Source organism: Atractosteus spatula, chromosome 4, assembly GCF_055471065.1.
Source record: "Atractosteus spatula isolate fAtrSpa1 chromosome 4, fAtrSpa1.hap1, whole genome shotgun sequence".
In the NCBI taxonomy this organism is placed as follows: domain Eukaryota; kingdom Metazoa; phylum Chordata; class Actinopteri; order Semionotiformes; family Lepisosteidae; genus Atractosteus; species Atractosteus spatula.
Window position 1 is genome coordinate 40850237 of NC_142709.1, and position 144179 is coordinate 40994415.

Sequence of the window (144179 nt, forward strand, 5' to 3'; positions counted from 1 at the left end):
ACTTTTTCTAAATTGCAACCCATAAATAAAGCTGATAAAGCTTAGACTAACTGTATTCTAAACTGTATTACAACGTAAATTGCAAAAATGCACTTGGAATCTGTCCAAGCCCTCCTACGAAAATTATTTAAACTGCGACACTGATCATTCATCTCTAAATAAACTTTATTTTATATAGCGTTTTAGGCGAATAGGTAATTAGATTGCTCATAAACCTAATCGCTTTTTCTACATAAACACAGCGTGATTTCTCTCTGAAAATGCTTTTCCTTTATATTTAGGCTCATATTTCAACTATAGATCGCATTATTATAAACTTTCTTGGAAAAATGTATTTTATGTAAACCATGTTTGCTATTAATTCATTTAGGGCTAAAATACGTTCATTGTCTTCCAATCGAGTCGAGTTGACATTAGAAGCTTGCCACTCCCGGACTGTTACACCAATGCATTAGCATGTTGAAGCGATTTAATTGAGGAGCCCAGCTACCAGTTAAAACTGTACTTCCTACTTTGAAAATACCTGTGAAACCGGTTTAATTCTTCACAGCCAGCACTCCTGCAGAGAGGGGGTTGTACTCGTAAAGTAGAAGCAGGCGAGATTTCCAGCGAAAGACACCTCCCCCCCCCAAAAAAAAACCCAGTAAGCAGTAATGCTTTATGTTGAAAATTGATGTGGATTTTGTTTATGATAAAGAGGATAAACTGGGATGGGAGGAGGGTTTGGTTTTGCATAAGGAGCGGGATTATGATAATTGGAGGAATTTGCGAGAGTATAATGGTTTGATATATTTGATTTTGTATTGTGGTCGTTATCTATGTTTTTGGTTGGTATTATGTTTATATGGTTGTTTTTGTTGGTTGGTTGTTATTATGGTTATTAATAATACGATCTATAGTTGAAATCTGAGCCTAAATAAAAAGAAAAAGCAAGTGATTAGGTTTATGAGCAATCTAATTACTTATTCGTTTAAAACGCTATATAAAATAAAGTTTATTATTAATTTGCTGGACATAGCGGTGAACATTATTATGCATAAGACAAAGATAACGATCCTGATCAGTTTAGAAATCTGTGTACGCTGTAAGGTTTTTACTTCTTAAACTTTTAAAATACACGTTTCGAATAGAAAGAAATCCTCTTCCTGGTACAGTCGCATGAAGAGAGAGGCGAAACAGCCCTACACAGCCCTGTCGCAGTACACGAATATAATCATATCGTTATTAAATTCTTTAGATACGCGATTCCATATTATATTAGCAGAAAAGCTTAAACTACCGCTTTTTCACACGCTATTTCACATGTTAGTTAAATTTAATTTATTTATATATTATATATTTATATCTGACCAAGGGAAACATCTCATTTTTTCAAAGAAATGTTTGTTCACAACGGCGACTGTCAGAAGATAGGACACAGCGGCTCAGGCACCCGCTGAATGGAAAAGGGGCACTTTAATGTTCTGTATGGCTAATACTAAAGCCAATACTAATATTCAATACTTTAATATCCTTTTCTGTATGTTTAACAATAGTGGGTACTGCCCTAATTCGTCCCTGCTCCCGTTGTTAGGTGTTAATGTGTTGTTAAGTGTGAATTTCTACCTGTTTCCCTGAGGTCTGTTTTTTTTTCTGGAAAACCATAACTGGTCTTGTCCAGATTGACTGTCGGCGCCCAGGTCTGACAGTGCTGCTCCAGCAGTGCCAGGTTCTGGCGCAGCCTCTGTTCTGTGGGCGACAGCGGGACCAGGTCGTCTGCACAGAGCAGGAACTCGATTTCCATAATTAATGCAGATCAGTAAATCAAGGGACAAAACAATTATTGCGCCCGGGTCCTCAATGGGCTTTGACGTGCTAATGCGTTGGTTTAACAGTCCGGGCGTGGCAAGCCTCTAATGTCTCCCGACTTTGAAAACCAAGTAATAACTTAACTGTATGTGCAAACGTTTCATATGTTGCTGTTGTGGATGCCTGTGGAGTGTATCTTATTTACCGCGCACCCTCCCCCCCTCTTTCCCTCAATTCAATTCAATTCAATTCAAAGTGTTTTATTAGCATGGCAGATGGGTTCAATCAGTGTTGGGTATTTACTTTGCTTTGAGATTCCACTTTTAAAGGTGATATATAAATTTTTGACTAAAATAAATTGATATCTTTGTCTTCTAAGCTCTCTGTGTCTGCACAGAGCAGGAACTCAATTTCCATAATTAATGCAGATCAGTAAATCAAGGGACAAAACAATTATTGCGCCCGGGTCCTCAATGGGCTTTGACGTGCTAATGCGTTGGTTTAACAGTCCGGGCGTGGCAAGCCTCTAATGTCTCCCGACTTTGAAAACCAAGTAATAACTTAACTATATGTGCAAACGTTTCATATGTTGCTGTTGTGGATGCCTGTGGAGTGTATCTTATTTGCCGCGCGCCCTCCCCCCCTCTTTCCCTCAATTCAATTCAATTCAATTCAAGGTGTTTTATTAGCATGGCAGATGGGTTCAATCAGTGTTGGGTATTTACTTTGCTTTGAGATTCCACTTTTAAAGGTGATATATAAATTTTTGACTAAAATAAATTGATATCTTTGTCTTCTAAGCTCTCTGTGTACAGTGGAGCCTCCTGTCCAGCCAGCACATGTCCACAGACATTCACAACAGCGACATATCATAAAACGTTTGCACATATAGTGTGCAAAAATGCACTTTTTTTACTAAAAATAAGACAGAGATACTGTATCAATTTATGTTGCATTAGCCTGATTATGATTAAAAAAACACATATAATTAAACACGCGTTTGCGATTTAAATCAAAACACGATTTAAATCAATATAAATGTTTATATTGTATCGCATACTGTCCAGCCTCCATTTCTCTATAAACATTTACTCTATTACACACACACACACACACACACACACACACACACAATAGAAGCAGGGACCGTTGTCAGAAGGGAAGAAGGTGACTATTCATTGTTATCAAAAATGACTTAGAATCGATCATGTTGTGATATTTTGAAATATAAAAGTCAATTGATTGTCCATAATATCGCTATTCTATTTTTTCGAAGAAATGTTTGTTAAAAGAAAAGTCCAGCACCAGCTGGATTTGAGCACACAACCCGTGAGTTGGTAATCGGGCACATAGACCAGTAGGCTACAGGGGAAGTCACATGAAGAGAGAGGCGAAACAGCCCTACACAGCCCTGTCGCAGTACACGAATATAATCATATCATTATTAAATTCTTTAGATACGCGATTCCATATTATATTCCCTATTAATCAAATTCTAAAAGTATGCTTGTTGACTCCGGTATCTCTTTATTTAAAGACTTCGATGCTTAAAATGTTTAGGGAGAAATGGAATACTGGTGTGTATTTTTTCTTTAAAGTACCAAGACCAGCCATATACAGTACTGTATGTTTATGTTCCAAAATTAATATTGTTTATGGCCTTCACACGCGTTACAGTATGCTCCTATTCTTTTTATGCTCAGCTACTAAGATTTCCCTTCAGTGGTAAAATTCAATATCTACAACGGGCACAGCAAAGACGTTTACTGTAAGTCTTTCTACGACAGACCAACGGACCACGAGTGCCCCTGTCGGTCAACCAATCACGTACTGCGGTGCTGCGCGTCATCTTGCGTCACAATGCACGACGCCACCTGCGGTACGTGTCTGTAACGCGCACTTTGAATGGCTGCATCTGTAACCTCATAAAATGGTCAAATTGATTTGTTGCATCAATATGTTACCATTTTGACCTTGGAATCCTAATATTAACAAAAAAAGCATTACGAAGGAATTTGATTTTAACTGCCTTTTTTCTGTCATAACTATAATTTCAAAATGCAATTAGGTAATTGCCATAGCAGCATCTTCTTGCCTCAGCAATCAACAGTAGAAGATGCAATTAAATGGAGGAAACAGACAAACTAAAATCACCAGGTCAGCTATTACAAGCACATTGATAACTGAACACTCTTTTATTTACATTTGAAAATTACAGTGGACATCTATTTAATACATACAATGGATTCTTGCAGTGCCATTCCTCAGGGAGAACACACTTAGTATAAAGAACACAAGATCTTTTTGCAGATTAAAGAGACAGGTATGAACCCCAAAATAAAGAAAAATATACAAATATCAGTCTTTGAACTCAGGTGTTTCATCACAATGCTCTGTTAAGATCCATTTTAAAAAGGGACAATCCTTATTTATTGTAAAAAAATACCAGTGTGTTCTGTTTTTGACACTCCCAAAATTCATGTTTGAAACCAGAAAATCATATTCAGACAAACAGAACCAAACAGATAGTAAAGCAAGATTTAACATATATATGAAAAATGCAAGTGAACATGCATATCACAGAATTGTTACTCTTGATCCAGTAAAATGTATTTGATTGATCAAATAAATTAAATAGTGATATAATTCCACATCAGTAAATGTTAATATATTACTGTTTTGACTGATTTGGCCACAACCATGTTATTCTCTTCAGGTGCTGATTCAATGATGTGATTCATGCTTAATGCCCTGTGTAAATAACCATTTCACAAACTACACAGAAATTGGGAAAATACCTGCTTTTTTTTTCTGTGTTGTGAAAAATAAAATGAAAATGCATACAAAGTCTTTCGTGCAAAAAATTACCTTAACCGCAAGATCTTAACTGCAAGTTCAGCAGTTGCACAGCGGCACTCTGTGCACAGAGGGTGATGTGTAGAAGCCATTTTTGGCATTTCATTATATACAGTAAAAGCTAATGTGAAGCTGTAGACAGGAGACAAGAAAATGGATGTATCTAAAAAAAATGAATATTTGTTTTAGCTGACCGTGCAAATAACTATCTAACAGGAGCTCTGCACAGTGATGAAGGTAAATGCTTTTGTACCTCCTGGAAAATGACTGTTGTTTGCCACAGAATTGTGTTTGTTCTGAAACCTCTACATTCAGCTGTTCTCCAAAAGTGAAATCCAGAAGTCCAGATGAATGTGTCAGTTTCTCTGCTTGCTAACAAACAAAACTGGCAAAACACTTTTTTTCAAAAGTTGATCTTAGTATCTTAGGATATGTGCAGGCTTTTTCTGTACTGAAACAAACCTCTAAAGAGTATTTAGGTGAACAAACCAAGAAATAAATTGTAATTAAAAATACAAATCAATATTTAAGAACTGCACAAAGCTTGTTTTTGTAGAATTGAAGTTATAAAACACTGGAATGTAGAAACAGACTCATTGCAGTTATGTATACATAACACTGTGTATTGTATGTGTATGCTTGGAGAAAAAGACTATCCTTATGATTGCTGTACATTTTTCAGAAAAAAAATATTCATGCAATAAAATAGATTCTGTGACGATTCTCTTCCTATAAGATGTCTAAGGATGAACAAAAAGTATATTTGTAGTCATGTAATAATAATATAGAATTCCCAATAATTAGAAATGAGTGGACCTGATAGCCATACTCGCATTTCCTTTTAAACTTTGCAAGCATGCAAGTTAACTTTGCATCTTTAAATCTTGGTACTATTAACAATATTTGTTAGTATTAACCCTTAACAAAACAAAATGTGTTTGAAATGAGCAAATATTTCAGTTTTCTTCTCTGCATTGCTATTAATTGGTTTTCTGCTAGCAGATTGCCTAATTATAGTTTTTTTAGGTAATATTCTGTTAGCTATGTAAGATTCCAGGTTCACAAGGATACTTAAGATAGGAGGGAATTTTTAAATTGCTCTTAAACAGAAATACATAAGCTTCAAATAAATTGAATGGAACACACAATGTACAGTGTCTATTCTGAACAAATTAGCTTTTGGGTCTGATCAAAAGCAAGATGTATGACTTACAGTACTTTGTACATTCTTTATAAATATTCATCTCTGCAGAAGTGTAATGCTGAATATATGTTCAATTTCTTCAGTTTGAGGACATTTTAAAATACCTACTTGTCTCAGTATTCTAATGAACATGGAGTCATATGGTTACCCTACAGGGAACAGTTAACACATAATATATAATATACAGTACATTTATTGAGACAAGTGCTCATTCCTGCACAAACTCTTGCACAAAATTACTTAATTACTTTCAGAAGACATGAATGAATGAAGCAGTCAGTTTTTAAAATAAGATGCTGATGTCTGAGAGATTTGGAAACATTATTAAAAAGAAAAAAAGAAAATGGCATTGGGTCAAACACATTTCTGAGTAAAAATAACACAATAGTAGTAAATGAAAAAATACTTTTAAATACTTTAAATGCACACATATAATTTAAATATGGAATGTGCTATTGTGACTGAAATCATTTTAAAATCATTACCTTACTGTACAGAAAAATTTGTGTCTTACTGTACTGTATATCTCCTGCAGTCTTTCTATAACAAAACTAAGGTGAAAGTCCAAGGCTGAGGGAATACATGAGGAAATTGTTATTTCTTTGCTTAAGAATCAACAAAAATTGAGTTAGCTGATGGCAGAAAAGGCCACAATAGATATCAGGCCTCGTTAAAGAACAAAAAATATTCTGTTTAAATGTCATACTTTAGCCTCAGCCTTAAGAAATTAATGTAATTCTTCAAGCTCTTACTGTATTAATTGTAACCATTGTGGTCCTGCTAAATGCATTGCATCTTGAATTAATAATAAGCATAGTTTTACAATGCAAAAGGATTGTGGGTAGTCCATTTATTTTCTAAGATTTATGCTTGAAAAGTATCCATCCCTGTGTTTATTTTTGCTATGCTTCCATCTGCTTCTCTCAATATTAGGGTCAGTTAGAAATCTCAAAAGTATGCCTTAGTTGCATTTTGTTGTTGCACACTACCATAGTTAAATGATTCTGTTTTGCATTTGCTTTTAACTGCTGGAATTTGCTTTATTATGGTTTGAGACTAAACAAGTTTTAGGGCCCTTTAAGACATGATATATTTCACCTTTGTTATGTACTGGATTCAATGAATAAATGTGACGAATGAATAAATGAGTCTGAGTATGAGTGTGTATCCTTGCTGTGGTGTATGTGCAGCAGCACACTGCTGGGAGTCAATATAGAGCTCTATAATCAGGTGCTATCTACAAGCATAATACAACTGTTAATAGCACAAGTTTCTAAATGTATACTATTTAGGTGTTGATTCCACTTACTGTAAGTGACTTTATTTTACATTACCATTCCATTTTAATTTAATTTCTTTTATGATAATGTCTTTTATACATTAGTTTATTTCTTCTTTGGTGTACATCTCAGATTTCCTACATCTGAGATTCATTTGTTTTTTCATATCCCACTTGCATAAGACTATGTATTGGTTTGCCCTTACTTTTAAGGGCAAGAATGTGCACAAGTCTGTGATCAAACAATTATATGTGTTTAAGTGAATCCATTTGAGTGAAAAATGTGAGTTAATCCATTTTGAGCAAGGAAAAGAAAAGATGTTCCAACCTTCTCTGCAGTTGGGACACAGTGTCTGGCAATGTTAACACATGACATGCCTGCCTGTAGCATGTCAATGGCCATCTCCCTTGCTTCTGGTAACATTCAAGGCATTATGGAATGCACAGAAAATTGACTAAATGTGGCCTTTGTCTAAGCTTTGAATTAAGGCCTTTTTAAAGGTGACCTGATCAGGCATTGTTCCACCTGGACCTCGTTAGGTAAAAGTGCACCTAACGGGTTTTTGTCTTATTGGCAAGTTGCAATGCCTCACTGCACAAGCAGTATCGCTGGTACTTAAAACAAATTGATAACTTTTTGTGAAAGTACATAAGCTATAACTATAGTATTCTCATTCCAGAAAATGTTGCATTTCTTTTTTCCATCAGTATATATACATGTGGGCTAGAGCTCGGCAAAGTATTTTGGTTAATGTCCAAGGATAAAAAATGCTTACAGTTTACTCTCATTTTTTTGTAAAACTTAGTAGAAGTTGAGATTTCTGTGTTTTCTATGAAATGTGAGAGAATGAAATTACTACTGTTTGCCTTATATTTACGTGAGACAGGTATGATGTGGTTAAATTTATGTTAAAGTTGCTGTCCTTCTGAAATTCAACTTTTTATTTTAGAAATTGCTGAGTATTGTCTTTAAGCAAGTGTTTACTGTGCCTTTAAAAAGAAAGTTCAACAAGTAGCATGGAGAGGTATTTACAGTTCTGATTCACAGAATATGGTATACTGTATACTGTATATACTGATCTACTCACCGAAGCTGTTAGAACGGTTATGAAAAGACCACAAAATTAGAAGAAAAATCTATTACATTTATTGATAAACCTAAAGGTAAAAAAATGCTAAGTGAACACATTTTGATCACTAGACCTTCAGCAGTGCTATCAAACCAATAACTACCTAAATATTTTAAAATGCAATCATATTGATAAATTATTGCAACATCAGCTTCAGTCATTTACTACAAACAACAGATGCACATGGACAACAAATATATACTTTAATGTTGATAAACACTGAAAAATAAACATATATTATACAAAGTCATACTACATAGCATTCTTGAGAATAGACAAAAGTCAAATACCCAAGGATCCTTCATAAAGTTGAGTCACATTATCATTAATGTTTTAATCTCTACTCTTTCTGACCACCAAAATAAAAACTATGAAATAGAGAGAGATTCATGTACACAATATATATGAAAAATCCAGAAAGAGCAAAAAGTAGTTACTAGCTACTAATGAAGTGTTTTACAAAAAATGTATTCTAAAAAGCAGAAATCCATCTTCAATAACAGTTTATTCCAATACAGAGTGGTGGTGAGCAGGGCTCTAACCTGATGGGCAAAGGGCTCAAGCCAGGATACATTCCGGATGAGACACCAGTCTGTCATAGGACACATGTACTGTAAAACCTGGGGACAATTTAGAAATGTGTTAACCTAGACAGTCTTTGGATTATGGCAGGAAAGCAGAGCACCAGGTAAAAATTCAATCCAATCGAAACACAGCCTGGAGACCCAAAAGCTGTGAGGCAGGAATGCTAGTCACCACACCACCCTATTAAAAATATGAAAGTCCTAACTTTGGTTAATCCCCCACCAGGTTGCACTGCTTTGAGATAAAAAGTCAATTTAAACTCACATTGAAGTGATTTTAGATTAAAATCACCACTTCTGTTGGTGTACCATAATTATTGTATATAGGTAAGATCTTAAGATCTGTAACAGAGTGTTCTGCAACATCTAAATTCCTGTCTGCAGACTTTTTACCAGAGCATAACCTGACAGAAACAAGGTGCAAGGCAGGATTACAACTTGGGTAGGACCTTAGTCCATTCAAATTAATATCTCTCCAACAAATGGCACTAATATGTTAATAATAATCATAATAGTTGCTTACACTTAATATAGCACTTTTCTGGACAATCCACTCAAAGCAATTTACAGGTAATGGGGACCCCTCCACTGCCACCAATGTGCAACTCCCACCTGGATGATGTGACAGCAGCCACAGTGCACCAGAATACTCACCACACATCAGCTACAAGCAGAGAGGAGAACAGAGCAATGAAGCTAATTCATAGATGGGGATTATTAGGATGCCATGATTGGTAAGCTGCAACTGGAAATTTGGCCAAGACACTGGGTTTACATCCCTACTCTTTTCTAGAAACACCCTCGAATGTTTAATGACCACAGAGAATCAGGACTTCAGTTTTACATCTCATCTGAAGGGCAGTGCCTTTTTTACAGTATAGTGTCCCTGTCACTTTACTAGGGCGTTAGGACCTACATAGACCACAGGGTGAGCACCCCCTGATTGGCCCACTAACACCTCTTCCAGCAGCAACCTTAATTTTTCCACAGGAGGTCTCCCATCCAGGTACTGACCAGGCTCACACCTGCTGAGCTTCAGTGGGTTGCCAGTTGTGATTTGCAGGGTGATATGGCTGCTGGCTAATTAAGCCACTGTGTTAATGCACAGCCCAAGTTATCTTTTTGCTTTGTCAGCAAAATGCACATTGCATGGCTGGGAAATAAAAAAATACAGTCTGAAGCACATGTAATTGTTTGTATGATGTTATGTCTTTAGTAATATCAGAATGTGTGATGGCATTCTTAACTTTTCTTAACTTCATCTAGCCTATTTTATTCCTAGACAGAAATTGTTCATACATTTCAACAACTTCAGTTGTGCATTCATAAATAAAAAAGAGCCATTTGCAGAATAAATATTCTAATTTCTTTGCTAGACATTTTGTAGCTACGAAACATGTATGATCTTAAATGCTGTCAAGTTAAAATGAATCTTACACCTTTAAAGGCTAATCTAAAATAGCTTAAGTGAGTCTAAATGGATCTTTTATCACAGAATTAAGGATATTAATAAAGCATATGGACTTGTTTTTTTATAATATATTTTTATTACATAAATGGTAACTATTAAATAACTCTTAAGGTGGCATAGTTATTGAATAAATAGAATCTCTCGCTATTTTATGATTTTCTTTTGATTGAACACATTTAAAATGTTAATGACATCATGACTCAATTAACTTTATGAATGCTTATGACTTTTCATGTGATGTTATTTTTTCTTTTTCTTTTTGATTATGGTATATTGTACTGTATTTATGTGTAATATATATATATACAGTATTTGTTGTTCAATGAATGTTATTGTTTCAGTCAGCACCTGCTATTGATGTTTAATACATGACTTATATACTGTATGTACAGTTTAATTAAAGAGGCATTCTTGTTTTGTTAACATAAGGCATGGTCTAGTGACTAAAACATCTGCAGTGAGCTCCCTTTTACTTATAGATTTATCAATAAAGGACAGTAACTTGTGGTATTGATCAATGACAGATATATTACTATGTTTTTTATGTCACTCTCCATTTTAATTTTCAATAATGAGATGACTTTGTACTTTTAGAGTCCTATGAATGTCTTAGAAATGACCATGTTATTAACAGATATGTGGAAAGAACACTAAAAGCTAAATAATAGTAATTTTGGACACAACGTTAACACTTTATTAAAGATCAACGGTTTCTGTGAGTGACGTCATGACAGGACATGTTACATACTGCTCAATTACAATCAGAATACAACCACATGGAATTAATGTGTATAAGATTTTTTTTCAAAACTGAAAGGGATGTGTTTAACTTCTGAATAATTTGCACAAAGAATCTGCAGTGCATTAAATTATTTATTGACATAAAGTAATATTACCAGCTGTACCTATTGCTTTAGAACTTCATCATCCTGTATAGTAGATCTGTCCATGTTCCTACACAAAATAAGAACAAGAAAGTAAAAATAAAACACCTAATGTTTCATCCTTATCTATAGTGGTTTCCTAATTGTTTACACCTTTGGCTGCATTGTTAAATACAGTATTTTTTGGTGGGGGCATTGCAAAAAGAGATAACAATAACTGAAATTAAAATACATGGTTTTAGAACAGAAATAGTTTGCCTTCCCATATGTTTTTCAATTAGATGTTGTAGACAAACTGGCTTTAAGTCATTTATAGGTTTATCTCTTGACAGTGACAGCATTTTGAAGAGAGGTCTGTCAATCGTGATGTATTATTGTTTATGGCAGTGTTGAAACAGTTATCAGGTTTTCCCCCTTGCCCTGCCTAATATAATAATATAATAATATATCCCCCCAACTGATGTTTGATAAGTAAATATTTGTGAAGCACCACAGTATTGCTGCCTATTATTATTAGTACTTTTGAAATACATAGGAATTGCGCTCTTAGTTTTGCTCATTCTTTCATTTATATACGGTACTGTATATACTGTAGTCTCTATACTAGGGGTGGCCAGAATGGATCCTGTAGAACCACAATTAGATAGGTTTTACATGTGACTGTTGGGTTTTAAATTAATTTCTAAATTCTTGTAACAGTTTCATTTAGACCAGTCAAGCAGATAACCTGTTAAAATGTATCACAGTCTGTAGCTGTCAATGACTCACTTGTACAATATCTCTCAGTTAATATACTAAACTGGTCAAAACTCATAGTCTCTACATTTGTTTACCTGTGTGGCTTTCCTGCATTAAAATTATGCATAGGTGCCGTTCCTGCTAGAGATTCTTAATCAGTCATCATACCAGAAACTTTAATTTCTTCACCTTATAAGTTACAGATATAAATGAAACTGAACTGAAATTAAATTGACTTATTTGAACATGATAAGTAAATGTAATACTGAGATTTATTTAAGCAAGTGCACACCATCACATTAGAGCAGGCATCACAAGTCATAAACCTATGTAGACCCACTGACCCTTTGAAGAGTTTAAAAAACAATGTAATATAAGTTATTTGTTTAAGTGGGATACAAAGTTTAAATGTATAGGGAGGGAGTGGGACAGAGAATGCTGTAATAAATGCACTTTGCTAATGAGTTAGTAATTTTTTGCAATTACACAATCAGCAAAAGCTCCCCAATCATATGAAAACATGACACTCTCATGTCTTATATCACTCATTAAAAGTACAAGCTGTGATAGGCATACTAAAATACTACAACCAAGGTATTGTGTCAATGCAATACTTTGTATTTACTGGGTTATTTTCAACATCTTCTCACTGAAAAAATCACCCCAAATTAATTACCTCTCTAAAGTTTTTCAAAAACAAAACAGATGAAATAATAAAGTCAGAAAGATATGCATAAAATAATCATAAGAAATCCCATCTGTAAACATGTAATTCACAAGTCAATAAAACAAAAAACCTCAGAATACAATTGAGAATATAATTCTGTCAACAACCTACACCTCAGATAATTCAGTTTCTCAGAAGTGAATTGTTTTCATTTTTGACATTGACTCCTCTGGCTTGTATGGCCATTTTTTAAATCCTGTTTTAAATTTATAGAGGTCCAATATACTGTACTGAACACTTCTAATAAAAGTAGGAGATAATGGTATAGATACTGTAAGCAACAAGTGATTGATCACAGTAAACCAACACTGCATAATTATAATACATTTTTTACATATATGAAAATGCATTTCTAAGTGCTCTATGAAATTAATATCACTAATAAAACTAATCTGACAACTGCTAATATGCTTTGAGAGCAGCACTGATTTTCTGAAAATGTTACAGAACTCAAAGTCTTGTACTGATTTAATCAGAAAATCTGATTCACTGCCCTAAAGGCACTCCACCCTGGACACAACAGATGCATCTGTTTGACTCTTTCTATATAAATGATTGAATTTACATATTGAAAGAAAGGTCCCTGCTTTTAGTCAAGCACAGAAGTTATTAACCCAGAACTATGCTGTTTATTTCAGTTGCACAGCCCTGACTCACAAAATATGTATGGGGAAAAATATGAAACATTGAGTAAGACAAAATTTCTTCAAGCAAGTTTTGAGGACGAGAATAAATTAAAATCAAATTATACATATATTAGGTAAGGCAACAAAACCTCACAAACATTTACCTCCCACCATTTCTAGTTAGCTGTCTTTGAAAAGACCCAACAGAAAGCGGCTAGTTAAACACACTTTGTTCTCCCTTTATGTCAAATCCCTCTTAGGGAGTTCCTGGTTGATGGGAAAAAACTGTGTTGGCACTCCACTGACCTTCTGCTAATTTTTGACTAGAAGACAATGCTTTCAGAGGACTAAGAAAAAAAAACATAAGGAACAAGCAGGACTTAAAATAACGTTACTGAATAGTGGTCAATACGGACCAGTGGCATCCCCCAAAGATTATTATTGATTTATCATAAAACTGTTTGTTGGGTCTTTCTCCATCCATATTTACACAATGGCTTAATTGCCCTGACAGTTCTCATCTCTTTTAGATTTATAATTTCCTTTTTTTGGGGGGAAAATCCTGTTTTTTATCTTGGTTTTGGTCACAGGGTAGCTTGCTATTAGTGTTCTCAAATGACGATGGACTTCCCATTATGCTTTGCTGTCCTCTTCCTTTGTTTGGATGCTGTTGTCACTATGAACTTTGACCTCGATTGCATCTGGCTTCAGAGTTTCTTTTCCATTTTCTTCTTTTAATGGTAACTTCCTAAGGAAAGAAAGTCAACTTATTTTAGGATAGGAGAATCAAAAATAAATTATTTTTGACATTACATCCAATTGACAATATAATTCACTCAGTTGATCTTTTGAACAATGCTTCAAATAGTAATGTAAAATAAGAGAGAGGGTCAGTACTCACAAAATTGATTAATTTTTGTACAGATGTAATTTTACAGTTCAATAAAGAAGCATGATACATTTAAAATGTATTTTAAACTAACTTGAGATTCATTCTGTCAATAAAATATATCATGATGTTTTCAAGGTACCACATAATTCTCATAATACCCATAGAATGTATACCAGAATAAAGTTCATACTGTTTAGCAATTCAAAGTCTTTTTTTCTCCAGGGAAATAATCATTAAAATGCTCCAGGCTTTCCTACTTAGGAACTAAGGAAAATATTAATCCTACAGCACTAAGGCAAAGCATTAAGCCATGAAAGAAGAGAGCTCTTGATGTGTTAGGGTTCACACTTCAAACCTTTACAATTATACTTTTGTAATAAGTTAGAACATTGACAAGACAGCATGGTAAATTTCACTTTAATTTTGGCTTTTGTTATAAAGGGAAATTGTTTGAAAAGGATGGTGACACACTCCTTATTGTTTTAGAGGAAGGTATTCTGAATAACAGCAGGTAAGATTTTTTGTATGAGTAAACCCATATTTAAAAATAATATCACAAGAGGCATAAATGACGTACAGAGTGTACAATTAGTCGAATGTAATATAAATAGATATATGGGGAGAATATGAACTTAGAGCTAATGAAGACAATGAAGACCTCACATGCAAGAAGGTCCAAATAATTAAATGATTTATTGTCTGCTAAAAAAAGGATGCCTCAAATGTGTCAGTTAATATATTTGCATTACCAGAAACAGTGTATTTTAAAATATCACTCCCTATACAGGTATTGTCGATAGTGTTTCCATCAATTGAAATGTTCCAGTATGTTCATGGAAACCTGTTATTAAATGATTTTCTTTTTTTATCATCTTCAATGATAATATATCTTCACTGTATTCCATCCACTGTAGACCATCTGCAATGGGCAAAAACCATCCCTGAAGTTTCATTATCAGGCAGAATACATTTGGTTCAATAATGGTATCTCAACTTATGCCACCAATCCAAACTAATGCCAAGGCTCTACAGCCTTTGGCCAGCCACCTTGTAAAAATGTAATATTTTATTTAATCTGTTGCATCTAGATTGAACAAGCTGCCAAAAGTCTTCTCATAAATCACTAGATATTGTCTACCATTCTCCAGAGTGGGTTTAATGATCTAGTCCAAACAATTTTTACGTGGCTGAAAAATCTTACCATGATCAGATAGAAACTTAAACACATATGTAAACCAGATAGACTCAATGTAAGTTTTTGCACATCAAATTTATTTGTATATGCCAAATATACCCCATATAGTGTAGTCTTAAGAAATAATAAGACTGCTGATTGATTTTAGTTCTTAATGCACAAAATGAATAGCATGCATTTGAAAATAATAAAAATTAAAAAACAAGTTCTTGCACTTACAGTGAAGAACTTCAAAATCAATTAAGATTTTTTTTAAAGAAAATAAAATATGCATTAGAAATGGACAACTCCACATTAACCAAAAATGCCACAACACGCACTGAAGGTTATTTTAGTCAATAATAACTGTAGACCAAATTTAAATTTGTAGATTTGTGTTTCAGTGCTCTGTTGTGCTGCCAGAAAATGTTAATTAAACCATATTAGCCACAAAATGCCTTAGCTCAAAGTATAATCATGCTGAAGGTTAATGCTATTAATTCTCATCTTAAATACAAATAAGGAACACAACTATTCGGCAGTTAACCATTAACTTGGGTAGAGAAATAACAAAGCATGGAGACGGCGGTTTTAATCTTGGTAAGTTCTAAACGTCACAACCTTATTTATACAATGCTGGGAATTTTCTATTTCTATACCAGTTAGAAATTTCAGGTCTGAGATGGACTCCTGACTGTCTTTTAATGGAAATCGGGGAACAGTTTATCCAGCAATATCATACTGAAATAACAGAAAAGCAGCCTGATATCACAGCCATCAGCTTCCGTAGTACAGCTCCACCACACCCTTGTATTAAACAAGTGATTCATACCTGGAGGAACACTGTAAGTGCTTTTCATGACTTAAAAGTGCTATTATTTAAAATGATTACAACTCATGCTCAGAGGACTTCAGAAATTACATGCTCTATCCCAAGATATTATCTCATTGCATATTTATAAATTGCATTCTTGATAATTTAACAGTTCAACAAATGCATACATTCATTAGTTCATTCTTCTATTAAAGAAATTTTAAGAGATACAAAAAAGTCTAAAACTAAAAATTCCACTTGTTACATTTCTAACATTCTTCTAGTAAATACTCACCGTATTTTCGCTTGCCCATTAATTTTACATAATACTGGTTATGGAATAAAACAATTAATCTTTCTTGAACATTACATTTAAGGGGGTTAAAAAGAGTACAGACAGAGTACAGACAGAAATCCTATATACTGTACAATCATCTCACATTTACATTCACATCCATCTACATGTACACTGCATGGTCACAAACACTTTTTGTGGAGCAGGAAGAATGAACAATGTGAAAAGCCCTAAATCATGTCTGGAGGAATTTGTGTAAGATGATACCTGAGATATACCTATAACTGTTGATAATATATTTTGCTTAAACTGGGCTATAAATACAGTAGATATTAGGGCAAAACTACAAAAGAATGAATCTACAGGGCACGTTTTGACTATTATCAGTACTCAAGCATTCATATAAAATTTAATTTAAACACCATATTACAACCTTTGCTCTGTGACATCAACAGGGATTTTTTTCTAGCTAATACCTGCTATATGTTTGACTAAAAACCACTCTTACCGAAGAAAGAATTAAACATAAAGAAATTAAAACATGTCAGCGAAACAAGCCCTTAACAAATAACTTAAATGATTAGATTGTGTGTTGTGTAAAAAGAAACAGCATCCACATTCTCTGCATAATTTATAACAATTTATGAGCTTAAAATTAGAACAAAAATACATTCTTCATGGTTTCTGTCATTCAGCTTTCATGTCAAAGCATACACAGCACTATGAGCACTCTCATTGAAAAACTGAAACAAGACTGATTGTGAGGTGTAGCAGCGAGGCTTATTAAAATACAGGAATTCAGTTTTCTGCTCCCTTGCCAGTCCCTCTCTCTTTCATCTCAGTGGTGCTTGATACAGAGAGGCCGTTCCATTTGGTTCACACTTAAGGTGTTTTTCTAGCTAATAGAGTGTCCTGATAAGGAACAGCTCCCCAATGCTGAGATTCTCCAGCAACCTTAACAAATGAAATCTCTGGTGCCTTAAAGTCTGAGATTCCAAGAGAGTCTTATTCAAAGTTGGTTTACAACTCTAAGGTCAGAGTGCATGGTTACTCATCATCAGCCTATCAGGAACTGGTAGGGCAGGTTAACCCCACGTGGGTCTCTGATGCCCATGAAACTTTCAACCAATGAACGACCTGCATTTCCTCCAGGTAAAACAAACAACACAGAGTGCCTGTAGAACAGTTCCCAGGAGCAGGACATTCTCGCAGCGCGCCTGCTGGACATTCAGCCTCAGGGCTCCTCCTGAACATCCTCAGACTCAGCCCGGACCACCACATAACGGCCAGTGTGTCTGAGTGCCAGGACTTTCCTTTGTTCTAAGAGTTGAGAATGGAGGTCGCCAGTGCGTAACCAAAGGATCCACCCGAGGTTAGCCAGCAGCAAGCCTCGTGAACCCAATCTGAAGCTAAGGATTCAGGACTAGCGCTTCATCAGGAATGAACCGGTCCTCTTCCTGACCTGCTGGGACCCGCAGTCACTTTTCTCCTGTGCACAAACTTTACTAGTTTCAGCCAACACTAACTAGCTGGTCTTCAGAGACCATCAGCAGCAGGAATCTCTCCCACCACGTCGCAAGCCGCACCGAGCACTGCCTGGCACCGAGCCAGAGAGCGCCGATTGGACAACAACAAGCCTGCCACTGCTTCTTTGTGCCTGCAAAAGATCTGACTCCACACAGATTGAATGAGTATTCAACATTCTGCATTACAGCTCGAGAATTCAATTGTTACCTTAACACCAGTTGATATCAATTTAATTCCTATTAGTGATGTACTTGTTTTGAGTATCTAGTGTAGAAGTTGTAACCAAGTTCATTTACAAAATGGTCTAAATGAATGATATACTGAACGTATGTCCTCTTGATATGTGTAACTCTTCGTGATTGAATATATACCTGTTGTATTCTGCTGACCCTCACAATAAGATCTTTTATGTTTATATGCACATTTTATGTATCAATAAATGTATTTTGTGTATTAGTACCCGTGTGTGTGCGTTGTTTGATTTATCCCGCAAGGTTGGATTCTAATAGCCATCAGAAGAATCATTTTTGTGACTTACTGCTACAATTAATAATTGTCCCAGTTAAGCACAACCCCTACATTTACTAGTGCCTCTTGAGAGGATACCTACAGAGGCTCAAAATCCCCAGTACCAAGTATATCACCAGAGCATTGATAAATATAGGAACAAGTAATAGGTTTATTCCATGCTGAAAAAAAGAAGAAAGAGAACACAACGTTTCGGCCGTGGAGCCTTCTTCAGGTGTCAGGTGACACCTGAAGAAGGCTCCACGGCCGAAACGTTGTGTTCTCTTTCTTCTTTTTTTCAGCATGGAATAAACCTATTACTTGTTCCTTTGCAGCCTACGCATGCTGACGCAGCTACCCACCTGAATTGATAAATATAGCCTGTGACCAAAACATTAAAGACAAAGATTCCATGAAAGAAGCCCTGCTTATACAGATGTTATCTCTGTGTAGCAATTACTGCAAAATGCGTGTATTATGTTAAAGCAAACTAAACAAAATAACACAAAAAATAAACAGAAATAGCACATTAGTAAAATATTCCAGCACAAAAGTAAGGATGTATCTTACTATACCATAACCTACATACTGTACTGTAAGACAACAGTGATAATGCAAAATATAATGCTAAGTGGGAATATTTTTATAGTGGTTGTATTTGCTCAAAATATGACAAGTACTGCCAAAATAAAACATCTAATAATACATTTGTTCAGTGTCATTAAGATATATTTGCTCTGATGAGTTTCTCAGCTAAATGACAGGCTTCAATTTGAAATGGGAGGTGACATTCTAAAGTCACCATCCCTCGCCCTGAAAAAAATTCCTCAGACCACACCACTCTCCTGTACTTTTCCTGTATGCTAAGAATCCATCTCATTGAAGGCTGACAGCTTTTCTTATTTATTTTTGAACAGTCCTGCTATCTGCATGATGTTAATTTGTATGCTTTTTTTTATTCGCAGTTGTCTGTCCAGCTCATCTTGTGATACTCACTATATAACACTTGTGATACTTGGATATTTACCAAGTCAGAAAACCAGAAATGGGGCCTACATTCTTTTTAAAAGTCAACTTAGTAAACAACATATAGTTTAAAAATGAAGACAACATAAAGCATCATATCTCTTACAGGTTTATTAAGGAGTACTATGAAAGCACCGCTTAGGCTTCATGTTTGGGAGTTTGCAACTGACCCTACATTCTCCAGATAAATAGCACTTCTAAGTGAGCCAATAAAATCAACTCTTACTCAGGCTCTGTGAGTGGTGTGGTCTCATTGGGCTCGTTAACAGGGCTCCCATCATCAGGGTTAGTTATTCTTTCCTCTTCTGTTCTCATCTCAACAATGGGCTCCTTTGACCCATCCTTCCTGCACATACCAACAGAATTTAGTCATTAGCAGCCCATAGAAAAGAGTCTCTGCAACACAAAGAGGAGCAAAGGCTCTGTCTTGCCTTAGTCCTTTGCAAGAGTCCAGCGTATGTTATTTGCAATATAGTGAACCAAAGTAGAATTCCCTGCCTTGTTTGTCAAACCTGCTGAATGTCTCATAGTAGTGTCACAGAATATCAGAATCATACATCTAATCTTAAGAAATAGAATAAAGAAGTAATTAAAAAGAAATAGGACTGGAATATTAGCATCAGGGCTGTTTTATCCTAATTATAATTCATGCTCGGTATAAAATCTGAATTAATAAGAATTTTAATTAAATTAAATTAAATTTGATTAATTAAATGAATAAACACATGTACATACTGTACATATTATTTCACACAGAAATACATTCATTTCCTTTATGTTTGAGAACATAAAATCTAACAAATCTGTTAGAAATAATCACAAAGCTGTGAAACAGGTAGGCAATCTGAACCTGTTAATAGAGAACAGTATATATCTTCAAGAATGCATTTTTGCAAGCTGCACATGGTGCACCTAGTTTATTAGGGGCTCCGGTGTAGCTGTTTGCTGTGAAAATAAATATAATATATGTGAATATAAATTACCCGGCAATTTATTTCATAGCCCTCTAAATATGAATGTATTAATGCTACTTTAATTGATCTGGCCTACAAACTGATCTATAATATGAGCCTTGCCACAGCATTTAATCCTTTGAAGTCATAATCAAGCTGTTGCTGACATCCTTGGGTGCATAAGTAAACAAAAAATGGCTGTTGTCAGCATGGATCTGTTTCAGTGTCAGTGCTTACAGAGGTCTTGTCAAAAATAAGTTATTTAAAAAGCTTTACAAAAAAAAAACATGTGCCTGAATTTCTCATCTGTGCATTAGAAACAGTATAATGATATTCCATCTCTGCAAGGGATACAAGCAGGGTTATTTAAAGAAGTAAAACATTTGATGCAGCTTTTCCAGTGTGATTAATATCAGAAATTAAATTGCACTACATCCTTTTTAAAAAAATAACATGGCAAGAATAAAATAGGAAAGACATTTTAAATGAATATCACAATTTGAAATATATACTGTAGTATCTGCTGAAAAATGGGAAAAAAATAGAGAGGGGTTATAAATACAGAAGCAATATATGCCCTAATGACATTCAATACTGTATTTAAGGTTAATATAGGAGATACTATAAAAAACCTAATTGATGTTAAATCTATTGGTTCACCTAAAAACCTTCTTTGACAGTCACCAGTGTCAGCTTGGAAGGCACTGACACTGAGTTTCCATTTGGAATTTAATTAACTTTTCACCTTATCTATGACAGAAACATTAAATTGTCCTGTAAATGTGCTATATTGGATAGTGGCACAGTGGTTAAGATTGCTACCTTGCAGTCCTGGGGCTGTAAAGTCAGTTTCATTAGGTGCTAGCTGAGTGGAGTTTGTATGTTCTCCCTGTGACTGTATAGGTTTTTCTCAGGTGTTCTACTTTCCTCCCACAGTTCAAAGACTGGTGGTTTAATTGGCTTCTTGGAAAATTGACACTTATGTGAGTATGTGTGTGTTTGTGTCTATGTGTGCCCTGCAATGGACTGGCATCCTATCCAGGGTGTATCCTACCATGAGCCTGTTGCTCTGGGCTCTGGAGCCCTGTACAGCCCTGTACTGGATAAAGTGGTAAGAAAATGGATGGATGCGCTATATTTGCTAAATTCATCTTCAAGCACAAATGAAAAAAAGAAGTTAACAAGTTTTAGGAGCATTTGAACCAGAAAAAAAAAACGTGTTAAAAAAATTATCAGGTGGTAAATAAGACAGAAAACGTACTTACAATGAAATAAATAAGATTAAAAGCATAAAAAAGTTTATTGTCTTGCTAGCCATTAAACTATTATATATGTTATGTATGTTTCATACATAACATAGAAAGTAAAACAAATATATGTTAATCTATTCAATTAATCTCATGACCTGGACAGGTTGTTAGAATGAATTACTAAAATGCTCATTGGAAAGCAAAGATGTGGGGAGCTTATCCTTCTCCTTTAGGGACATAAACCATAGGGGTACATTCATAAATTCCATGGAGACAGACACCAAATGCTAGAACCAAACCCAGAGCCTATAATATGATATTAATGTATTATTAATTTATTTCACATTTATACATTGCCAGAGAAGTTTAACAGTATTTGTTTAGGTGAGAAATGTGGGAATGTTGATGCACTAGAGCAGGTACTTACAGGTAAGCGGCCTTCCCTTCCTCCAAGTCTTTGCTCTTGCCACTGGTGGCTGTCTTTTTCCCACAGACCTTTCTGGTGATACACATGAGCAGGCCACACTGCTTCAGGAAGAAACAGCTAACATCCACAGCCACCAGAATGAGAACCAGGGCCGCCACGCCCAGTCCCACCACCGCTCCCAGGCCCAGGCTGCTGAACAGGGAGTCTGCTTAACAACACAGAGGCCAAAGTCAGAGAACTGAGCTTTCATGATCCCTTTCACAACCTCTCTCAACTTTTTGTAGGGATAGAAACATTTCTCAGTATGATGTCTTTTTGATTACCACCATTGTCCTGTTAAGAATAGATATTGTTGTGGATTTCACCAGAAGAATTGATTTTTTCAAATTAAATTAGTTTCATAATGACATGGAATTTTAAGCAAGTAGTAATAATAAATTCTAATGAAGAAGCAATTCTGAAAACATCTCATTATTAATTAGACTAAAATAACAAATGAACCAATCTTTGCTTTTCAGACATAATTTGTACAGTTAAAGAAGTCTGGCATTTCAGACAGTAGTATATGAATATACTATTCATGCATGAAGCTTTCTTTGTTGACAGCTATAGAAGAAACTATCTGAGCATTTGTGCAGCAGCGAATAAAAAAATATTATTAGATTTATTTATCTAGAAGATTATCACTAAGTGATAATTTCATTTTGGAATAAGTAAACAAGTGATGAAGAAATAATCTATTGCATTTGTATACTGAAGTCTTCAAGGGTGATATTAACATTTACAATTATTAATAAAAAAAATCAAAAGTGGAATGAATAGTGGAATTTATCAAAAATTTCCAAAGGGAGGTAAAAACAACAACTAAAAAACACGAATTTCGACTTTTAACTCACAGGGAAATGCATTCTTTCAACACTGTATGATTCTTGTTTTGCACAGCATGTGCTGAAGGTATTAATACTTCTTTATCTAAGTGTCCAATAAACTAAACAATGTACATTGGACCAGAGACTCAAAAAATCTAAAGTTTTATGTTGCATTTGTGAAATCTCTAATTCATTTTAAATGATACTTGTACATTTATTATATATACTAAGTTTAAGGTGGTGCTCATACAGTATATACAGTATACACCGTAGACCTGATTTGTGTTTTCTTTAAACAAATTTCAGTGACATTGCAAAAAAAAAAGCCTTGCAGCTCTTTATTTCAAATATAAGTTCAATTGAAATTTCTGAAATTTAATTTAGTTTTTAACTTATAGTTAGAAATTGTATGACATTTGACCAATATTTATTTTTGCTGTTGGCTGCTATTTAGTGGTTTACCTTCCAGAATACTGTATGGTGGAAACATATACTTCTTGCTATTTATTAATAAGCAATCTTATTATCCTGTGGGAAGTATTTTTCCTCTTAGAAAACAAACACAGTTTTTTTTATTATCTGGAATTACTGGACTGTATAGGTTATGACATAACATTTAACACATTATTTTTTTATACACAAGTGAGTTGTACAAGCTAGTAGGCTTGACACATCCACTCAGGCAAGTATTTTTGCACAGTGTTATGTTTTGTGTGACACATAAAGTCACAATCCTGACCAAGATAAATGGACTGTAAATGGATGTATGAAAGACAAAAGAATTCTGGACTTCCCAGTGTTTTTATTCTGTTATTTTGTTGCAATGCTAAAACCAAACTGGACATATTATATAGGCAATGCAAAATTGTTGTTTTTTCTCATTATAATCATAATCCTTTTTTGTATTTCTTTGGGATTTGAGTTTTAAAATGGGCTTTTGCTAACTCTTTAAACATTAAATGGAATAATGACTTGACAGCCAGGCTTAATGCCTACTGTTGGTTTACTGTTATTGTTATTGTTAGTCACTCATTAAATCGTTAAACACAAAAACCTTTAAAGCTTTTAGTATAGTCAGTATACAGACACCAATATATATTTGAATTTGGAATTACATAGAAAATGCAGGAAAAGTGGATTTTGAAGGGAGAAGAAACAGTATATGTGTGTCTGTTTGCATAAATGTAATGAATGTAAAGAGATAGGGTAATGCCAAACAAAAAGAAGCATTTCAGGATGACACACAACCAGTTATACAGTTTGTGCATTTTTGGCTTGCTGTTTACTGTTACCAACAATAATAGCTGGTATAAGTCTTACTATCAAGTCATCGTAAATGTCTTCCGTTCAATATTTAAAGAGCAGGCAAAAACCTATGTACAGTACATGTTCTGCAGTTTCTCATAAAGAATAACATACAGTATGTCTGAAAAGTGTAATTTCTACCGGTCACAGAAATGGCGAAAAACATCACGTGTTTAGCTAGGGAATGCTTACTGACATGGTGTTGTACGTCATGTATACAAAAGACAGAACACATGCTGCTTTAGATTGTTTTTTTCAAAATAGGAGTGTGACGATATTCTACTGCTTTTAAAGTTAATGCTACTTTGTGTGGGACCTGATAATTTCACCTGATATTACATCTACTCAGGTCTGCAGCCAGTACAGGACTGACATCCTGGCTTGGGGACCACTTAGGGAATTGCTCAGCATGATCTTAAAGACCTCCCACAGCTGAACTTAGTTAATTCACAAACTCCCTTCAGCTGTGGTCGCTTAGTAATGCATACCTCTCAGCAAGGGATCTGCCCCTCAGGGACTCCATGCCCTGGATGGCAATACAGGATGTTAAGAAGAATGAAGAATTTAAATGAATTTTAAAATTACTTTGAAATGTCTAACAGAAGAAAAAACTTAAGTTTGTTCTTCTTTTGAAGGAGTGAAGGAAATCTGGCATTAAAGACAGGTCTTGTTTCTAGTTGTTCTAAAGGAGGGTTTATATCTAATTTCTAACTGCTTTATCCAATACAGGGTTGCCAGTTGGGGGGCATATAGCGGCAAGGTGTTATTCCTTTTTGCCTCAGACTATTCATTGTTGTTGATCCCTTGAAACTTAAAGATGAATATCTGTAGACACCCTCTGATCATTAAGGATGACTAAGCCAAGGTAATATTGCATCTTATGAGTGTTACGACCACGCACAGCACCTGCCACTAATTGAACCTCATCATCTTGTTCACCTATCACACCTCTCTCACTCATGTCCCACATTCCCAGGCTCGGTATTGGAGTCTCTCTCTTTTGTGAGCTTGTTGCATATTGGCAAACTCCTTTGGTCGATTTCTCCTGAACAGCTCTTTCAGATTTTTGACCAAGTTCTTCGACCTTTGGATTTCACTCTTTTCGGACTGAACTTTTCGTATTTGTCTGCCTTCCAGATAACCAACACGTGCCGCATAGGGTCCTGTTTATTCTACAGCATTCAGCCTTAACAATGAGCTGTTATGCTTTAATCTGATTAAAAGTCCTGATGTGTTTGAATAGAGAGATTCTATGTACAGTATCTTACCCTTACCCTTCTAAGTCATTCCAAATTAACATTTCTTATTAGTCATCCTGGCTCCATATATTGGGACATGCTATATTGTTTTTATTCTTAAATGTTGTTACAATAATGTTTTTTATTTTGTGTGCACCACTATGTGTAAACTCCATTAGTCTTTTGTACTGTATATGCTAATCAATAACAGCAATAAAACTGTTTAATCAGAAAAGGCATGTTCTGTTTAAGTGTTCTGTATTCTGTCTCTTCTCAGAATGCATCTCCATGCTGATTATCTCCTGTGGTGGAGCACACCTCAGACCATTTTAAGTCAGCATCAAGGGAACACATGATAGAGTTATCCTTCACTTATATTACTGTTATCAGGTCAACTCATTGGTCTGTCTCTTTCAATTCTAAACTACAGCAGAATTTATTTTAATATAACACAGTCTTCTATAATATAAGATTATATATTGGAGATTCTGGATGAAAAAAGCTGCAAGCATAAAAATAAAAGTTGAAAGCTTCCCCCTGTTCAGTCAACAGTATCAACAGGAGATTACATGGTCAAGCAAAACTCTGATTGCTTAATTAAAGGTAAAAAAATGGTAAACCAGAGGCAAGTCAGTAAATTAGTTGAATTGATGGGATGTCTCACAGTGTGACCATGGGTTTTGCCCGCTAGAGTAGAGTAGTTTATTGCCATATGTACACATACATTGGAATTCTTAATCTCTTGATCTCTCAGAACATACACAGTGCAACAGACAACACTACACAATGTAGACAAGAGAAACAATAAATATATTGTGAGAAAATTAATAAATATGTAGTAGTGAAACCAAGAAAAAAAAAGGTAGACAATGTAAAAAGTACAGCACGGAGATGTGTATTGAGTCTGAGGCCCTACAGTTAGCGATTGTTGAGGATGTGCACTGCAGTGGGATAGAAGCTGTTCTTGGGTCTAGTGGTCCTTACTTTAACAGTGCGGTACCGCTTGCCAGAGGGTAGGGGGAGGAACATTTTGTGGATGGGATGGTTGGGATCCTGAATGATGGTTTACACTTTATTGCGACAGTAAATGGTGTGGATCTCACCGATTGATGGTAAATTGCATCCTATGATCCTCTGTGCTTTTGCCACAACCCTTTGTAGTGCATCTCTGTCATGCATGGTAGTACTGCTGTACCAAACAGTGATGCCACTAGTAAAGACACTTTTTATGGTGCTGCGGTAAAAGTTCATGAGGAACTGCTTCCCCAAACTGCATTTTTTTAAGCACTGCAGAAAGTGCAAGCACTGTTGTGCCTTTTTCAGATTCGCTACAGTGTTGTGAGTCCAAGCCAGGTCCGTGGAGATCTGCAATGAAGGAACCTGAAGCAGCTGACAGTTTCCACTGGTGTGTCATTGATGCTGATTGAGGCTTAACTCAATTTTTTGTCTTGTTGACAGTCAGGGCCAGATTGTTGTCAAGGCACCATGTTGTAAGATGCGCCACCTCACTCCTGTATGCAGACTCATCGTTGTTGTTGATCAGCCCAATAAAAGTGGTGTCATCTGCAAACTTAATGATATGGCTGCTGCTGTAGGTGGCTGTACAGTTGTAGGTGAACAAGGAGTATAGCCTAGGACTGAGACAGCAGCCTTGTGGGGCTCCAGTGTTTAGGATCACTGTAGAGGAGATATTGTTGACAATTTTCACCACCTGAGGTCAGGAAATCCTGTATCCAGTTGCAGATATATTTTCATAAGCCCAGATTCCTGAGTTTTGGGACCAGCTTGGCAGGAACAATTGTGTTGAAGGCCGAGCTGTAATCAATAAACTGTATCCTAGCATACAGTAGGTACCCCGTCTGTCTAAATGTTCTAGGGCAGTGTGAAGTGCTAGAGATATGGCATCATCAACTGACCTATTTGGGCGGTAAGCAAACTGAAGTGGGTCAAGGGAGTCCAGGATAGAGAAATTTATCTAGTACAGTAGTAGTCTTTCCAGGCACTTCATGACAACTAGTGAGTGCCACTGGGCAGTAATCATTCAAGCAAGTTACCTTGGTGTTACGTCCCAGTGTGGTCCATGTATTTGTTTTGATGTGATGTTCCACACTTCCTGACTGTGGTTGTTCTTCCTCCCCATTGGTTCAATAATTCATCCATCTTTGCCGTTGTGACATCTGCTTCAATCAACTTTCGACCAAACAGAACTCAGCTTATTCAGTATTTAACTTGGAGGTTTTCAGAAAGATGGGGCCTTTGGCTTGACTTCGGTTCTGTTCGGCTCAGCTTCGTTTTGCTTTCATTTTGCTACGGCTATGTTTCTATCTGTTTTCATTCATTTCGCTTCTTATTTGTGTGTTTTTGAATAGCTTCGGCTTTGTTGGTTTGTGTTCATTTCCATGTACTTTCGTTTTTTTGTATTATCCTGTATTTTGCCATTACCTTGCCCAAACTTGTTATATCAACCTCTGTGCTCTTCTGTACCCTATTCCTTGTGTCTACTCTCGTTTTCCCTTATTTGTATTCATAGTTAACTTGTGTATTTGTGTAAACTTTTGTGTTAAGGGTTAGAAAGGTTGTCGGGTACATTCTACACACATAGTTGATCTTTGTATTAGTAACACTGGTTTAGGACAGGTGAGTGCCTTTTGTCTTGTATGGTTTTGGGAAGTTAGTGAAGGTGAAGCTAGGGCGTTAGAAGATGCCGAAGACCGAGTGTTTCGGGTGTTGTTTTGGTAGTTAGGTCAGCTTTTCCTCACTTTATGAGCTCCATTTTGTTTGTTATTTTCTTTTTTGGCACCACTCTAGTTCCCTTTCCCTGTGTGTTATTTGTGTCCTATTTACCTACCAGTCACTTTATTCACTTTAAAATAAATCACTTTTGCACCAAAACTTGTCGTCACGATTTCAGTCCCTCACCAGAAACCCACCTGCATTCAAATCCATCCTTTATGTTATACCCCTTTACCCCTAGACACCTGGGGTCATAATACTTGGTCTTCTTGGGCAGTGGCACAATTGTGGTTTTCTTAAAGCACTCTGGTACAATTGACTGGGACACAGAGAGGTTAAAAATGTCTGTATAAATCGGAGATAGCTGGTATTCACAGGTTTTAAGGACACGAGGGGAGACACCATCTGGGCTGGCTGCTTTGTGGGTTTTCAATCTCTTAAAGGCACTACAAACCTCATGTTTATCATGTTTAGAGACCTGTAACACAAAGTCCCCTGGTTTACTGGGAGCTTTGATTGCGGGCTTGGTGTTCTGAGCCTCAGAATGGTAGTAGAAGGTGCTCAGCTCATCTGGTGGAAATACCGGTGCTTTTGCCTTTGTAGTTCATGATAGCCCATAAGCCTTGCTACATGTGCCTTGAGTTGCCCCAAAGCTGTTTTTCTAATTTGTCCTTGTATTTTTGTTTTGCATGTTTTATAGCTTTCTGTAGGTTTTCCAGGTACCTTGATTTTTTATATAGTTCTCTGTCACCTGATAGGAAGGTAGCAGACTGTGCTTTAAGTTTGGAGCGAATGTCTGTTCATCCTGAGCTTCTGATTTGGAATGATCCGGATCTCCTTGGTAGGAACACATCTGTCCACACAGTAGTTGACATAGGATGTGACCACCTCTGTATACTCATTTAGATCAATGGATGAATCTTTGAATATACACCAATCAGTCATTTCAAAACAGTCGGTGAGTTCTTGCTCAACAGCGTCTGGCCAGCACTGCATGGTCTTTACTGCAGGTGGTGCACTCTTAAGCTTCTGCTTGTAAACAGGAAGAAGGAGCACGGAGGCATGGTCAAACTTCCTGAAATGTGGTGGTAAAATGGAACAGTATGTTTCTTTAATGGTGGTATAGCAGTGATCCAGGTGTTATTCCCTCTAGTGGGAACAGAGATGTGCTGAAAGTACTTTGGTAGTACTTTTTTTAAGTTTACAGTGGTTAAAGTCCCCCACCACAATAGAAACAGCTTCCGGATGCATGTTTTCATATTTGCTGATGATGCTGTACAGCTCACTGAGTGCCGATTCAGTATTAGAATGCATGTGAATGTACACTGCGGTCATAATAACAGCCATAAATTCCCTTGGTAGGTTGAAAGGGTGACATTTAATAATGAGATATTCTAGATTAGATGAGCAAAACCTGTAGAGAATTTCTACGTCAGTGCACCAAAGATTGTTAATCATGAAACACACTTCACCTCTTTTCTCCTTGCTGGTAGATTCAGCTTTGCGGTCCCCTCTATACAGTGTGAATGCAGCGGGTTGTACAGAGGCATGAGGAACGTTGGGTTTCAGCCAAGCTTCAGTGAAGCAGTAGATGCAGCAGTCTCTCAGTCGCGATGAGTATTGATGCAACAGTGAAGTTCATCAATCACACTTTCCAGTGATACTACATTTGCAAGCAGGATTTAGGGGAGTGGGAGCACGCTTACATGCTGGTTCTCTTAGTCTCTTGCATTCAAGTCCCTGTTTGATCTGTGTTTGAGTAGCACAGCCATATACTTTCAATTTCACTGAAGTCAGATTCGAAGCTGTAAATCTCAGGTCCAGGAGTGTTTGTTGGTCATGGGTGATGGTTGCACCCATAGTTTTTACACAAGTGTCACCTATATACAGTAGGTGTCACCTATCAATCTTATTTGGCCAGTGAACCTTCTCTTGTCAGTGCGACGGATCACACTGTGGAATGACAAAGACATCTTGCTGCAGCAGTGAGTTTTTGATGCGTAACCTGGGTGGCTGCATTAGTATGTGCATTCTGGTATTAATGTAATTTTTTTCTAAATATTGCATACCATACCATACCCTGGTCAAGACCATGGAAAGGGCCCCCTCCAGATAACGATTTAGACATACAGTACACTGCTATACTACCTTATTTTACTCTTTAGAACAATAAAATAATTAAATAACTAGAAAAGTTTTATTAACCAGCTTTAAAGAACACATAATAAATAAATTATAAACAAAAACACAACGCATACATTTTAAAAGGATAATGTATTTTAACATTCAAAGTAATGAAAAGGAGTATTAATAATAATAAATGTGTTAGGATGTGTTTAACAGGATGTGTTTATCTAACTATGTTAGTTAAATATTTTAAAGGTTTTAGTACTGTACTGAAAACTTTGTACAAAGGAATTGCAGAAATAAATATGAAATTAAGTAAGAAATAAAAAAAACAAGTGCACTCATTAACAAATGAGGTGAAATCAGAAAGGCTAAGCAGATAGAAAAGTTCTATAAATCAATCTGCCTATATTTTTGACATCAGGTATAGTATGTTTTAATCAACTTGAGCTGTGAAAACTTCATCTCTACTCCTGCCGCTGTTACTGGGAGAGCACCTGCAATCTGAAGGGCTATAGGTTGAGTTCACAAAACCCCCATTTAATGAAATACGGGAGAAACTGCAAGAGAACCAACGTATTTTAATGTTGATCACAATGTTTTTCAGTATAATCGCTGAACAGTTTTTTGTACTGTACATTTGCTTTCATGCTTTCGTTTGGTCTAGCAGCACAGAGTTTTAGCCAGGCAAACTACATGGCATGTACAGATGCAGCCATTCAAAACGTGTGGGGTATTTCGCGGCACACCGCAGTGGGCGTTTTGCATCAAAACGCAGTATCACGCAGTATCATGCGGTGTAACACGTCATTTGATGTCATACCGAAAAGTATCCGGAATCACCTTGTAAAACTGCCAGGAGGAGCCAATAAAGCTTAACCACTCATGTACAGCATTTGAGCTTTTAAATTTAAACAGTGTATTACAGCATGTTAATCATCAGTCATTAAAAAGTTGGTATATTTTATGAAAGCAAGATTGCTCAGTTGGGAAAGTACACAACCTACCTACCTACCTTTATCATAAATATTTTAATTATGCAGAAATATTTTATGCATCAAAGCCTTTCCCGAAGATATTACTAATAGTATATATACAGTATATTACTGTATTTCACTTTCTTTTTAAACACGTTTTGTTAATACCCGAATCGCAGGTGGATTCTGTTTTTTGGTCTGTTATGGTCTGTTGCTCAAATCCTGCTTAACTAAAAATTAGACACAAGAAGAGTATTACTGGACAATGTTGTGATGCTCTGGCGGAATTTATCTGTAAACTGAAGAGTTATAGAGGAGACAGGTTGTGTATCGCTTCTTTTGACACTTGTAAAAAAAACATTCCAATGTAAATGCGACACGGAAGATAATGTGGTGTCTTGGTCGTTAGTGAAAAGATTTAATCATTTAATCTCTTTACTGTGCACATTTTAATCCACTTAGTATTAAATATTTATATGGAATTTTACAGATGCAGCCATTCAAAACGAGCAGGCGATACCGCATTATTTTGCGGTGCGCTTGATGCAGCCTACCGCGAGTTACCGTAAATTCTCGTATAGTACCTCATAATACCACGTGGTACCGCAAGTAAAATAATAGTATCCGGAATTTCCGCAAGGTTGAGCTAATAAAGCTCAACCTCTCATGTTTGAGATGTCACCATCAAAGTCTTTAACGAAGTTATTACTAATTGTATTAATAATGAATGACTTTGGACAAGCTGTAAACTCAAAGTATTGCCCTGGTCCACATTCTTTTTTTCATTGACCGTCTTTGTAAAAGTAACACCACAGCATTTCGCAATCACGCATTTGTTTCCAATCATGCAAAGTACAGTAATTTTTGAGAATCTCCGATTCACCATGCCTTTCACATGCTCATAAAAGAGATTGATTTAGGAACATAAACATATTACTGTATGCAAACTGTACTGTATACAGTATGTATATGTATATTAAATGTCTTTACTGTGCCCGTTTAAGTATTGAATATTTATATGGAATTTTACCACTGAAGGGAAATCTTAGTAGCTGAGCATAAAAAGAATAGGAGCATACTGTAACGCGTGTGAAGGCCATAAACGATATTAATTTTGGAACGTAAACATACAGTATATGGCTGGTCTCGTTACTTTAAAGAAAAAATACACACCAGTATTCCATTTCTCCCTAAACATTTTAAGCATCGAAGTCTTTAACTAATGTGATACCGGAGTCAACATGCATACTTTTAGAATTTGATTAAAAGGGAATATAATATGGAATCGCGTATCTAAAGAAATTAATAACAATATAATTATATTCATGTACCACAACACAAGAATAGTACATGCTGTACAATGTCTGTTGATACTGTTTCTGTAGGGCTTTTTCAAGACCCACCATGTGACCTTGCCAGTGGCGCTGTGGGCTAGGTTCCTGACTTATACATCACATGTTTGATGTTTGAATCCAGCCAGAACCATGACTTTTTTTTTTAACAAACATTTCTTTGAAAAAATAAAATAGGGTTAGTGTTAGGGTTACTGTCAAACTTTAAATCAACAATTGATTTAAAGACAATCTGTCAAAGTGCAATGAAATACAATATTGTTGTTGTTGTTGTTATTGTTGTTTTTATCCTGTAAAGCGTTTTGAGAAGCCACCTTTAAAGGCGGTATATAAAAGCGTTGATTCTTATGGAATGTGTTTTCTTTCTTTTTTTTTCAGCATGGAATAAACCTATTACTTGATTCTTATGGATGCCCGGTTCCGCCGGGGATTAAAAAAAAAAAAAACCATGGAATCATGTTTCTAAGGAAATAGCAGTATAACCTTATTCATGCAAAAACAGTGGCATTATTAATTTGGGTGTCTCCTCTTGCCAGAAAGCTCTAAATTGCATTTTGAGTGCAGTTTTTGACTTTTTTAAAATTACAACCCATAAATAAAACTGATACTGTTTAGACTTTTAATTATTTTAAACTGTATTACAGCAGCACAATGCACAATGCAACGTAAATCGCTATCTTTGTCTTCTGCGTAATAATGTTCACCTCTCTGTCCAGCAAATTAACAATAGTAATAATAATGAACTTTATTGTATATAGCGCCTTTAAAGGTGGCTCCTCAAAGCGCTTTACAGGATAAAAACAATGACAACAATACTGTTAGGCTGGGCAAACGATTTTTTTTTTAAATAAATAAAAAATGAGATATAATGATGTGTTCCGGCTTAGACATTAACGAAGAGCATAACGAAGGTCATAAAGGTCATAAACAATATTAATTTTGGAACATCATTATGTAAACTGTATGTTGCTTTTATTGGTATTTTAAAGAAAAAATACTGTAAAATCCTGGGTTCAGTAAAATGTTTCAGGCATTCATGTGAAGGACAACAGAGCTTTCACTGGCCGATTATCAAACTTTATTGATAAAACAAAAACAAAAACTATCCGACCAAACCAGAAAAAGAAAAAACAGAATCAAGAATAACAGACACAGCGCGAGCCTGCATTCTCTCCTCAACTGTCCAGACCACACTTTTCCCTGGGTCAGAGATTAAATAAAACTTCACTCGCACCAAACAAATTACCACACACTGAACACTGAACATGTTAACCTGAGCCCAAAAGCCAAACATATTGATGTGCATTCGCCTGGCGCAGCGCGGTTTTCATCACTCTCTGCGGGAGTGCTGGCTGTGACGAATTAAATCGGTTTCACAGGTATTTTCAAAGTAGAAGGGGGCGTGATTTAAAGCGAAAGACACCTCCCCCCCCCAAAACCCAGTAAGTACAGTACTTACTTCCGGTAGTACTTCTTGCGTTAAGAAAGCTAGGTGTTAGCATAAATTATTAGTAATCAATAATATTAAATTTAGCACTGTAATAAATTGTGCTAATAATAAATTCTATTCTACTCTGAGAATGTAGGGGGAGGAAGAATGCCCATGGTCTTTTCACTTACTGCAATATTATGGACACTCAGTTGACTTTTTTTTTTAAAAACTTTTTTTTGACAGCTGGTACAGCACCCCACCACGCCCACGCACCAGCATTATATTCTCATGTACGGTTAGAATATGTTCATTGTCTTCCAAAGAAAGCCGGGTTCCTTTCGCCGTAGTCGGGAGACATAAGAAGCTTGCCACGCCCGGACTGTTACACCAACGCATTAGCATGTTAAAGCGATTCCATTGAGGAGCCGGCCGCGATAATTGATAAAAGCCATTTGGCTGCAGCGAATGTGAATTCTGTCTGGCATTTCAAGACTGTGAAAAAATAAAAGTATTTAAATCAGGATGGGGGGTAAGGGAGTCGTCTATATGACACTCTCCCTTATAAACAAAACAAAAACTAAAAATAAGATACAATCTACAGACATTCACAACATAGACAAACATTTACATATATTGTTAAATTATTACTTTAAATATATACTTTAAGTTACTGAAACAGCCAGTTAATAAAATCGTTGCAAATTTGTTCTCGTTTGGAGGTGGGGATATTCTGACAACAATTGATTTAAAGACAATCTGTCAAAGTGCAATGCACTCTGCTCTTGGACGCTGGCAAGGGTGCCAACCTGTAGAAGCAGCACCTGTATGGAGACTTTTCGGCAGCAGCGGGAGCAGTACGACACATTACAGGGGAGGATTGGGAGGTTAGAGACACTCCTGAAGATGCAGAAGCCGGAGACAGTGTGTACCGGCAGTCAAACGCATGTTTAATTATATGTGTTTTTTGATTCACAATCAGACAAATGCAACATAAATTGATATCTTTGTCTTCTAAGTATCTTAATAAACTTTCAGCATAGCTTTCTCCCCGTTTAGATTTATTTTTCTTGGGATTTTGGGATCAAATGTGGAAAGATTAGATTGTAATCGTTTTTATTTTTTAAATACATTTTAGAAAAGTGTAATCTATACTAAAAAACTGTACACCACCTGTTATATAGATTCATATTGTATTGTATTGTAATACTTTCAGGTTCTGATAGGATGGACACAAGAACTCAGGCTTGCGGAGTTAAAGCAAGTTAAAGCCTTTATTTTTCTTCTTCGTCACCACCTGCCAGCCCGGCTCTCCCGCGCCCCCGGCCAGAGACAGACAGCCCCCGCCCGCCAACAGCGCGAGCCAACACACCGCCCGCGCGCCCAAGAGAGAGAGAGAGAAAAGAGAGAGAGAGTGACACCCTGGGGTCCAGAAGCAGGGAACTATTTACAAGGAAAACGGATACCTCCCCAGACTGTACGCCCGCTTCAATGTGGGACAGCCGCACTGGTCAGCGGCCTTCCAAAACCCCGCCCTGACCACTTTCACTCCTGTCCTGCCCCTCCCCGCGCACCCCAGCCGGGCGCCCTTCGGCCTCTGCCCGGGGCAAATGCGCTGCAATATGTTTAGATATTTAAATATTTAGACCCGGCGCGGCACCGAGAGAGCGTCTGCATTTATCTGCATTTATCTGCAATCTCCAGGAAACCATTAGTAGCATGGTGAATCGGAGATTCTCAACACTTACTTCATGCGACTGGAAAAGAATTCGTGATCGGATCAACGAAATGCTTCGAAGAAGGATGCGCTCTTTTCCTCTAGTCTAACAGTCTGTCCACAAACAAAACATTCCTGTTAGACAAGAGGAATGTAAAAAAACAATTACTTTTTGTCAATGAAAACCAGTGTGTGTGTCTCTCTCTGCTGGATGTCTCTCTCTCTCTCTGCTGAATGAATAAAAGCATTTTATTAAAAACGCGTTTGCGTTTGTCTGGGTATTTACTTTGTAATCTGTGGTCCTTTTAACTGTTTTTACATCTACTGTATTGCTTTGAGATGCCACTTTTTTATATATTTTTATATACAGATGCAGCCATTCAAAATGCGAGGGCGATACCGCATTATTTTCCGGTACGCTGTACGCAGTCTACCGCGAGTTACCGGTAAATACCGCAAGTTACCGGTAAATACCGCTAGCAAAATAATAGTATCCGGAATTTCCGCAAGGTGGAGCTAATAAAGCTCAACCTCTCATGTTTGCTATAGCCATCAAAGTCTTTAACGAAGATATTACTAATCTTTACTGCAAAGTACATTTTTTTACTTCTTTTTACGTTTTTGAGAATCGATTCACCATGCCTTACACATGCTCATAAAAGAGATTGATTTAGGAACATAAACATATTACCGTATGCAAACTGTACTGTATACAGTATGTATATGTATATTTAATGTCTTAACTGTGCCCGTTTAAGTATTGAATATTTATATGGAATTTTACCACTGAAGGGAAATCTTAGTGCCTGAGCATAAAAAGAATAGGAGCATACTGCAACGCGTGTGAAGGACATAAATGATATTAATTTTGGAACATAAACATACAGTATATGGCTGGTCTCGGTACTTTAAAGAAAACATACACGAAACATGGTTTCATTATGACCAGAATCGGTCTTGAGATATTTTTAACTTGATTTACAGTATTTGAGAGGTATGTCTTGACACCGATACTACGTAAATACTGCTCACGTACTGTATATGTTTCTAGGTTTATATTATGCATTTCATACGGTCAAATTACTTTTGAGCAACTGATAAGAAGCGCGAAATGGTATGCCCAGGGCGTTTTAGTTCCGTTTTGTGCGGGGACTGCTTTAACTATATCGCCGTGGATTGATTAGAGATATCAAGTACATTAAAGTCATTTTTTAAATGTTGTATTTTGTCTATGTAAAATGTTACGAGAACAACATCTGTGAACAATTACACAGGTTCTGTTTCCATATTGCGGATTTTGGTTACGTAATATTATTTTCTATTTTCACGTTGTGAATATATGATTATGGCAAACAGAGCCGCAAAGAAGTACATTATGCGTTGTTGTTTTTTTTTTTTGCAGTTTTATCTAGAACAAGCGATGCTTAAACCTTTGTATGATTCTTGTGAAACTATCCACACGACAGTTACCTACAGTAGGAGTTGACTTCAGTGATGTCACTGATGGGATGTTTCTAAAAATCCATCCTCTGTAAAACATCTTCTCTAGTTGTCCTGCATATGTATTCGCTAATGAAGCTGTGTGTTCTGAGCCTGGATCTCTACATTTCTGTATGAACCAGCTTAGAGGGCTAAAGACAGCTTGTGTTTAAATTGAGTGTAAGGTAATTTATGCTTCTAAAGTCATGGTCAGCATTTATTATTGTACTGTGCTGTAAACTTGTTCTGTGCCTAGTCACATTATTTTATAGCGTTTTTATAGTGTTATCAAATCTGGTGGCGCTGTGTGTTAGTTTCCTGACTCCCATGTCACATGGTCTGTGATTGAATCCCATGGAACTACTGTATGACTTTATTTTTTAACAAACATTTCTTTGAAAAAATGAAACGTTTCCCTTGGTCAGAGATTAAATAAAACCTCACTCGCACCAAACAAATTTATATTTCTAAATATCACAACATGATCGAATTTAAGTCTTTTTAATAACAATGAATAGTCACCTATGCGTTACAAAATAAACATTTATATTGATTTGAATCGCGTTTTGATTTAAATCGTAAACGCGTGTTTAAATATATGTGTTTAAAGGCGATATACTGTATAAAAGCGCTGATTCTTATGGAGTGTGTTCCGCCGGGGATTCAAAAAATTTATTTTTTTTAATCGCGTATCTAAGGAAAATTGCAGTATAACTTTGTTCATGCACAAACAGTGGCATGTTACATTATAATTTGGGTGTCTCCCCTTGCCAGAAAGCTCTAAATTGCATTTTGAGTGCGGTTTTTGACTTTTTCTAAATTGCAACCCATAAATAAAGCTGATAAAGCTTAGACTAACTGTATTCTAAACTGTATTACAACGTAAATTGCAAAAATGCACTTGGAATCTGTCCAAGCCCTCCTACGAAAATTATTTAAACTGCGACACTGATCATTCATCTCTAAATAAACTTTATTTTATATAGCGTTTTAGGCGAATAGGTAATTAGAATGCTCATAAACCTAATCGCTTTTTCTACATAAACACAGCGTGATTGCTCTCTGAAAATGCTTTTCCTTTATATTTAGGCTCAGATTTCAACTATAGATTGCATTATTATAAACTTTCTTGGAAAAATGTGTTTTATGTAAACCATGTTTGCTATTAATTCATTTAGGGCTAAAAAACGTTCATTGTCTTCCAATCGAGTCGAGTTGACATTAGAAGCTTGCCACTCCCGGACTGTTACACCAACGCATTAGCATGTTGAAGCGATTTAATTGAGGAGCCCAGCTACCAGTTAAAACTGTACTTCCTACTTTGAAAATACCTGTGAAACCGGTTTAATTCTTCACAGCCAGCACTCCTGCAGAGAGGGGGTTGTACTCGTAAAGTAGAAGCAGGCGAGATTTCCAGCAAAAGACACCCCCCCCCCCAAAAAAAAAACCCAGTAAGCAGTAATGCTTTATGTTGAAAATTGATGTGGATTTTGTTTATGATAAAGAGGATAAACTGGGATGGGAGGAGGGTTTGGTTTTGCATAAGGAGCGGGATTATGATAATTGGAGGAATTTGCGAGAGTACAATGGTTTGATAAATTTGATTTTGTATTGTGGTCGTTATCTATGTTTTTGGTTTGTATTATGTTTATATGGTTGTTTTTGTTGGTTGGTTGTTATTATGGTTATTAATAATACGATCTATAGTTGAAATCTGAGCCTAAATAAAAAGAAAAAGCAAGTGATTAGGTTTATGAGCAATCTAATTACTTATTCGTTTAAAACGCTATATAAAATAAAGTTTATTATTAATTAGCTGGACAGAGCGGTGAACATTATTATGCATAAGACAAAGATAACGATTCTGATCAGTTTAGAAATCTGTGTACGCTGTAAGGTTTTTACTTCTTAAACTTTTAAAATACACGTTTCGAAAAGAAAGAAATCCTCTTCCTGGTACAGTCGCATGAAGAGAGAGGCGAAACAGCCCTACACAGCCCTGTCGCAGTACACGAATATAATCATATCGTTATTAAATTCTTTAGATACGCGATTCCATATTATATTAGCAGAAAAGCTTAAACTACCACTTTTTCACACGCTATTTCACATGTTAGTTAAATTTAATTTATTTATATATTATATATTTATATCTGACCAAGGGAAACGTCTAATTTTTTCAAAGAAATGTTTGTTCACAACAGCGATTGTCAGAAGATAGGACACAGCGGCTCAGGCACCCGCTGAATGGAAAAGGGGCACTTTAATGTTCTGTACGGCTAATACTAAAGTCAATACTAATATTCAATACTTTAATATCCTTTTCTGTATGTTTAACAATAGTGGGTACTGGCCTAATTCGTCCCTGCTCCCGTTGTTAGGTGTTAATGTGTTGTTAAGTGTGAATTTGTACCTGTTTCCCTGAGGTCTGGCTTTTTTTCTGGAAAACCATAACTGGTCTTGTCCAGATTGACTGTCGGCGCCCAGGTCTGACAGTGCTGATCCAGCAGTGCCAGGTTCTGTGGGCGCAGCCTCTGTTCTGTGGGCGACAGCGGGACCAGGTCGTCTGCACAGAGCAGGAACTCGATTTCCATAATTAATGCAGATCAGTAAATCAAGGGACAAAACTATTGCGCCCAGGTCCTCAATGGGCTTTGACGTGCTAATGCGTTGGTTTAACAGTCCGGGTGTGGCAAGCCTCTAATGTCTCCCGACTTTGAAAACCAAGTAATAACTTAACTATATGTGCAAACGTTTCATATGTTGCTGTTGTGGATGCCTGTGGAGTGTATCTTATTTGCCGCGCGCCCTCCCCCCCTCTTTCCCTCAATTCAATTCAATTCAAGGTGTTTTATTAGCATGGCATATGGGTTCAATCAGTGTTGGGTATTTACTTTGCTTTGAGATTCCACTTTTAAAGGTGATATATAAATTTTTGACTAAAATAAATTGATATCTTTGTCTTCTAAGCTCTCTGTGTACAGTGGAGCCTCCTGTCCAGCCAGCACATGTCCACAGACATTCACAACAGCGACATATCATAAAACGTTTGCACATATAGTGTGCAAAAATGCACTTTTTTTACTAAAAATAAGACAGAGATACTGTATCAATTTATGTTGCATTAGCCTGATTATGATTAAAAAAACACATATAATTAAACACGCGTTTGCGATTTAAATCAAAACACGATTTAAATCAATATAAATGTTTATATTGTATCGCATACTGTCCAGCCTCCATTTCTCTATAAACATTTACTCTATTACACACACACACACACACACACACACACACACACACACACAATAGAAGCAGGAAGCAGAAGCAGGGACCGTTGTCAGAAGGGAAGAAGGTGACTATTCATTGTTATCAAAAATGACTTAGAATCGAACATGTTGTGATATTTTGAAATATAAAAGTCAATTGATTGTCCATAATATCGCTATTCTATTTTTTCGAAGAAATGTTTGTTAAAAGAAAAGTCCAGCACTAGCTGGATTTGAATACACAACCCGTGAGTTGGTAATCGGGCACATAGACCAGTAGGCTACAGGGGAAGTCGCATGAAGAGAGAGGCGAAACAGCCCTACACAGCCCTGTCGCAGTACACAAATATAATCATATCGTTATTAAATTCTTTAGATACGCGATTCCATATTATATTCCCTATTAATCAAATTCTAAAAGTATGCTTGTTGACTCCGGTATCTCTTTAGTTAAAGACTTCGATGCTTAAAATGTTTAGGGAGAAATGGAATACTGGTGTGTATTTTTTCTTTAAAGTACCAAGACCAGCCATATACAGTACTGTATGTTTATGTTCCAAAATTAATATCGTTTATGGCCTTCACACGCGTTACAGTATGCTCCTATTCTTTTTATGCTCAGCTACTAAGATTTCCCTTCAGTGGTAAAATTCAATATCTACAATGGGCAGAGCAAAGACGTTTACTGTAAGTCTTTCTACAACAGACCAACGGACCACAAGTGCCCCTGTCGGTCAACCAATCACATACTGCGGTGCCGCGCATCATCTTGCGTCACAGTGCGCGACGCCACCTGCGGTACGTGTCTGTAACACGCACTTTGAATGGCTGCATCTGTAAGTTGTTTTAAAAACTTTTTTTGATATATCAAAGGTGATATATAAAATAAAGTTTTTTTATTATTGTTATAGAGAAACATGATCAGATTTTCCCTGGTTCAGAAAAAAAGATCCAAAGTATACTAGTTTGTCACTCTTCTCATTCCCTCTTTGCTAAATGGCTTTTCATACTAATCTGATCAATCTAACTGCCTGTTTTCTGTGCTTTCTCTATCCTTTAAAATAAACTATTATTCCACAATGCAGGGTATTACATGGCCAGTATCACAGTCCAGTTCACAGGTTTGCATGCATAGTTTAATTTTAATTTTGAAAGCCACTGAGACATCAGGTACTACTGTTGTATTTATGAAAAAGAAACAAAACAAAAAGCATACTAATAACGGTGCCATCCTACTCCTTAGTTAATACATTTAATATTTATAAACAGTTAACATTGTTAGCAAAATATTTTGAATTATTTTTTACCCTGTTTTTTCTTTGGCTTTGTATTTAATTTATTATATGATAGTCAGATTTAATGTATATTTGAACAATGAAAATATATTTTTACAAGATGCGGGGAAAAGTGCAACAACTTATTACAGTGCTAAATTCAATATTATTGATTACTGATAGTTTATGCTTACACCTAACTTTCTTAATTAGATGTATTTAAAACAGTGAACTACTGTAAGTGTAACACAACATTCAGAAATACAATCGAGAATAGTTTTGTGGTGTTTGTATAGATGAAACGTTTCTAAAATGTATAACGTAACAAAATTAAAGACGATTAAAATCTGTAATCTTTCCACGTGTATGTCATCAGAAAATACAACAAGTTTCTGCTTTGTCTTAGGATGGTATCAAAAAGTAGTCTAAGTGGTGAGAAAGCTGTGCTTAATGATAATTAAGGGACTTAAAAGTAAAAAGAGATGCTTCATATTGCTTGACTAATTTAAAAAACTAAGTTATAAATGCAGACACTCTCTCGGTGCCGCGCCGGGTCTAAATATCTAAACATATTGCAGCGCATTTGCCCCGGGCAGAGGCCGAAGGGCGCCCGGCTGGGGTGCGCAGGGAGGGGCAGGACAGGAGTGAAAGTGGTCAGGGCGGGGTTTAGGAAGGCCGCTGACCAGTGCAGCTGTCCCACAGTGAAGCGGGTGTACAGTCTGGGGAGGTATCCGTTTTCCTTGTAAATAGTTCCCTGCTTCTGCACCCCAGGGTTATATATGTATCTATATAACAGGTGGTGTACAGCTTTTTAGTATAGATTACACTTTTCTAAAATGTATTTAAAAAATAAAAACGATTACAATCTAATCTTTCCACGTTTCATCCCAAAATCCCAAGAAAAATAAATCTAAACGGGGAGAAAGCTATGCTGAAAGTTTATTAAGATACTTAGAAGACAAAGATATCAATTTAAGTTGCATTTGTCTAATTATGATTCAAAAAACACATACAGATGCAGCCATTCAAAATGCGCGGGCGATACCGCATTATTTTCCGGTATGCTGTACGCAGTCTACCGCAAGTTACCGGTAAATACCGCTAGCAAAATAATAGTATCCGGAATTTCCGCAAGGTGGAGCTAATAAAGCTCAACCTCTCATGTTTGAGCTGTAGCCATCAAAGTCTTTAACGAAGATATTAATAATAGTATTAATAATAAATGACCTTGGACAAGCTGTAAACTCAAAGTATTGCCCTGGTCCACATTCTTTTTTTCATTGACCGTCTTTGTAAAAGTAACACCACAGCATTTCGCAATCACGCATTTTTTTCCAATCATGCAAAGTACAGTAATTTTTGAGAATCGATTCACCATGCCTTACACATGCTCATAAAAGAGATTGATTTAGGAACATAAACATATTACCGTATGCAAACTGTACTGTATACAGTATGTATATGTATATTTAATGTCTTAACTGTGCCCGTTTAAGTATTGACTATTCATATCTAATTTTACCACTGAAGGGAAATCTTAGTAGCTGAGCATAAAAAGAATAGGAGCATACTGCAACGCGTGTGAAGGCCATAAACGATATTAATTTTGGAACATAAACATACAGTATATGGCTGGTCTTTAAAGAAAACATACACGAAACATGGTTTCATTATGACCAGAATCTGTCTTGAGATATTTTTAACTTGATTTACAGTATTTGAGAGGTATGTCTTAACACCGATACTACAGTGCTTAAGTACTGCTCACGTATATGTTTCTAGGTTTATATTATGCATTTCATACGGTCAAATTACTTTTGAGCAACTAATAAGAAGCGCGAAACGGTATGCGTTTTAGTTTCGTTTCGTGCTGGGACTGTGCTGTTAGTTTCCTGACTCCCATGTCACATGGTCTGTGATTAAAACCTGTAATACCGGTTTAATTCGTCACAGCCAGCACTCCGGTTGTAAAGTAGAAGCAGGCGAGATTTCCAGCGAAAAACACCTCCCCCTTCTTCAGGTGTGAGGGTCTTCTGCTCAGAATGAAACGCTAAAATGTAATGTAGGCTCTGAATGGGTTCAGTTGTGATTTGGGCTTGATTAAGGTCGCTGCCTTTCATCTAAAACCCTACTTGAATCCTTCTAAACTAAAAATCAGTGTTTGTGAGTTCTAAATAAAGAGGTATCCAGGTAACAGTGAAACAGGCGGACAGTCTGGGGAGATCGCCCGTTTTCCATGTAAATAGTTCCCTGGTTCCGCACCCCTTGGTGTTTCTCTCGCTCTCTCTCGGGTCACCTGATCATTAGCTCGAAAGATTTGAGTGCTTTGTGTATATTCTAATGGTAGTGGGGGCAGGGTGTGTGGGAACAGGTTTGGTTGAAATTGCATTGGAGATCTATGTTCTTCACACCTGAAACATTTTCTCTGAAAGCATTTTCTTCGCAGTTTAACCGATCTTGTTACAGCATGTTACAGTTTACTATTATTAACCATATTAATTTTAAGTGCTTAATGTAAAATCTTGTAAAAATATATTTTCATTGTTCAAATATACATTAAGTCTGACTATCATATAATAAGTTAAATACAAAACTAAAGAAAAAATAGGGTTAAATATAATTCAAAATATTTTGCTAACAATGTTAACTGTTTATGAATAATAAAATGTATTAGCTAAGGAGTAGGATGGCACAGTTGTTAGTATGTTTTTTGTTTTGTTTCTTTTTCATAAATACAACAGTAGTACCTGATGTCTCAGTGGCTTTCAAATTTAAATTATGCATGCAAACCTGTGAACTAGAAAGATAACTAAGATATCCATCTATTTATAATGGTGGCAAAGTGGTTAGCATTGCTATCTTGCAGCACTGGGGTCCTAGGTTCAATTCCTGCCATCCTGTGTGTGTGGGGTTTACATGTTCTCTCTGGGTTACATGGTTTTTCTCCATATGTGTGATATGACTCCCTCTCGCACTCCAAAACATACTGGTAAGTTAATTGGCTTATGGGAAAACTGGCCCTGGTGTGTGTGTGTTTGTGTCTGTCTGTCCTGTGATGGACTGGCGCTATGTCCAGGGTGTATTCTGCCTTGTGTCCGTTGCTTACTGGGATAGGCTCCAAATCCTCTGTACTGGATAAAGAGATTAGAAATGGAAGTAAAGGCACTGTGTGGATGGAACTATACACAGTGTTAGAAACCCACTATGAAATGGCAGCATCTCACTGAGAATAAAATATTTTATACTGCTGGCTTAAGGAAACAGCCTTTCCACCTCTCTTGCACATCAGTATCCATACCTAGTTATTTAAACAACTTGCCTCTAATTATAAACATCTTAATATGCTGGCTCTGTGGATCCGCATCAGCTATGTTTGCCCATTCCTTCAATTCATGTGCATCCAACACACAGTTCAATGCCAGCAACTACACAAAATCTAAAATACAATCCTTATTTCAGTATCTATGTAAACATATAGTCTGTTAACTTCATCATCTTCATCAAAAGTATGCCTAACCCCATTAGGAAGTGTTCTTGTTATAAGTGTATTCCTCAGCTTTCCCCAAACTATCTTCTTCTTGCCAACATCTCTAGTCTTTTATCCTGCAATAACTCAGTCAACACTTAAATCTCCAAAAGCTGCTTGTTTTCAAGTCCTTGCACTGGTTACCTATCAGATTTCGAGTCAACTTCAAAATCCTTATCCTCCTTATATACTGTCCTACAACTGTTATTATTGATCTCCGAATTATTGTACTTGACATGACTTCATTCAGCCTTTCCTGAACGTCTATGACAGGCAGAGAGAGTGCTGTTTCTGGTGTGATCTTTTACAGCTGACATTTCACTGTTTTAAACGAACAAGAAATTAGATTGCTCATAAATCACTTATTCTATATAAACACAGCGTAATTGCCCTCCAAAAATCTTCTTTTTCTTGTTCGTTTTAGAGACCTTGATCGAAACTGATTTTAGATGTCAGAAAGGATTTATTTTCTCTGTATTTCCTACATTGCTTTGTCGAGATTTTAACTTTATATCTAACTTTATATCTAGGCTCAGATTTCAACTATAAATCGTACAGTAATTAATAGCAGTAAATACTGATGTTTATACATAAAAAAGTCATGCCTTGGAGTATAGACCCCCAAAGGAATGCCATAGACTCAAACTGCAAAATAAACACATACAGAAAGAAAGTATTTGTATTGTAATTGCAAATCCTGGTACTGTATGAGTGATTGGTATGACTTTCCTCATTACAAATCTCTTATTAGAATTTAAATTTCTCTGTAACTCCAGGTCAGAACAGAGAAAATGTAACTGCCTTAAGGAGTTTACGATTATGAAAAATAGAAGGATAAGCATGATACGTATGTCTTCTGTCATTTTCTAAGTCATGTTACTGAGCACCAAATCTTATTGAGAATATGAATCCATTTAAGGTTTATACCATTAAAGTAACGGTTTATTCCATGCTGAAAATGTTTGTACCAGACTTTTTTGAGGCCTGTTTAATTGTGTCTGAAGTCTGATGTTGTAAATTTTATTGTTAAAAAGATCCATGAAAATGTCACTACTAAAGTTAGCTGGTACTGTTGGTACTGTAAGTGGCAAGTAGAGCTCATATTTTAGATTTTGTGTAGTTGCTAGCGTTGAACTGTGTGTTGGATGCACATGAATTGAAGGAATGGGCAAACATAGCTGATGCGGATCCACAGAGCCAGCATATTAAGATGTTTATAATTAGAGGCAATTTGTTTAAATAACTAGGTATGGATACTGATGTGCAAGAGAGGTGGAAAGGCTGTTTCCTTAAGCCAGCAGTATAAAATGTTTTATTCTCAGTGAGATGCTGCCATTTCATAGTGGGTTTCTAACACTGTGTATAGTTCCATCCACACAGTGCCTTTACTTCCATCCATTTCTAATCTCTTTATCCAGTACAGAGGATTTGGAGCCTATCCCAGTAAGCAACGGACACAAGGCAGAATACACCCTGGACATAGCGCCAGTCCATCACAGGACAGACAGACACAAACACACACACACCAAGGCCAGTTTAAATCTAACCTCAGAACCTTTCTTTTCAGAAGACTTAGTGTCTGTATCTGCTTCATTTTCTAATTTTGGTAGCACCTCTAACTGCTTGTCTTTCTTATATGCATTTACTTTGTAATCTGTGGTCCTTTTATCTGTTTTTACATCTACTGTATTGCTTTGAGATGCCACCTTTAATGGTGATATATCAAATAAAGTTTTTTATTATTGTTATAGGGAAACATGATCAGATTGTCCCTGGTTCAGAAAAAAAGATCTAAAGTATACTAGTTTGTCACTCTTCTAATTCCCTTTGCTAAATGACTTTTCATACTAATCTGATCAATCTAACTGCCAGTTTTCTGTGCTTTCTCTATCCTGCTAGATTTGCAATTATTCTGAAAATTTTCATCTTGAAATAACTCATTTCTAAATACCCTTTTCACTGTTAACATCTTGCAGCAACTCTGCGACAAAATATACACTCTGACAGTTCATCCTGCTACCAACATTAAATAAAACAAATCTTAAGATTTCTATATTTATGTCTTTATTTAGTGGTTTCATTAGTGACAAAGGCTAAACTTTCTTGGAAAAATGTCTTTTATGTGTTGTGGAAAAAACTGACTTGCTTTAACAAAATATGTTTACAAATCCTTTCACCTGGCATTTTCGTAGTTAGAAATTATGGAACGCTCTGTTAAAAGCAAGGGAGTTTTTATGTCCGTTGCAGTTCTTTTGCAACATGAATATAATTATATCGTTATTAATTTCTTGAGATACGCGATTCCATATTATATTCCCTTTTAATCCAATTCTAAAAGTATGCTTGTTGACTCCGGTATCGTGTTAGTTAAAGACTTCGATGCTTAAAATGTTTAGGGAGAAATGGAATACTGGTGTGTATTTTTTCTTTAAAGTACCGAGACCAGCCATATACTGTATGTTTATGTTCCAAAATTAATATCGTTTATGGCCTTCACACGCGTTACAGTATGCTCCTATTCTTTTTATGCTCAGCTACTAAGATTTCCCTTCAGTGGTAAAATTCCATATAAATATTCAATACTAAAACGGGCACAGTAAAGACATTTAAATCTTTCTACGACCGACCAACGCACCATGAGTGACCCTGTCGGTCAACCAATGACGTACCACCGTATTTTGCGTCATCGCGCGTCATGATGCCGTAGCCAATTACCTGCGGTACGTGTTTGTGCCGCGCACTTTGAATGGCTGCATCTGTACCACTAAAGGGAAATTTTAGTAGCTAAGCATAAAACGCAGAGGAGCATAACGAAGGTCATAAAGGTCATAAACGATATTAATTTAGGAACATAAACATATTATGTAAACTGTATGTTGCTGTTATTGGTATTTTAAAGAAAGAATATACACCAATACTCCATTTCTCCCTAAACATTTTAAGCACCAAAGTCTTACATGTGGTTGACCTTCCGACCATATTACTGTAATATCTGTAATGCTGTTTCAGTGCATATCCCAGGACTTGCCTTGGTGGCGTAATGGCTAAAGTGAGTGATTTACAGTACTGTATAAGCGTGAGGTTGGGTGTTCAATCCAGCAATTGCTATGAGTTTTTCTTTTAACAGAAACACTTCTTTGAAAAACTAAAATAGCAAATATTATGGACATTACAGTATATTGACATTTTTTATATTTCAAAATAACACATGTTCGTACTGTATGTACAGTACACAGTGGTACCGCAGGTTGAACTGTAGGGCGCAAATCCACCTGAGCCCAAAAGCCCAACATATTAATGTGCATTCACCTGGCACTGCGCGGTTTTCTTCACTCTCTGCGGGAGTGCTGGCTGTGACAAATTAAACTGGTTTCACAGGTATTTTCAAAGTAGAAGGGGGCGAGTCTTCCAGCAAAAGACACCTCCCCCTGCTCCAAAACCCCTTTTTTTTGCTTAGAGCAGTAGTACTTAAGTACAGTACAGTACGGTAGTACTTCTCGCGTTAAGAAAGCTAGGTGTTAGCTTAAACTATTAGTAATCAATAATATTAAATTTAGCACTGTAATAAATTGTGCTAATAATAAATTCTATTCTACTCTGAGAATTTAGGGGGGAGGAAGAATGCCCGAGGTCTTTTCACTGATAAACTTTTGTCAAGCTGTCAACAAAAAACAGCTGTCCAAAAAGTCAATTGTGTGTCCATAATATTGCTATTTTGATATTGCTAATTGCTATTGCTACTGAGTCTCTGTGTCAGCAGTACATTGTTTGTGAACAAACCGGTTTCACAGGTATTTTCAACCCCCAGCCACTCTTGTTTCATCGGTTGTTATCCTGTAAAGTGCTTTGAGGAGCCACCTTTTAAGGCGCTATATAAAATAAAGTTTATTATTATTATTAATATTGATCATATTTTTCCTCCCAGAACTTGTAAATTGTTTTTGTTATTGTTGTTGTTATCCTGTAAAGCGCTTTGAGAAGCATATTGTCCAGCTTGTCAGGTGCATTCTTTTGTAAAATAATAAGTAGAGCTTTGGGCTTATTAGTGCTCCACTTACAGCAACTCAATGTAAATACATTTTGTCTCCAAATCTACCACCACTTGTATGAATCATAGCCCTGCCATATGATGCAAATTCCGCAGCAATGGTTGTGTGCAGGAATTATTCAGTATGACATCTCCATGTTCAAGTAAACACTGCTCTGTGTGCAAATGCAAATGCATTTAAAAAAAGTTTAAAAAAAAAAAGCCACCTTTAAAGGCGCTATATAAAATAAAGTTTATTATTATTATTCATATTGATGATATTCTTCCTCCCAGGACTTGTACAATTGTTGTTGTTATTGTTGTTATCCCGTAAAGCACTTTGAGAAGCATACTGTCCAGCATATTGTATTTCATTGCACTTTGACAGATCGTCTTATAATCACTTGTTGTTAGAATATCCCCCAAGAGAATATTCCACTCAAGAGGATATAGAGTATATCCCCCAAGAGGTATCCAGGTAACAGTGAAACGGGTGTACAGTCTGGGGAGATCGCCCGTTTTCCATGTAAATAGTTCCCTGGTTCCGCACCCCTTGGTTTCTCTCTCTCTCTCTCTCTCTCGGGCCCGCGCTCTTGGCGGGCTTGTCTTGTGTCTCTCTCTTGCCTGGGCGCGGGAGTGCTGCTGGCGGGTGGTGACAGAGAACAAATAAAGCGCAGTTTTTAACTCCACAAGTTTGAGTCTCTGTGTTCGTCCTCAACTAACCCAAATTCATTACATTGGTGTCAGAAGCGGGAGGATGGAAAGTGAATGGCTGACGATGTCGGACTCAGAGAAGCGCCGGTTCCCCCAGCAGCCGAGTGACCCCCTAAAGTGCCTTTTGGGGGCGAGCAGCAGCCGCCAGGGGCCGGGACGACCCCTCAGCACCTCCAGTGGCCACAGCCTTTATAAGGACTACCCAACGGTGACCTACTCAGTGGAAGGGGGGCCCTTTCCCGGGTCGCCTCAGGCCGTGTGGCAGGAAGGAGACGCCAGACCAGCGAGTTCCAGCCCGCCACCACTGCTCCAGCCAGCACCGGTGAGTCCAAGCCATTCCAAAGTTCAAAGTGAGTGTTTCCTGGATTTCGCTGGTTATTAAAGATTTATTTATATCACCACCACTGTCCGTGGGGCCGTGGGGTGAGACAGGGATGCAGCCTGAGCCCAGGCCTGCAGGCCTGCAGCCTGAGCCCAACACAGTTTAATATCTATATCAACGAATTAGCGGGAACAGTTGTTGGAATGTTGGAATGTTGGAACAGTCTGCGGCTCCTGGTCTCACACTACACAACACAGAAATCAAGTTCCTGCTCTATGCAGATGATCTGGTCCTGCTGTCGCCCACAGAACAGGGGCTCCGGCAGAACCTGGCACTGCTGGAGCAGCACTGTCAGACCTGGGCGCTGACAGTCAATCTGGACAAGACCAGAGTTATGGTTTTCAAGAAAAAAGCCAGACCTCAGGGAACCAGGTACAAATTCACACTTAACAACAACACATTGGAGCACTCATCCAGCTACACATATCTCGGCATATCACATACTGTATCACATATACTGTACCATCAGCTCATCTGGAAGTTTTGACCTGGCAGTGAAGGCACTGAGGGAGAAGGCACTCAGGGCTTTCTATGCAATAAGAAGGAGGCTCTTCAACATCAATCCCCCAACAAGAATCTGGCTCCAAATATTTGAAAGTGTAGTCCAACCCATTGCCCTATAAGGCAGTGAAGTGTGGGGTCCCCTCACAGACCAGGAGTACACTCAATGGGACAAACACCCCACAGAAACTCTGCACATGGAGATCTGTAGAAACATCCTCCGTGTGCAGAGAAAAACACCTAACAATGGGTGCAGGGCCGAATTAGGCCAGTACCCACTATTGATAAACATACAGAACAAAAGAATATTAAAGTATTGGCTTTAATATTAGCCGTACAGAACATTAAAGTGCCCCTTTCCATTCAATGGGTGTCTGAGTTGCTGTGTCCTATCTTCTGACAGTCGCTGTTGTGAATGTCTGTAGAGTGTATCTTATTTTTAGTACTATATTTTTATATTATATTCCCTATTAATCAAACTCTAAGAGTATGTATCGGCTTGTCCCCCCCTCCCGCCCCTCTCTGTGTACAGTAGAGCCTCCTGTCCTGGATGGTGGAGCCCATACAGCTATGTCTGGAGAGAATCCAGGGTATCAGCCTCAACCACACGGCTGGGCAGCTTGTTCCCCCCTCCCGCCCCTCTCTGTGTACAGCAGAGCCTCCTGTCCTGGCTCTACTGTACACAGAGAGGGGCGGGAGGGGGGAAAAAGCTGTCCAGCCATGTGGAATGCTACAGAACCCTAAACAGACAATACACTCTAGCCGAATATTTGACCAAGATATCCAAACAGCTGGATGAGCTCCACCAGCCAGGAGAGGAGGCTCTACTGTACACAGAGAGGGGTGGGAGGGGGGAACAAGCTGCCCAGCCGTGTGGTTTAAGCTGATACCCTGGATTCTCTCCAGACACAGCTGTATGAGCTCCACCAGCCAGGACAGGAGGCTCTACTGTACACAGAGAGGGGCGGGAGGGGGGAAAAAGCTGCCCAGCCATGTGGAATGCTACAGAACCCTAAACAGACAGTACACACTAGCCAAATATTTGACCAAGATATCCAGACACAGCTGGATGAGCTCCACCAGTCAGGACAGGCAAATAAAATACACTCCACAGACATTCACAACAGCGACATATCATAAAACATTTGCACATATTGTTAAATTATTACTTGTTTTTCAGGAAGTTAAAAAACACTTGAATTACTTATCCAGTCTCTCGAAATAAAATTATTTTTCAAGCAATGTAACTAACGTCGGGCAATGTGTTTTTTTTTTTTTAATCTAACATTGACAGCCACATCTTAAATCTTGTCAGTCAGCTCTTTTTTCTCTATTTGAATTGTGGTGATTTAAATAACTTGGGATAACAAGTGGTCTCAAAGTAACCGAGCTCACAGAGCTTCAACAACAGATGACAACTTCCTTAGTCCTTCCTTAGTCTTCCTGAAATTGTTAGACGGGGCGGGAGGCACTCAGGAATGTGAGTTATGCGAGTTAGATTATGAATGAATAAAAACATTTTATTAAAAACACGTTTAATATACAATATAATGATGTGTTCCTGCTTACACATTGCACGACTTTAAAAGCTATAAAAACAAGTTTCGATTCATGTCTTTTTCACATTATTTGGCGAGCCTTGTTTTGTCAAAGAACCAGAGATCACCTCGCTTTCAAAGGACAGCACAGACTTTGAAACGGCCGCAAATGTATTAGCAAGGGTTAATTGCACTATGGACCGCACAAAGAAATGTAAAATAGTCTTCTTTAGGTGTGAGGGCAGGAGTGGATCGCAGCAGGCATACACAGCAAATAACAAGAAAACAAAGAACAGGGCAGGTGAGACGAGTATCCAAACATTGAGTGGATCAGAAAAAGGAAACAATTGTTACGCCTGGCTTTTCGACCCAATTTTTTTTAACTTGCTAATGGTAATGTAATGGGAATTAATTTAATCACAGAGTGCTCATAAATTGTGCTAGGAAGAAAACAGATAGAAGTTCTGAAAGGTCACATATAAACAGGTTTTCAATGGACAGAATGATAATGTAACGATGACGGACACAAAAACTCAGACTTGCGGAGTTAAAAGCTGCCTTTATTTTCTTCTCCGTCACCGCCTGCCAGCCGGCTCTCCCACGCCCGACCAGAGTGATTGTGATTAAATTAATTCCCATTACATTACCATTCCCACTGTGCATAACAAGAAAGATTAATAAACATAAGGTTGTTTAATGACAATCTATTGTATATCTCATGGCTAAATAGTCAAGTCTAGCCAAAACAGAAAACATTGACTTTATTTAAACTCAAGTGAAAGTATTAATGGTTTTTAACTCACATACTTCTATGGTACATGACTTTGCTAGACCCTTCTACTTTGAAAATACCTGTGAAACCGGTTTAATTTGTCACAGCCAGCACTTCCATAGAGAGTGATGAAAACCACGCTGCGCCACTCCTATTTGGCATTTTAGTTATGGAGGCAGAAAGACACACCCCCCACCTCTGGGTGCCTCTTCGAGCCACAGTAGGTAGAGACACGTACAAAAAAAGTTCATTCCAGCTACAATACATATATATTTTTGTGGTAAAAGGGAGAAAAACATCAGTATTTACTGCTAGTAATTAGTGTTCGATTTATAGTTGAAATCCTGAGCCTAAATATAAAGTTAAAATCTCGACAAACGAAGCATTGTAGGAAATGCGCACACAGAAATACACAGAAAATAAATCCGTTCTGACATCTCAAATCAGTTTCGATCAAGGTCTCCAAAACGAACAAGAAAAAGAGCATTTTCAGAGAGCAATTACACTGTGTTTATGTAGAATAAGTGATTAGATTTATGAGCAATCTAATTTCTTATTTCTGAACATTATTACGCAGAAGACAAAGGTAGCGATTTACGTTGCATTGTGCATTGTGCTGCTGTAATACAGTTTAAAATAATTAAAAGTCTAAACAGTATCAGCTTTATTTATGTGTTATAATTTAAAAAAGTAAAAAAACGCACTCAAAATGCAATTTAGGGCTTTCTGGCAAGAGGAGATACCCAAACTAATAATGTAACATAATACTGTTTGTGCATGAACATAGTTATACTGTTATATCTTTAGATACGCGATTGCATGTATTTTTTAATCCCTGGCGGGACCGGGTGTTCATAAGAATCAAGTTATAGATTTCATTGCGCTTTGACAGAAACCAAATTTCCCAAATTTAATATGTGCTTTCTATATTTATTGTCAATTAATTGTCCATAATATTGCTATTCTATTTTTTCAAAGAAATGTTTGTTAAAATAAAAGTCACTGCACCTGGTGGATTTAAACACCCATCCTGTAGTTTAGTAGTCAGGCACCTAGACCACAGGACCACCCACAAGGTCACATGAGGAGTGGTGAAACAGCCCTACACAAACAGTATCAACAGACATTGTACAGCGTATACTATTCTTGTGTTGCAGTACATGAATATAATTATATTGTTATTAATTTCTTTAGATACGCGATTCCATATTATATTCCCTATTAATCAAATTCTAAAAGTATGCTTGTTGACTACGGTATCGAGCGTATTCGCAGAAAAGCTTAAAACTACCACTTTTTATACACGTTATTTCACATGTTAGTTACTGTAATACTGTATGTTTATGTAACAAAATCAATATCGTTTATGGCCTTCACACGTGTTATGCTCCTATTCTTTTTATGCTCAACTACTAAGATTTCCCTTCAGTGTTAAAATTACATATAAATATTCAATACTAAAACGGGCACAGTAAAGACATTTAAATCTTTCTACCACCGAACAACGCACCACGAGTGCCCTTGTCGGTCAACCAATCACATACCGCGGTATGACGCGCGATTATGTAGCCAATTACCTGCGGTACGTGTCTGTGCCGCGCACTTTGAATGGCTGCATCTGCACACACATGGCATGTCACACCTGAAGAAGGCCCCACGGCCGAAACGTTGTATTTTCTTTCTTATCTTTTCAGCATGAAATAAACCTATTACTTGTTCTTTTGCAGCCTATGCATGCTGACACAGCTACCCACCTGAACTACATGGCATGTTTACAATTATGGGAAAAGTGAATCGGTTAACTTTTAATGAAACTCCTCCAGCAGTCTACGTCTACCTTGAAATTGTGCCATCTCTATCATTCTTTAGTTACATGGATCTGACACACTTAAAACCAAATGAAATATGTATTATTACATTATTATGCATATTATGTTTTATTACAACTTGATTCGCATTTTCCCCTCTTTTTTTCTGTGCTCCAGAAATATTACATAGTCCATTATGATTGGTCATTTTTTTTTGACTGGGTATGCATTAGGATAATCCACAGCAGAAACACTATGGGGAAGTTTTTGCACATATTTGAGCATGCCAATTAAAAATGTGTTGGGTTGTACGTTGCTGTACATATTATTCCATTACAATGAACAAATAATTATAATAATTATGTACAAAATAAATATTTTTACATTCACACATTTTTAGCATTTAATTCAGACTTTAAAGCTCCAGAAAATGAGATCTCAAGGAAATTATATCATCTAATAGGAAGAAGAAATAAAGCTGCCTTTAGTCGAAGTTCTTTTGCTCTAATTTTTACTTTAAAAAGTATTATTTGATAGATAGTATATAGTCCAAAATCTGATTATGTCATGTATATATATAAAATGCATGTTTATTGTAAAACCATAAACTTTAATGAATCTTATAATTTCCCAGCTGCTTTCAAACCTTGCTATAGGTGTCTTTATACTAAAAATCAGCCCAGAAATGTGTTATTCTAATGGTCATTGTCTTTTTGTCTTTAGAAATATTCACTTCTGTCAGGATTCTGTTACTGTATTTATACTATCTGTTATCAGTTGTGAATTAAAGGGGAACTGCAGTCTCAACTTCTCAGACCTGTTATTAAATCTCAGCTGTAAAATAAATTTTACTAATTCAGAATTAAGCACAAAATTGTGAACTTTTTTAAACTACTGCAGGCAACAAAACTCTGATTATGTGAAAAGGCCCTATTACATTGTAAGCAAGCAGGCAGGTGAATTTATTTATTTTAAACCAATAGAGAGATTTCTCTCGATGGTTTTGCTGAAATACTACTTTCTCATTAACAACGCATGTAGATAACATTGAGACTTTTCTGAGGTGATATATCTTCTGAAAAACCTGTACTTATTCACTCATACATTACATTATATTATTCTTTAAGATGACTAGTGAGCAGGAAGGACCACTTCACATCGCAATTTACATAAGCTATTGTCCTCGCCCATGGAGATACCAATGGTTTGCAACTAAACAACGCAGAGACCATACAGTACTTTCACAAAATTCATGATTTTGTGCTTAATTCAGAATTTGTAAAATTTTGCAATACCGTCAATTTATTTTGTTTTCAAGTTTGATAACAGGTCTGAGAAATTGACAATGCAGTTTCTCCTTAAGTCTTTATTCACTTTACTTTACTGAGCAGGAAGCTTTTCCCCTGTTGCATTTCTTTGTGTTTTTGTTACCTTTTCCTTACAGGCTGGGTATAACAAACTGGGTATACTTTAGATTCACCTTTGTCCTTTGAAAAATATTTGTGAGCCATTTTGTAACTTTAATATGCTTTTTATATTCAGAACCTCTATCTTTTGTTTATTACAAAATGCAGTGAATCAGATATTGTGTTAAATTAAATGCAACTCAGATAAATTGTATTCATTAGTCAAATCAATTACAATTCTGAATCAAATGGTGATTCATTTTTTATTATTATTAATAATAATAATTCCTTTAACTTATATAGTGTTTTTCTCAACACTCCACTCAAAGCGCTTTACAGGTAACGGGGACTCCCCTTTACCACCACCAATGTATAGCATCCACCTGGATGATGCGGCGGCAGCCATAGTGTGCAGGTATGCTCACCACACACCAGCCCTCAGTGGGGAGGAGACCATAAAACATGACTGGTAAAGGCAGATAGAAATTTTGGCCAGGACACTTGGGTAACATCCCTACTCTTTTCGAGAAATGCCCTAGGATGTTGTAATGACCACAGAGAGTGAGGACCTCAGTTTTTTTTCATCTCATCTGAAGGATGGCTACTTTTTACGGTGTCCCTGTCACTATACGGTGGCTTCAGGACCTACACAGACCGCAGTATGAGTACCCCCTACTGACCACTCTATTACCTCTTCCAACAGCAACCTTCCCAGGAAGTCTCACATCCAGGTACTGACCAGGCTCACACCTGCTTAGTGTCAGTGGGTTGCCATTTGTGATATAGCTCCTGCTATTTATTATATTTGTATAGTCATGAGTTTTTATTACCACCAAGAGGCAATTTGTTAAAGTATAGCTTGTGCTTTGGCCTGGAACCAAACCCAGGCCTTTCAATGGCAGGTAATTTTTTTCCACTGGACTGCCAAAGCGTTACTTTTATTAGACAACTGAATTTGTGGGATGCATCTTTTTTTTCCCCGTGTATTTAGTGCCACAAAGTAAATTAGAAACTACAATTGATGCTTAGTGTTACAACCCCAAGTGTCTAGGGGAAAAGGGGTGTAACATTTAGGATCATTCTTTTGGAAGCAGGGGGGGTTTTGGTGAAGGACTAGGAAGCGTGATAACAAGAGTAAGGAACTAGAGTGGTGCCAAAGGAAAGAAAATAACAAACAAAATGGAGCTGGCTAGGACAGTGAGGGAAAGCTAATCTGACTACAAAAGAAAACCCGAAACACGGTCTTCGGCGTCTTCAACACCCTAGCTAACCTGCACTGACTACCCAAAACCATACAAGACAAATGGCACTCACCCGTACTAAACTAGTGTACTAATACAAAATCAACTAAGTGTGTAAGTGTACCCAACAACCTAAACTAACCTTATATACAAAAGTTCACACAAAAACACAAGTGAACCAGGAAGACAAATAAGGGAAAACAAGAGTAATAAACAGGAGCAGGGTACAAAAGAACACAAAAGTTGAACATGTAACACTGGGGCAAGGTAATGACAAAACAAGGATGAACACATAAACAAATGAAAGTACAAAGAAACTAACGTAAAGCCAAAGCCAAAGCCAAAGCCAAAGCCAAAGCCAAAGCCAAAGCCAAAGCCAAAGCCAAAGCCAAAGCCAAAGCCAAAGCCAAAGCCAAAGCCAAAGCCAAAGCCAAAGCCAAAGCCAAAGCCAAAGCCAAAGCCAAAGCCAAAGCCAAAGCCAAAGCCAAAGCCAAACAAAAGGCCTCTCCTTGCTGAAAACCTCCAGGTTAAATACTGAATAAGATGCACTCTGATTGGCTGAGAGGCTGATTGATGATGATGTCATACTGAAGTGTATGGTGTAATGGTGGGCCAATGGGGAAGGGAGAACAATTAAGGGTCAACAGTGTGGACATAATAGAAAAAACACACACAGAACAAACACTGGGACGTAACACTTAGTAATAGGTTTAGTTTTCATTATACTCCAAAGAATATATATATTGCAAATAAAACAACATGAATAAAAAACACAACACAAATTTATTGAGAGACATTCGAAAAAAAAAACAATATATTATAAATAAAAAAAAATATTTGGCAAAAGTGTGTTTCTGCTCCTTAAAAGAGAATCTCTGCTGCTCATTTAATCTTAAAAGGACTGGGAAAAACTTGGAATGGGTTTGTGTGAAATACCTGCATATGACTGTATGAAAAATAGTTACAATTACAGTATCTTATTTGGAGTTGTGTGTAATCATCGTAACGCTTTCTACATTAAACTGCCTGACACCTCGTGCATTCCGGTTGGCTGCATCTGTTAATGTAAGCACATTGAGAAGTGGTTACCAAACAATAAACAGCATGTTATCTTAAGGGGCAGAACCTTTAATTAGGCAGATAGTGGTGCGGTGCAGGAATTCATTTCAGGACTGTTGATCTTCCTCATCTATATCAACCATTTAGATTCTGGTATTTTTGGTCTGGTCAAGAGATGGGTCATGGGTAATGTTCAAAAAGAATATTACTGGCAGCAGGGCTACTGTCAGCAATGTTGTTTTTACTATGAGGCATAAAAAACAACAAAGACGTACTGGAGCCAATAGTATTCGTTGCCATTCTAAGACTTTACAGTAATTATTTTGTTTAAAATGACTGTAAAAAGGTACAGATGCAGCCATTCAAAGTGCGCGGCACAGACACGTACCGGCGCAAAATACCGCGGTACGTGATTGGTTGACCAACAGGGGCACTCGTGGTGCGTTGGTCGGTCATAGAAAGATTTAAATGTCTTTACTGTGCCCGTTTTAGTATTGAATATTTATATGGAATTTTACCACTGAAGGGAAATCTTTGTAGCTGAACATAAAAAGAATAGGAGCATAACACGTGTGAAGGCCATAAACGATATTAATTTTGGAACATAAACATACACTATTACAGTATATGGCTGGTCTCGGTACTTTAAAGAAAAAATACACACCAGTATTCCATTTCTCCCTAAACATTTTAAGCATCGAAGTCTTTAACATGTGAAATAGCGTTTAAAAAAGTGGTAGTTTTAAGCTTTTCAGCTAATATAATATGGAATCGCGTATCTAAAGAAATTAATAACGATATAATTATATTCGTGTACTGCGACAGGGCTGTGTAGGGCTGTTTCACCTCTCTCTTCATGTGACTTCCCCAGTAGCCTACTGGTTTATGTGCCTGTTTAATAACCCACAGGTTGTGTGTTCAAATCCAACTAGCACTGTGACTTTTCTTTTAACAAACAATTCTTTGAAAAAATAGAATAGCAATATTCTAGACAATTAATTGACTTTTAATATTTCTAAATATCACAACATGATCGAATTTAAGTCATTTTTAATAACAACAAATAGTCACCTTCTTTCCTTCTGACAACTGTCCCTGCTTCTGCTTCCTGCTTCTATCGTGTGTGTGTTTTTTTTTCAAATACATTTTAGAAAAGTGTAATCTATACTAAAAAGCTGTACACCATCTGCTATATAGATACATATTGTAATACTTTCGGGTTCAGATAGGACGGACACAAGAACTCAGACTTGCGGAGTTAAAGCAAGTAAAAGCCTGTATTTTTCTTCTCCGTCACCACCTGCCAGCCCGGCTCTCCTGCACCCCCGACCACCAACAGCACGAGAGAGAGAGAGAAACACCCAGGGGTGCAGAACACCCAGGGGTCCAGTCACATGAGTTTGGGGCTGAGTTTGAAAGCTTAACCTATCAGCAAGACAGCAAAGACATTTTTCCAAGAAAGTTTTTCTTTAGTGCTTTGTCACTAATGAAACCACTAAATAAAGACATACATATAGAAACGGACAATTAATTGACTTTTATATTTCTAAATATCACAACATGTTCGAATCCAAGTCATTTTTAATAACAATGGGTAAACTGGGTAAACTATCACAAAGCTTTAGAGAACTTAACATTTTTATTATCAACAAATTGTAAATACGACGTTTACATTGATGTTATTGGATTGTGGATTGTGAGAGCAGACCCCCCCTGCAAACAATTGTTTACATTTTTATTACGAAATGGAGGCTGTATGCGTTACAATATAAACATTTACTGTCAAACTTTAAATCAACAGTTGATTTAAAGACGATCTGTCAGATTGCAATGAAATACAATTTAAACTGTATTACAGCAGCACAATGTGCTTTTTCATCTTGTGTCTCTCTCTGGTCGGGGCGCGGGAGAGCTCGCTGGCAGGTGGTGATGGAAAGAAATAAAATAAAGGCAGCTTTTAACTCCGCAAGTCACACACCAATACTCCATTTCTCCCTAAACATTTTAAGCACCAAAGTCTTTTTCATCACTCTCTGCGGGAGTGCTGGCTGTGACGAATTAAACCGGTTTCACAGGTATTGGTCGAGTCTTCAGCGGGAGGGGGGAACAAGATGCCCAGCCAACAAAAAGTAACACCCACCACAGCATTTCGTTGATCTAACTAACAAGGATGGGAGATTAGCTAGCCAATATGATAAAGGAATTACTTTTTTATTTCTTTAGCACACTTATTTGAACATATCCATCGATTGTACAAGCACTAAAAAACTGTTCAATCCCTAGTTTGTCGGGCATTTTCTTTTACTATAACAGATAGAAAAACTCCCTTGCTTTTAACAGAGCATTTCATAAGTTCTAACAACGAAAATTATTTAAACTGCGACATTTTTATCATTCAACGAGAGCTCAAAATATCACAAGGATCCTCAAGAGATCAACAAAGACAACAGAAAAAGATATGTGTATAAGATACTGTCCATGGGAGTCCAAGCTTTTTTATCTATGCTAAGTAGTCTTTAATATTTCTTCATTACACAGTGAAGTCAAAATTCCGGGATGTGCCTATGTACGCTGGGCAAACGTTCCGAGGTAAAATTCTTCCAGCACGGGGGTACCTTTAAAGTTGAGACGACGGCACCGAAATTTTTTGGCATGCATAAAAAACAGCAGTTCTGTCAGTAAGCCCTAAATGAATTAATAGCAAACATGGTTTACATAAAAGACATTTTTCCAAGAAAGTTTAGCCTTTGTCACTAATGAAACCACTAAATAAAGACATAAATATAGAAATCTTAAGATTTTTAAAATACATGACTTTGCTAAAATGTATTTAAAAATAAAAACAATTACAAACGCCAGCGGAGAGAGTGCTTACTTTGTCAGCACCCAGACAAAAATACAATGCTTTTAATCATTCTTAATCAGATGGTGAGAGTAAAGGGGGAGCGATAAGGTTGAAGGTGAGGAAAAAGAAGTGAAAGAGGGGGAAGCTTAATTGACTAGAACAGGGGAGGGATGTTGGTTTTGCATAAGGGGCGGGGCTATGGAAATTAGGTCTATTTGGGAATGTGGAGTTACATGTTCTTGCTGTTTGTGAATTATCGTTGTTGAATATGGAGTGTTGAGGTATTGATTTTGTGTAATGCTTTATGTTGAAAATTGAGATGGATTTTGTTTATGATAAAGAGGGACTGGGATGGGAGGAGGGTTTGGTTTTGCATAAGGGGCGGGATTATGATAACTGGAAGAATTTGAGAGAGTTTGCGGGCTGTTTTTGGTTTGTATTTCGAATAATAAGATATTGAGATTTGTTGATAATTGGGGGACGGTTTTGCTTTAATGGTTTGATATATTTGATTTTGTATTGTGGTTGTTATCTATGTTTTTGGTTGGTATTATGTTTATATGGTTGTTTTTGTTGGTCGGTCGTTATTATGGTTATTATGTTTATTGTGTCATTTTTGATTATTGGATGTAATAATCAAAAGAGAGAGAAAGAGAGAGAGCGAGCGAGCTAGCGCCTTCTTTTTACTTTTGTAGCCAAAGGGCCTTGCAGATCAGATTCCCTTCCCCCTACGGAAAGACAGACACATGTTTTCACAGTTTAGAAGTCGCTATTTAGACGCAGGCGAGCAGCCCCTAGATAAAACATCAACTTTATTTAAACTCCAACGAAAGTATTAATGGTTTTTAATTACCGTACTCTTATGGAACATGCCACCAGCCATCTGCATTGAACGATTAAAAATAAAAATGATTACGATTGGCACTCCGGTAGCTTTTTCACGAAACCTCCTTTTTCACGAAACCTCCAACAGAGCTGTTCAACCTGTTTTTATCGGGGACCTCTTATGTCAGGCATAAGCGATAAATATACAGTATTTAGCTGAAAAGCTGTACAACGCAAGACATTTCATTACTCTAGGATGTTTCGTGAAAAAGCACATTGTGCTGCTGTAATAGTTTAAAATAATTAAAAGTCTAAAAAGTATCAGCTTATTTATGGGTTGTAATTTAAAAAAAAGTCCAAAACCGCACTCAAAATGCAATTTAGTGCTTTCTGGCAAGAGGAGACACCCAAATTAATAATGTAACATGCTACTGTTTGTGCATGAACATAGTTACTGTATACTGTTATTTCTTTAGATATGCGATAACATGTTTTTTTTTAATCCTTGTCACGACCGGGAGTCCATAAGAATCGAGTAATAGGTTTCATTGCGCTTTGACAGATCGTCTTTAAATCAATTGTTGATTTAAAGTTTGACAGTAAATGTTTATATTGTAACGCATACTGTACACCCTCTATTTCTCTATAAAAATCTAAAAGATCGTTTGTGCAGCCTAAGAGGGGGGTGAATGCACTACAATAGATTAGCATACTGTAGAGGAAAACAGTATAGGCATAGTTGATATGAGGACTTTTGAAACCAAATTTCCCAATTTTAATATGTGCTTTTCTATTAATCAAATTCTAAAAGTATGCTTGTTGATTCCGGTATCGAGTGTATTCACAGAAAAGCTTAAAACTACCACTTTTTATACACGTTATTTCACATGTTAGTTAAAGACTTTGATGCTTAAAATGTTTAGGCAGAAATGGAATACTGGTGTGTATTTTTTCTTTAAAGTACTGAGACCAGTCATATACAGTTTACATACTGTAATACTGTGTGTTTATGTTCCAAAATTAATATCGTTTATGGCCTTCACACACGTTATGCTCCTATTCTTTTTATGCTCAGCTATTAAGATTTCCCTTCAGTAGTAAAATTCCATATGAATATTCAATATTTAAACAGGCACAGTAAAGACATTAAATATACATATACATACTGTATACAGTACACTTTACATACAGTAATATGTTTATGTTCCTAAATCAATATCTTTTATGAGCATGTGAAAGGCATGGTGAATGGAGATTCTCAAAATTTCTCAAAAATTACTGTACTTTGCGTGATTGGAAACAAATGCATGATTGGATCAACGAAATGCTGTGGTGTTACTTTTACAAAGACGGTCAATGAAAAAAAGAATGTGGACCAGGGCAATACTTTGAGTTTACAGCTTGTCCAAGGTCATTAATTATAAATACCATTAGTAATATCTTCGGTAAAGACTCTGATGGCGACAGCTCAAACATGAGAGGTTGAGCTTTATTAGCTCCACCTTGCGGAAATTCCGGATACTATTATTTTACTTGCGGTACCACATGGTATTATGTGGAACTATGCGAGAATTTATGGTATTAATACCATAACTTGCGGTACACCGCATCAAGCGCACCGCAAAATAATGCGGTATCGCCCGCTTGTTTTGAATGGCTGCATCTGTATGTTGCAGGTTTTCAGATTGCTTGCTTGATTGATTGATGGGTGTGATTTACAGCCTCTTCAACACTGGATATTAGACAAAATAAAATTAGAGCAAACATTTTCAAAGGTATAAAGGTGCTGTATGTAATATATATATATATGGAGAAAATTGTTCAGAAGACTGCTTGAATTAACAGATTTCTTTCTTTATACCAATCTGTTTTCAGCTGCTTTCAGGAATGTTGTATGGCTACCCTCTCAAACCTCTTCTTAACCATCTGATTTAATCTTTATACTTTTTTGGTCATGATTACAAATCGCACTACCGAGTTGCATGTTAGAAAAACAACTTAAGTAATGTGCCCACAGTTTTAAAATAGTATATCAGATGAAGAAGGGGAAATATTTTACTGGCAAGGCTGATACATGTTGAAAACAAACTAGGCATTGATGGGTAGATTATTATGAGATTTAAAATAAACCACATAGCGACTCTTTTGTAGTGAATAGTTTTAGTATGTTGAAATATTGGTTTGTATTTTTTTCTTGAATGACACAGGGCATGGAGCGATAATAGATGCACAAAAGGACAAGGCATACTGTGTAGGGAATGTCTATAGCCTGAGAGAAGCATCCTCGTATACCCTTTTAATTATTAGAACAAAAAAAACACAAATTACTTTTATTATGTCTACAGGATCATGATGATGCTATTATGGGTAATCTCTGTATTTTCCATCCTTAAATTAGACTGTTTAAATGTACAATTTTTTACTAAAAATGTTTAAATTCTGTATTGCTTGTAAAGGATAATTTATTATGGCATTAACAATAGCATTTAGAGAGTTATTAATATTACTTACCCCTATTATTTTCATTTTAGTAGTCACTGTAACACACCTCCTTCTGAAAACTAAGTTTATCCCAGATAAACTAATACTCATTAAGATCTGACTGGTAATAGCCATTTCTGTGTAGATATTAGATTTAAGAAAACCTACTCAATAACATTAATTCCATAGAGGTTTTTGGGTAGAATTGTAAACTATAATGCATCACATTAACTCTTTGTAATTTATGGGTATATTAATTAAACTAAATGGTATTAATTTATTAAAGGATTTAAGTATTGTTTTTCTGGACACAAATATCACAATAGTTTTGGTTCTCAGCGGGTTCTCATGTTTATAATGCTTTGTCATTTGGTCTTATCAATACATTCAGGAAAATTAAAAATTTTATAATGAACATTCTGGCATTTCTGTCCTTGATTGAAAGAACCAATACCATAAGTTTATATGTACAGTGAAGCAGGGTTGTAGCCACGGGTGGGCCTGGGTGGGCACAGGCCCACCCTGATTGATCCTAGGCCTACCCAATCAGTCCAAAGTAATTTAAGATTTTTTTTTCCTTTACGTTACATGTTTGGTTTTTCATGTTACGTTCTTGATTTTTTCATCGTATGTAATTTTCTATTAGCTCGCTGTATCTTTTGTGACAAATGAGAAAATTATGTAAATGCAGTGGGGAGGTGCATGTGTAGCCGTAGCCTAATTAGCTATCATTGTCGTCAGACACTCTTGGAGCTATCTAGCGCTAGGTTTTTGGTTTATTAGCCAACATGGCAAAACAAATACATATATCTACATTTTTCAAAAACCCACATGTAGATGACCAGCCCAGTCCCGAAACAAATAAGACACATGAGATGCTACAGGCATCTTGGGTTTTAAGGAGTACAGTCTGGTTTCCCGAATACAAGTGTTTCTGGAATGCAAGCGGCAGTCCACGCATTTGCTTTTAGCAGCTCGATACATGCTCGACCTGTAGGAGTTAAGCACGAAGAGGTTCTAAAGTTTCTTCTGTAAACAAATTACAAGTTTTGAAATGCATGAATAACATTAAGATAATATTGTCAAATAGTTGCGAGTGTGCATGTTACAGATAATTATTCATATTGCCTCTAAATGTCCTGCAGTATTTTTGAATGAACGACATTTACAGACCTAAAATAGAATACTAATTTATTGGGTTTCATACAAGTTTGAAAGCATCACGAAGCATCAAACAAGATCTTCAGAACTTAATATTTTAATACCTTCGCAGTTTTTACTCTCATGGTGCCTCACTCGATATTACCCTTGGGGCGATTTATTTACTCCAACCTCTGAAAAACATATGTGTGTGCACGTTCTTCTGATTTGTGTTATGCTAAAGTCCGCTGAATATTTAAAGGCAAGTTAAACCCTGCAAGGTATTTTAAATACAATATTTCGGACGGATTTTGAATCTTGCATTTTTCGTTGTGTTCATTGTGTTTTGCAATAAAATATTAACTCCAGAGTAACTTATAAAACTACTGAACAATCTAAAAGCAGGCATACACAATACTTAGAACTGTTACAAGCAACAAGTGAAAATGAGCTCTTGCAGGTTTTCTTTAGTTAAAGATATAATCCTCATATGAGAGACCTTTGCAAATAAGTTGTCATTTGAAAGGGAATTTGCCGACTCTCTAGAGTTGCAATTCCCTTGTACCATAGTCAGATAAGAGCAAAGGGGGGTACTTGTTTTGCGGCAGAACATTTACTTTTAGTAATATAAAGGTATGGCACTTTCTTGACATTCCTATTTCATCCAGTATACATACTTGTGCAAGAACAACAGGCTTTTCATTAATGGCAAAATGCTATCAGGACCTGTGTTATCTCAAACTACAGTGGTCTTTCTGAACTCTGGAAACAAGTTGTGGCACTGGAATATTTATTTAGCTTTAATTTAATAGTTCTTGATACATTATTGATTAATCATATTTTTTTACATTTTAGGCATTTAAATAACTAAATATCTTTCTTGAACACTTTGAATATTCCAGGTGTGGTGTCTAATTTTTTATTTTAAACTTCTCCTTTGTGAATACTTCTGCTAACCAGTTTTTACAGTTAAACTGGTTTGAATGACAATATTCATACTAGAAAAATAGACATATTTTAAACTTCATTTTATTTCTATTTTTTTTTGTTTTATACGAACTGATGTAAAGCCTTGACAGCATTCAGATGTTCAAAATAAATTTTATCTCAAAGTAAAGAAAGCCCAAAGGAGAGAGCCTCCTGTAGGGAAAAACAATATATTAAATTCCAAGTATAGAAAATGTCATATATGAAAAAAATAGCATAGCAAAACATTCTTAGAAAAATTCATAACCACAAAAATGTACATGATTTTTGAGATCATAACAGATATTGTGTTAGCTATGATGAGTAAGATTGAAACAGGGAATAAAGCAATATGTTGGGGGCTGGGAGCTCTCAACTCCTTTGTCGGACAGACAAGTGCATCTGTTATGGTCTGAATAGAATGAACAGCTTGAGGGGTTCTTTACTATGTGGTCAACACACACAAACATCCTCAAATAATGAGAAATATAAAATATGTATTGTTGCAATATTATCCTTATACTTAACTTTCATTTGTGAAATATTTTGACTAATAATTCACCTCTGTAATTCCACTTTATAAAAAATTGAATCAATTCAGCTATGTCCATTATGAAATTAAAGTTGAAGATGAACTGCTGGGTAAAAGTGGTATTTGTATAATTCTCTAATGCACAAAAACATTTATGAGCAATTTGATTATTATAGTCAACTGTAATAAGCTGTGCTTTTATTTAATTTACTCATTATTCCTGTGAGAATACATAATAAAAATGTTTTTGTATATTGACCTGTGAATGTTATATGCGAATATAAAACTAAACTGGAGATTGGACAGCAGACTGCCAGACATGCAGTATTATATAATTATTTATAATTTTTCACAGGGAAGCCACGTGCCTGTTGCAGATTATAGAGACTTTATATGTCTTCTATATGGGTTTGGTGTCATAAAACACCTAGTTAACAGCAAAATTCAAGATAAAAGTAAAAAATTAGCAGAGGTCAAGGAGCCAAAAAGGAGATAAAGCTTAAGGTATCCAAGACAAGTTCCAAAAATCCAATAGCCAAAAAGGAATACATGGGAAATCTCACAGTGACAGAGAAGTGTGGTTCTCAAAGTCAAAACCAATACTGAACACTGAAGAAACAGGAGCAGGGTTTAAATAGACTGAAGGGGAGGCATGGTAATGGGTTAATGAGGTCTCGTTAACCTATGACTCCCCAGAGAGGATGAAGTATGTACTGTCATTTTTGGGTGCCCTCTGGTGGCTGGATGCTGGTACTGTGACAAGTACAATGTAAAAAATGGTTCTGGTCTATATTTCACCATACTGTAAGTACAGCAGGTAAAACAGCTTACAAATTTTGATAGAAATGCTTCATTTCTTTCTAGAAAACTTTAGGTCATCTACTGTATAGGTTATATTCATGAGGAACACTAGAACCTTTGACCAATGCCTAGTGATTTATTTATAGTTCCGAAATATTAAATATAATATGCTGCATGTGCAGTATATCAAGAGTATTTTCACACATTACTACATGGGTACAGGGCAAGATACACCCTACATAGGACAACAGTCCATTGCAGGTTACACATAGACACAAAACACACACACACACATTACATGAGGACCACTTTCCCAGAAGCCAATTAGCCTCCCAGCTTGTCTTTCTGAAGGAAATCCATGCAAACACAGGGAGTACATACAAACTACACACAGATAACAACCCAAAAATTGATCCCAGGGCCCTGGAACTGCAATGCAGCAGTGCTAACCACTATACCACCTTGCTTTGCCTAATGATGTCCCATTTTGTTAAATTACATTGTAACATTTTCAAAATACACAGGTTATATATACAAAACCAAGTGAATATTTTAATCTATACATGTTGATTTCAGTTGATAAAGTGAAAGATGTTGATTGTTATGAGGATTCAACCCCTGAGTCAGTACTCACTTGAGCATTTTGGGCAGCAATTGCAGGGGAGTCTTTTTTATGTCTTTACCAACTTTGCACACCGGGATGTAGAATCTTTTCTTGTACCAGTAATTATGCAGCAGGTTATCGATTTCAGTGCCTGATGGATATTTGATGGTGTCTGAAGTTAGGATCCTGCATGAAGCTCAGTGACAGTAAATAAACATAACATGGCTCAGAATAATGCAAAAATAATGGATGCATTTTCTACTAGTCAAAAATATTTTGCCATAATGTATGATTTGCATATTGTTGATCTAAAAGCAAAATTCCATTTATTTTTCTGTCCTTAGCCTGGAATAATTTTCTTTTCTTTCTTAAAGTTCCTTATATCTCTTCAGTCACTTTAAACCTAAATATGATTTTAGATTTTCTTTTTATTAAAAAATATATAAGCATTAAAGATTTCCTGCAATCACCCTCCTTCACTTCTGTAAATAATTGCTACAAAGGTATGGATGTTTACACTTACTGTATATTTATGTGTCATTGCAATATCACTGTTGTGCAAGCCTTTATGCTATTGTGGAAAGGAATTCATTGTGCACAGGTTATATAGTTTTACAGTTCATTTCTAAAAAGTTTATTTGTCAGATTGAAGCTTGACATCTTCACAGACACAAATAAAAATAACACAATTGTGGTTGTCAATCAGACAAAGAGAATGTGGGTAACAGAGGGTTGTGAAATACAGTTTAACAATATTATTCTAGCTCACAACAGAAATCTTGAGTGGGAGGGCATGTCCCTCTGCCATTTACAAAATAGAACAATTATTGATCAAGAATTCAGGCAAGGAAATATACAGCAAAATAGAATAGCTAAAGTCTTGTTTCTAATCCTTATTCAGCAAAATCTACAGTATGCTCTTTGCATTAAAAAGTATCAGTGTATACTTTAACATTAACTTCTAAAAGCAATATTTACAGCAATACTGCATTAAATCTGTAATAGTGCATTCATAGTATATTGTACATGCACCTGTCTTTAAAAATGAAAACTAAATATCTGACAAATAGTTGCAAATGTATGAACTATCATTGAGAGAGTAAGATCATGGAGTGAGTGAAAACTAATTGTTCTCTATACATAGCCTGGCAACTGGATCCATTTCAATCCTATTCACTATCTGAATTCCCCAAAATATGAACTTTCTATGAATATTGAGAACATACTTCATATGACCTTCATATCAAATTAATAACTAAAATGTGTAATGTTAATAATGTATGCTTTATTCCAAATAAGTCACCCGAGTATTCACAGGATTAGAGTATTTCCATATTTATGTGCATTTACAATTCAAATCCCTGTTTTCTTTCAATTAATTATAAATAGACATTACTTCTTTAAAATTATTATAAACTTTTTTTAATGAGTGTAAATAAAATAGGAATATATTTAAACAAATGCCAAAATATGTATTTGCACTATAGAACAAATAATAAAATGTACACAATTTACTCAGCATGACTTAAGCGTTTTAAACCAAGCCTTCTTTTGTTTTTCATGGTTTCAATTCCATTGTTTATTTCCATAAAGGAACTGTTTTCATGGAAGTTAAAATATCTGCAATTTCTTATTTAAGAGAGGTTAATCTGTTTTGTTGTAAATGAGATCAATGTTCTTGCCTCTCTTGGTAAATAAATATCTGTGCACCTGACCCTGTTTAACCAGTGTAGGCTTTATCATATGTCACGTAGCAGATTCAAGTCTCAAGAGTATGGAGCAAAGAGTGCTGTCCCAGGGGGCAGTGGATTGACTGTGATACACAAACTGATCCTGTAACTATAGGACTGGAAAACATCAAGACAAATGGATGGCAAAGGACAATGTTACTCCGATGGCAGCGACAGCCGTGATGGGGTGCGGAGATGGACTTCCACATCCATGTTGGAAGGCGTCATCTGTAATGAGGTGGGGGGAGGGGGAAAGGGAAGGTTGAGCTTAGTGCAAAAAAAACAGCAAAATGATCCAGAGAAGAAGAAGGCAGAGGAATGTAATAGAAAGCACAGCAGTGAAGACAAGATGGAAAGGAGGACAATAAACATTGCAAAGACATAAATAATATAATAATCAGATTATTCCATGCAAACACAGATTCAGCATTAAGGCAGATGAGCACACAGTACAGGTTGAGCAAAAAAAAATGTATTTTTAAAATATTTTTGGGTTGCATACAAATGTTTGTAGGGAGGAAACATTAACATTCAGGTGTGATAACAGAAGGATGGATTCAGGCAATCAGAGCAAAGCAAAAATCCACAGTTAACAGATGGGGTGTTAGAATGAACAAAGTGGAGGGTTTTAAGTAAATACATTGATGCCACATTTAATGCATTTTTAAACAAATAATGATTAAGGTTTAAAAAGCATATGGCAAAATATTTTGCCAAAATGAAAATACATAGGTGAATATTATAAGTATAAGTTAAATTAAAAAATGCAAAGGTCAGCATTAAATTAATAAACAATATGATATATAATTAAGTGAGGGAGTGTGATAAATACCAGTTTGCAGAGAAGAAAAAATGGTATGTATAGAATGAGTCAGAGTTGGAAAAGATGCAATTGAGCAACCCACCAAGCAGATGGCAAGTTGGTAAATAAGATTAGAATACAATAAATAGAAAAACAGAAACCCCAAACAAAGGGACCAGAAGGATTGAATATATGATGATTTGCCAAAGTTGTAAGTGAGAGAATTGAAAAATAATGCAAGGGCACATAGCAATAATTCATTGATTTTTTTTTTAATTCAGAGTTTAAGAAGAGGCAGGGGTTTAGTGGTAGGCAGTACATTGCAAAACAAAACCATACAGATTTGTGATATGGGAAAAGGCAATGCATTATGCATGAAGACAAGATTGGAAAGCAGAATTGTTTTGAGGGAAACAGCAGAGACACAAGGCAGGGGAATTGAAAAATGAGGAAGTAGGAGGGGGAGAAGGGAATTCAAGAAAATACATAAATGACAAATGATTAACAAGGTTCAATGACACTTAAGACATTCCTTTACACACATTATACAAATGTAGGAGTCTGCAATTTAACACACACAAATAAGTGTATAAAATTGTGGTACACACAGTGCACTACAGTGACATTTATACATTTAAAATATATCAGCATTCAGCTATTCAGAAATAACCATGAATGCTTAACACAAGTGGTTTGATAAAACCGACATTTTAGAAATGGAAAAGTGCCTGGGGCACACATACAAGATAATGAAATCCATGCTTCTCTAAAGACAACTGTCATACTTTCACTTTAGTCATATATGAGGGATTTACTTTAATGATTTTTTAAACAGCAAGTAGCGAAGTACTGAAAAATATAACATTATACTCCCCCACACCTCAACAGTTATTTAAGTACCATACACCTGTTTCTTTCATCAGTTAACATCCTGGCAGCCATTTCTTTCTTTTTAATTTTGAAGAATCAAGCATGTGTCTGAAATGCCATCTATACCCTTTATTTTGGGGTGCAAGAGATTCACCTGCGGGGCAATGATTAAAAAATTAACAAAAGCTTTGGCAGTTTAGACAAATACAGACAAATCCTTGAAATAGCTACAGAATGATCATAAACACTGTCAGAGAACAGAAGTTGCAAACGAGACTTCAAAGAGAAATGCAATTTTTCCATTTAAGTATTATTATATACAGTATTTATATATTAGATTAATTCAGAAATGAAATACTGCTCTATATGACAAGTGTGATTTACCCTTACACCTATTTTTCAAATTAATTCCCCTCTTAAGGAAAACATTCAACCCATCTTGGTTGAATTGTAGTATTCCTGCTAATGCTTTCTGCTGCTTCCATGGCAGCACCGATCTGTTTACAGTTTCAAAACCTTAATACAAAAGATATAATGGCTTTTTCCACTGAATATTTATGCTGAAGATCTTTGTCACTAATGCACTTTGATGCTCCCCTTCCATTCTTCCTTATTTGTGATATACTTTGTGGTGGTAGACACAAATGTCCTTATGTACTGAGTGTTAAAAACTTACTTTTCTTAAGTTAAAAGTTTAGTTCTTTTGTTTTATTGCCTTTAGAACACATTTTCAATTGATTGTGCAGTTTGCAAGAGGAAACATAATGCTTGAATTTGATCAAGTACTTCACACCCACCCACAATGGAACTGTTTTAATTTCCCACTTTTATCCTGACTATCAAGATTGGTAATAATAGTTCTAGCATATACAATAATAGCATTAGTCCTAACATTATTGATACACTTGTATTATGTAGCAACCTGAAAAGGCAATGTTTTTTTGTAATTTGTCTAATTTGTGTAAGACACTTTGCTTAAAACTATTAATTGCTGATTTAATTAATAACCAATATTTGTAATTATTTAAATGCTAATATATATTTTTTTTTCATTTAAAACATTGTAATGCCATTCCAGGTGTGGTGCTTTTAAGAAGCTGAGCCTCATTGAGAGAGTAGCACATTGCCTTGGCAGTCTCAGCAGAGCTGTGTTAAGAGCTTATGAGACTCAGCTGTGGGTGGAGTACTTGAATAGGCAGGCTACTTCCCACCAGAGAAGAGTAAGCAAGACCTCACTCTTGAGCTAGCCACAGGCTAGGGAGGATTTATGTAAGATCAGGTGTCCCATTGAAAGAGCCTTGTTGAAATGACACAGCAATGGATGCGAGATGCTTCTCATGTGGGAACTGTTAAGAAAGCGCGTCTGCCTTAGTAGTGAGAAAAAGGAAACAGTCTAGTGGCTGCAGCTAAACTCCAATAAGAGGAAGAGCATGAGAGCCAGTCTCAGAAGACGCTGTGGAAAAGAACAGTGTAGGAATATCAAAAGGGACCAAGAAGAGTGTCAATTTTGGAGGAGACTGAGGGGAAAAATAGGGCTCTTAAAATTAAACGTCAATTAGTAGTACATGTTTAATTGTAAGGGAAAGAGTTGAGCCGACTAAGATTTAGATTTACAGAGATGGCAACCTGTTTAAAATGGGAGAGAAGATGACTGCCCTTGAGTCCGCTATGTGAAAGGTTTGTGAGTCTAGTGTAATGTGAGTTAGGGAGCTAGGGCTAATGTGTATGATTATGATTAGAGTGTCGGCAGCATTAGAGGAACCCTACCCCTGGCAATATGGGGTATTTGGGGGAGGGAGCATAGTCCATCTGATTGCAGACCTCTGTTGGTGAGCATGCAGTGGCAATGAGGAGAAGTCCCCACTGATGTTGCAAAGTGTAGTGAGGTACAATGGCGCTTGGTCATTAGTGCAAAATGTACTGGCAAATGGGAGAAGCACAGTAGTGGCCAGGCACAGGAGAAGGTGTACCAGCAGTGAATGAGTCAGTACTGGGGGCTAGGTACAGGAGAAGGTGTGCTGGTAGCTACAGAAGTGTACACAACATGGGACATGAGAGTGAGGTGCCAGAGAGGTTGTGTGTGTGGTATGTGGATTTTAATTAGGGAAAAGTGTGTTGAGTCTTGGTATGAATGTAAGGTGCTATAAAGAGGCTTGAGATGTAGCTAGTGTGCGAGTCCCAGCCTGCTGGCATTGGGAGGTGGTGTTAATGTTTGGAAGTGGACCTTGGTAGTCTGGGACAGGCTGTCATGAGGACCAGTAGAACCACATGAGGAAATTGAGAAGGAAGCAGAAAGTTCTAGATGAGTGAGGGAGCAGGAGGCTCCATTTATAGTTACTAGGTGGCTAGGAGCAGGGAGAATCATACCAGTCCCATGTCATTGGAGGGTGAAGTTTGTTGAGCTCAGGAAAATGCAAGCAAAGGGCTCGGCCAAGTGAGGGACCCAGAGACATCTTCCCGGAAAGGACTGACTGGAGGGCTGGAATGGAAGGTGAAGCTCTTCAAGCCTGAGAATCCATGAGAGAAGAGCTCAGAAATGCAATAAACCTACCTGTGTCCCCCAGGCAAGTAAGTGAAGACAAGGAAAACAGAGGAAGCCAAAGATACAGCAAGAGGGCATCAGCTGCAGGAGAATCCATGAACTCCTCTTGTGTTTTACAGGGAAAAAGGCTAATATTCCCTCTAGGCAACCAGATGCTAAAATATATTAATGTTTCTGAGATATTAGTTGACATGCTATGTCACAAAGTGAAAACAATGGGTATCTGGGTACCAGGTGTCATGGGCTGTATTGATGTTAAGCCGCGTTGATGAGTCAGTGGCATCCTAGTATTGATGCAGTCTTCAGCATTTTCTGTCCTGATCAATGACCCTTTTTACATAAGCCCTAAATAATTATCACACCATTCAGGGGTAATGTGTGGGTGTGCAAACAGGTTAGACTGGACCTATGATTGAGAAGGTGTCTAAGAACAAGATGCACTGGAATGATGTGTTGCTATACCCAGCCATCTATGTATAGTCATATCCTGAATGAGCCTGGGCAGCTGGCCACACAACCCCCTCCCCCCAACTCCAACCCCGATCCCCTTGCAAGCTAGGTGCCATTGTTAAGGCATAAAAAGCCCCCACCAAGACAGAACTCGGACCCTTTGGAAGAAGAAAGGTTTGCGGGACAGATTGGACTCAGGGAGGAGACTGACATTGGACTTGAAGGAATGAAGGTGGGGGAGAGCTTGAGGGAAGTTAGTTCTTAAGGACAGCCAGGACTGATTCCCATAGGGTATTTGTGACCCAATGTGTGTCTTTGTGTATGTCTTTTAGAACTTTTAGAGTTTTTTTATGAAGTGCTCTGGGTGTTGAATGGAAAGGGTCGAATGTTGTTAACCACTAGAAAATAAAAAAGACACTTTAGCTATACCAGTGTCTGCTGCAGCTGCTATACCCCCCCCCCCCATACTTACAATTTATGTTGTTTGACAAAGTATATCAGTCAACAGACTGCAACACTGTGAAATACACATAAACACGCTTTGGCCTTTATCATAAAACTACAAAAAATTGCTTAAGTTGTACTAGAGGTTCAATACATTTTTAGAAAAAGGGTTTCCAATGTGCTGCTCGGAAACGTAGCTGATATGCACAGGTCAAAATGTTTCCAAAGTAATCACAAGTGAATGAGTCAAATTGATGCAGATACTTACAAAGAAAATGGAATATGGTAATACTACCAGCTATATAAATATAATATGTTTATATAATATTACTCAATTGTAACTAATATTACTAATATATTTCATAACACGAACTTAGATCCTAAAATTAATATCCTTATTAATTTAATTAGTTATGCGATTTCGTATTATATTCCCTATTAAGTGGATTCTAAAAAGTATTTTTTACTGAAATAATGACAGCAAGTATTCATAGAAAAGGTTAAAACATCATAGTTTTTTATAAAGTATATTAACCTAATATATAGATGCAGCCATTCAAAACAAGCGGGTGATACTGCATTATAATGCGGTGCGCTTGTCGCAATGTAACGCAAGTTACCGTATTAATACCGTATATTCTCGTATAGTACTGCATTGTACCGCAAGTAAAATAATAGTATCCGGAATTTCCGCAAGGTGGAGCTAATAAAGCTCAACCTCTCATGTTTGAGCTGTCGACATCAAAGTCTTTACCGAAGATATTACTAATAGTATCAATAATCAATGACCTTGGACAAGCTGTAAACTCAAAGTATTGCCCTGGTCCACATTCTTTGTAACCATCTTTGTAAACGAAAAGATTTTATTTTTTCATTGACCGTCTTTGTAAAAGTAACACCACAGCATTTCGTTGATCCAATCACGCATTTGTTTCCAATCATGCAAAGTACAAAGTAATTTTTGAGAATCTCCGATTCACCATGCCTTTCACATGCTCATAAAAGATATTGATTTAGGAACATAAACATATTACTGTATGCAAAACTGTAATGTATACAGTATGTATATGTATATTTAATGTCTTTACTGTGCCCGTTTAAGTATTGAATATTTATATGGAATTTTACCACTGAAGGGAAATCTAAGTAGCTGAGCATAAAAAGAATAGGAGCATAACGCGTCCAGTATTCCATTTCTCCCTAAACATTTTAAGCATCGAAGTCTTTAACTAACGTGAAATAACGTGTATAAAAAGTGGTAGTTTTAAGCTTTTCTCCGAATACGCTTGATACCGGAATCAACAAGCATACTTTTAGAACTTGATTAATAGGGAATATAATATGGAATCACGTATCTAAAGAAATTAATAACAATATAATTATATTCATGTACTGCAACACAGTAGTACACGCTGTACAATGTCTGTTGATACAGTATGTGTAGGGCTGTTTCACCACTCCTCACGTAACTGTGCAAGTGCTGCGGTGGTCTAAGCACCTGACTTATACCTGAAAGGTTGGCTGTTCAAATCCAGCCAGTGCCATGACTTTTTTTTTAACAAACATTTCTTTGAAAAAATAAAATAGCAATATTATGGACAATTAATTGACTTTTTATATTTCTAAATATCACAACATGTTCAAATCTAAGTCATTTTTTAATAACAATGAATAGTCACCTTCTTTCCTTCTGACAGCAGTTCCTACTTCTGCTTCCTGCTTCTATCGTGTGGGATCCCTTTAGATCTCCCTTCAGATTTTAAAGGTTATTAATAATATCTTCGGTGTTGCATCTTCCCAGTGTAGCTGATCTTTTGCTCCCACGCATGCTTACACAAGCTCCCTGGGTAAACTATCACAAAGCTTTAGAGAACTTAACATTTTTATTATCAACAAATTGTAAATACGACATTTACATTGGCGTTATTAATTTTTCACTTGAGTGTATGGAGGATTGTCATCTGTCACTTAGAGCAGACCCCCCCCCTCTTAGGCTGCGCAAATGATTTTTTATTTTTTATAAAGAAATGGAGGCTGTATGCGTTACAATATAAACATTTACTGTCAAACTTTAAATCAACAATTGATTTAAAGACGATCTGTCAAAGTGCAATGAAATACAATATTGTTGTTGCTGTTATTGTTGTTTTTATCCTGTAAAGCGCTTTGAGCAGCGTTTGAATAGCGTTGATTGATGTGGTATTGATGGATGTCTATAAATATTGAGAACAAGTGAGCTTGCCAATGTTACCAAGCAAAGCAAAATATACTGTAGTATAAACTGAGTTGCTTTCCATTTAGGATAGCGACCAGAGTCCCTTATCATAAAATGGGATTTCTAACCATTACCAATTCTGAATACTGTAAGTTTTTACTAGAACCTATTAGTCCTACAATACCAATATAGAAAAACACCTATTAAATTTGGGAAATTTGGTTTCAAAAGTCCTCATATCAACGATGCCTATACTGTTTTCCTCTACAGTATGCTAATCTATTGTAGCACATTCGCCCCGGGCAGCGGCCGAAGAGCGCCCGGCTGGGGTACGCGGTGAGGGGCAGGACAGGAGTGGAAATGGTCAGGCGGGGTATAGGAAGGCCCCTGACCAGTGCAGCTGTCCCACAGTGAAATGTGCGTACAGTCTGGGGAGATCGCCCGTTTTCCATGTAAATAGTTCCCTGGTTCTGCACCCCTGGGTGTCTCTCTCTCTCTCTCTCGGAGCTGCTCACTTGTGCGGTGACGTCACCGCATTCCCCTCTGAATAGCGACTAATAAGCAGTGAAAACATTTGTCTGTCTTTCAGTGGGGGGAAGGGAATGTGATCTTATCTGCAAGGCCCTTTGGCTACAAAACTAAAAATAAGATACACTCTACAGACATTCACAACAGCGACATATCATAAAACATTTACATATATTGTTAAATGATTACTTTAAATAAATACTTTGAGTTACTGAAACAGCCCGTTAATAAAATTGTCGCAATTTTGTTCTCATTTGGAGGCAGGGATATTCTGACAACAATTGATTTGAAGATGATCTGTCAAAGTGCAATGAAATACAATATTGTTGTTGTTGTTATTGTTGTTTTTATCCTGTAAAGCCACCCTTAAAGGCGCTATATAAAGGCGTGTATGGCTGGTCTTGGTACTGTATTTTAAAGAAACAATACACACCAGTATTCCATTTCTCCCGTGTCCTGTCAGAGTGCAGTAGGAAGTGCACCTCTGTCTCTATTTCTCCCTGCTGGCAGTGGGAGCACAGCCTGTCCTCTCTGGGCAGCCAAGTCTGCCCATTGAGTGTCATCCAGGTCTGTGAGGATACCATGAAGACAACAGCATATGTTGTTTCTATTCGAAACGTGTATTTTAAAAGTTTAATTAAGAAGTAAAAACCTTACAGCGTACACAGATTTCTAAGCTGATCAGGAGGAAGAAAAATCACCCGTGTTTTGCACATAAAAAGTGGTTATTAACTATCGAAACCTGTTTTATTTATTTTATTTTTATTTAGATTAAGATTTCCTGTCACCCCCATTTCCATTTAAATCACAAACCCGTGTTTAATTAAATGTCTTTATTGATTCACAATCTGGCAATGCAGCGTAAATCATTATCTTTGTCTTCTGCATAATAATGTTCACCTCTCTGTCCAGCAAATTGATAATAAACTTTATTTTTTATAGCACCTTTAAAGGTGGCTTCTCAAAGCGCTTTACAGGATAAAAACAACAATAACAACAATACTGTAAGGCTGGGCAAACGATTTTTAAATTTTTTAAAAAAGAAATAAAAAATGAGATATAATGATGTGTGCCGGCTTAGACATTGTACGACCTTAAAATCTATAAAAACAGATTTCGAGAGTTAATAACCACTTTTTATGCGCGAAAAACGGGTGATCTTTTGCAGCTGACATTTCACTGTTTTAAACGAATAAGAAATTAGATTACTCATAAATCTAATCACTTATTCTACATAAACACAGCGTAATTGCTCTCTGAAAATGCTATTTTTCTTTTTCGTTCGTTCTGGAGACCTTGATCGAAACTGATTTGAGATGTCAGAACATATTTATTTTCTGTGTATTTCTGTGTGCGCATTTCTTACATTGCTTTGTTTGTCGAGATTTTAACTTTTTTAAGGCTCAGATTTCAACTATAAATCATACACTGATTACTAGCAGTAGATACTGATGTTTTGCTCCCTCTTACCACAAAATATATACGTATTGTAGCTGGGATGAACTTTATTTTTGTACGTGTGTCAACCTGCGACTTGGACACAGAACGGTTAAAGATGGCGACAAGTCAGGCACCCAGAAGTGGGGGGGGGGGCGTCTTTCCGCCTCCATAACTAAAATGCCAAATAGGAGTACTTAAGCGACATACACAGTCGTGTAACTGACAGTTTGAGGTAGCCTATCGTGTAAATTTTGCTTTGTTGCTGATAGGTTAAGCTTTCTAAACTAAGCCCCAAAGTCATATGAATGATTTTTCGCCCTGTTTCATTGGTTAAACGCAATGATCACAAGCACCACCATGGTAACTGGGATGTGTAGTTTTTAATTCAGTTTGAATTATAACTGTAAGTACTGTCTTCGTATTTGGCCAGGGCTTTAAAGAGAGGGCGCGCCAACATTTTTCGATACCCCCGTCGCAGAAGAATTTGACCTCGGAACGTTTACCCAGCGTAATATTGTATTTCATTGCACTTTGATAGATTGTCTTTAAATCAAGTGTTGTCAGAATATCCCCACCTCCAAACAAGAACAATATTGCAACGATTTTATTAACTGGCTGTTTCAGTAACTTAAAGTATATATTTAAAGTAATAATTTAACTAAATATGTAAATGTTTTAAGATATGTCTATGTTGTGAATGTCTATAGATTGTATCTTATTTTTAGTTTTTGTTTGGTTTCACGTTAATTTTATAAGGGAGAGTGTCATAGAGACGACTCCTTTACCCCCCATCTTGATTAAAATATTTTTATTTTTTATAATCTGGCAATGCCAGACAGAATTCATATTTGCTGCAGCCAAATGGCCTTGCAGATCAGAAAATCAAGGAACAAAACAATGGAATTGCTTTAACTTGCTAATGCATTGCTGTAACAGTCCGGGTGTGGCAAGCTTCTAATGTGTCCCGACTTTAGCGAAAGGAACCCGTCTTTCATTGGAAGACAATGAACATATTCTAACCGTACATGAGAATACAAAGCCAAAATGAGCTCTTCACCCCGCCTGCTGTGGGAAGAGTTGTCCACAGCCGGGGCTTATTCCTTCCCTGCCTCATCGAGGGCAGACCCTGCCAGGCCCTCGTTGACACCGGTTCGACCATCACCCTGCTGCGGACCCCCAGGATAGGAAACCACCAGCCTGCGCCTGAGGACAGTGACAGAGCTGTAGGTAGAGGTCCTCGGCAATCGGGCGCTCACTGTGCACTTTGGGGCTGCGAGGGTGAAACACCCCTTCTACCTCGCACCAGTCTGTGAGGACTGTATTCTGGGGTAGGACTGGTTGCAGCAGGTGGGTGGTTGCCTTGACTTGGGCGTGAGGGACGGGGTGCTGCGCCAGGGGTGGCGGGTGCCCTCCAGAGGTGATGTCAGGTGGCAGTTTGTGGTGTCGCAGTCACTCCGTGGGGCAGTTCTCCAAGCGATGCACGGCCAGCCAGAGGCTGCCAATCAGTGACCTCGCCTCTGGAGGGCACCTGCTACCCCCGGCGCAGCACCCCGTCCCTCACCTCCAAGGCCTCCCACAGTGCACAGAGTGCCTTACGGACTTGGGGTGAGGGGCAAGCTTATCTCACCATCCTGGGAGTCAGCTCTGGCACGCTCGCCCCGACACCCGAATCTCCGACAGGCCCAGGCGACGCCCGCCACTGCCGCCTCCGCTTCCCACTCTGGTCAACCCACGTGCCCCGGACACCTCCCGCCCCGCCACCTTCCCGCTCCATTAGTAGCATGGTGAATCAGAGATTCTCAACACTTACTTTGTGCAACTGGGAAATAATACGTTATCAGATCAATGTAAAAAAACTTGTACAAAAGTAAAAAACAATTACTTTTTGACAATGAAAAACTACGTGTGTGTCTCTCTCTCTCTGCTGGCGCGTGGGCATGGTGGGGTGCTGTACCAGCTGTGTCCTATCTTCTGACAGTTGCTGTTGTGAATGTCTGTAGAGTGTATCTTATTTTTAGTATCTTATTTTTAGTACTATATTTTTATATTATATTCCCTATTAATCAAACTCTAAAAGTATGGTCAGAAGGATCAAGGGGCACAAAAAATGTTTCTGAAATAACCACATGTAAGACATGTAAGAAATGTTTAGGGAGAAATGGAATACCGGTGTGTATTTTTTCTTTAAAATACTGTACCAAGACCAGCCATACACGCCTTTATATAATTGGGAACAAGCCAATACCCTGGATTCTCTCCAGACACAGTCCACCAGTCAGGGCAGGAGGCTCTACTGTACACAGAGAGGGGCGGGAGGGGGGAACAAGCTGATACCCTGATTTCTCTCCAGACACAGCTGGATGAGCTCCACCAGTCAGGACAGGAGGCTCTACTGTACACAAAGAGGGACGGGAGGGGGGAACAAGCTGCCCAGCCGTGTGGTTGAAGCTCTCCAGACACAGCTGGATTCTCTCCAGACACAGCTGAATGAGCTCCTCCAGCCAGGAAAGGTGGCTCTACTGTACACATAGAGGGGCAGGAGGGGGGAACAAGCTGCCCAGCCCTGTTGTTGAAGCTGATAACCTGTATTCTCTCCACACACAGCTGGATGAGCTCCTCCAGTCATGACAGGATGCTCTACTGTACAAAGAGAGGGGTGAGATAGGGAAACAAGCCTTTGCTTTGCTTGTTGAAAGCCTTCAAAGCAAATGCACTATGAAGACCATGACTTGTGAAAATGTTTACAGCCTCAACAGAAAACTAGCAGCGAGATAATTCTCTTTTTTTAACACCCTGGTTTTTCACAGATACGTAATCTCACACTATCTGGAACCACCGGAAAGTTAGGTGTTAGCATAAACTATTAATGAGTGGCTTCTCAAAGCTCTTTATGGGATAAAAACAACAATAACAGCAACAACAATATTGTATTTCATTGCACTTTGACAGATCGTCTTTAAATCAATTGTTGATTTAAAGTTTGACAGTAAATGCTTATATTGTAACGCATACAGCCTCCATTTCTTTATAAAAAAATAAAAAATCATTTGCGCAGCCTAAGAGGGGGGGGTCTGCTCTAAGTGACAGATGACAATCCTCCATACACTCAAGTGAAAAATAAATAACGCCAATGTAAATGTCGTATTTACAATTTGTTGATAATAAAAATGTTAAGTTCTCTAAAGCTTTGTGATAGTTTACCCAGGGAGCATGTGTAAGCATGCGTGGGAGCAAAAGATCAGCTACACTGGGAAGATGCGACACCGAAGATATTATTAATAACCTTTAAAATCTGAAGGGAGATCTAAAGGGATCCCACACGATAGAAGCAGGAAGCAGAAGTAGGCACTACTGTCAGAAGGAAAGAAGGTGACTATTCATTGTTATTAAAAAATGACTTAGATTTGAATGTTGTGATATTTAGAAATATAAAAAGTCAATTAATTGTCCATAATATTGCTATTTTATTTTTTCAAAGAAATAAGAATAATAATAAACTTTATTTTATATAGCGCCTTTAAAGGTGGCTTCTCAAAGATCTTTACAGTATGACAATAACAATAAATAAGAAGAATACACAAGATAAGACACAATTACAATTACAATTACAACAATACAACAATAACAATAGAGGAGACCGTGGAAGGTGGTACTAAGAAGAGCAGAGGGGTGAAGAATGGAACCAGTTAAGTAAAGGCTTTTCTGAAGAAGAGGATTTTGAGTCTGGATTTGAAGGAGTTTAGAGAAGGTGACTCTGATATCCTTGGGGAGAGAGTTTCAGAGCTTGGGGGAATAACAGGAGAAGGCCCTGTCACCCATACAATGTAGACGGGCTTGGGGGACAGTAAGGAGCGCAGAATTTGAAGAGCGGAGGTTGCGAGGTGGGGAGTAGGGCGATAATAGTTCAGACAGGTATTGAGGTGCCAAGCCATGCAGAGCCTTATAGGTGAGCATGAGGATTTTAAAGTCTACGCGGAATTCGACAGGAAGCCAGTGCAAGGACTCCAGGACAGGAGTAATGTGAACACTTGCACTAGACCTGGTCAGGATTCTGGCTGCTGAATTTTGGACATACTGCAGTTTGTTCAGAGTAGTAGATTTAGATACCCCAGCGAGTAGAGCATTGTAGTAGTCAATTCAAAGAATACAAATATGTTGATCAGCTTTTCAGCCACAGTTAATGATAGCATAGGGCATAGTCTTGTGACATTTCTAAGGTGAAAAAAAGATGTTTTGACAGTATACTGCACATGTGGGTCGAATGTTAAGCCAGAATCGAATATAACCCCAAGGTTTTTCAATTTTGATTGAAGCTCAAGTACAGAGCCATCTACAGTTAGGGTTACAGGACTGGCTTTACGAAGTTGATGGGGGGTGCCAATAAGCATGATTTCAGTCTTGTCGCAGTTAAGATGAAGGAAGTTTTGAGTCATCCAAATTTTTATGTCAGAGATGCAATTAGATAGAATACAGACAGCCACATCAGTGTCAGGTTTGGTATGGATGTATATTTGAGTATTGTCAGCGTAAAAATGAAAGCTGAGGCCATGTGATCTTAAAAGCTGACCAAGTGGGAACATGTAAATGCTGAAGAGCAAGGGGCCGAGTATTGAGCCCTGGGGGACACCAGACTTGACAAGACCAATTTCAGACCTGTACCCATTGAGAGAGACAAAATGACAGCGATCAGTGAGGTAAGATTTAAACCATTTGAGGGCAGTGTCAGAAACTCCAAACACAGTCTCGAGACGAGAAATTAAGATGTTATGGTCAACAGTGTCAAAGGCAGCACTGAGATCAAGAAGGATGAGTATGGAAAGAGAACCAGAATCAGAAGCTATAAGGAGATTGTTGGTGACTTTGACCAGGGCAGTTTCTGTGCTGTGAAGTTGACGGAAGCCAGATTGGAGGGGTTCGAAAAGGTTGTTTGTCATGAGGTGGTTATGTAACTGAAGTGTGACAGCACGTTCTAGAATTTTAGAGAGAAAGGGTAAGTTGGAGATGGGGCAAAAGTTGTTAAGATTATCGAGAGCCATGTTAGGCTTTTATGGCATGGGGGTAATGGGAGCAGTTTTGAGGACCTTTGGTACAATGCCAGTGCTCATGGATTCATGTATAATATTGAGGACAATGGGACAGAGAGAAGAGAAACAGGACTGGAATAAAGTGGTGGGAATGGGATCTAAAATAGATATGGTGGGTTTCATGCGTGTAACTAGTTTGTTGAGGGATGCTGAGTCAAGAAGAGAGAAGCTGGAGAGACGGGAACCAGAGAAGTTGGATGAGGAGGGAGGAGGTATGGAAATGATATGCGAAATGTTTGTTAAATGAAAAGTCATGGCGCTGGCTGGATTTGAACAGCCAACTTTTCAGTTACAAGGCAGGTACTTAGACCACCGCACCACTTGCATGGTCACATGAGGAGTAGTGAAACAGCCCTACACATACTGTATCAAGAGACATTGTACAGCATGTACTATTGTGTTGCAGTACATGAATATAATTATATCGTTATTAATTTCTTTAGATATGCGATTCCATATTATATTCCCTATTAATCAAATTCTAAAAGTATGCTTGTTGATTCCGGTATCGAGCGTATTCGCAGAAAAGCTTAAAACTACCACTTTTTATACACATGTTATTTCACGTTAGTTAAAGACTTCGATGCTTAAAACGTTTAGGGAGAAATGGAATACTGGTGTGTATTTTTTCTTTAAAGTACCAAGACCAGCCATATACAGTTTACATACTGTAATACTGTATGTTTATGTTCCAAAATTAATATCGTTTACGGCCTTCACATGCGTTATGCTCCTATTCTTTTTATGCTCAGCTACTAAGATGTCCCTTCAGTGGTAAAATTCCATATAAATGTTCAATACTAAAACGGGCACAGTAAAGACATTTAAATCTTTCTATGACCGACGAACGCACCACGAGTGCCCCTGTCAGTCAACCAATCACGTACCGCAATATGACATGTTCTGACGCACGATGACTCGCGATGACGTAGCCAAATGCCCATGGTATGTGTTTGTGCCGCCCACTTTGAAATGCTGCATCTGTAGTTAGAACGAGTGTGTCAAAACTTTTCCAAAATGACCGAGTTAAAGACTTTGATCCATAAAGTGTTTATGAAGAAAGTGGAATACTGTTGTGTATTTTTTTTATCTTAGCTACCTCTATCAGCCATATACAGTATGTATAATATATTTATATTATTAAATTAATATTGTTTATGACGTTCAGAGACATTATTCTCCTGTTATTTTTATGCTCAGCTACTAACATTTCATTTTGTTAGTAAAATTAATTATTAATATTCCACATTAAGCAGATTAAAACATGCACGGTAGAGATTTTAAATGAAGCAATCATTTCACTAACATCTAATGCACCACAAGTGCCACCTATTGATCATCTTTGGCTAGTGAATCATATGTCACAGTAAAGCACAGCCCCTGTAATGCGTTACAAGGTTGTAACGCACATTCTGAATGGCTACATCTGTACATTATAAAAGCATAGTGGTTGGAAAGAGTTACTTTTGAAAGACAAGAATATCTCATTTTCTAAAAGGTACAAAGTAACTGCAGCAAATGGTCCCTCAGCTATGTTCCTTTATGAGACACCAAAGTTGCACAAAGTTATTTTGTTTGCCCTGTGGTAAAAGAAAAAAATGTTTCAATTTCTTCCATAGCTAATATTGCAACCAAACAATTCATTCAAGAAAAGAAAATTCTTAATTAAACTTTTGAGATTTTTATATTAACTACTACTTCTTTTACTATATCACTATGATTCAAGTAATCACACAATAATATACATTAGAAAGATTGCAGCAGTAATATCTACTTGTCTTCAGCATATGATTCTATCCTGAACAGTAATAAGTATTATTATTATTAATTATATGGGATTATTTGTATATCTCTTTACATTTTAATCTTCCGTGTACAAAATGTTGACAAGAGACAGACAGTAAAGTCTTTCAAAACCTTTTTAAATACTATCTCAAAACTTTTCATTGAATATTTGAAATTTCCTTACAAGTCCTGGTGTCTTTTCTGTTAAAAAAAATATTTAAGTTTGTCAAGCATGCTAATAGCCTTATTAATAGCCTACAAATTTGTTAGTGTACACATACAATCCTCTCTCCCTCATTTCACACCTAATTAGATTACATTACTCTTTGATTGAGTTCAATTTACTGGCCCAAATACTGTATATATATATTTTTTAATGATCGAGTCAAGCACAGGGTGTTAGTTACGTAAACTTAACTGCAGCAGTGGGTAATCTCTAGTGTCAATGCTTCTACCTTAGCACAGGAAGGATGGTAGGAACAGATGATGAGTTTTCAATTTGAAAAATGGCCACAGGGACAGTGATTGCATTATAGTGCTTTAAAATACCAGTTTGGCAGTAGTGTTACAGTTATTCAAAATTGCTGACATTATCTGTCCTTGGCAATGAACGACAATGGCTAGAAAGTGAGCTCCAACGTACTCTGCTTGAATAGGATATTGAAAGCAAACTGCCAATCAGTACTGATAGGAAATTTTGTACTGCAAACAACTCAATGCATACATATAATCTATATGTCTATTATATCATCCAAATTCCATAGCAGCGAATGCATTCTATACGACAATGACAATGAGGGTAAATAATAGATAATGGTCATGCGCACTGACAAGAAACTATTTAAGTAAGACCTGCAATTAACCAAAGTTCCGTTTTTACTCTCTGTTGTGACTAACATAAAAAACCACAGTCATGGAATTGCTTTATAGAAACTCAAAAGAAATGGGATTTTTTACCAGCAAAAATAGTCTGTATGATACCTTGTACAAGCAATTACCATTGTAATCAAATAAGACATTACAGTGCTTCTTTGGCACTGAATTAAAATGACAAAGAAATTGGGTTTATAGGAGAGTGTAGACGGAAGAACAATTCCTACTGTGTGAGTATATCAGTAATTCTTGGTGATAATGCCTTGGATACTGGTCTAGATCTAAACTGTAGGAACTAGAAAGTAAAGAAGCTAAGTGTGTCTGTAGAGTTTTCCCATCAATCTGCCTTCTTAAACCTCAGTGCACACTGGTAGTACTGTAAGTTTTATTTTTTATATTTGTGGATATTAAATAAATAATACATGAAATGAACATGTGAAACATCCACATTTCAAAGGCATGAAAATGACTGAAATTGTTTTGATTAAAGATATAGCCACAGAACATTTATATGCTACATTTTGTACCTAACTGTGTGTTCACTGTTCAAAATACAATCGGCATTCCTGGGTCTAAAGAGCATCTCAATTACAAATATTTCACACTGTAGAAAGCTAATGAAAATGTGGGTTTTACGATTGCACGAGGTCTGATAATAACTCTGTGATTAAAAAAAAATCATGATTAGTTGTAGGTAATGAGAGGAATTTTGACTCTACCTGTGATATCTGGCTTCTGGGGCATTTTGAACTCATAAAATGTGGGCTCTGACAGGCCCTGCATGTTCCTGGCTGTGATCTCCACCTCATATTCTGTGTTCCACTGCAGATGCTGAAGAAGGACTTGGTCACTGACACCGGGAACTGTCTTAAACATCCATGAGTCCTCTTGATCTCTCTAAAAGATACAGAGAAGAAATGCTGTAGCATGCAGTCTGGGCCATTCGGCAAATATATCTGTTCTGCATAACATATTTGTGTACTTCTAAGATAAAAAAAAACTTAGCTCCTTATGATTGTGCATATCATAGCTTTTAGAAGCTTTTAGAAGATTCAAGTAGACAAATTTTGAATATTGACTAAATGTTTTTAGCATCATTTTGATTAATTGATCATTCATGACTGGATATTATATATCCATGACTGTTGAATAAGGTCTAAAACACTTCCTTAATAAAGAGAGCTAATTGGGAGAGTTGAGCAAGTCTGGTGCAGACATGTGGAACAATACACAATTTGCTGTCCAAAAGATCAATTGATAGGGAGCTTCAAGTGGTTTTTGATCATGACAGAATCAAATTGTAGTGATTGATGGGAATATGACAGTATGGTGGTATACTAATCAAGTCCTGGTATCTAATTTACTGCCCTTCCAGTGAGCCCATCTTGAGTCCAGTAGGACATTGAACTTCCTTTTGCTGCTAATGCAATAGTGGTTTTCTTGTGACATAATAACTTGATAGTTATGCCATGGATGCCCTGTTCACCAAACTTGAGTCCCACTGAACATTTGTGGAATGACATTGGATGATTTGTAGCATCTAACTTACAACTTTATCTCAAAGATCACAATTCATGGACAGGTATGCATTCAACATAAAGTAACATAAGGAGCTTACAATAAAGGGATGAATGAACTATATCCTGATCAGATCAAGTCTATCATGTGAAATCAAAATGATTTCTTGACCAATTTCATAAAGTCATGTACTGTAGCATATCTTGGCATAAATGGTTGTCAAGTTAGCCAGTGTAACTCCTTCTAATGTACTGAACACTGTTCTAGTATATTAAAATTTGTTATACCATTAATCTCATTTGTTTACCAAACCTCATAACTACAATACTAATTGTTTTCACAATGTAAAACTGGCACAATAAGCTTCAAAATCTCCAGGTAGTTCATTAATACTGAAAATACAAAACTATTCTTAGTGGCATCACACCAAGTCCTTAGGTGAGCAGTCCTGAAGCAATTCAATTGCCCACCTCAAAGAGTGAAAAAATAGGGCTTTTATTGCTACACCTTCAAAGGCAAACCTGTGCCCAGTTCCATATTATACTGGTAGCACATTAGCATGAAAATGGAAAAAGGAAGAACATTTTTTGGAAGGAAAAGTACTTCAAAAAGGTATTAAAAACCATTTCTTACTATATACTACCTGATGAGTTTGCTCTGAAGATTTTCTTTCATTCTAAGTTCAATCTAGAAAAAAAAAATATCTCCAAACTAAAAAGTCTTGTGTTTCATTTGGAAAAGTGAGAGACATTTATGCTCTCTGGATCCTGTCAGGGGGTTATTTGATGGTAAATCTGAAAACAAAATTATATTCTTTAAAAACTAAATCTTGGAATTCTTTTCATTTTTTAAACTTAAAATACCTGAGCTCTTTTGAAAAACTAGACTAATAAAATCACAGTTTGCACACTTGTCAGTCACTTGGCACTTTATAGATTAGACTGAAACATCTCAATTTTCCATTTCTCAGATCCATAAAAAATAGGGCTGCATATTAACTTTCAAAAATGCCTAATTAAGGCATCCCTATTGGACACCATCTAGCATGAACCTAAGGCATATCTGCATAAATTGTCCTTTGATGCATAAAATAATACACATTTCATCTAGAAATAAATATATAAATGTGTGCAGTTGAATATTTTTAAGAATACCTGTGAACTAAATGTCAAGAAAATAAAACGTTAGTTATTAAATATATTATATTAAGTAGTTAATATAAATGTAAACAGATTTAAATCTGTTTTGTGTTGGTTAATATAGTATAGTTTAAAACAATACAGTAACTGGATTCCAAGTGCATGTTTAATTAATATCTGTAGATTACTTAAAATCATCATCCTAAACAAACACACATACAGACAAAGCACAATATAATATAAGAATATTTACAGCACTATCAGTTTTTGTAAAGTAACTTGAATACAGATAACTTTCTTGATTTTTTAACCTTTGCACATTTTACAAATTGAATACAGCTGGCAATGTATCCTTATTTGCACGGCATGAGTCTTGGCCATTGTAAAGCTACAGTAGCTGTGGAGTCTGAGATAAGATTATCTTTATTTTCCATTCTTTTCTTTTTTATTTTATTAAGGCCATTGAAATGTCAATGAACTGCAGTGAAGCAAGGAGAGAGGGACCAAAGGGAGTGATGGCACTCCGTCAGATCCAATAGCATGTCATGTTTGATAAGGTGAGACTTCACCAACTTCATGAAGGGAGAAAAAAAAGGTTATTAGCTAAAAGGTCACAGCATGGCACCCCAAGATATGGAATTACTATGCCCTCTCATTACCCTGCTAGAGTATTTATAACACACACCATGCTTGACTTCTCATGGCAGATAAACCCAGAGCAAGGCTCCAGCAGTACATGTGGTTAACAGATAAAGATGGATCGTGCAGAGAGAGACCTGGAGTTTGTCTCACATTGACAAGGTGAAGCTAATCAAGAACAATATGTAGATCTGTTTATTTGGTTCACTTCTTGTTTTTTTATTTTAAATAATGATAGGATGGATTCTAGCTCAAGTGACAAACTTGTACCAGACTGACCTGATTGTGCCTAATCTTAAATTTCAGTCTGATTTTTTGTTGTAAACACATCTAGATATTTCTTACTTACCTATTTTATCTTGCGGAAATCAGCTGAAACTGAACACTACAGGAATCATAAAATGGTATTATATTAATTAGCAAGTTTCTAAATGATACGACCATGCTAACTTTGCTGTACTTACGACAATAACATGTTTTCAATGAACCTCAGTGTCAGGAGTGTCACTGGATCAAGGATCAGTGGAGTTACAGCCACTACATTGGTAGTGGTAGTGGGTACTTCACTACATTGAAGTACTGAGACACAGGTTACACTTACTAGAGGCTATACATTTAAAACTACTGTATACACTTCCTATCTTCATTATTTACACATGCTTTTAGTGGCTTAATCACTCTCTTTTAAGCTACTGACATGGTGAAATATTCATCCTTGTAGTTACACAAAAAAGTGCTTTGGCTCCTAAAGAAGGATTTATTACTTGTGCCTACTATGAATCATAGATTTATTAAATACTTTGAAAAGATTTATCTTCAGACTCGATACACAAAATGTAATAATTAGTTAATAAATGTACACTACAATTGTGTTTCTATGAAAGCTTATTCTAAGAAAGACGTCAGATATGCAATTGTATTTTTAAAGCAAGTCATGCAAAGCTAATTCTGCATTATATCAGTGTATGGGTGAAGCAATTATTCATCTAATGTGTTCGTTTTAGATTGTTGAAGCTCAGAAAGTGGATTCTGTCAGATACAAAAGGGATTCTGAAATGTTTAAAAGGCTTTGATAGGTTTCAATTGAAGCAAAAAAAAATCTAAGAAATGAATGAATTTTGAGGAGCATAGCTGCAGTAGACTCACAGTCCTGTACTTGATGATATACTCCACGATGGGCGTCCCTCCATCGTCCTGCTTGATAAGGCTAAGCCTGTAGGACTTCCCACCTCCTCTCTGCCCATGAACTGAAGGGGGGCTAGGTTCTCCTGATAGGGAGCCATAACAGAAACCAAAACATAAGACTCTGCAGTGGGTTCTCACATCACTGAACATCAAAAGCACATCAGCAAAGAATACCGATCACACAGTACTTCATGAGAAACATGAATGTCAGGGCTTTTGACTTGGTTATTGGTATGAGCTGATATTCACAAAACAAGCTAAGAAGCACAGAGTTTGGCTTTTGATCTGAAACCTGTTTGAAGATGTGATGTCTGTTTCTTTGGAAGTCATGAATTTATGATTTTTCTGAACTTTTTTTAGAAATCTTTTTGTGCCTGTTGATTTGGAAATATGGGAAAATTCATCTGTATACAGAAGCTGTTTTATCTTGCAGCAGTTAAAGTATGGCTATTCAGTCTTCTTTATATCACTCCAATGGCCTCTCAAGTTTAAACAGTGACTGCCCCTGACAGTTTATCTAGATCCCGGTGCTATTTATTATATCAGGTCATTTTCTAATATCATAATTAAACCACAAGATGTAAGCATTTGATCTAGCAAAGTGTTTATCTGTCTCTATCAGCCCTGCTGTAGAACATGGAACATAAATAAGAAGCCAGTCAGTCAATGTTCCCTAATTGAAACAAATCCAAAAACAACTTCATTTTGAAGTATCTAATCTATTTTTAAAGGATCAGATGTTTTATTTTAATATAATCTAATTTCAAATTAAAATGGTAAATCAATTTATGATGGATTAAAAATAAAAATAACATAAAATAAAGCAGTGTGCAATAATAGACAACCAATCTCATTGATAAGCCTGATTTTGTCTGCCTCTGATCTTTCATTGTCTAACTTACTGTCGGATAGGAAATTATATTAAAAAATAATCATTACAGTAGTCTCTATTACATCCTTAAATTTGATTTATTACATATTATTAAAAATGATCAGTGACAGAACAATATCTGAATCCTAAATAAAACGAATATGCTCTTTTATTAGAAAAGAAACCAATTAAAGAAGGTGAAAAGAAATTGAATTAATTGTGCCTTGAATTCAGATAATCTTTACATTTATGAAGAGGTTAAAGGGAAGAGTGAAAAAAGTGAATCTTAAAACACAACTACATTATCCCTCCCTGGAAAGCATTTCATTTATGTGCTATTAGTAATTGGTGACCTACAGTATGAATACAAGTAAATATCTATATATATATTAGGTTTATATTCACATTATTTTTAGTGTTCAATTTTATATTCAAATATAAACTGCAGCACACTTACTACAATTTGGTTACATCTTTCTGTAAACAGCTGAAGACATTTCATCCAAAATGTCCTTAACACACATAATTCTTTGATCATTTAAACCTTGGATACAACATAATAGAACTTCAGTAAATCTACAATATATTCAAGGTGATTTTACAGGACCTTGGCAATTTAGTATTCTTTTCTGCAATGAAAAGAAGATGCATGTGTAAAGAGTGCACTTACGGATGGCCAGGGTCTGAAAACTCTCAGTGCGGCTGAACTCTCCTTGGCCTTTTCCATTGACAGCTGCCACACGGACCTCATATGTTGTGTTGGGCTCTAAATTGCTCAGCAGGACCATTGCTGTAAAACACAAGAAAAATTAAAAGTGAGGAGATGGAAGAGATAGGTATTACAATAGGTAATGTGTGTAAAATGCAAGTGCCTTCTATTTTTCCATTGATTCAGCCTCACAGTGTATGGTCCCTTCTCATTTGACTAAAGAATCTTCTCAACTATGAAATTCACATTGCTACCTCCAACTCATACTAAATCAAGTATTTGCGGATTATCCAATAGCCTGCACCATGGAGAAAATCTTTGTCCCATAATAAAATTTAATTTATATATTATGTTAACATTTTTATTATTTTTTTTATATCACACTATGTTAAATATTAAATTAATATACAAAAATTAAGTAGGGCTGTTTACTGCAAGATTACAGCAAGATTACTGAGCCACTTATATAAAAAGTACTTTCTTGTTATAGGCCATTGAGAATGAAATTCTGGATCACATCTGCATTAAAATATTATTAGATTATATCATATCTGTTATGTCCCAGTGTGTGGTCTGTGTGTGTTTTTTTTTGTGTTCCACACTGCTGACCCTTGATTGTTCTCCCTCCCCCATTGGCCCACCATCACACCACTGTTTCAGTATGATGTCATCATCAATTAGCTATCAGCCAATCAGAACTCATCTTATTCAGCATATAACATGGAGGTTTTCGGAAGGGAGAAGCCTTTCGTTTGACTTCAGTCCCGTTTGGTTTTGGTTATCACTTCGCTTCGCTTCGCTTTTGGTTATTGCTTCGGCTTCGTTGGTTTGTTTTGTTTTGCTTTGTGTGTGTGTATTTTCGTATAGCTTCAGCTTTGTTGTTTTGTTGGTTTTCTGTTAGTTTCTTTGTACTTTCATTTGTTTGTGTGTTTATCCTTGTTTTGCCTTGTTATTTTCTCCTGCCCCTCTTCATCAGTTTAATATCTGATATTTCCCCCGAACCTAGTAGCTGCTATGCTCTTAATAGATTGTGAATGCAATCTAAAAATAACTATAACTAAAGTAAATATTTAACATACTGTGATATATAAAATTAATAAAAACATCAATATAGTAAAGATATTAATTAGATTTTATTATTAGACAATGTGATTATTTAGGATTTTAATTATAAAAATATATTAGACATAGTGGCTTTAGCAATGTTGTATTTAAAAGTAAATTAATATAAAAAGCCCAGATTACAGCAAAACTTTTGAGTAGTCATTTGAATGAATTTGTTGCCGTCCAATCAGGGGTATTAGTTACCAGGAAACAAATTCACCCTGTGGGTTTTATGGAAATTGGAGCTTCTAAGCTAAAGCAGCATCAGTGACTATTGAGAATGTGTATCGATGGAGAGTGAAGATAACAACCCATCCAATTTCCCTTCATCCTGCTATGAGGAGACAATTCCCTTCCATCCTACATCAGAAATACTAAGCTGAAATAGGTGCTATGCACCACAAGGGCAACTTTGTTGTTCTCGTGTATTTCTGACAACTTTGATGAAAGCAAATGATTATAAACCATAATTGTATCAACTACTTAGAAGAAAAACAAAACAAAACAAAAAAAATTAAAAACTAAAATTTAGATTAAAAAATATATAATGTGAAAATATACATAGTCGCTTTAAAATGTATATTTAAAGCTAAATGCTGTATACACATAAAAACTCAGTTGTGATGTCTGTTTAAGGGCATTTTTAAGTTAAGTTAAAAGACCACATCAACATTTTTCTAAAATAACCACACCATGTGACCAAATTAAAAACGATCATGTAGAAAATGTTTATGAAGAACGTGGAATATTGTTGTGTACCTTATTTTTTTTATTAACCACTTTAGCAATCACTATCTGCTATACATGTTTAATTTTATTATGATTTATTATTCTTAAATTAATATTGCTAATGACAATCAGAGATGTTATACTGTACTTCAGTTACTTTTATTTTTAGCTACCAAAATTTCCCTTTAGTTACATGATTCCATATTTATATTCCCTATTAAGTGGATTTAAAAAAGTACAACTTTTCTTACAACAATAACAACAAGTAATAGTAAAGTTTAAAACATTATAATTAGAACAATCACATCAAAACTTTTCTGAAATAACCACAGTAAGTGACTGAGTTAAAGACTGATTCAGAAAATGTTTATGAAGTAGGTGGAATACGGTTGTGGCTTTTTTAGCTAACACTACTAACTATATACAGTATGTATAATATAGTTATACTCATAAATTAATGTTGTTTATGATGCTCAGAGACATTATACTTTTTTATTTTTATTTATACTACCAAAATTTCCATTATGTTATATATTTCCAAATTTATATTCAATATTAAGTGGATTTAAAGATGTACAGTATGGAAACAGATTAAATGAAGCAATTGTTTACTAACAATTCCAAACCACTGGTCCTGATCATCAACTTAAGGAAGATCCACCAATGCGGATCTGCAGGGTAGGTAACAAAACTATAACTGATAGCATGTCAAGCAGTCACCATGTTATACATTGAAAGTGAGAGCCCAACTCATTTTCATTAGTTATCTCACTGGCTCCTCATTTCTTTCCAACTAAACTGGCAATCTGACGTTTTCAACCACATGACAGCAAGCATTCTGAGTCAGGACTTAAACTTTTCTCTAGGATAAAGTTGAGAGAATGAGACAGAAATTTGTGGAATTTTTGCCAAGATATTCTTTGTGAAACAGAAGGAATATTGTGTTTGTGAACCCACAACGATTTTCAACTGACCAATGAAATAAGATAGTTGGATTGTTTATGTCAACATCCTAAATATCCAAACATATTCAGTACCAAGCTAGAAATTTGAAGCAGGACCCATGAAGACAAACTGTGCACAGACTGTTTTTAAAGACAGGTGTCAGCACAATGCTATTTCCTTGCAACACTAGCTGCTAAGCCCAACACAAGGCAGAGCTCTCTCTTTTTTTTTTCTATACCGGCATAGTCCTAGCAAAGAACAGCTGTGAAATCAGACCACAACGTATCAGACCAGCTCCCTTTTCTCAGTGGGAAGTTTAACTGAGTGTTCCACTGAGTTTTCGACCAATGGTTATTTGAATATAAAACATCTTTATTCACTTTATCATTCTTGAGAGTTGAGCTATTGTTTACCTACTAATAGTAAATGCATATTTATTTGTATCTGAGAGCATGAATGTGATGTTATTCAAGGAGACTGATAAAACCTATGCAGTAGACCATAACACATACTGTGTTGTATTATATTACTCTGAAATTATTAGATCTTTTTATAATTCCTGAGTGAATGATCAACATTTGTATCACAGCAGATCACTCCACAAATAAATTCTGTTTGTTGTTTGTTATGCATGTTTTGGTGTAATATTAATAATTTGTATATTGTGCATTTAGAATCTGTGTGTGACACTTTAAATTATCCGATTCCTAAAAGTCATTAAGTACTCATTCAATTTACCATTACAACGCATGAGTGTTACAGTGTAACCCTCACATTACTACATTGTCAGAGTCTATATGATTTGCTATAGTTCCTTATGGTTTATAAAACCCTAGACTGTGCTGTAATTGACACAGTGAATACAATCTGGCTTTAGTACTCTTTGAAGACGTTTGAAGTTTACTTCTTTTTGGGTGTGTTTCTTGATTTTAATCAATGTGTGCAAACATAGTTACTCTTTCAGTGGCTCAGGTCCTGCATGTTGAACCAGGGTTTAAATTACCCTCTATAGTTCTAGAGTTGCCCTACAAATAACATCTGTTGCTGTACTAGAAGTCTTACTGTGGAGCAACCCACTGAGAAAAAATGTTCACCATTACATTTGTCATTATGTTCCTCTGTGAAGTAATTTCAGCTATTAAATATTAGGAACATAATGCTACTTTTCACAAGTTATAATAAGGTGATGACATAACTTTTTATGATTATGTAGTACAAAAACATTGTAATATGGGGTCAAATTATGTCATTCATCAACATTGTATGTATTTTTTTTTGTCTAAAGCTTTGTCTTCCATTTTTTCCTCTTAACATATTATTGCTGATCCAGTTTTTCCAAGATATTTTTTAAAAAGTGCAGAAAATCAGAAACAAAGATCTTCTAAAAATAAAAACAAGGGAAAACAGATTAAAGTGTCTGTGATGGGGTTCTTGCATTAAAGACTGTACTGCAGATTATATTTTGTCATCACAATTACATTCCCACTGAAGCTTAATTTCTGAAACTCTAAGCTTGCTCAGTGTTATTGTATCTAGAGTTATTGGTTTATTCTGTGACTCAATGCATTTCCCTTGATATCTTGAAGAAGAAATGCTCTGTGGACCTGCAATGAATAAAATAGTGTCTCTTTATTTTTCAGCTGTACTTTTATTGCTTATGAAAAAAGTCCCTCTTGACTAGCACAATGATCTCTTATCAAAAGTAGAAATTATATGTGGTTAATTCACATCTGCTTCCACTACCCCTTTCCATAGATCTCATTCAGCGATGGTTTGTCACATTTGTATCTATTCCCTGACTGCTTTTTTGTTTTTTGCCGACATGTTTTGTTATCTTACAGGGGAAGGAAGGACTGTTCCAAGCCTGCCCAGACAGAGGTTGTGGGGAAGGGAGGAGACAGAAAGAGAAGATAAAGACCTGGATTCTCCAGAGGTGTCAATATCCAGGCTTTCAGCACTGCTGAACATGGCACAGGTGCCCAGATAAGCCTTCTGTACTCAGTGTAGCAGATATGATTATGAATGTCGGATGTACCAATGTTATGGGTATTATTTCTAGAATGAATTTTGAAAGTAAAAATAAGGTAGACAAAATATATCTGTTTGTAATAAAGCAAACCAGGTGCCCATAAATCTATCAAAAAAGCTATGAACAGAGAAATATCATATAGGATTTTAAAATCGACAGAGACCCAGGCTTGGTTTTAAATATGAGAAGTATTGACCTTTACACATAACAAGCTATTGAAAATGCATGGAGACATATGTAACCAGCAGGCTGAGGTCTATACCACTGTTCCGCATCATTAAAGCTACATTACCTGCAGCACTGAAGCAAAAAGAATTAAGATCATTGTTATCTTCCAAAGGTTCCCATCCAATCTCTTGCAATCTCTGTAGGTAGCATTGACATTTATATTTCCACAATAACTTAAAAAGGCGTGAAGCACTCCACTCTAGGAATAATTCCACAAAATTACACAGATTCCACAGATTATATGTAAAATCTTTCCCACTTGTACAAAGAACAGTAGTGAGATATGTAATATATATTTGTAGATGAGGTGGCTACATATGGCATGCAGCTGAAAGGTATTAAAAGAATGTAACTACTGTGGTCATTATCTTCTCTGTGTGTGGACTCAATATGAGCATGCATATAATATGTGATTCTGTTGAATAAAATAAATCCAACAGACATAGAATTATAAATCACAAATACCACCTTGGATTTCAACATTAGGTCAAGCCATGTATCCTTATTAGTGTGATTGTTATTATTGATTGTTGTGGGACGTTGTGATGTTAATGCCAAATTTGAAATTAACAGTTAGGACTTTAACTGTACATATGCACTTTAGAATGAATCTTGCCTTGCCCTGTAAAGGTTCCAACATTCCCTTACAATTTTGTTGAATTGTGCATGATGCAAACATATTTTAAAGATTTTTAATCAAAACATGAATCCTAAATCTGAACATTTCTATGGTTGAATAGAGCTAAATGTAAACAATAATTGCAAAGAAAAAAAAATGTTTACCTAAGTATTCACCCCCTGTGTCAATAGTAGAAGCATATTGGGCAGTAATTACAGCTGCAAGTCTTTTTGGATAAGTCTGTGTTAACATACCACAATATATTAGTACATATAAACAGGCATTCCTTCAAACTTTGCCTGTACTTTGCTCCATCCATTACCATGTCAGTCATAAAAAGCTTCCCATTCACTGCCATAATAAAGTCATAATAATGTGCCACCACCATGATTGTACCAGACATGACACTTTCCATTCAGACCATTTGATTTTGGTTTTTCTGACCCTAAAACATTTTGCCACATGTTTGCAATATCCACAAAAGCTTTGCTATTTTTGCCACTATGCCATCAAGCAGAGCTTTGAGTAAAGCGATGAGGATGGAGTTGATTCAATGGCATTTTCTACCATTGAACTCTGCAGTCATCTCAGTCATTACTGGCCTTGTAGTGGCATCTCTAACAAGCCTTCTGCTTCCCTGGATACTCATTTGGATAAACAGCCTTAACAATGTCCGAGTGGTACAATAAATAATAAGGCTTACTAATTTTCACCTTAATTTTCTGGAAAGGGTCTTTCTAAATATATTCAATGTCTTTCTAAAAGCTATATTTTTATGTTCAATTTGTTTATTGTTTTTTCAGGGAAAAGAAAGAATATTACATGGTACCATATACAATAATAAATAAATGTAAAAAATCATCATGGCATGAAAGACTTGGTACTTAAACAAACTGTTAAATCAAATATAATATAAAAACAGGAATAAATCAACAGTAAAGAAACCAGAGATTTGGAAGAAATAAGCAAGGGATAAAAGAGAAAAGAAAGAAAAAAAAGTAGTGAAAGGACAGAAGAGGAAAGCCACTGTCTTCGAGGTCTCTCATATGTCTGGGTCAAGCTACAACTTCTTGAGTGCCTAACTGAATATTAGATAAAATATGATTAGGAGGGACACCAAAGATACCTATAAGATGAGAGGACTCTAGGGGCACATCTAAACTTTTTGAAAGAGATTCAAATATAGACTTTCTAAATGAGTGCCAGTTCAAGTGCTGAACAAGACCAGTACACGTGGAGGAGAGTAGCAGGGACCTGCTTGCACTTATCACATTTAGGATTGGTGTTTCGGAAAATTTTAGCCAGTTTAACCTTAGAGAAGTGGAGGCGGTGAACTATATTAAACCAAGCCTTTCACATATAGATGAGGAATGTATTCGAGACAGAATAGTTTCCCATATTTCTTCAGAAAGTTCAAATCCTAAATACTGTTCCCATAGGAATTTTACAGTAGCCAACGTAGTGCAATCCAGAGACAGTATAGTGGACTACATTTGGGAAATGACACCTTTAACACTTAGAATTAACTTAAGCGTAAAATCAACAGACATGTCTGGAAGAAGAGCAGGGAAATTTGGCACTTGGTTTTGGATAAAGTGTCGAATCTGAAAGGTAATGAAAAAAGTGTGATTTGGGTAACTTAAATTTGCTGGATAGATGCTCAAATGAGGCAAAACAACCATTAATAAATAGGTTTCTGCAAGATATAATAGCTCTATAGCTCCAAAGAAGGAATGCCTGGTCTATAACAGAAGGAGGAAACAAATGGTTTACATGGAGAGGAGCACAAATGTGAAGGACTGAAAACCAAAGTGTTTCCTTGTCACGCCCTCTGCTGCCAGAGGGCGCTCCTACTCTGTCCTGTCTCTTGTTTGCGGTGCTTTGCTGTCCTACAGGTGTCTCTCTCTCTCTGGGGCTATATATTTCCGGGTCTTTCATTTGCCTTCGCTCAGCTTTGACGTTCGGTTGTCCTGAGACCCACCTAGCACCAGGTCGCCCCACGTCCGCTACCTGAGGGCATAGGTTTCTATACGGCATTTCCTGAACAGCTGAGCCCAGGCTAACCCCTGTCTCGCCGCTACACATAGGTTTTTTTTCGCTCTCCTACCATTCCACGGTTTGTCCTTTCCGACATCCATAACAGAATGCTAAGCCTTTTTCAACCCCGCGAGTGGCGCCTTTTGATTTTTCCGGAATTTTTTTATTTTTCTCTGGGTTTTTTTTTCAGTTCTTCTATTCTAATAACGGGATGCTACTCCTCACTTCCATGTCTGTGAGCGGGTCATTCTGTGTTATGCCATCCTGACATACACTCCTGAATACCTGGCTTTCCTCGGGTTGTCCACTCCGATATCAGTGTTAGAATGTGAACGTGCCTATTGCCCAGTCTGTGTTTTTTTCCCCCGGGTTTTTGTGTTTTTTATTCTTGTTTTTGCCTGGTTTTTGGATTTTTTACTTCCCCTTCTTTCTGGTCCCCCTGACCCCTGTGTTGTGGAACTTTTGGTTCCTATCTGTTTATTGTGGTTTGTTACCCTGGTCTCCCAGGTTTATTTATGTGGTTGTTTGTGTGCTTGTTCTTGTGTTTTTTGTTTTAAGCCTCCGGAGCTCTACTCTACCCCCCCTTCCTCTACCCAATAAATGTTTCTACCCTGGAGGAGGGGGCAGCTCTCAGCCGTGGACTCGATTCCCGGAGGTTTCCTTTCAGTTAAATGAGGTTTTTCCTCCCCCCAGTGCTGTGCATTTCATTTATTTTTATGGGCGTCAGGAACCGCCCATTGGGGGAGGGGGGGGTACTGTCACGCCCACTGCTGCCAGAGGGCGCACCTACTCTGTCCTGTCTCTTGTTTCCGATGCTTTGCTGTCCTACAGGTGTCTCTCTCTCTCTGGGGCTATATATTTCCGGGTCTTTCATTTGCCTTTGCTCAGCTTTGACATTCGGATATCCTGAGACCTGCCTAGCACCAGGTCGCCCCACGTCCGCTACCTGAGGGCATAGGTTTCTATATGGCATTTCCTGAACAGCTGAGCCTGGGCTAACCCCTGTCTCGCCGCTATGCATAGAGGTTTTTTCGCTCTCCTGCCATTCCACGGTTCATCCTTTCCGACATCCCTAACATTCCTAAGATGAACCCAAATCCCAGGAGACCACCTAATCAGGGGATTGCTGCTAACTTGGGTAATTGAGAGAGGAAGGGAGGAGCAAACCAGGGCTGGTAGAACAGGAAGATGCTTCCGTATATAACAAAGATGGGCAGTGTATCAGGGTATGGGAATACATCCAATAAGAGATCACCCGGTTGTTAGCTGCCCAATAATAAAACAAAAACAATGGGTAATGCGAGGCCCCCATCTTTTTTTGATCTTTGAAGAAATCCTTTACATATTCTCGGGGACTTACTATTCCAAATAAAAGAAGATATATTTTGATCAACAGATCTAAAGAAGAATTTGGGAATAACTACTGTTAATCTTGATAGAGTTAATCTTGTTCATCTTGGTAGACCAATGAGCCAAGTCCTGTTTAGTGCATTTTAATAAAGAAATTAATTTTGATTTAAAAAGGCCAGAAGAGGAGAGGGTTACCTTTATGCCCAGGTAGTTGAAACTATTTGTCTCAATTCTAAGAGGAAACTGATTAAGAGGGCACTTTTGAGCATCTGGGTTTGAGGGAAACAACTCACTCTTATTAAAGTTAAGTTTATAACCATAGCATTTACCAAACCGTTCAAGGACAGAGATTACAAGGGAAAGAGAGGAGGCTGGATCTGCTAAATATAGCAATAGATAATCTGCATAATGGGAGACTATATGCTCAAGGCCACCCCTCACCACTCCCCGTACATGTGGACAGCTACGCAGAGATATAGCAACGGACTCAATTGCAATAGCAAATTGAAGAGGGGAGAGGGGGCAACCCTGCCTCATCCCATAATGTAAGGGGAATTATTGAGAAAAAATATTATTGTTTGGACAGAAGCCTTGGGAGAAGAGTACAATAGTTTAATGGAGGAGATGAAGCGTGGTCCAAAACCAAATCTTTGCAGAGTCAAAAAAAGATCCCAGTCGAAGGTTTTCTCAACATCTGATGAAACCATAATCTCTGGTAATAATGAAGTAGGTTTAGTGTAGATAATAAGTAATCTTCTAATGTTGAAGAAACCATGACTATTTTGTATGAACCCCGTTTGATCTGGTGAAATTATTGTTAGTAGGACTGTCTCAAGTTGGTGAGCCAGAGCTTTGGCAAGTATCTTCACATCTGCATTAAGAAGAGAAATTGGCCTATAAGAGCTACAATCTAGGGGATCTTTATCATTTTTTAGTAACAATGAAATTGTTGGCTGGCTAAGGGTTGGCAGTAAATGCCTGGGTCGAAAGTCACTCTAAAAAGACACAGAACCTAACAAAGGTGTAAGTTGAGAACTGCATTTCTGGGAAACCTGGGCATTTGCTGCTTTGCATGAATTGGATTGTCTTCTGGATTTCATCAAGGTAGAGGGGTTGCTCCAAATCAGCAGTAGAGCCAGAACTTATTACAGTAATATCTAAGCCATCAAAGAAAGAATCAAACAATGAGGGATCTGAAGGGGCCTCAGAGGTATATAAGGTGAAGTAAAACTTATTAAACACATTATTAATTTCCTGCTGGTCTGCAGTGGTTGATCCAGACTGAGACCAAGTCTCTGTAATCAAGTTAGCTGTCACAGCCTGATGCAGTTGGCGGGCTAGAATTTTACTTGCCTTGTCTCTGTGTTCATATATTGCAGAGCGGGACTTATACAGTAATTGTTCAGTTTGTTAAGTTGAAAGTTAATTAAATTCAGTCTGTAAACTTAGCCGTTCCTTGTATATATCTGTTGTGGGAGCTGTTGCATACTGTCTATCAAGATCTAAAATCACGTTAGTTAACTCTGATAAGAGCTGCAAGTGTTTTTTGTTAAGTTGAGCAGTTTATGAGATAATCTGGTCTCATGAATAAGTCTTGAGTGTCTCCCATAGGGTAGAGCTGGAGATGCCTGGAGTAGTATTAGTGTCAAGGAAAAAATGTATTTGTGATGTCATAAACTCAACAAAACTATTGTCAGATAATAACAGGGAGTTGAATCGCCAAGAGCTTTGAGAGGGAAACTTATTACAAGAGATAAGAGTTAAAATAACAGGAGCTTGATCTGAAATTATAATACTGTCATACTTGCAGGTCTTTACACTAGAAAGCAACTTATTATCTATAAGGAAGTAGTTTATACAAGCATATGAGTGGCTTACTGAAGAAAAGAAAGAGTACACCCTGGCAGAGGGAAAAAAAACACCACGAATCAGACACTATGTGCATGTAAAAAAGAGCTAAGTGCTTGAGCAGTTTTCGAAGGCCAATCAGATTTTGAAGCAGAGAGATCCAAAGGATTTAAAACACAATTAAAATCACCTCCTAAGATCAAATGGGGAGAGTTCAATTCAGGTAGCAAAGTAAACAAGTTAGTCATAAAATTACTGTAATCAAAGTTAGGGGCATAGACATTAGCCAATACTAGGGGTGTGTTGAAAAGTTTGCCTTTAACTATCACATACCAGCCATTAGAATCTGATATTACGTGTGCGGGGATTACTGGAATATTTTTCTGTATTAAGATTGCTGAACCTCTGGCCTTAATATGGAATTTAGAATGAAAAAGTTGTCCCACCCAACCCAGACCTACAGTAGTTGTCTGAGGTGCGAAGGTGTGATTCTTGAAGAAATGCTATTCCAACTTTAAGCTTCTGAAGATGCAGGAGTACTTTTTTACGCTTCATAGGAGTATTTAGACCTTTAACATGCCAACTTATAAAGCTCACGGGGCAAACTGTGGCAGTGTGTTTTTGGTTAATGGACATCAAAGAGAAAGATTGATGTAATAAATTTAAATGTTACAAGAGAATATGCATAGATGTACAGTGCACCATACAAATAATCCAACAAAGATCAAGAGACATGGCATAAGAAAAAAGGGGAGAATGGAAAGTGAAGAGAAAAAGAACAGAATCCCCTCACCCCACCCTTGTCACCTCCCCAATCGAGGTGACAGCAAACCACGTAGGAAATATGGAAGTCATGTGGGGATAGAAAAGTGTAGAATGACACACTAATACCTAAGCTCCTACCACTTAATTACATTATAAGCATGCAAACAGAAACAAAAGTGGTGGTAGTTAACAAATACCCTTTTTCTTCCATATATTGGGATCAACAAGGTAGAATCTGAATCAATTTAACAGTTTAGGAGCAGAAAGATGAAAATTGTCATAAACTGTGATCCCAAACTATTCTACATAAACAAGAATTATATCCAGTAAATGTAAATTACTTGATACGGGCAGTGTACGACTGCAAACCTTAGCTAAGACAAAGCACCTCCCGAAATGTTCAATGTTCAGACAAAAAATTTTAAAAAATGAGTCATCATACTGTATGTGACATGAAGCCACAATTACTTAAAATATAAATTAACTAAAAGGGAGGATAAAACTTTAAGACTTCATAAATTCATAAAGATAAAGTTGAGATCTCTACAAGAGACCTAGAAAACTAAATACAGGTACATGTATTCACCATCAAGTAGAACTTTATAATTACTTATTTGTTTACAAATGGCAGGGAGACACTGAAATAATAACAATGAACGTGTACATAGTAGCCATTTTTCTTCAAAAACAAATGGGAAAAAATTCACAAAAAAAGAAAATATCCCATCAATAGGCTGATCTGTCCATACCAGTATGTTTCAGGTGAATATATCCATCTTGAGGCAAGAAGTAGCACTGACAATTAAAAAAAAGTGTAAAAATGTAAAATGTAAAAAGTTTTGCTTGAGGTAATCTTATCTTTGTAGAAAGTGGTAGCATTCCTAGGAGTAGTGAAAATCAACTGACAGTTTTCATGGACAGTCATCAGCTGAGCAGGGTATAAAATGTTCTATTACACTCCAGCTTCACACAATTGTGCTTTCACTGTGTTGAAAACTGCACGGCTTTTAGCCACATCAGCACTGAAATCAGGAAATATATGAATTTGCTTCCCTCAAAAGCAAAGTTGTTCCTTGTCTCTCGCCAGGCACAGTATTTTTTCCTTCATATAAATTGTGCACACACAAAATAAGGGGAAGGGACTTATCCCTGTCCATGGGCCATGGCACAAGCAAGTGCTGAGCGCGATCTAGGACAGGAGTGGGTTTCACTTCATCCTTGCCTTAAAGATCAACCAGGACCTGAAAAACAGAGCCAATAGGGTCGTGGCCCTCTGCTCCCTCAGGAACACTGATGATGCATAGATTATTTTTCCTACCTCTTGCATCTAAGTCTTCCACTTTCTGTTTAAGCATCTCATTCTCCACAGAAGTGTTTTACTTGTGGCCTCTAATCCCATGACCCTCCGAAATATCAGATAAGGACCTCTAAACCTCCTGCAGCCAGCTCCTGTAGGATTCAAGGGTGTTCTGAAGCTTAGCGATTGCCTCTCAGATTTCAGATCTGAAGGACTTGATATAAGCTTGTATCTTGCTCACCACCAACATCAGCGCTGTCAGTCCGCCATTACTCTCCCACGAAGCAACGTTACTGTCGGCCTGGCATGATTCGGAATCCAAATGAGTGGATTCTGTTGATTGTCTCTTCTTTTTTATCGTTTTTTATTTTGGTTTTATAGTAAATAAAACTGGAATGATCAGATATCAGTACTATTACAGATAGGGCAAAATAAATTACCCTGTTTGTGGGAAAAAATTTAAAGCAGGAGCACCTGACACACGTCTACACCCAAGCCATGCTCAACAGCACCCTCCTAAAGCTACATTTTTTGGTGCTTTGAAAGGTCTTTGATCTTCATGCTTGAATCCATATTTAAAATTGCCTCACTTACAGCACCTTACAAAGGTATTTTAGGTATTCTGAAATTATATGAACAACTGTTATTGATTACTGAATCCATTCAAGTAATGGTGGAACTGTGTTACAAAGCAATTCTGTGCACCTGAACTTTAGTTAGTTTTGTTTGTAGTAAAAATGAATATGTATACAATCAACATATTTTCAGCAGGTCATTAAAACCCTAATTAAAGCAAACAAAAGACATGATTAGAAAAAAATGACCATTAATGGGGTAACCTGCCTGGATACGTACAAACACCAATGCATAAGAATGAGGCTCCGAGAGCCCCCAAAATTAATAAGAGAAACTCAAATATTGATGCAAAATTCAAAATGTCAAAAAGTAGAAATTAATGATGGTATGCTTTGCAGATTGGATGCATAAGAGTGAAGTGAAAGGTTCAAGAGAAGGTTTTTCGAATATGTCCAAATTATCTAGAGAGAAAATGTTTGGGAAACAAAGAAAGACTGCTGAAAGGGAACAAATGAGGACCCCATAACATTGTATCAGAATCATATACTGTACAGTATTTACAGTATATCAGATGTACAGAACATTGGGTTTGGATTTGAAACTTCATAACTTCAGGGGAAAAGCACTCAGGGGATTACAAGCAGACATAAGGAGTCCTCGATGGACAAGGAAGAGTACTCTGCCAATCAAAGAAATGACTGGATATTATTTAATATCAGTCAGTTTAAATAGTGCATTGTGGATGTGGTATAGGAATTAGTGGCAAGTCCTTCTCTGTTAATTTTTCAAAGAGTTAATTTTTCAAAGAGTAATGAAGATATGGTTGTCTGAGATTAATATATATGGTCGTAAAAATAGATACAGTAGGTTGGAAAGAAATGCTTGAAGTAATGAATGAGTTGTTAGAGGCTTGTGCTTCCCTTGAAATTAGTGTGAGAAGATTATGCAGCATACAGAAGATGATATACTGGAATGTGACTTCTGATAAGGTGTAGAACTAGCCTCAGTGGTCCAGTGTATATTAAGAAATTGTTACAGATAGAAACCCAGGAGAGATTACTGGAAAGTTTCTCGATTTGTAAAGATGTAAGGAATATTTATTTATAATGTGTACCATGGACTGATATAGACTGTATATAACTGAGCGGAAGGGGACAGTTTTTGATTCCAACTGGAGATCCCCTTTAATTATAAATAATCTACACCAACAAGCAAATCCTCTTTAAAAACTGTTTAATGCTCTGCTGAGATGCCAGCTTTTAAAGAGCACACCACGTTAAAAAGTCAATATTTAAAGATATTTATAAACCTAATCGCAAACTTTCACACCATGCAAGTGATCTCCAATATCTTCTTAATCTCCAATATTTCAGGAAAGCAGAACAGGCAAAAAGGCATATCAGGCAAAAGGTCTTTTCACCATAATAAAACATTTTCTAAACCATTATAATAAAGATCAAAACCACAATCATAAAAAATAAGCATATTTAATACATTTTCACCAGCATATTAAAAAAAACCCATCAAAACAAACCTTGAATCAAATGAAACAAGATAACCTTGTTTCTCAATTCAAAATATAACAAAGCAATCACTTGTAGTAACAATATTAATCTGAAAATGCAGTTCAGGAAAGTTCCAAAGTCCATTAATAATTTATCAATAACCCAGCACATACAATTGAAAAAGTTGTATTTTTTATGTAAAATATATACAAAGAAACTATAAAAAGTATATCCATATATGAGAGACTACATATCTCTAGGCTTGGAGACAACTGAGTACTATTGGCTTTTGGGGCTTTTAAAAAAATACCACCTGATCTAAAAAGCTGATATAATTGGTTCAAATTCCTGTCATTCATTGTGATTTTAAGCATTCAGAGACTTGGAGACAGTACTTCCACTATAGGCTTTGCTTTTGCTTTTGCCAGCTTTGTTTACATGTTGGGTAATTATCTGTCAGATTCGTATCGGTAGTCATTAGTTCATACCTGATGATTGATGAGTGATAGCCCCTCATCTTTAGATACATTTCCTCATCATATCAAAAACAAACCCCAGTGCTGACGTCTTTAAATCTTACTTCAAGATTTACTTGTTCTTGCAGGATGTCAACATTCTAAACAAGATCTTCATTCTTTCTTTCAATTTCATAATTTTTACATTCATTTCTATTTCTCTTTTCTGCTTTTGTACATTTTACTATATTCTTTACTTTCCTTTGCTATTGTATTACTAAAAATGACTGTTTTAGTCTTCACTGCAATATTACTTTATATCACTCTCTTGAGCTTTCTAACAAACTTTTTGAGCTGTGCTTGCACCACATTATGCTCAAGTTCACTGTAGCTCTTTTCCTTATGTGGACCGTGTTCTTTTTTGAACGCTTTAGAAAGTGCTTTCTTTCTTCTTATATTCTTCATCATTGATTTATTTAACAATTTGGCCTACTGCCTGCCTGCTTTCATTTACTCACTTGTGGGATAAATCTGTTCTGAGCTTCAGACAGAATCACTTTATTGGGTTGACATCCATTCTTCCCTAAGTTGTGTCTTCCAAAGTCCTTTCATCTAACCCACTGTTATAATGGATGTGTGTCTCAGTGCAAATATTAAGGACATTTTTGTAAATTCATAATAAAATAGCATAACAATTCTTCTAAGTATAATGTATTATACTATTGTTCCCCTGAAATGGACTTATCTTAAAGGGTGTTAAAGCAATCATTTTTTTAATTTATCCATGGTTTGCATTTCAACACATGGACTGGATAATTGCTCATCATTAAGCCTTTAGTAATTCATGCAAATCACTTTATTATGCATGTTTTAAGTGCAACAGATATTGCTTAATTTAATGCTGTAATGTATTTTAAATGAGCTCACTAACAAATGCAACAAACAGTGAAATAAAGCAATTCAAGCATTTCATTAGGAGTTTGAAGTGGAAATGTTTTAAATGGAAAAAAAACTTAAGCATTGATGCAACAGAGAAAAATACAATCTGCATGAGCTGTAAGTACATATCAGATGGAAATATCAATAGTTGATGGAATGAGGAAGATGGAAAGAGAGGAACAGATGGAAAGACGACCAGATAGGCATAATACAATCCTAGTCATGGAAGGCCATTGTCTCTGCAGGTTTTCATTTGAACTTGGTACTTAATCTTCTTACTGGCATAATGGGACCAATTTAATTTAATTTAATTTAACTTCTTCTTCAGGTGCTGGTGCTAACCTGTTTCAGACTCACCTGTTCCTCAAGACTGACAGTGCCTAAATCTGGTATACAATCTGCATAGGTCTAAAATGCTACAATAAACCATTAAAATATTCAATTATGTTTAGTATGTCAAAGAAATCATTTTTGTATTAACTTTTGAAATGAAACATAACTCAAAACATCATCAACTCACTTTTAATAACCACTTATCAAATAAAGGTTCACAGTGGCCCAGAGCCTATCCCCTGAAGCACCAGGCACAAGCAGAATACAAGCAGGACAGCACTCAAACAAGCACTCACATTTCATTACAGAAGCCAATAAACTTACGACCATGTCTTTGGACTGTGGGAAGAAACTGGGACACCTCATGGAAATCCACAAGAACATGGGGAGGACATACAAACTCCTCAAAAATACAGCACCTCAGCAAATGAACCCAGGGACCCAGTGCTACAAGGCAGCAATGTTAACCACTGTGCTACTGTCCCTCTCATAACACAAAAAAGTGATATAGAAAAGAATCATTTTAATAGCAAAGTCTATGACAGTATGTCACTATGTAATTTGATAATTAGTGATGTGTCAAAGGAAGATGTCCTAATCTATTGAGGTTCTATCTCATTTTGTACAGGATTTACTTATATTTACAAGGTGGCAGGTGAAAGAAATCTTTTTGAATGTGAAGGAACTCCACATAATATTGTATGGTTTATTTCAAAGATCATAAAATACAATTATGTTTTATGTGATGAAATCTATCTTTTTTCACCACCCTCAAGCTAGTTTCAAATAATACTCTTCTGTATAATGCAGTTTTAATAACAGTGTCATTAGCACTGTTCCTAGCAAAAATAGGCCCTGAACATGCACTTACCTAGAAATATCAACTGCACATATCACTACTTTACACAGTAGCACAGCATTAAAGCTATTACAACTGCTCATACATATTCGAACAATTCAGTTCTAATCAGCTATGTCTTCATAAATAGCAAATAGCTCAATCTTTCAAGTTTAAAGTGATTTTTATAGTTTCATGTTATACTAAGCACAAAACTAAAAAGTAGTGATAATAATCTCTTTGCATTTATGTACAGTAGTTTGTTTCATCCCAAGGGATACCAAAGTGCTTTACATATACTGTAGGAGGGGAGCCACTTCATTGTTTCCCTAAGTTCAACAACATCTAGGACTTAAAATCAGAGTTTGCTGCTTGCTGATCCTCTCTGATCAAGGCTTTGAAGCTAAGTAAACAACAAAAGGTGTAAACAGTTTCTGAGTAGAGTAGCAAATGGAAGATTAATGCAGCATGAAAAAATAAACTAAACAGTTTTTTTACATTTAATATTGATCAATGATGATCAATTATTTGTACATTAATATTAGATGAGAACTGATAATCTATTGCTTTAAAAGATTTGGTTACATTGTCTTATGTATTTATGTTAATTTTGTCAAAAAGAATTCTGCCTTATTTAGATTTTCTGGCTTTTAGACAATTGTTTGTCATGTTGATAGTATTACAAGCTAAAGATGTATTGGGGGAATTAAATATGGAGATCCTATTGTGTTGGCAGATTCCTGTGATTCCCCTCCAATTTCAGAAGGGAATTAAGCTTTACTTTCTCTCCTCTGACAGACATACAGAGCTATTCCAGTCCCTATATTTCCACCAAAATATTAAATATTCATGTGAACAGTATACTAGAATGGGCAGGTGTGAACACAAAATCGTGAATAGCATTTCATTTTTTTTTGTCATGATCATTACTGTATTTTTTTTCATTGAACTTGTTGATACCAAACTAAAAACACAGCTATGACATAGCCTGTTTTTGAAAATTTACTTCCACTTCATTCTGTTTCAAAATCACATAATTCTTCACAAAATTCAGAACTGACTTTAACATGAGAATTATTTGCCATATTTATAATAATTACTAAAAGCCATAATTTATTTATTTTTTACATTATCTTTTAATGATTTAATGTCTCATTGCAACCTGCAGACTTCTTTTGAACAAGTGACATGAATCTGTTGGTGTGTCTAGTGTCTTCATACTGTTCTTCATGTTTAATTTTGCAAATGTTCTTCAAGACTTAATGTTTGATGTTATCATGCTTTTCTCTAAGAAAACAAACACTGCATGTACAATATTAATATGGATCCAAAATTCACCGAGCAGTTAATTTTGGCAGCATTCCCTCAGCCTGGGAAAAGAATAATATATTTTACCATATCACAGCAAACCCCTGCTGAACTTGCCTACAGTAGCTTAGGCCAGTGAGGCCAGTGGCCTGCTGAGTGCTACAACTTGTCATCATTTCCTAAGTAGATTAGTAGCAAGGAGCTGGGTCAGTACTGTTTAACTTGGTGCACTTACTCTGAACACCATTTGACTTGACATCTCTCCAGTCCTGCGACCCTATATCCCTGTATTTGACCAGATAGTGTCCAATAGGTACTCCTCCATGAGAGTCTGGTTTCATGAAGGACACGGTGGCCCATCTCTGAGATACTGAGCTCAGCTGCACTGCATAGGGATTTGATGGAACATCTGAAAAAAAGCACAAAATCATGATCATCCATCTCACAATGATAAGTTTAAATAATTCTTTCAAATGTTTAAGTGTCCATCAACGTTCCTGTGTGATTATTTTAAGTCAGCCTGCATTTATTACAAATTCTACATACTGTATATTATTTCCATTCTACAGCATGAATTAATCACTAACAGTTTGTCTTGGTAAGATCACCTCATATTAGATGAAAATGTGTTCTTTATTGAAATAAAACAACACAGAAGGGAAGTTGCATCTACAGTCAATGTTGATAGGGTTACCAAACTAACTTAGATTTCAATAATAACAGCAATCCATCCACAATAGACTGCATGTACTCTCATGTTATGCATAATACCTACTTATTGTCTATATAATATATAATCAGTATAATCAGTGAAAACCAATGACATTATTGCCTACCAATTGACAGCTGCCACAACCAGGTGTAATATAGCTGTAGCGGCGAGGCTTATTAATAAGACAGAATTAAGTGTTGCTGTGCTTTCCCAAATGAGGCCCCATCTCTCTGTTCATCTCTGTGGTGCAGCCACAGAGAAGCTATTCATGCAGGCTGATTTAAAGATGTTTTCTTTTGATAAGGGACAGCTCCCAAATGGGGATGCACTTAGCTAAGCCTGGCTATCATGATCAATGGTCATCCATTGGCGCCTATCTGTCTAGGGAGTGCCAGATGGACATCTTGGTTGCATTCCTAAGTGTCAGGAGTAAGTGACTCATATCTTACCTTGATCAACCAATCAGGGACTGGTAGGGCTGAGTAACCCACATGGGACTCTGATGCCCATGAAACTTTCAGCCAATGAACGAGCTGAAGTTCCTCATGGTAAAAACAGGCAACACAGAGAGCCTGGAGTAGGAGAAATTTCTGGAGACTATTCTAAAGACTATTCTAAGGAGAATCTCTGAGGAGAATTCCAGGGGTGCGAGACAATTCCAGGGCAGGACGGCCCAGGAGCAGAAAGGCTCCCAAGGGCAGGACATTCTCGCAGCACGCCTCCTGACCATCCTGAGACTCAGCCCGGACAACCACAGAACGGCCAGTGTGTCCGAGTGCCAGAACTTTCCTCTGTTCTAAGAGTCTAAAGCGGAGGTTGCCAGAGAGTAACCAGAGGATCCACCCGAGGTTAGCATCAGTAGCAAGCCTCGTGAACAGGTCGGAACTGTGGACGGCTGAATCACTGTTCAGAACTAGCGCTTCATCAGGAACGAACCGGTCCTCTTCCTGACTTGCTGGGACCCACAGTCATCTTTTCTCCTGTGCACAAACTTTGCTAGTTAAAGCCAGCACTAACTAGCCGGTCAGTGAGCATCAGCAACGCACCGTCGCAAGCAGCACAGCACAGCCTGGCACGGAGCCAGAGAGCCCGCAGGAGATCTGAATCCCCAGAGATTGGATGAGTATTCAACTTCAATGCATTACAGCTCGAGAATTCAATTGTTATCCCAACCAGTTGATATCAATTTAATTCCTAAGAGTTATGTACTTGTTTTGAGTATCCAATGTAGAAGTTATAACCTAGTTCATTTACGAAACGGTCTTAATGAATGATATATTGAACGTATGTCCTCTTGATATATGTAACTCTTCGTAAGTGATTGAATATATACCTTTTGTATTCTGATAACCCTCACGATAAGATCTGTTAGGTTTACATGCACATTTTATGTATTAATAAATGTATCCTCGTGTATTAGTACCTGTGTGTGTGCGTTGTTTGAGTTATATCGCAAGGTTGGATTCTAAAGCCATTAAAAAAATCAATTTTGTGATTTACTGCTACAATTAATAATTGTCCCAGTAAATGCCCAAACCCCTACAGAACTGGTGCCTCGTGAGAGCACACTACATAGCTCAATAATTATTAACTGACATATGGAAGAGAAACCCACACACAATAACAGCGCTGCTTAAAAAAATGCCTCTTTGTAGCACTGTAAAAAGCTTATATAATAATCAATCTTCTAAAATGCATTTTTGAGAAAGATTTCATACTGGTATACTAGTAATATTCATCATATTCATAATTCAAGCCAGCATTACTGGACCTGTCTTTTGGTTCTCTAAATACTGTGTGTATGCTAAGCAACTTCAGGAGCTGGAAGATACCTGAGATATAATGGATCAAATACTGGCTGAGAAGAAGCCACACAACAAGAACATGTATGAATTGTACTGATGTTCATTTCAATTATAAGAAAAGGTACAAAGAAGTGTTGAACCCAATAGCATTAAGTTGTGTTTTTAATGCTTCTCAGTAAATTAAACTAAAATCATTACCAATGCATAGCCTTAGAATTAGATTTCAGAAGTTAAACAAAATTGAAACTTATCGGTAGTGAGCTATATGAGTCCTCTAAGGCAGGGGTCCCTGATCCTGGTCATAGAGGACCACACATCTGCTGGTTTTAGTTCCAGCTAAGCTTAATTACCTAATTGAAGCTGTAATTGAACTAACAAGTTGCTTGATTGGATTTGCAGTAACAGTTCAAATTGATCCTATTATTAAGTCAATAATGAATTTAATTGTGTAATTTACACCTGGGAATAAACCAAAACCAACATTGTGTGGGCCTCTTGGACTAGGATTAGTCCATAATCTAAGGAAAACTAGACTGCTGCTGTAATCAGTGTTGTGCATAAGTATGTAGCATTCTTCTCTAGACATGTAGACCACAAATTCCAAATGAATCCCCAATATTTTAATAGGTACAACTATGCTGTAGAAGTTGCTACAATTTGTATGAGATTTGAAAATGAGCTCCTGATTGCTTGGTACAGACTTATGTCTCTTTAATTTATAAAAGATGCTGTGTTTGACTTAAAAATCAAATAAAAATCAAATGTCACTGCTTTCAGTGTCTATGCCTTTACTAAAGATCCAGTGCCTCTACCTTCATGAACAATCCATTATAACCAGTGGCCCACCCTGATTGATCCTAGGCCTATCCAATCAATTCAAGGTAATTTAATTTTTTGTGTGTGTGTGATTTCTTGTTTGCGTTACATGATTTGCTTTTTTATGTTACATGATTTGATCTTAATTTACTATTGGCTCGCTGTATTTTTTTTTTACCAATAATAAAATTGCAGTGGGGCAGTGCATGCGTAATTGTAGCCTAATTGGGTATCGTCGTCGTCAGACACTCTTAGAGCTATCTTGTGCTAGGTTTGAGGTTCAATAGCCAATGTCAAAACAAACGAAAATATCTACGTTTTTCAAAAAGCCACGTTTAAACGACCAGACCAGCCCCGAAACAAATAATAAGACATGTGAGATGCTACAGGCAGTTGTGGAGATGACGGGGGCGAACGCTACAACCATAATTTCTTCGTCTGAGGCGAGTCTACCTTCAGCCTCAAAAGACGAGTGACAGGACCACCAACAGATTTGTCTGCCGTTGACGAACCAGCCACTCAACCCAAGTTGCAATCATTCCCAGCAATGACAATAGCAGGAAAGGCACGGCGTTTTTTGATAAAGTAATATGAACAATTTAAATGGCTAGAATACAGTATAGCTAAGGATGCAGTTGTAGCTGCAAGGCTTATTACTAATACAGGTATTACGTTTGCTGCTCCCTTGCCAGTCTTTCTCTACCTCATCTCAGTGGTGCTGGACACAGAGAGGCCTTTCCATTTGGTTCAGATTTAAGGTGTTTTTCTATGTGATAGAGTTTCCTGATAAGGAACAACTCCCAAGGCTGAGATTCTCCAGACACCCTAATAAATGGTCATCTCTGGTGCCTTACTGTCTGGGAGATTCCAAGGGAGAGTCTCATCCCAAGGTTAACAACCCTAAGGTCAGAGTGCATTGTTACTCATCCTCCACTTCAATCAGCCAATAAAGAACTGGTAGGGCAGGACAACCCAACGTGGGTCTCAAATGCCCGTGAAACCTTCAACCAATGAATGACTGTAGTTCCTCCAGATAAAAGAGGCAGCACAGGGCCCAGAAGGTGCCCCTCCAGGACGGACAGACTTAGCTCGGACAATCACGTGACTCCAGTGAGTCCGAGTGCCAGGACTTTACTTTGTTCCAAGAGTCAAGACCAGAGGTCGCCAGCACGTAACCTAATGTTCCACCCAAGGTTAGCCCAGCAGCAAGCCTCATGAACCGCCGGTACCCCACTGTGAACGCTCACCTGATCAATGAGTGAACTACAGTCGGAACTGTCGACAGCTGAATCTCAGTATTCAGGACTAGCGCTACATCGGGAACAAACCGGTCTTCTTCCCGTCTAAAGAGTGTGACTTGCTTGGACCCGTAGTCAATTTTTCATGTGCACAAACTCTTGCTAGTTCAGCCAAGACTAACTAGCTGGTCTTCAGAGAGCCCACTGCCAGTGTGCCGCAGCAGGAATCTCTCCCTCCTTCTCCCCCACCTCACGCCGAACCAGGACAGCCTAGCACTGGGCCAGAGGACGCTGATTGGATGCAGCAATAGCCTGTCGCTGTTCCCTTGTGTCCACGGGAGATCTGAATCCACATTTTGCATTACAGCTCGAGAATTCAATTGTTACCTCAACCCCAGTTGATGTCAATTTAATTCCTATGAGTTACGTACTTGCTTTTGAGTAGTGTAGAAGTTGTAATCACAGCTCATTAAACGAAACGGCATAAATGAATGGTATACTGAATGTATGTCTGTCTTGGTTAGTAACTCCTTGTGATTGAATATACTGTATACCTTTTGTGTTTTGCTAACCCTCACTATAAGTTCTGTTACGTTTATATGCACATTTTATGTATTAATAAATGTATTCTCATGTATTAGTATCCGTGTGTGTGCGTTGCTGAGTTATTTCGCAAGGTCAGTTTTCTAATAGCCATCAAAGAATCATTTTGTGGCTTACTGCAACAATTAATAATTGTCCCAATAAATGCACAAAATCCCTACACAGTGTACTGCAAAGTCTGCAGACACTTCCCAGAGATGCATACCAAGTTAGTGTTCAGTAGAGAAGGATTTAAAAATTGGATATATTTTAGACAGGCTTGTTCAAAACATAAGAACAGTAAACAGCATCATATAGCAATAGAGTGTCCATAATATTGCTATTGCTATTTTAGTTTTTCAAAGAAATGTTTGTTAAAAGAAAACTCGTGGTGATAGCTGGATTTGAACACCCGACCTCTCACTTATAAGTCAGTCACTTAAACCGATTCCATATTATATTACCTATTAATCAAATTCTAAAAGTATGCTTTGTTTACTCCGATAACGAGCGTATTCGCAGAAAAGGTTAAAACGATCACTTTTCACAAAGTATATACAGATGCAGCCATTCAAAACAAGCAGGCGATACCACATTATTTTGCGGTGCGCTTTACGCAGTCTACCGCGAGTTACCGTAAATTCTCCTATAATACCGCAAGCTAAATAATAGTATCCGGAATTTCCGCAAGGTGGAGCTAATAAAGCTCAACGTCTCATGTTTGAGCTGTCGCCATCAAAGTCTTTAACGAAGATATTACTAATAGTATTAATAATGAATGACCTTGGACAAGCTGTAAACTCAAAGTATTGCCCTGGTCCACATTCTTTTTTTCATTGACCGTCTTTGTAAAAGTAACACCACAGCATTTCGCAATCACGCATTTGTTTCCAATCATGCAAAGTACAGTAATTTTTGAGAATCGATTCACCATGCCTTTCACATGCTCATAAAAGAGATTGATTTAGGAACATAAACATATTACTGTATGCAAACTGTACTGTATACAGTATGTATATGTATATTTAATGTCTTTACTGTGCCCGTTTTAGCATTGAATATTTATATGGAATTTTACAACTGAAGGGATATCTTAGTAGCTGAGCATAAAAAGAATAGGAGCATACTGTAACGCGTGTGAAGGCCATAAACGATATTAATTTTGGAACATAAACATACAGTATATGGCTGGTCTCAGTACTTTAAATAAAAAATACACACCAGTATTCCATTTCTCCCTAAACATTTTAAGCTTCGAAGTCTTTAACTAACGTGATACCGGAGTCAACAAGCATACTTTTAGAATTTGATTAAAAGGGAATATAATATGGAATCGCGTATCTAAAGAAATTAATAACGATATAATTATATTCATGTACCACAACACAAGAATACTACACGCTGTACATTGTCTGTTGATAATGTTTCTGTAGTGCTTTTTCAGCACTCTGCATGTGACCTGTTAGGTTCCTAACTCCCACGTCTCACGCTCTGTGTTCAAATCCCGCTGGACTTTTTTTTTTAACAAACATTTCTTTAAAAAAATGAAACGTTTCCCTGGGTCAGAGATTAAATAAAACCTCACTCGCACCAAACAAATTCATATTTCTAAATATCACAACATGATCGAATTTAAGTCATTTTAATAACAATGAATAGTCACCTAGGCGTTACAATATAAACATGTATATTGATTTAAATCGCAAACGCGGGTTTAAATATATGTGTTTTTTAATTCACAATCAGACAAATGCAACATAAATTGATATCTTTGTCTTCTAAGTATCTTAATAAACTTTCAGCATAGCTTTCTCCCCGTTTAGATTTATTTTTCTTGGGATCTTGGGATCAAACGTGGAAAGATTAGATTGTAATCGTTTTTATTTTTTAAATACATTTTAGAAAAGTGTAATCTATACTAAAAAGCTATACACCACCTGATATAAAGATACATATTGTAATACTTTCGGGTTCGGACAGGACAGACACAAGAACTCAGACTTGCGGAATTAAATCTCAACAAAACAACAACAAATCTCAATATCTTGTACGAATTATTCGTAATACAAACCAAAAATAGCCAGGAAACTCTCTCAAATTCCTCCAATTATCATATTATCATACAATAATAATAATTATCATATTATGCAAAACCAAACCCTCCTCCCATCCCAGTTTATCCTCTTTATCATAAACAAAATCCACCTCAATTTTCAACATAAAGCATTACACAAAATCAATACCTCAACACTCTATACTCAACAACGATAATTCACAAACAGCCAGAACATGTAACTCCACATTCCCAAATAGACCTCACTTCCATAGCCCCGCCCCTTATGCAAAACCAACATCCCTCCTCTGTTCTCTCTCTCCGCTGCCGTTTGTAATCGTTTTTATTTTAAATAAATTTTAGCAAAGTCATGTATTTTAAAAATCTTAAGATTTCTATATTTATGTCTTTATTTAGTGGTTTCATTAGTGACAAAGGCTAAACTTTCTTGGAGAAATGGCACCAAAGCACTCTTGCAATTTAGTGTCTCAATTTCTAATTGTTACAGTAAATTAAAAAACCTTCATATCAGTACACCTGTTACACCTATTCCTTGCATTGATAACTATATAATAAGTGATTATAGTTATAGATTTAGTATTTGTGCAACATTAACTTTAATAAATTATTGGTTATCTTCTCATGTTCTTTTAAATTAATCTAATTAGATTTCACTCCCAGTGTCAATATTATGTATTTCCTTGAAAATGTTTAAACAGGATTTTAAGTTCTATCACATTAGATTTATATATACAGTATAGATTTTAAATGAAGAATCAGTGCAAATCATGAACAGATCTGTTGTTTTCAAAGCAGTTACATCAGAGAAGCAATGCAAAGGAAATGGACAGGAGATTGTCCAGTTAATTCACTATTTGATTTTTTTTCAAGCTGTTAAAAAGTTCCTACATAATACACAATACACAATAACATTGATAAGGGTTAACACAAAGACCTAGATAAAGTCCATGACTGTTAAACCAACATTCTGAACTTTTTCATAGAGATGCAACGATTTCATTATGTGCAGCACAAATATAACCAAAGTTGATACAGACACTGCCTAACACAGAGACACAACTCTGCGCGGGCATAGTTAGGGTCTGCCATTTATCACAAGGCTCCTCAACCTCCTTATCAAAGAAACACTTCCTTTTATCACTTTAGTGCCTCAGGGGTTTAAGAAACCAAAGAAATTTAATCTTTCCTGCAGAGTTGCTCTCCATAAAAGCAGAAACAAATTAGCAAGAACCCTTTAAATCCTACAGACTTTATTCCTTCACAGAAGAATATGCATATGTAATGTAGGAATGTAAAATGCTTTGATTATGTATTGTTTGTAAAATCAGAAATAGCACAGATATTTCATTGCAGTGTACTGCATATTAAAAAGCCTAGAAGGAAATAGGTCCAAAAATAAATGGGATGGAAAAACGTATCTTTATGCAGCAAAGAGTATAGACTGTGGAGATATTTCACAGACTTTTTATTAATGTGCATATTTTTCTTTTTCTTGTGTAGAAAATAATTCTTGCACAGTATATTCTTCACATATAATTGTTAAATTATATAATTGTGAATGACATTAGTGATGATCTAATTTATATATATATACTTGTGACAGAGGGATCTCTGTCACCATCTGCAGATGGTACAGTACACGACACGCATTATTCACCTTAAGTTACACACGTTTATGCATACTTTCCTGTCGGCTAGCTAGCTCATGATGATGCACACTCAGAGCTTGGCTAGAAGTTGCCTACTTCATACACGCAAAAAAATATCACATTTTATTTCAAAATCAGTTCCTGTTATCTGTAGAGACACAAACACAAGCTCTGAAGGTCTATCGTTATGTTTATGTTTATTAGTACTTAGTAGTGTGAGAGAGTGCTCTGTCTGTTTGTCATCTTTTTCCGTGTTGCAGTCTGACTTCCGGGTATGGTGGCCTCATTGGCCTAAACCCGATACCCGTTTTCAGCTTGGCTTTGTAGTGTCAACGCTGAGTGGTGCATGCACACATCTTCCGGTAAAGGAAGTACCATTTTTACAGATGGTTAAAAATGAGTAAAATGTGATCAGGGTTGGTTTTTTTTTTGGGGACATTCTGTATACACTGTTGTTTAAAAGAATGAATGGATTGCTATGTTTGGAAATTAGTTTCTCTTGGGGAAATGCAGCTCAATAATTATGTAACAGTGGTACAGTCCGAGGTGGCAAGGCTATACGGTACCTATTTGGTGGGGGGGGAGATCTAAGGGGACCTTAGTCTTGCTGTAGCGGCAGTGGGGAGCTGATAGGACCTAAGCATGGTAGGACTCCTGGTCTCTAATTCTTAGAGGAAGGGTTTATGGGTTGTTTTTTTGTGTATATTTGTTCCATTTTGTTGTTGTTTTTTTATGGTATATATAATTGTTTGTTTGTGGGGAGCACTGTCCTAATAAACCATCACTTTTGCACCTAAGTGCAATTGTGGCTGAGCCATCACTCTGTTTTAAAAAGGACTCACTTGGACACCCCTCCTGCCCTTCCTGTGACATTTGGTGGCAGCAGTGGGATGGATAGCCACAAGACAGTGCGTCCCTGGAGAAAATGGGCAGGCCTTCGTTTACAACGAAAGGCACTGCCACAGCTCAAAGCAGATGAACCTTGGGACATGGTGGCCTCGTCAGAGGAAGAAGAATGTTGTGAAGAGCTGGGGACTCGACCTAGAGTCAACTCTCATCAAGTAACAGTTGTGAGACATGCGTCCAAGACAGAACCTCAAGGGGAGATGGTGAGCCTGCTCCAAGACTTTCTATCTGGGCAACATAAGAGAGAGGAGGGACTGTTTGAAGAATTACGTGGACTTAAAACCTCCCTTCAGGAGATCTTGATTGTACCGGCATTGCAGTCTTGGGGAGCAACACCAGGAAGCATGGAGACAGCAGAAAGTCCATGACTTGCTCTTCCAACACCGGCACCGCGACAACACACCACAGTGACAGCATCGGATCAGGACCAGGGTCCACCAAGTTCAACACCCATGTTCTCTACATGTGCTTCAGCAGAGGGCATGTTCCGGAAAGAGCCTAAGATTCCCCCCTACCAGCAAGGTGAGGACATTGAAAACTATCTCCTGTAATTTGAGCACATGGCCAGAACCTGGAAGTGGCCAGAGGAGGAGTGGGCCTGTCGGCTAGTGCCTCTGCTTACAGGCAAGGCCTTGGAGGCTTACAGTGCCATGGATGAGGACCAATCCAACATATACAGTGACCTGAAGGAGGCACTACTTACTAAATTTGACATATCCCCATAAATATGCAGACAGCGCTTCACGATGACCACAGTTTCTCCAGGAGAAACACCTACAGAAACCTACTACCACCTGAGGGATCTGTACAGAAGATGGATTCGCCCAGAACAGTGTTCCAAAGAGGAGATTGGCGAGGCCATTATTTTGGAGCAGTTGCTACGTGTCCTCCCTTATGACACCAGGACTTGGGTGAAAGAACATGATCCAGCCGAAGCTGGTTCTGCAATATATCAACATGTGGGGGGCTCTCCACGACATCCATGTTCTGTGTCAAGAAGGACCAGAGACCAGAGACAACCAAGAGCCCAGAGGTAACTCTTTTGAGGCAAGGAGGATACAGGGGAGGTCAAGGACCCTAGTTTGTGTGGTACTAGTAAGGGCCTGGTCTGTTTTTATTGCCAGCAGCCAGGACATAAAGCTTCCACCTGCCCAGTGCACAAGCCAAAACTGACTGGGTTTTGTTATGTCCCGAGAGAGGATGACATTCCTGGGTGTGAAGAAGGTGTAGAGAATATTAGCAGTTTTGCAAATTGTTCTGTTCTAATTAATGGTCAGAAAACAAATGCTTTACTGGACACTGGCAGTTCATTGATTCTTGTCAAAAAATCCCTGGTTTCGGATAGTAGAATCGACTTCGAAAACCAAACGTCTGTACAGTGCATACATGGAGATAAAAGGAAATGCCCTATGACAGAACTTACTGTGGGGGTAGATGAACAGATGTATTTGTTAAATGCAGGGTTTGTTCCAGAGTTGCCAGCAGATATTATCTTGGGGAGGGGTCTGCCGGTGTTAACAGACTTGTTGAAAAATGTAAACTGTTCTAAGAATCAAAGTAGGGTGAAAACATTATGTGCAGTTGTTACAGGAGCCCAAGCAAAAGCTGGTTTACAGCCACTCCCAGACTTAGATGATGGTCTATGCGAGAGCGGAACCAAAGGGCCGAGAAAAACACGCTGTCAGTGGCGCATTGAAAAATACTTGGGTACTCCAATGCCTAAGACTGGTCTGGTCTTGCTGTCCAGACCTGGCTAACATTGGGAGGTCCCGGCTAACATTGCCTCTTTACAGCGTGATGACTTATCTTTGCAACCCTTGTTTGTAAAAGCATGTGCGGAGAGTGGGAAACCTAATACAGAATTTCACTGTGGGGATGTTTATTCCATTGATAATGGTATCCTATATGTCGGGGAGACAGGGAGCAAACATTTGGTTGTGCCTAAAATATGTAGACCATTAGTACTTCACCTCGCAAACACAATCCTCTGGGCAGGTCACCAAGGACAGCAGAAGACATACATGCGCATCAGTTCACGTTTTTATTGGCCCACCATGTACACTGATGACTAAAAATACTGTACTGCTTGTGCAGTTTGTCAAAAAACAAGTGCTGTACGTAGATCTGATAGAGCACCACTGTATCCATTGCCTGTGATCTCCACTCCTTTTCAGCGCATTGCAATGGATATAGTGGGACCATTAGAGAAGAGCCATACAGGATATCAATATAAACTGGTTGTATGTCATTATGCCACCTGGTTCCCAGAAGCTTTTCCACTTCACTCCATCACAACACCGAAGATCATAAGTGCTCTGGTGCAGTTATTTTCCAGGATGGGCATTCCAGATGAGATTATAACAGACCAAGGAACTAACTTCACATCCCACCTGATGGGTCAACTCCACAAGCAGCTGGGCATCACTGTTATCAAGACCAGTCCCTATCACCCACAGACAGATGGCCTGATTGAGCGCTTTAACCAAACACTCAAATATGCTGAGGAAGTTTGTCTCTGACACAGGTAAGGACTGGGACAAGTGGTTGCCATTCCTTCTCTTTGCATACAGAGAAGTGCCACAGTCCTCTACTTGGTTCTCCCCCTTTGAGCTATTGTATGGGTGGACTGTACAAGGACTTCTGGATCTTCTGTGGAAGACCTGGGAAGCAACTCCCCTTATAACTTTGGAGAAAGGTATTGTGCAGTATGTGTTGCAGATGAGGAATCGCCTTGAGAAGTATTGGGAAGAGGCTCAAGAGAACCTAAAAGAAGCCCAACAGGCCCTGAAGCGTTGGTATCACCAGAATGCATATCACCGGGAGTACCAGCCAGGACAGAAGGTCTTGCTCCTGCTTCCCTCTGCAAACAGTTAGCTGCTGGCCAAGTGGCAAGGGCCTTACACCATCCTCTGTAAGGTAGGGACGATTACATATGAAGTACACCACCCAGACAAGGGGAAGGAAAAGCAGACATACCACGTTAACCTCATTAAGGAGTGGAAAGAACGGGAGTCTGCGACCTCGCTTATGGTGCGTAAGGTGGAGGAGAAAAAGGAGGATTTTGCCAGCTTACAGACATGGAAGCAGCAGACAGAAATTAACCTAAAACACCTGACTGGGGGCCAGGTAGCAGAGTTGCAGCAACTGTTTGTGAAGTTTCCGGTCCTGTTTGCTCAGAAACCTGGGAAAACCAGCATCTTTCTCCATGCCATTCACCTCAAGAATCCTACACCAATTCACCAGAGACCACATTGCGTGCCTGAGAGGTTAGCTGGAGCACTGAAAGAAGAGATCCAAACCATGAGAGACATGGGAGTTATTGAGCCATCGACCAGTGAATGAAGTAGCCCCATAGTCATAGTGCCCAAGAAGGATGAGTCCCTAAGAGTTTGCTTGGATTTCCGTAAGCTCAACGCTGTCTCCCTGTTTGATACTTACCCAATGCCCCGTATTGATGACCTCCTTGAAAAGATAGGGGCCGCCAGTTTCATTACCACCTTGGATCTCTGTAAGGGGTATTGGCAGGTGCCCTTGGATGAAGCAGACCTTACACCGCATTCTGAACACCATTGGGAATGTACCATTTTACCGTAATGCCTTTTGGACTACATTGAGCAGCTGCAACATTCCAATGGTTTATGGACCGGGTGCTTGAAGGCTGTGAGGATTACAGTGCTGCTTACCTGGACGATGTGGTCATTTTTAGCAACACCTGGGAGCAGCACCTCAAACATCTCTGCCAGGTCCTGGGGAAAATACACAGTGCCGGTCTGACACTCAATATCCAAAAATGTGAATGGGCCAAGGGAGAGGCCTGGTACCTAGGATACCATCTGGGGAATGGCAAGGTTCACCAAGTTGACAAGGTGGAGGCCATTAGGAATAGCCCTCGTCCACAGACCAAGGAACAAGTAAGATCCTTCTTGGTTTTGGCTGGGTGGTACCGACGGTTCATTCCACAATTTGTCTCCATTGCTGAACCTCTGACTAACCTCACTACTAAGGTGGCCAAAAATCCTGTTGTATGTACAGAAGAGTGTGAAAGAGCATTTAACACCCTCAAGGACCATCTTAGCTCTGCCCCAGTGCTTTGTAGTCTGAACTTTCAGGAGAGCTTTTTGGTACAGGTGGATGCCTCCGCTGTGGGCATGGGAGCGATGTTAGCTCAAGGGAAGGAAGGCGAGGAGCAACCTATCTTGTATTTGAGCCGCAAGCTCCTGCCCGGAGAAATCAGGTACTCCACCACTGAGAAGGAATGTCTTGCCATCAAGTGGGCCCTTGATAGTCCCCACTACTACTTACTGGGATGAGAGTTTGATTTGGACACTGACCACCAAGCACTCACTTGGTTGCAGACCATGAAAAATCATAATGCTAGGGTGACACGGTGGTACTTGGCGTTGCAACCATATTGTTTAAAAATTTGTCACAAAGTTGGCAAGATGAACATCACCGCGGACTACCTATCCTGATTGCCGACCTTCGTCAATCTTGAAGAGGAGGAAGGTAATGTGACAGAAGGATCTCTGTCACCATCCGCAGACGGTACTGTACATGCATTATCCAACTTAAGTTACACACATTCATGTATCTACTTTCCTGTTGGCTAGCTGACTCATGAGGGTGCACTCGGCGCTTGGCTAGCAGTTTCCCATTTAATACACACAAAACGTTACCACATTTTCCTGTTCCTGTTCCTGTTATCTGTAGAGACACAAACACAAGCTCTGAAGGTCTATCATTATGTTTCTGTTTATTAGTACTTAGCTGTATGAGAGAGTGCTCTGACTGTTTGTCGTCTTTTTCCGTGTTGCAGTCTGTCTTCCGGGTATGGTGGCCTCATTGGTCTAAACCCAATACCCGTTTTCAGCTTGGCTTTGTAGTGTCAATGCTGAGTGGTGCATGCGGACATCTTCCGGTAAAGGAAGTACCATTTTTACAGATGGTTAAAAATGAGTAAAATGTGTTCAGGGTTGGTATTTTTTTTTGTACATTCTGTATACACTATTGTTTAAAAGAATTAATGGATTGCTATGTATGTATGCTATTAGTTTCTCTTGGGGAAATGCAGCTCAATAATTATGTAACAGTGGTACAGTCCGAGGTGGCAAGGCTATACGGTACCTATTTAGGAGGGGGGGGAGATCTAGGGGGACCTTAGTCTTGCTGTAGCTGCAGAGGGGAGCTGATAGGACCTTAGCGTGGTAGGACTCCTGGTCTCTAATTCTTAGAGGAAGGGTTTATGAGGTTTTTTGTGTATATTTGTTCCATTTTGTTGTTGTTTTTTTTTTTGGTATATATAATTGTTTGTGGGGAGCACTGTCCTAATAAACCATCACTTTTGCACGTAAGTGCAATATTGGCTGAGCCATCATTCTGTTTTAAAAAGGACTCACTTGGACACCCCTCCTGCCCTCCCTGTGACAATACTATACTTTTTCTTTGTGAGTTCCCTTAGCAGTATTTTGCTTTTCTTGTTTTGTTTTATGGGTGCATTTGTTTTAGCACTGGTCTTCCTTTGTATTTAAAAAAGGAGAGATTATTTTGCTTTCAATGCAGTTTTTCGTTTGGGATAAGATTCTCTTCTCTCTGTTGTTTATCTGGTTTCTGGGTTATTTTCACCCTTTTTCTTTATTTCAGGTTTTAATGAGTAAAATTAAGACAATTAGGTGAGAAGAAGCAGCTGGACCCTTCTTTCTGACCTGCAATGCAGTCCTCACTAGAGGCTTTGTTGCTGTTCTGAGTTAATAGTTTAGTGTCTGTGTACTTTTGTGTTCTGTGCGCCCTTGTGCTACTGTCACTAGCCTCTGAGTGCATCCATATCATATACACAGTATTTGCCCAACAATGCTTTTCATACACTTTGGCCACATTGTACTTTCCTTTTCTTTTGATAACGTTTGATTCTGTGAGCTCTGATCACTGATTTACTATCCCTTCCAGCAAAACAGGATATAGAGAGATCTCTGCATGCCAGTTACTAAGGTCTCCTATTATCTGTTGTATAGCTTAGCTGCAAACCCACCACCTGCTGCCTAGGACACTTGAGTTTGCTTAGTTAGCTGGAGTGCATCCAAAAAATGACTGGTTATAACTTATACCTTGGACTCTCCATAGTGACAGCCTGTTGACTACTAATATGATTACATCTGATTTTTACTATGCAGGCTATCCTTCTAAAAACAAGAAAAATAGAAGAGGATGAGGAGGTTAAGCTTTGAAAAGGCATTTCTTACAACTCACTGACTTCATATTTGACAAAATGGTGACTCCTCATTAACATAATCCAGGTTGCACTTTTTATTTGTAGAACCCATCAAATATGTATGTCAGGAAACAACAGCTACAAAAAATCTGACATCAATGAATCTGTTACAGCAGTACTGATTGGCATAATAAGCATAACATTATTTAATTATCTTCAATATTTAGAAAGATTTTTACATAGAAATGTAAATTCGGTTCATCCTATTTAGTGACTCAACTTCAAAATACCTGTTAAAGCAGTTTTATACAAAGCATTAGTAATTAACATGTAAATTATACAGAAAACACATAACTTTCTATTGAACATACTGTACCTTAATTGACTTTTTTTCTTATTCATTTAGGCTGGGTCACTTTAAACCTTTAATTAAGATTAATTGTCATATGCTGTAGTGTAGTTTAAAATGTGCCTCTTGTCTTTAATTACAGGGGAGCTTCCTGATTAGGAAATAAATGTCAGGCAATAATGATGAAAGAACATGTATGTTTTGAATCTCTCATTAACTCTTCAGTGTGCTGCCCCAGAGACTTCAATCACACTCACTATCATAGAACAGGAGAATGTTAGAAGTGTCTGCTCTGTAGAAAATAGCAATTTTTATAGCTTTATTGTGTGCTTATTTTATACTGTGTATTGTTAAATTCTGATTTACATTGATTTGCTTAAATCAATCAAAATATCTCCATAACATTTGAGGGTTTTCGGTGTGTGCTTGGCTAAATACTAAAATACTGAAATCCACAGATAATACTTGCCAACTAACAAGGGAAAAAAGTGGTGTGCCTCTCATTACTTACTTTTCATAATGCTTTTTTAAAATTTGTCTTAAAATTTTACTGCACTGAAAAAAAACTTTTCAAACAAAATTACAAAAAAATCAAAGAAAATATTATAAAATCTCAAGAGAAATATGTCGGATGCAGACAATTACGTCACAAAACCTTTATTTATACACTCCTGGGTTTATAATGTAATCACTAAATTAGTATACAAAAAATCCCATTAAAAATGGGAAATTCCAGGAGACTGGAAGCCTACTAATAGAATATCAATACAAAAAGGAAACGTATTGCTCAGATGATTATAGGGCACTCATCTTAAAATGTTTTTCATGTAAAATACTGTACTAGAGACTCTAAATAGGGATAAATTAGAATCAAATCTGTACTGTAACAATAGCATGGGTGTTAGTCATTAAGGGTTCCATACAGGGAAATCCTGATTAACACATTTCTGGACTTCTTAAAGAAGCCACAAAAATACTTAAAAGATTGTGTAAGTTGATTTTCAGAGAGCCTTTGCAAAGGTCCCCCCTGATAAACTCTTTCTGAAACTTAAAGCTGCAAAAATTAATGGCAGTGTGTAGATGGGCTCTGAGTGCACCATCAGAGACTGAGAGTACTAGTAAGAGGTAAAAGGATAGGATGGACAGTGATTGAAATGGAGCCTCATGGGGCTCTGTCCTTTGATTGTTGCAATTCCTCACATTTATAGAAGATATGGATCAAAGTGGGGTGATCAATTTTCCTAAAACAGAAAAACATACACCTGCATTTTTTTCTAGTCCTTCCTGGAGCTTTTTTTGCCATCTTAGTGAGATTACAGATTATCAGGTATTTTGTGCTTTTCAGTTTTTTTGCTTTTCAAAAAAAGGGGACAAAATGTGTTTTTTTTTCAAAAGGATGAAATGCTCCAAACAGATCTTATATGGGATTCTCACAGCAAAATCAGTGCATACAGTTTATTTACCTTAGATCAAGGTGTCATTAGCATTTTCATCAGATTTACTAATGTTAACAGCTTGCATGTGAATAGCTAACAAACAGGTTACAATTAAATAAATACAGGAGAATTTAGATAGGATTCAAATGTAAGCAGACATACAATTTGAAAGCTTACAGTAGGTAAAAAAACTTCAGGGTTGTGGGATGTTCATTGCTCCCAGGATCTACACAATGCACAGAGGCAATAACAAACAGAATGCTTGGGTTCTACTTCTCTCAGCAAAGCATATAGAATTGAAGTCAAGGGAGGTTATGATGAAACAGCATAATACACTAGTGAGACCATGTTAGAAACACTGTATGCTATTGTATTTTCCACTTTAAAAAAAACTTTGAGAAAGTCTAGAACAGATCAAAGGTAATCAATAAGGTTGACATAAATAGTTCTTTATAGTTATGCTCAGCAAGAAGATCATCAGAGAATAGTAGGACACATGTAAAAGCAAGTTTCACACCAATATTAGGTAACACCTTTTCTATAGGGAGCTATCAATGCTTAGGTCGGATTAATAGAGTATGTTATCAAGGCAAAGAAACTGGGAGTTTTTAAGGCTTGATGGAGTATAGAATCACAGAAAAATTACAAGCACTGATGGTCTGATTAACAAGTGTAATTTAATAAATGTATTAAACATGTATAAGTTTTAAAGGTATCGTAGTCTATATAGTAAGGTACAGTAATGAACACTGCACAGTTCCTCATTATTAGGGAATTTTACTTTTGGATTATTTTTGCAATCTGTACATTCTGTGGTTGTCTCACATTCTGGAAATAAAGTCAGATGTATCATAAAATTACCACACAACTGCTTAAAAGGTATTCCAGCACCACTGGTCAATATTTGCTAGAGGGTAAAAGAAATAATCTTCTATTAGGGAAGGAACTCAGATCGAGAGAAACCTGGGAAACTGCCAGAAACTGGACAAAAGCTAACTGTGGTTAAATGATCACTAACATGAAAAGGTTGTAAAAAGTAAGATGGGGCTATAACTTTTAAATAGTGTATTTTCTTCAGCAATTGCTGAGAATTCTAGGGAATCGGTCAGAAGATCATTAAAACCTGGAACAGCTGAACAGCTAATTAGGTCAAAGCCTATATAATTAATAAAGCTTAAGAGAGCTGTCAAACATGTAGAAAGCTGTTCTGCATCCAGGCAGAATCATTCAGTATCTTACCTAAATACTGAGACAGAGCAGGCGTTGAAGGCCTCTAAGGCAGGACCATGTTGTGTTAATGAGAGCAGTTTTGATTTATGGAAACATAGACATATACTTTAGTGGATCTCACTGCTGTGGCCAATGACAAGTGCTCAGTCCCCCTATAACGACTATCCACTTTTTGTCTTTATGAAGTAACTTTAGTCAAAATCCATTAATACGGTATAAAAAATGGTAACCCTTGATAAGTCATTGCAGAAAAGAAGAAAGATCCTAATAACTGGTCTTCTTGTTGTCACCAACACAGCGGAGCAGTTCATCTGCACCTACAGTACCTGCCTATCTAATAGAATGGCTCTCATGAGGTATGTAAGCCAAACACTGTCATACACTATTATCATCATCATCATTATTATTATTATTATTATTATTATTATTATTGTTGTTGTTGTTGTTATTATTAGCAATGGACTAGCCACAAAAAAGATGAAAAGTCTGAGATTTAGTCCTAGGTAAAATGAATAAAGGACAAGCCTCAAGTGAACTGAGCATATGGGAAACATGGCAAGGAAAATGAAGGAATTCAGAGATGTATGATGGTACCAGATATTTAAGTATAACAAGACTTTATTTTGAATATGTGATTATAGGCAACCAATGTATAGACTTAAACGTAGTAGTGGTATGCTGCCAGGGTCAGGTCTGAGTTAGAAGTAATTTAAGCCTTGATGTTATAAGTGTATGAATCAAGCACTCTGCATCAGACATTGATAGAAATGAAAAAAAAACCTGTTAATCATAATAACAGTCTCATCCTTCACTCACAATGTAACAAACTCTCACACTAAAACACAATTAATTTCATTACCAATCCTGAGTCAGATTTACAAGAATCCTACTCACAAATAATCAGTTATCTAGACTCATTATGCCTGTGAACTATAGCTAAATCACTGCTGTACTGATAGAAATTAATGAACTCATGACTCTGAAGCAATATCATGTCCAATAGTACCTTGCAACCTATTACTTTATATCAAAAGGCTGCTAATAAATTTAATTTAGTTTATTAAATATAAAGAATTTTGAACTGAAAACATAAAATCAATCAATTGAAAATATTAAGAATCACAGGCATTTCTTGAACTGTGGTATGAATTTGCAGTTCTATAGCAAATGGGATTGAAAATCTAAAGCCAGTATAAAAAATGGAAGCAACACAAGCAGGGAGACCAGGAAACCAGGGGGTCATTGTCCCACCATAAAGAAATTATGTAACTATAATGATATAATGACTAAGCATATTATTTTGTCCCATGTCATAACAGCTCATTCTAGATAACAAAAGACCTAGTAAAAATGACTCTGAAAGTAATGGCCTCTTCATATGCACCTCCCCAGAAAGAGAAAGAGCTTCAGGGTAAGGAGTATATTTGTCCTTCGCTCCCCCCAGGTGCCATATTGGGAACAACCAACAACAAAATCCTAGCACCAGTCCTTGAAAAGTACTGGAGTACAGATTTCACAGGCCATATTTTATCCTGTTCTTCAGGGCAATAAAGTTTATTAGGTTATTAGGTTTATTTGGACACTTTCGTATTTGCTGTTTCCGGTTCAATAAAAGCTTTCTTCCTGTTTTCAGGATGTTTTAGAATTATTGCCGTGACTACACTAAAAGCTTTTAGTTAAGGTGCTAAAACACAACAATGATCAATACCAGCCTGCAGGAGCAGCTCAGCTTTACAAACATGAGTGCCGCCAAAGGCATGAGGATGCACACCTCCCCCAGACAGCATTTAATTTGAAATCAGAGAGCTAAGACGATACAGTCTAAGCATACCCAGTTACAGCTACTACTAAAGTAAATTGGACTTTTTAACATGCTGTTGAATTCTGAGATAAGAGCTTGCTGGGATCATGAATACCACTTGGGTAGTATAATGGAATAGTAATAGTGCATGCGTCCATCTCTTAAGCACAGACTAAATAATATGTAACAGAAATTCCAATTTTACCTATTTCTTTTTTAAGTTCTCAAGTAAATATAATCTTTCCAGTCAGCTGAATTTGTGGTGCTTCAGGCATTTCAGTAATTACTTTTGAAAGTCTAGAATCTGGGCTTCATATCTAGTGCTGTGTTACTAATCTTTAACAACTGCCTCAAGGTCATACAAATCATAACTATCACACCTTTACAACAACTGTGAGAGAGAGTTTGGACTCTGAATGCTAGCAGAACTGTGCAGCTGGTGTGAAAGCCTATCAACTTTCCAACCACTCTTGTAGAAAAAGAAAAAGGAAAGTTAAGAAAGAAGAAGGAAGGTGAAAAACAGCAAATTTTCTTTTGGAACATCTTTAGTTTACATGTAATGTAAACTAATTTCTACATGTCGTAGAAAGACTTACAGTAAACGTCTTTGCTGTGCCCGTTGTAGATATTGAATTTTACCACTGAAGGGAAATCTTAGTAGCTGAGCATAAAAAGAATAGGAGCATACTGTAACGCGTGTGAAGGCCATAAACGATATTAATTTTGGAACATAAACATACAGTACTGTATATGGCTGGTCTTGGTACTTTAAAGAAAAAATACACACCAGTATTCCATTTCTCCCTAAACATTTTAAGCATCGAAGTCTTTAACTAAAGAGATACCGGAGTCAACAAGCATACTTTTAGAATTTGATTAATAGGGAATATAATATGGAATCGCGTATCTAAAGAATTGAATAACGATATGATTATATTCGTGTACTGCGACAGGGCTGTGTAGGGCTGTTTCACCTCCCTCTTCATGCGACTTCCCCTGTAGCCTACTGGTCTACGTGCCCGCTTACCAACTCACAGGTTGTGTGTTCAAATCCAGCTGGTGCTGGACTTTTCTTTTAACAAACATTTCTTCGAAAAAATAGAATAGCGATATTATGGACAATCAATTGACTTTTATATTTCAAAATATCACAACATGATCGATTCTAAGTCATTTTTGATAACAATGAATAGTCACCTTCTTCCCTTCTGACAACGGTCCCTGCTTCTGCTTCCTGCTTCTATTGTGTGTGTGTGTGTAATAGAGTAAATTTTTGTAGAGAAATGGAGGCTGGACAGTATGCGATACAATATAAACATTTATATTGATTTAAATCGTGTTTTGATTTAAATCTCAAACGCGTGTTTAATTATATGTGTTTTTTTAATCATAATCAGGCTAATGCAACATAAATTGATACAGTATCTCTGTCTTATTTTTAGTAAATAAAGTGCATTTTTGCACACTATATGTGCAAACGTTTTATGATATGTCGCTGTTGTGAATGTCTGTGGACATGTGCTGGCCGGACAGGAGGCTCCACTGTACACAGAGAGCTTAGAAGACAAAGATATCAATTTATTTTAGTAAAAAATGTATATATCACCTTTAAAAGTGGAATCTCAAAGCAAAGTAAATACCCAACACTGATTGAACCCATCTGCCATGCTAATAAAACACCTTGAATTGAATTGAATTGAATTGAGGGAAAGAGGGGGGGAGGGCGCGCGGCAAATAAGATACACTCCACAGGCATCCACAACAGCAACATATGAAACATTTGCACATATAGTTAAGTTATTACTTGGTTTTCAAAGTCAGGAGACATTAGAGGCTTGCCACACCCGGACTGTTAAACCAACGCATTAGCACGTCAAAGCCCATTGAGGACCGGGGTGCAATAATTGTTTTGTCCCTTGATTTACTGATCTGCATTAATTATGGAAATCGAGTTCTTGCTCTGTGCAGACGACCTGGTCCCGCTGTCGCCCACAGAACAGAGGCTGCGCCAGAACCTGGCACTGCTGGAGCAGCACTGTCAGACCTGGGCGCCGACAGTCAATCTGGACAACACCAGTTATGGTTTTCCAGAAAAAAAGCCAGACCTCAGGGAAACAGGTACAAATTCACACTTAACAACACATTAACACCTAACAACGGGGGCAGGGACGAATTAGGGCAGTGCCCACTATTGTTAAACATACAGAAAAGGATATTAAAGTATTGAATATTAGTATTGGCTTTAGTATTAGCCATACAGAACATTAAAGTGCCCCTTTTCCATTCAGCGGGTGCCTGAGCCGCTGTTTCCTATCTTCTGACAGTCGCCGTTGTGAACAAACATTTCTTTGAAAAAATGAGACGTTTCCCTTGGTCAGAGATATAATATATAATATATAAATAAATTAAATTTAACTAACGTGACATAGTGTGTGAAAAAGTGGTAGTTTAAGCTTTTCTGCTAATATAATATGGAATCGCGTATCTAAAGAATTTAATAACGATATGATTATATTCGTGTACTGCGACAGGGCTGTGTAGGGCTGTTTCGCCTCTCTCTTCATGCGACTGTACCAGGAAGAGGATTTCTTTCTATTCGAAACGTGTATTTTAAAAGTTTAAGAAGTAAAAACGTTACAGCGTACACAGATTTCTAAACTGATCAGGATCGTTATCTTTGTCTTATGCATAATAATGTTCACCGCTCTGTCCAGCAAATTAATAATAAACTTTATTTTATATAGCGTTTTAAACAAATAAGTAATTAGATTGCTCATAAACCTAATCACTCGCTTTTTCTTTTTATTTAGGCTCAGATTTCAACTATAGATCGTATTATTAATAACCATAATAACAACCAACCAACAAAAACAACCATATAAACATAATACCAACCAAAAACATAGATAACGACCACAATACAAAATCAAATATATCAAACCATTATACTCTCGCAAATTCCTCCAATTATCATAATCCCGCCCCTTATGCAAAACCAAACCCTCCTCCCATCCCAGTTTATCCTCTTTATCATAAACAAAATCCACCTCAATTTTCAACATAAAGCATTACTGCTTACTGGGTTTTTGAGGGGGGGGGGGTGTCTTTCGCTGGAAATCTCGCCTGCTTCTACTTTACGAGTACAACCCCCTCTCTGCAGGAGTGCTGGCTGTGACGAATTAAACCGGTTTCACAGGTATTTTCAAAGTAGGAAGTACAGTGTTAACTGGTAGCTGGGCTCCTCAATTAAATCGCTTCAACATGCTAATGCGTTGGTGTAACAGTCCGGGAGTGGCATGCTTCTAATGTCAACTCGACTCGATTGGAAGACAATGAACGTATTTTAGCTCTAAATGAATTAATAGCAAACATGGTTTACATAAAATACATTTTTCCAAGAAAGTTTATAATAATGCGATTTATAGTTGAAATCTGAGCCTAAATATAAAGGAAAAGCATTTTCAGAGAGCAATCACGCTGTGTTTATGTAGAAAAAGCGATTAGGTTTATGAGCATTCTAATTACCTATTCGCCTAAAACGCTATATAAAATAAAGTTTATTTACAGATGAATGATCAGTGTCGCAGTTTAAATAATTTTCGTAGGAGGGCTTGGACAGATTCCAAGTGCATTTTTGCAATTTACGTTGTAATACAGTTTAGAATACAGTTAGTCTAAGCTTTATCAGCTTTATTTATGGGTTGCAATTTAGAAAAAGTCCAAAACCGCACTCAAAATGCAATTTAGAGCTTTCTGGCAAGGGGAGACACCCAAATTATAATGTAACATGCCACTGTTTGTGCATGAACAAATTTTCCTTAGATACGCAATTAAAAAAAATAAATTTTTTGAATCCCCGGCGGAACACACTCCATAAGAATCAGCGCTTTTATACAGTATATCGCCTTTAAACACATATATTTAAACACGCGTTTACGATTTAAATCAAAACGCGATTCAAATCAATATAAATGTTTATTTTGTAACGCATAGGTGACTATTCATTGTTATTAAAAAGACTTAAATTCGATCATGTTGTGATATTTAGAAATATAAATTTGTTTGGTGCGAGTGAGGTTTTATTTAATCTCTGACCAAGGGAAACGTTTCATTTTTTCGAAGAAATGTTTGTTAAAAAATAAAGTCATACAGTAGTTCCATGGGATTCAATCACAGACCATGTGACATGGGAGTCAGGAAACTACACACAGCGCCACCAGATTTGATAACGCTATAAAAACGCTATAAAATAATGTGACTAGGCACAGAACAAGTTTACAGCACAGTACAATAATAAATGCTGACCATGACTTTAGAAGCATAAATTACCTTACACTCAATTTAAACACAAGCTGTCTTTAGCCCTCTAAGCTGGTTCATACAGAAATGTAGAGATCCAGGCTCAGAACACACAGCTTCATTAGCGAATACATATGCAGGACAACTAGAGAAGACGTTTTACAGAGGATGGATTTTTAGAAACATCCCATCAGTGACATCACTGAAGTCAACTCCTACTGTAGGTAACTGTCGTGTGGATAGTTTCACAAGAATCAGACAAAGGTTTAAGCATCACTTGTTCTAGATAAAACTGCAAAGAAAAACAACAACCCATAATGTACTTCTTTGCGGCTCTGTTTGCCCAAATCATATATTCACAACGTGAAATTAGAAAATAATATTACGTAACCAAAATCCACAATATGGAAACAGAACCTGTGTAATTGTTGACAGATGATGTTCTTGTAACATTTTTACAAGACAAACTACAACATTTAAAAAATGACTTGTATGTACTTGATATCTCTAATCAATCCACGGCGATATAGTTAAAGCAGTCCCCACACAAAACGAAACTAAAACGCCCTGGGCATACCGTTTCGCGCTTCTTCTCAGTTGCTCAAAAGTAATTTGACCGTATGAAATGCATAATATAAACCTAGAAACATATACAGTACGTGAGCAGTACTTACGTAGTATCGGTGTCAAGACATACCTCTCAAATACTGTAAATCAAGTTAAAAATATCTCAAGACCGATTCTGGTCATAATGAAACCATGTTTCGTGTATGTTTTCTTTAAAGTACCGAGACCAGCCATATACTGTATGTTCATGTTCCAAAATTAATATCGTTTATGGCCTTCACACGCGTTGCAGTATGCTCCTATTCTTTTTATGCTCAGGCACTAAGATTTCCCTTCAGTGGTAAAATTCCATATAAATATTCAATACTTAAACGGGCACAGTTAAGACATTAAATATACATATACATACTGTATACAGTACAATTTGCATACGGTAATATGTTTATGTTCCTAAATCAATCTCTTTTATGAGCATGTGTAAGGCATGGTGAATCGATTCTCAAAAATTACTGTACTTTGCATGATTGGAAAAAAATGCGTGATTGCGAAATGCTGTGGTGTTACTTTTACAAAGACGGTCAATGAAAAAAAGAATGTGGACCAGGGCAATACTTTGAGTTTACAGCTTGTCCAAGGTCATTTATTATTAATACTATTAGTAATATCTTCGTTAAAGACTTTGATGGCTACAGCTCAAACATGAGAGGTTGAGCTTTATTAGCTCCACCTTGCAGAAATTCCGGATACTATTATTTTGCTAGCGGTATTTACCGGTAACTTGCGGTATTTACCGGTAACTTGCAGTAGACTGCGTACAGCGTACCGGAAAATAATGCGGTATCGCCCGCGCATTTTGAATGGCTGCATCTGTATATATATAAAGAATCCTAAATGATAAAAATATGTCATTATGTACTTTACTGCAAAAAAGGGAACACCACTGCTAGTAGTTTCGTCAAAGGTGCCAGAAGAAAGTTCTCAGTCTGATAAAGATGCACTAACTTGTATTAATTCAGTGGCCAGAAGGCCTACAGTGTACATTCTTTAGGTTTGCTTTTATAGTCTATGTATAGAACTTTATGATTTGATTATGTAATTTTATGAAACATCTCAATTGAAAATACACAGTTTCCCTTTGACTTCTCTAAGTGAATCCCTCACAATCAATGACTCCCCTAGGTCTAAACCTGTTATTTACTCTTCATTATTATTTTTTCATATCCAACAATTTAGCTTTTACCCAGGCTGTATTTGTTATTGTAACTGATTCAAACATATTCTATTTTTTTCTGTGCACAATCTTTCTGTGAACAGAAGGGTCACTTAAATACATTTAAAAAGTAAAGCCTTTGGGGTTTCATAGCAGCAAAACAAATAAAAGCTGTTTACTCAGATCATGACTGAGGGTGACAGTGACAGGGATCACCCACTGGTGATGAACTACTTGCTAAGCCCCACTGGAATTGGGTGAGTTTAGCTGACCAGAGTTCTCTCTGCTTTCAACATGACAAATATTCCAGGGAACTGTAAGGTGCCTGCCAGCTTGCAGTGACATCAGAATGAAATGTCCCGCTATTCTGGAGTTTGCAGCATGCCAAAATAAGAATGGCTTTAATGAGTTGACAAATAGAAAAATAATCAGAAGCCGCAAACTGAGTAACCCTTAACAGGAATACCATCATTGCTACTACATTATACTGTAATTCCATATACAGATGCAGCCATTCAAAATGTGCGGTAAAACCCTGTACTGTGCGAAATTATCTGCTGATTACTGCAGTACGTGATTGGCTGGCCAAAATGACTGACTGACTCGTGGTGCTCTTTACTGTGCATGTTTCAATCCGCTTTATATTGAATATTAATATGGAATTTTACAACTAAAGGGAAATTTTGGTAGCTTAGCACAAAAATAACAAGAGCATAACATCTCTGAACGTCATAAATAATATTATTAATTTAGGAATATAAACATATTATGTAAGCTGTATATGGCTGGTATTGGTAGTTTAAATAAAAAATACATACCAGTATTCCACAGTCTTCATAAACAGTTTAAGCATTAAAGTCTTCCATTCGGTTACTTACTGTGGTTATTTTGGAAAGGTTTTTATGTGCTCCTTCTGATTATATTAAGTTTATATACTTTATAAAAAGTTATAATGTTTTAACCTTTTCTATGAATACTTGTGCTCCTTATTGCAGTAAAAAAGCATTCTTTTTAGAATTTGATTAATAGAAAATATAATATAGAATCTAAAGAAATGAATAATGATATTTAAGGATTTATTTTTTTTCATATAGCTCAAATTATTACTATAGCCCACTTTCTTTGTAAACATCTGCATCAATTTGACTCATTCACCCACGATTACTTGGAAACATTTTGCCTGCCCTTTTCAGTTATAGCTTAAGTTATCAAACGACGTGTTGGTGTAATGGCTTTGGCGTGTGACTCGCATGCTGGGGGTCAGTGGTTGAACCCAGCTCCCGGACTGAGCATTCTTTAAACAAAAACATTTCTATGAAAAACTCAAATAGTAAATATTGTGGACACTATATTGACATTTTGGGTATTTCTTAATATCACAACATGTTCGAAGTAAAGTGATTTTTTAATAACAACTAATAATTTCAAACTGCTTAAAAGACTTTAAACTGTATTTTAAAATTGTAATTTGTTCGGGGTGATTTGTTATTTATTTAGTTATTTATTAAGTTAATTTATTAAACATCTATTTTTGAGATAGGGTGTTCGAGACCTGTTTAATTTCTGAAACTCCCTCTGTATTTCATGTTTTCACACATATAAGAATAAACTACATATGCAAATCTTTTCACAGGCGGAAAGATGTTCTGGGCTCTTAGCACAGTACGCATTGTTAAATTTTTAAGCATCAGTCGAATCATTCTGAAGTCTGTCAACATTGTAAAAAATGTTACCAAATGTATTAGTGAAACTGTTACCTGTCCTGGATAAAACGATTAGAAAATACGTGGATTTACACTTGTAAAAAACATTCCAATTTTAATGTGATAGGGAGGTATTATTAATGATAAATGACCTTGGACAGTCTGTAAGCTTAAGATTTACAGAGGAGACACGATGGGTCTTTTCTTTCCAGCTTGGTATTAATCTTTCCCTACTAGTACTGTATATTCCATTGCAGCCACTTTATGTAACGCAGCTCCATACTTCTCACAAAGGCTAGGAGTGTATCTCCATTATAAATGTAAAATTAAAGCCCCAAAATAAACACACAGTAATAAATAATGTGTTCTACATTGACCTTTTTATTAAGTGATAGACAAAAAGCAGGGCAATGACTTTCTCTGAAAGCTAGTCGAAGAAGTAAGTAGGCGACTCAAAGCTTGAACCCCAGCAGCAACAACAATAATAAATACAGTGTGTATTCTCCTGTCATGGTACAAAATAGAACAATTCAGAGTACATAATGTGGTTATGTATCGGGAATGTTTGCAAATGTTGCGATACTTTTGTAATATATGCTTTTGAGAACACATTCGTTTTCGAGCAGGTAATTGCTCACTTCTGCTGCTGCAGAGTGTTTTGTTTCTACATGTTCCCTGCATAGTTGTCGATAATGAAAATCTCTCAGGAATAGGCTCCCACTCCCTGACAGACAAAAGGGGTGTGAACTGTGTTTAACACAAATTTTAAATTCTTAGAGCAATAATTTGATGTATATCAAAATCAGCTACTTTGCAAGCAGTAAACGATCTCTCAAAAGGTACCTTGTGTCTCTCGTATAGACAAAACAGCAAAGGTTTATATTTTTATTAAATTCTTGAAAGTCTTGCTTCCCACTGTTCCACACGCAAATCAGATCTACAGATATAGAGTGCCTTGCAAAAGTATTCTTGCTTTGTGCTTGATTTTGACATTTTCCGAAAAGTCTTTCAGTGAAAGGCATATTATTTCTATTGAATGACTCATTTGGAGTTTTCACCCAGTTTATTCTCTGTGCTTAAAAGCCTCGCCATTGCTGATGTGTTTCACTTCATGGACTTTCTTTGAATTAAAGAGCCGTTTTCACCCAAAACTTACAAGAAAAAGAGCATTTTCAGAGAGCAATTACTTTGTGTTTACATATAATAACTGATTAGATTTATGAACAATCTAATTTCTTATTTGATTAAACAGTGAAATTTCAGCTGCAAAAAGATCGCACCAGAGACAGCACTAGTTCTGCTTGTCACAGATGTTCAGGAAAGGTGGTGAATTAAGCAATGTGAAGTGCAATAATTCGGTGATCAGAAATAACAGCTTAAAAATCAAATAAAAAATTATTTATCAAATACAGCATGATGCAGTAATTGCTGACAATGAAATGTCTTTTCTGGAAGCTCAGCAGGGGGGATCACAAAATTAAAAGTTACAAAATAAAGTTACATAACAATAGTGCAATAAAAATTGAATAAAATGAAAATAAACACAACTGCTATATGTCCGGGGTGTACAGTACGTCCAATAGATTATGTCCAAGTAGTGCAGTATGCCAAATACAATGAAAACATTATGTCCAAGTAACCTGACCATTCAATGGAGCAACGTAAAAATGCTAGGAACTTCACAATTAAAGAGCTCTATAGCAAGAAAGAAAAGAGAGTAACTTAAGCTTTTTTAAGGATGAAACTAAAATTCTATTTAAAAAATTAAAGCAAATGAAAATTTGGGACTTTAAAGTGTTAGAGATGTAAATAAAAGTGAAAATACAAAAATGCACATGAGCAAAAAGTTTTCGAATTGGAGCAGGTGTTACCTTGAAATAACCAAACAGAAAAAAAGCAATGACCAGACAGTGCAGAGGAGGGATGCAGGGACACGTGCAAAAGCTTAGAAAATACAAAACATCACAGAAGAATATGTGAACCTGAAAGTTAGGGGCTTGAATAATCAGGAGCATTTCTGGTAGGGAGACTATGAAGGTTTGATAGGATAGAGATTCAGAAAAGTAGCACACAGAGAAATTCAGTAAGAGAGCCCTTATATGAATTAATAGCAAACATGGTTTAATGGAAGGCTTCTCAAACAGTTGGGTGTTCAGGTAGATTGCCAGGGGAAAGCATTTGTAAATATATTTTGTTAAAGCAAGTATTTTTTTTTGCAATACATAAAATACATTTTTCCAAGAAAGTAATTTAGCCTTTGTCGCTAATGGAACTACTAAATAAAGATATTAATATAGAAATCTACATTTTTTATTCAATGCTGTTATAAGGATGAACTAAGGACTCAGCAGCTGTCAGGTTGAGCTCAGTGTATATTTTGTTACAAAATTAGTGCAAGATGTTAACAGTGAGAACGGGTATTTATGAATGACCCATTTCAATAAGGAGATTTTGAATCAAATCAGAATAATAATATTATAATTAATCAAGCAGGATAGGGAAAGCACAGAAAATAGGTAGTTAGATTGATCAAATCCAGAGAAGTGGAAAGTCTGACTTAAACCAGCACTATAAAATAATTTATCCTCAGTGAGATCCTACCATCTCATAGTTGGTTACTATCACCGTGTATAAAGTAGTTACACAGTGCCTTTAATTCCATCCATTTTCTAATCTCTTTATCCTTTACAATGTAGCTGGAGTCTATGCCAGCAAGAAATGGATGCAAGGCAAAATACACCCTAGACATAGTATCAGTCCATCACAAGGCAGACAAACA

General features: G+C 36.9%; 1 protein-coding gene across 1 annotated transcript; it reads right to left on the bottom strand.

Annotated features, from left to right (window-relative positions):
• Positions 1–13920: 13920 nt before the first annotated feature.
• Positions 13921–117367, bottom strand: LOC148836336 (neural cell adhesion molecule 2-like). The gene is made up of 8 exons (XM_088914131.1): positions 117253–117367; positions 113054–113227; positions 93875–93994; positions 92295–92416; positions 88572–88749; positions 22153–22357; positions 19749–19868; positions 13921–14035 (listed from the first exon to the last, which is right to left on the bottom strand). The coding sequence occupies exons 1-8, from the start codon at positions 117365–117367 to the stop codon at positions 13921–13923; spliced, it is 1149 nt and encodes a 382-aa protein (XP_088770257.1).
• Positions 117368–144179: the final 26812 nt, after the last annotated feature.

Bases quoted from the DNA above. Each gene is read 5' to 3' on its own strand.
- LOC148836336 (XM_088914131.1), bottom strand. From the start codon at position 117,367: ATGAGGCTTGCTGCTGGGCTAACCTTGGGTGGAACATTAGGTTACGTG. The intron at 92,417-93,874 runs GTAAGTGCACTC...GCTCCCTATCAG, and splicing joins TTTTCAGACCCTGGCCATCC to GAGAACCTAGCCCCCCTTCA. The intron at 22,358-88,571 runs GTAGAGTCAAAA...GTTGTTAAGCAG, and splicing joins CCAGAAGCCAGATATCACAG to ACTCCCTGTTCAGCAGCCTG.